The sequence below is a fragment of the Rhododendron vialii genome, chromosome 11a (assembly GCF_030253575.1).
Source record: "Rhododendron vialii isolate Sample 1 chromosome 11a, ASM3025357v1".
NCBI classification, from domain to species: Eukaryota; Viridiplantae; Streptophyta; class Magnoliopsida; order Ericales; family Ericaceae; genus Rhododendron; species Rhododendron vialii.
In genome coordinates this window covers 36994701-37104725 of record NC_080567.1, presented here as the reverse complement: position 1 = coordinate 37104725, position 110025 = coordinate 36994701, and the positions used below count along the sequence as shown (strand labels likewise).

Below are 110025 nucleotides of genomic sequence, written 5' to 3'. Positions count from 1 at the left end.
GGGACTCTTCTTCTTCTTCTTGCTCTATGTGCTAGCTTCTTCTTCGACTTTTCTTGCTTTCATTTCTTCACTTTCCCTCGATGAGAATATATCGATAATTGGATGCTGAAAATATATTTCAATTTCGGTAACTAACTGTCGAGTATAATTGAAAATTTTTAACGGGCTATGAGAGAAAATAGAAGGCTGCAAATAGCGGCGCCTTTTTATATTTACAAAAGAAGTCTTTGTGAGTAACCCGTACAAAGTTCTTTACAAATCACAGCCTAGAGAGGTGTTACAATTTTATTTACAAAAGAAGTCTTTTGTAAGTAACTCACAGCCTTTGGTAAAGATGGGGGCCGTCCTACCTCTTGGCCCCTCACTCCACCAAGGCTAGAGTGAACAAACTGTAAACAACGGCCAGAAGAGAAACTGAGAAATTGCCAAAGCTATGCGATATGCTGAATGCAACAGCTACAGCTTGTCCCACAGAGAGGAAGGGGATGCCTCCAACCACCCTACGAACCAGTTCTCCGTCTCCAAATAGACACGTGAATGCGATAATTGCCACAAGTATTATCATCGTGATGCACGTGAGAAGTTGATTTTCAGGAATGACACAATGAAAACTCCCAGTCCGTGAGCTTCGTGAAGGTCATGGAGATAATCATGAATTGAATCGCTAAACTTTATGAGCAAATCCACCGCCAGAATTGAGAATCCCGCAGTCCACACGGGAGCAATCGGAATTGAAATTCCGATTCTCCCGTGATACAAAATCACGGTAGTGTTGGAAGGAGTTGAGGGAGGTTCACCTACCGAAGACCACAGCGGAGATTTAGACAACGGCGGAAATTTCGATGACGGTGGAGATTCACCCGACGGCGGAGGTCCGGGATGCTACGGCGGCTTGTTAATCTTGGACAAACTTATATACTTAAGTTTTACAAGTATGAGATGGTCTTTCGCAGGTTGGAATTCAAACATTGCAGATGTTGCCAACCAATGCTACGCTTCTCTATTGGGAAACATTCAGTGAAGATTTGACTTCTGCTAATGATGATACCAACAGTTGATCTATTGGATCAACTAAATATTTCTAGATGTATCAGTGACTACCTCTAGTACACGACTAGGGGAGAGATTGAACGGAATTGAAAATATTGCATTTTGGAAGGTTTCATAACCTACATTTGTGCTAAGTTTTCTGATAAGATGAACATTCTAGTGTTGATTCCGCTTGAATCATTTCTTCGTCAAGGCAAGCATAAGTAACACTCTCACTCAAGTGACCTCACACTAACACACTTTGTGCAAACACACTTACAAATGACAACCACTCCTATTTATAGACTCCATTAGAACATTTTAGAATTCTAGACTCCTAGACACATTACAAGAAAGTTCTACATAGTTGTGGAGGGTAAGGGAAAGATAGAGAAATCTAGAAGCTTCATGTATCGGAAGTTTTCGGTAGGATCCGGATGTATCCGGTGGAGTCCGGAGGCTTCCATTGTAATCCGAAAGGTTCCGGAGGGACCCGGAACATTCTGATAGAGTTCGGAACATTCCGACGGGATCCAGAACATTCCGGAGAAACTCGGAGATTTTTGAAATCATCCGGAGAGACGGTGATGACTTCAACATTGGAAGGAGGAGTCGAAGGAGATTCGGCTCCTGGAGTATGGAACGGAGGAGGCAGTGGCGACTGCTTGTTCGTTCGAGGCAGCTTATTCGTCGGTGGCTTCAGAAAGGCCTTCCGACGCCCTATGTTTGACCTTCAAAATGTCAGCATAAGGAGTAGGAGCACATCCTTCTGGCCTCGGCGTCGCGGCCGTGAGATTGATCTAAAGGGACCTTCCGGCGTCGGCGTCGCCGCCGTGAGATTGATCTAAAGGGACAAACTTATTTATGGAGGGTTCTGTAAATAACTTTTTACAAAGCCAATCGCGCGCGTTTGAAAATGAATGTTTTGGACGGTCCACATTTTCATAGTTCGGAGTTTTTTTTTCTTTCTTTTTACCAGCCCATTCACTTAATTTGATTAAGAATTCAGAATCTCCTTTCCTTTATCCTCTCTCCCTTACCAGACAGAAACTGACCTAGTACACGGAGCTTAAAATGAACCAAAATAAATTTAAGGACATCGGGATTTTTGATGTATTGTTGATTGTGTATAAACCTTAACCCTAACATGCCGCTACAAGAGTTGGTGACTAAGAAACTAACCAACTACGAAACGTGAATAATAAAGAAACTCTAAACCAAGTAGGAGAATGGTCTCAAAAGTTTTAAATGGTGTTATAGTCTAACATTTGTTAGCTAATGTATTAAATAATACTTTTCATGTAGAGTTTGACAAAAAACTTTTTGGATTATTCATGTGAACGGGTAGTGTCAGGGTTTTTCTTTATCATTGTATCTCACATTGTGATCACTATTAAATTTCTTTTTGACAGGATATTTACAAGATTTTCTCTTTTCCTTAGTTTCATTTACATTATTGGATTGAATGTTTTAGTGATATCACTGTTGGGAAACGATTCCCAGAAATCAGTTATGACGCGTACAGATTAGAAATAACAAAAAATTGCAAAATCCTACAAGGGGGAATTAGGATTTCACCTCAACTCACTACGACACGAACGCTGGTTGAACTTGTTATAGCACGCCTTGCTATAAGCCACGAATACTGCTGGTTGAACTTGTTATAGCACGCTTTGCTATAAGCCACGAATACTGCTCGACTGCACCTTACGATCTTTTTATCGTATTTCCTGCATGTCAAAAATACGAACTGAGTGTGGACTCTTTCGTGATCTGTTTGCTCTCTCTAAGCTTGTCTTTATTTGACCTGTCTTTGTAACGACCCGGATTTTTGACCCAAATTTTTTTTTTCTAAATATAATAATATTAGAATTATTTTCCTTAATGCAATTCTTTTTTTTAAATATAATTATGCGTACAATATATACATGCATTCTTTTTTTAATTTTCCAACACATACATGCGTACATGCACACTCCTTCTCTTCCCTCACCTCAAACTCCTTCCGTCTCTCCGTCTCCTACTCAGTCTCTACTTCCTCCTTAACTCTAAAACCAAGCCAAATTCGTCCATTCCAAATCCCATGAACCCAACCCTATTAAATTCACTCTTATTCTCTTCCACCAAAATTTTCCTATAAATATCCCAACCCCTTTGACCCACGAAATTTAACACCACAATATCCCCCACGCCCTATCAGTCCAAAAGAGAGAAAAAAATCAGAGAAATCCAAGCTTCAATCAATGGAGTTTTAGAGAGAGAAAGAAAGAGAGAGAAAAGTGGGTTTCGTACCAAGACCCAATCAAAACTCAATCCGACCATTCCAATCTCTTCCTTCTACTTCTAGCATCACCAAGCATCGTCCAATTTGATTCCAAAGTCTCCCGATCAAAAAAATCCGAAGTCTTCTTCCCCAAAATTCAAGATTCGTTTTTAAATCAATTCTATCCGATTAAGGTATTATAATCATATCCAACCTCTTCTCCAAGTATATTAAGTGTTTATATGCTTAACCCTATGTCCCAAACGAAAAAAATATAGTTAACCGCGCGTTTTCTGCCGTATTCACCAAATTGATATTATTTTTGAACCCGACACTTTATTTGTAATTATTTGAAAAGAAGATGACCTTTTTGATATTTATTTTACAATCCGTCTGATATTATTATTATGAAAAACTACTTCTCTGATATTATTTTCTTACAATGTAATATCAACTTAGTATAAAACGTATTAATAATATCAGTTTAATTTATCTGGTAGATTTAGTTGTTTTTAAATGTTTCGAAACAACTTTTCGACCTTCCGAACATCGTTTTTGACCCCCGAACTATTTTTTTTAGACTTTTCACACTCCAAAGATCATAACTTATTAAGATCATATTTTTTTTTATTTAATTATCTATTTATTGAATTATTTATTAGTTATCTATCAAGTCTACTAACGAAAAATCTTTGCGATCTTCCAAACAACGTTTTAATACCCAAACTAATTTTTTTTTAGACTTCTTGCATCTCAAAGATGATATCTTGTTAAAATAATATTTTTTTAATTTAATTTACTATTTATTATTATTTCTATAGCGTTTTCAATCAAAAATTCTTTACGACCTTATAAACGTTATTATAAATGCCCGAATAATTTTATTTCGACTCTCTATATTCCAAAGATGAAACTTTGTTAACCTCAATATATTTTAATCAGTAAGTTATTTATTATTTATTTACTTCACTTTCGGCCACTTTATTTAATATCTTTATTTAAAATAATCCCGCGACCCTCCGAACTTAACTTTTGGCACTCAACTGATTGAATAGAACCTTTAGGACTCTTATTAAGGTCATGATAAATATTTCAATATTTTTATCTATGTAATGTATTTAATTAGTTTTTAATTAATATATTATATTAGAATTAATTAATAAGAGCCCAGAAAATTTTTTCTTTTAATTCTTTTTAAAAACTCTTACTTGATATTGATATTGTGACCATACAAGATTAAGGGCAACGGCCCGTTCATAATAAGTTGCGTGATTACATTGTTTATTAATTGTTTTAATTATTATTGATTTGTTGTATATTGCATCGATACTTGATTTAAGTGATAGATTGGACCCTAGAGACATGGGGTGGTATGCGAGTAGAATTCACCTAGACGATGCTAGATAATGGATGAATTGGAAAGTTTTATTTCTAGATTGCCTGCAGGCGTGATGTTGAGATTTGTGATGAGATTGAAACTGGCGGGTGTCCAGTGATAAATTGATAGACTGGCGGGTGTCCAGTGATGAATTGATATACTGGCGGGTGTCCAGTGGTGATTGTGATGTGGTTTGTGAAGTGGTACATAAGATAAGCGAACCCTAGTCGTGATTCAGGCATGATAAGCTTTCCCCTTGTTGTAGTTATTGGGATGCATACTCGGTACATAACTTAGATGCATCTGCGACAGCAAAGGGAAGTGATCTCATGGGACCGAGCATGGCTAGTGGTTGGGGAGGAAAGATCCCGCGGAGGAGATCTTAGATTACACGACAAGTTAATGGATAGTAATAAACTGGTTTATGTGGAACAAATTTTGTCTTGCTTTCTCGCACTATTATTATCCTGCTGCTTGCTATCTGTAATGTAAGAGGGGTGGTTGGGTTGGATTATTCTATTGGGTGATTTATCACTCACGGATACGTCTGTATCCTGGCAAATTGTTTGCTTCGGCGATCAATTTGCTAGAGGGCGCAGGATTCACTGGAGATGATTCGAAGATGTTGCAGTTCAACACGGAGAGAATATCAGGAACGAAGATCGAGTATGTTTCGGATTTGTATCAAACTTAGAGTCAGCTCTGAAATTAATGTATTTTGAATCAACAAATTTATCTTGTGACTGTAATAGTTAAACTTTATTTTGAAAAATTATATTTATTTAGCAAATTTTTTTAAAATTTTATTTTATTTTACTTCCGAAAAGTCGGGGCGTTACAGTCTTTATTTCGTGAATAATAGAAAACCTCTAACTAACCTGGAGAGCATATAACATGTGTGTGTGTGTGTGTATATATATATATAGGGTTACGATAGGGACATACAAACCAAACCAAACCAAACCGAGCCTTAAATCCCAATCACTTGGGGTCGGCTACATGAATCATTTTCTTCCATTGAGCTCTGTCAAGAGCCATTTGTTCACACAAACCTACTATACTCATATCGTTGCGTACCACAGCATTTAATGTCAATTTAGGTCTACCCCTCCCCGTAGCATTGCTACCCAAAGCTATCATATCTGCTCTCTTAACTACTGCATCTCCTGGTCTACGGTAGACATGCCCAGACCATCTTAGCCTATTTTCCCTCAACTTCTCTTCTATGGGTGCTACACCTACCATCTCACGAACCGTCTCATTTCTAATCCTGTCTCTTCTAGTCTTACCACACATCCACCTCAACATTCTCATTTCTGCTACACTTATCTTGTTCACCTGTTGTTTCTTAATAGGCCAGCATTCTGTCCCGTAAAGCATCGCTGGTCAAATGGCAGTTCCATAGAATTTTTCCTTCAATTTTATGGGTACCCTCTTGTCACGCAGTACACCAGTAGCGCTCCTCCACTTGAGGAGTAATAAGTCCGGGCTCCCAATATAAATAAGAAATCATAATCCCACCAGGATTCTATTTCTTATTTCACTAATTATAAATCACCCAACTACAGAATAATAATTGCATTTCCGTCCTTATCTCAATTATATTACGAGCTTTATGATATTAAATACTTATAAATCTCTCTACATTAAGATTACAGATACCCGTTATTAAAATAAATAAATTACTAACACTTACTGCTTCTTGCTTTAGACCTTTTAGGATGCTTTTCATGCTGTTTTTGGACCCCTTGTTGATAGCTAAATTTTTTGTAAGGCATGGGTGTTTTTTATTTTTTGATCAGAGAGTGGCGCTCAAGCGATGCTTGTGAGCCCTTGGCGCACAGCATTGCTTGTGGCTCTTGCGAGCCCTTACCACTCCCTCAACACTCGTGGCTCTTTTGAGCCCTTAGTGCTCATGCAGCGCGTGCATAGGGTTTAATTGCGCTTTGCTTTGTTCCAGCTTGAAGGATCCAACTTGCAAAATCCGTTATTTCTGCCTTACACATATTTTGGATGCTTCGCAGGGAAATTTTGAGTATCACCATCATTTTTATGAGTTGGTCTGGCGATCCGGAAAAGAGTTGGTAGCTTGGGATGAAGTTTTGTTGAGCTCTAGGCCTTTGCCTTTGCCCACGAATTGCGCCTAGAACAGGGGATAAAAGAACATAATTACATTATCCCTTCGACTGCAGTAAAGCGGGAGATTAGGTTCCAGCACTCCCGCTTTGCCCATTCTTTGTAGATGGAATCCTTAGTTTCGCCTTCCGGTCAGCTGTTGGTCCCTCCCTTTCTTTGGGCTTCTTTTTGAAGGGTGCTCACCCAGCGCTAATGCTAGCTCTGGGCACCGCAATAAAAGCTCCCATGACTTCATTTCTTCTTTTTGACTGGGTGATATTTAATAATCATTAATTTTGTTTGAAAATTGTTTACCTGTTCATCAAGTAAGATCAATCTGAGCGTCACGGAAGGTAGAAGCGGATTAATCACTTCTACCATCCTTACCAATCGAGCTTTTACTCTCCATAAATATCCATTTTGACATAAATCAGTAAAATAAGGATAAGGGACGTCCATTATATCACCTATATGAGAATTAAAGATTTAACAAAGTATATAAGATAAATCGATTGATATCTATATAAAGCTCAAACTCCAACACAAATTAGGAGTGCTTACTAGTTGTGCAGTTCGCATGTACATTTGACACTTCAATTACGCTTTTTGCATCCCCTTGATGTTGGACTACTTCACCTATGTGCAGTGCAATTTCTTTTGATTATTTTGATTGGCTAAGTATATTTCAAGATTTTTAAAAATGAAAGCTACTGCATGCATACCATTAGGTAGGTTGAATTCAACATTTATCTCTTCATTTGGTTCTTGAGCATTGTCGTGCAAGCCAACCATTTCAGACACGTGTGACACCTTTATTGTTTCATCTATATTATATAAATAAGAAACTCTTTTATGTTAGCAAACTGAAAACCGCAATTTATAAGATTTACACATATATTCGCTCACCCTTTGGTGGGCCTGCTTCTCTATTCTGCTCTTCTATTGGTACTTGAGCATCCACATGCATCTCAACTCTTTCAGCCACTGGAATCATATTAATATCATTCTCACATTTTATCATGTAAATGGGACACACTAAACTCGATTATTACACTAAATGCATACCAAACTCGTGAGCACTCTCATGCAGGTGGCTTATTCCTTCGGGTTTTCTTTTTAATCTTTGTTTTGATCATAAATTTTTTATTTAGAAGGAGGAACACAGTTATGTCAATCTTTTTTTTTTTTACTAATGTAGTTACCCATCTTCATTTTTTTGGTGTCCCGTTTGCAGGATGAGTAATGCGAATGAAATTAATATGCAAATTGACCTAGTTGAAGAGCCAAACATACAAATTGAACCACCAAATGGTAAGACTTCTAAACTACGTTTTTTACTCCACTAACAATACTGACTTTCTTTTGTTTACATATATAGATGAAGGAAGCGTTTGTTGGCATGAGAGTGCTCGCAAAGAAGATAAAGAAAAAAATGGTATGCATTTATAGTAATTTGCAATTGAGTTTTTGTTTCCCGTTTACATGATAATTTGTGACAATAAAATGCTACCAGTGAGCGTAGTCGAGACGAATAAGGATGCTCATGCGTTTGTTGAAGATCAAAACATGGAAATTGACCCACCAATTGGTAAGACTTCTAATTACAAATACTAAATTTGAAAAACTTTGGCGATGAGTCCAACACATGAAAATTAGAAAATTAAAGCAGAAATAACACTAGTAGTACCAAGCAGGGGTGTTTCTCAAAGATAGTGATTTGTCATTACTGGTTTTCAGTGCACAAAAACTCTACAGCAAGCAACAAGTTAAGCTATCGGAGCTTAACTTGTGTTCTTCGTTTGTTTTGAACATTACAGCTCAACTTGTGTTCGGTTTGCGAAAATCTCATCTAAGATCGGCTGGTAACATTTAACAAATCAATCTTAAGCATGTGTTAAAACCCGTAAAGTTTTCAAACCAAACTCTAACTCTTCAAAAAAAAAAAAAAATTAGTGTCACATTGCACAAATTCCAGGAGTTGCGAAATTGCAGAAAATTTTGGTGCAACTATAGCACTACTATATGTTGATTAAATTTGCTCATACTTTGTGATTAAAGATGAAGATTCTTTTGTGAAGCCTCAATGCTGTGCATGGATTTGACTCACTTGTCCAATACCTACCTGGAACTGCTTTCTTGGGTAAAAATTTCAAAAGGTGATGCTCGATGTTCTTGGAAATTCCAATGACCAAATGGCCACTATGGTAGTATCAAATATCAATGCATATGCAGTATATGTTTTCAGAAAGAGGAATTCGAATACTATTCTCCCCAACCATGCCACTTCTTTCTTTCTTTTTTATCCGCATGCCACTTCTTTTTCCTTGCCCAAATTTAAAGCTAGATGTACTAGAAATGACTATCCATCCATTCTAATGTGTCCAAATATGGATTGTTACTTACACCAAAACTGTATAAGCGACACGGGAAAGAGTTTGTTTATCACAAGGGAGTTTTCCATTGGAATATATGCTTCCGTTTATTGTCGATATAGATGTTTTCGCTCGTTACGTAACCAATTTCTTATTTTTGTTTTCCGTCCTCCCGTATCGAAAGAGATTTGCAAGAAGATAATCCCGATATAGGTGTTTTCGCTCGTTACGTAACCAATTTCTTATTCTTGTTTTTTCGTCCTCCTGTATCGAAAGAAATTTGCAAGAAAGATAATCCTAACACACAGACATGCCAAAGATGTTTATCGTTTGTCAATAAATTGAAACACAAAATCACATTCCCAGAATTTTGCGATGTGTATAAAATTCCACGAGTTTCGAAATTGTGGTGCAACTTTACCACTAATCTATTATGGCTTTTAAAATTTTCTCATATATCCTTGGTCAGGTGATTAAAGATAAAAGATGCTAAGCATCAATGCTGCGCATGAATTTGGACTCTCTTGTCCCATCAAAAAACTCATAGAAGTGCTTTGTTGGGTAACACTTTTAAAAGAAAAACTCCACATTGGCCATTATAGAATATCAATGTTTTCAAAAAAATTGGAATTAGAATACTATTCTACCCAACAAGCCAACAATACCACTGCTTTTTTCTTTCCCAAATTTAAGGATAGATATTTACTTTGAAATTCCCATCCAACTATTCCAACCCCGAATCCGATTCCGAGAGTGTCTGGAGTTTGATTTATTCACTCACAAGAACATTGTCCTCATTTGTGATTTGTTTAAACACTAAATACCCAATAAGTTTCTTTCTGATTATTATTCTCATTTCTCTATTTATCTCTCTTCATTTATTGCCAAAAAAAAAAAAAAACCTCAAAACGCAAACAGAAAAAGTCGCGTTCCCAAGGCACTCTAGATCAGCGCCGTCTCGAGCTTTAAGCGTGATCCGCTCCATTAGCTTACAAAAGCTCAACCCATAGAACAACCTTGTAAATAAAAATAATTATTTTTAGGCATCAATAACCCAGCGATCGGCTCCCAGGTTTCCATTATTGAAGGCAATTATGAATGCAAGTAATTTTAACTCACTTGTCAACCCATCAAACAAATTTATTTATAAATATTCCGAAGTACCAAAAAAAATTCAAACAAGTTTATTTTCCACTGCCATACAATTATCCAAGCACTTTCTTTAACTGTACTACTGCCACTTACACCGCCAAATTCCAAACAGGAGAAAAGAAAAATACATACGAAAGGAAGAAGTTGGAAACAGAGTAAAACAGAGGATTGCTTGAGCTTAGTAGCTGCTAACAATGGCTGAAAACTCTTCTTCTTCCCTGAGAGACTTCTGCTGCCTAGCAATGAAATCCTCCACCTTCCGCCGGAACTCCTCGTTACTCATTTTCTCCGCCGGAGAAGAACCCACCTCCGCCGATGTGCTTTTTCGGCGACCTTCCGTCACCGTCCGCCTTAATTGGTGTTTCATTTTCTCCTTCTCACCACCAACCCTGCCTAAATTTTCAGAGTGAGTCCTTTCAATCCTCCTCCTTTCCCCGTAATTAACATTATCCTCAATGATTTTATCCTCTTTCTTCTGATTCTCGCTCTCGATTTCGTGAACAATATGATTCTTTACACTGTTCTCAACATACTCTTCACAGAAATCAGTAGTCGCTCTATTTCCAGAGCAAAGCCGTCCTGATTTCACTACAAGGATGACGACAATCGCGTTTCCGATCACGAACACGAATTGAGGACTAAACAGGGGACGGAAGAACTCACTCGAGAATTTAAACGAGCAGGGGAATGGAAGGGAGAATCTTGAAATCATTAACAGAAGGACGAAAAACTCGACGATCCGGAACAGAGCGGTGATCCTTCGGTACCTTAAATTAGCCTTGGTCTTCTCGATTTTGAGGTTTACGATGTTGATTGAATCCATTTTCAGGGGAATTGGGTTGAATATTGAAGTGGGTTTATGGGGTTTCACTCAAAAGGGAGAGGGAATGGGAACAGAGCAAAGGCGAAGGTGATTAGGTCAGGGGGAGAGGTTCGTGAGGAGAGAGAGTTTGGCTCAAATGTTGTCATGATCATGAGAAACAGAGGAAACAGGGGAAACAGAGAATATAGAGAGTGGTGGTATTGGTAAGAAGAGATAAGTGCAGAGTGGTTTTGTTTGGTTTTCTTTAGCTTTGGAGTTGGCAAGTGAAAGGTATATATAGACTCTGGAGTTGGAAATAGTTGATAAGATCAATAATGTGAAAATAAGGTTTTTGAATAGTGAAAAAATATAATAATGAAAAAAAAGAAGAAGTGAATGGAAGTTGGATTCTTTTGTCTTTCCTGTATTTTTGGGCTTAATTGCAAGAATACCTCGTTAACTATCATTTTTTAGCAACTTCACCCCCTTAACTACCAAACTCCCCAACTACACCCCCTTAACTATCAAATTTGAGCAACTTCACCCCCTCTCCCATTTTTCCATCCAATTTTGTTAGGAATTTGGATGAAAAATGGCAAAGTTGGATGGAAAATTAACTCAACATACCAAAATGACATTTAGGTATGTTACACACACACACTCTCTCTCTCTCTTTCTCTCTCTCTCTCTCTCTCTCCTTAACACCAGATTATACACCCCCCCCCCCCCCCCCCTCTCTCTTTCTCCTCCACACCAGATATTCTCCTCTCTCTGCACGATCTATTCCCTCCATCTACACCACTTGACTTAAACCTAGCACCCCTTTTCACGAGCAGCACCACCTCCACAAGATCTCCATCATTTCCTCCTCCTCCTCCCTCCTCCCCTCACCACCCAAGCACACCACGAGGGTGGTTGTAGATCAGCTGCTCAACGATCCAAGGGTGTCCTTGCAAACACCCGATTACCCCCTTCTCTCCTCCTATTGAAACTATTTTTTTAAGCTTAGAGGTACCTTGGTCATTTTCTTTCAATCCATCCATTTTTTTAACGGAAAATAAGAGAGGGGTGGAGTTGCTCGAAGTTGGTAGTTAAGGGGGTGTAGTTGGGGAGTTTGGTAGTTAAGGGGTGAAGTTGCCAAAAAGTGATAGTTAAGGGGGTGTTCTTGCAATTAGCCTTTTTCCGGAGTATTCGGTTTTCTACTGTCTAGATTTGGACGAAAGGAAAGTCCCTATAATTGTAACTGCCCAAAAGTGATTTTAATGATTCAAATTTCTCGATATACAAGGATACGGAAAAAGTAGACAGGTATATACAAGTTAGGATGATGCTACGGTGTCCCCGGTCATTTTGGGGACACCGTAACTTTTGGCATAACTGTGCATTAAAAGCATAACAAAAACTAGTGATGTGTATAACCAAAACCTTACAAAGGCATAACCCCCAAAATCCCGTTATGCCTCTGTAAAGTTTTGGTTATACACATCACTAGTTTTTGTTATGCTTTTAATGGTCGATTATGTCAAAAGTTACGATGTCCCCAAACGGCGGGTGGACACCGTAGCATTTTCCTACAAGTTATTGTGCTTGTGTACTTCTTCTTCTTCTTTTTTTATATAAAGCAAGCAGAATGATGCTATGGTGTCCCCGGTCATTTTGGAGACACCGTAATTTTTGGTATAACTTTACCATTAGGAGCATAACTAAAATCAATTACAAGCATAACAGAACCCAAACAATGCATAACCAAGGAATATCTAAAAAATTAACCAAGGCGTAACTAAACCCAACCAAGGCATAATAAATAAGTTATGCCTTGCTATGGTTTTGGTTATGCGTTGCTATGGTTTTGTTATGCTTGTAATAGGTTTTGGTTGTACTCATAATGATTTTGTTATGCCAAAAGTTACGGTGTCCCCAAAATGACCGGGGATACCGAAGTCATTCCCAAGCAGGTTTACTATTTAATGTTACCAACTACAAGATGAGTGTATTAACTCTAAGCAAAGGATGATGCTATGGTGTTTCCAGTCATTTTGGGGATGTAACGCCCCGATTTTTCAAGAAAATTCGGAAGCATTAACCCTAAAATATACTGAATTTTACAAACTATTAGGCCCTTATTTATCCTTATACAAAAATTACAATTTCAAAATAATACAAAAATCTATGTATATTTATTTAACAAAAGCAACTCTAGAGCGACTCTAGTTTTGACATGAATTCCAAGTAACGTTGGCCCAGACTCCGTTCCAAGAGGTCCCACCTGTATCAACTGCTCCACTGTGAAATCATACACACTCTGACAAATTGAATGCCGAAGCAAACGATTTGCCAGGATAGAAACGTATCCTGAGTGATAATTCACCAAGTAGAAATCCTAAAACCCAATACCACATTATGCAGATTAACGAAATAATAATTCATAATATACAGAAGGTACAGAATAATAACACATTGTCTTTTTCTTTACTATCCATCATCTTATATGAAATCTAAGGATCATCTCCAATAGATCTTTTCCTCCCACATCCACTAACTATAACCGTCTCATGGGTCCACCATTCCTCTTACTTATCCTGCACCAGGGTCCTAAGTGAGCGCACCTAAGTTATGTACCGAGCATGTTCTCACTTAAGACCATAACAGGAGGATAGAGTCATCCCATGACGTATCATCGTACATTAGGGTCGGACATCCACTACCCCACGCTAACTATAACCGTCTCATGAGACTCATTCTCTTTCCCAAAGAGAAACTTCCCATGACGTATCATACATTAACGTCTCACTAACTATAACCGTCTCATGGGACCCATTCTCTTCCTCGAAGAAAAACTTTCCATGACGTATTATACGGTAGCGTCTCACTAACTACAACCGCCTAATGGGACCACATTCTCTTCCTCGAAGAGAAACTTCCCATGACGTATCATACATTAGTATCACAACATCGAGCCCCGCAGGTAACCCATTTCAACACAGGGCCCCATAGGTTACCATTGCCATCGCCATGGCTCAATTCACAATCCACACAGTACTCACACTTTCAACACTTTACCATTTTCCATTTACTTATCATCCTCTACATGATTTACTACTCGTAACCACCCCAGAAACCTATTTGTTCAATTTACAGCCGCAACAAAATATCACACGGTTCAACATTTCAACTAAAAGTACTAACATCACATAACCATGCGATAAAATTAATTCTGTCATAGAATTAATCATGCGCGTAACAAAATAATATTCAGTCAAACAATTAATTACTACACTTAAAATTAAGTCTATTTCTCTCGTTTAGAAACTTTATAAGACATTTCTACTATTTAAACATTTTTTTAACTTTCATATTATTCATAGATTTTACAAACTAATTTTTATTGAAAAATACTTATTGCTAAATTTAGTATTTACTATATATTAAATATTAATATGAGATTTTTATAACAACAAAATTATGCGATGCTATTTTAGTCAATATTTATTAGAGTTAAAGATTAACTAATATATAATCTAAAATATTTCTTGATTACAATCTAAATAAATTTTTACTAGTAAAAATTATTGTGAATATTTCATAAACATTTATTTACCCCAATAATTTATTAAACACGTAAACGTCCACTCAAATACAAATCAACAATGCATCATCAATAATAATTTCACAATTAAACACTTGTTAAACGATCATAAATTTTCACAACGTATAACACTAATCATTCTAGCATAACCGAACTGAATTTTAATATAAACAGGACTAAAAATAAATTAACAATTTAACAGCAGGTCATCATCTTCAATAAACTTTAAATCTAAGTCCTAACTCCATTAAAATGCAGATTAAGGTTTCGGGTTTCCGGAAAACTACCTCAAACGCGATTCTAAGTCCGGATAAGTGTTATACGGTGTCCATAGATTGCCGTGGTGGTTCTGAAATCTCGAGGCAACGTCCGGCGGCACTCCATCAGGGCCTGCAGCGGCAATGTGCCCACGAAACTCACGGTATGCACACACCTTCGGCCACAACTCTCTCTCTCTCTCTCTCTCTCTCTCTCTCTCTCTCTCTCTCTATTCTAGACTCAACAATAGAATTGAGAGTGAAATAATATACTGGTGTTCAATTTTCGGATTTATGTGGGTATGTATAATGAGAGAGAATAAGATAGCAAGAAGATGAGATGATAAGTGTAGAAGTGGTGGAATGAGGAAGGAGAGTGATATTGATAATGATAAAAAGATAGGGGACAAATGCCACATTTGGGGAGGGGGGGTTTCAATTCTAATGTATGTGGACGTTTGTATGTACATGGTAAGAATGTATCTGGACGCTTTTATGTATAGGATGAGAGAGAGAAATGAATAGTTAGTTTGAATAGAGTTCTACTTAGGGTTTAGATAGAAAAGATAAGAGATGAATATGAATCACTGATTTCCTGTATATCTAAAGTTTAAATACATATCTTATACAATAGTGCAAATAATATCAATTGTACACATAATAATATATTTTAATTATTCAATCTAATTAATTATTGAATTAGGAATTTAACAATATAAATTTGTATTAAAAAAAATTGGGTCGAAAATCCAGGTCGTTACAGGGGACTCCGTAATTTTTGGCATAATTTCACCATTATGAGCATAACTAAAACCCATTACAAGCATAACAGAACCCAAACAAGGCATAACCAAGAAATATCCAAAAAACTAATCAAGGCATAACAAAACCCAACCTTGCTATGATTCTGTTATGCTCATAATGGTTTTGGTTATGCTCATAATGGGTTTTGGTTATACTCATAATGGTTTTGTTATGCCAAAACTTACGGTGTCCCTAAAATGACCGGGAACACCAAAATCATTCCCCTAAGAAAATTGCACTTTACATTCCAAAAAGTGTAGTTCACGTTCCACTTTGTCAATGTGTTTTTTTGTCCATTTGGCCACCTTAACAAAGAGATTCAACTTGAGAAATTCCGTTTGACCAAAAAAAAAAAGATGCAACTTGCCACATCCATTCTAATCCCGGACGAAAACGCCTTCCGTAAAAAATCACGAGTTGGAGCGATGAGGACAAAATATTGACACATAGAAGTTCCAACTCATATGTTGTTGCATTCGATTTCCAGAGAGGATGTGGACTTTTTATTCAGTGGTGGACTTATGATTTTATTTGAAATTTGAAGACTTATTATTATTCAAGGGTGTAAACTTGTGAGTTTATTATTCTTAGGGGCCAAGTTAGATTTTTATGCTCCTTCCTTGCTAAGAAACAGCCACGTAGGAGTATAATAATTAATTTGCTTTCTTTCCCATTTCAAATCTCTCACTTCAAAGTGACTCAACTTTTCCTTTCCGTTATTACTGTTGCATGCCCCCAACAGTAAATTTGAGTGATTTCGTTCGGCGCATTCGAGCCATCCGATACATTTTTGGACAATTCGGATTAAAACTATCTCTCTTCTCTCATCCCAACATTTTATCTCTCATTTTTCTCTCTCCATATCTGAGCCGTTCAAACACGCAATGTACGGCTTGGATGAGCGAGCGGACACTACGTGGTACTCGCTCGGCACTGAAAATTCTTCCAGTAAATTGAGATGATTCTGGGTTTCAGACTAGTAATTTTCTCCCATCAATAATGCAAAGAGAGCACAGCTTTAAGTGGCAATAACTAAAAAAGAAGCGGATCAAAAAAAAAAACTAAAAAAGAAAAAGAAGATCGTCGGTTTATTAGTATTAGTAGGTCCCACACGAAAAGCTTGGAATTTCACAGATCGAGACCAGTTGAAATTGTTGAATTGAGTCCGCGATTGGGACGTCAAACTCTCTCTCACTGTCCACAAGGAAAAAATAAAAAGTCTCATTTTGGGTTAGCCCCCTCGGATAAAGTATTAATTGAGATATTTAATTTGATGTCAAAAAAATATAGGCTTAGTTTAATTGTGATCTACGATTGGCCCAAGTAGAGGGCGGGAGCTTGAACACGTCTTCTTGTAATGAACTACTATTATTTAGAAACGAAAGAAGTATAATCTCATTGTTAACCAATTACTGTAAATATTGGAGGGAGAGTCGTTGTTAAAGATATTGAGCCAGTTTGTAATTAAGTCACATGAGGTGCCTGTGTAAGTCAAATAATGGGAGTGAGAGCGTGAAAGTGCCATGTTAGAATATCTCACTATTACGGAGTATTAACCTTCGCGAGAGTGACAATCGACACGGAAAGCGGACCTAAATATTGGGTGACCTCGCTTAGGAGATAAATATTGGGCTCTATGGTGCCTGGTGGGGACACTAACTTGTAATTGGGCTCTATGGTGCCCGATGGGGACACTAACTTGTAATGGGTCAGATCTATGAGTGATTACGCAGTGCTCATCCTTGAGCATGAACACCGTCACACGGTGCGAGCTTCATGAGCATTTTCTACGACACATTTATATGAGAGTCACACTTTGAATTACAACACATTTGGTAGTGTTTCAAAATCAAGTAATAATTTTTCCCCGGATCTATCACTCATCTATGTGCTCCATTATTTAGGTTATATCGCGAATACAATGACATTGACAAGTACCAGAAATATTTTAGAAAACAATACTAACAGCAAAAGCATGGAGTTTTATGGGCTAGGGAAGGCACAAACTATATAGGGAACAAACATGCCTTTTCTCAATCATTCTTTTACCTAATCTAATCATACTTATTACTATATTCTCCAAGTAAGACAATAATGCACTATTTATATATATTCCCCACTGCATATAATCGAACCTAATCCCACCCCCCCCAATGATCTTTATTCCAATATCTATTTTTGATTCAAAGTTTAGAAGCCATCTTTCTAGAGGCTTCAAAAGGCTACTCCTACTTGACTTGAGAAGAAGAGATAATAAGGCCACAAACAGATCTCCCAAAGTCTCAAAATCTTCACCTCTCAAATTGTTTGTTTAAGGCTTATGGGAATTTTAAATGGACTTTATATATTACCTTTTATATGGTGGAAATATATATATATTTTCGCAACTTTTCCGCATCTGCGGCTAGTGATTCTTTAAAATAATTTACTTTTTTTTTAAAAATATATAGTTTGCACAGTTTCAGAATCTTTCAAAAATGATAGTGGGTTTTTTTTGCTTGTATTTTTATTTTTGGGGTCTGTGTTATCTGCGAGTAATATGCTCTCTTTTAAGTGCTTGATTGCAAGCATTAATGCTTTCTTGACTCGGACAGCACTTATACAACAAGGTTCCCTACATTTATCCCATATATATCCTGTTTCTGTAATTATACAGCATAAATTCTGATGGGCATGCCTGGCAAAACGGTAAAGTTGCTCCATTGTGACCTGGAAGACATGGGTTCGAGTCGCGAAAACAGCCTCTCTGCTTGCCAGGGATAAGACTACGTACATCAACCCTTCTCCAAACCCCGCAATAATAAGAACCTCGTGCACTAGGTTTGCCCCTTTGTACAGCATAAATTCCATTCCTTTCACACGAATCTATATAAATCCATTCCAACGGCTCTAGGGCCATAGACATATATATGTCTATACAAACCATTACTAGCTTGCACGTCATATTATTCTGCATCTCGAAAAAAAATCACACGTCTTGCATATTACGTGAAATGCCTGTTGAACGCGAAAGAGATGCTAATAGTATAACTCTTTTTTTGGTATGGAATTTTTTCTTTGCTGATTAAAAAAAATAATAATATCTCTTTTTGGAGGTGGAAAATTGTGCAAGTGTGTTTAGATAAGCTACTGCTTTATAGTTTATGTAATCGAACAAATTCAAGTAGATCCATTTTCAATTTTTGCTTACAAATTGTTAGGATCGTCACACACGCACACGCACGATTTACGAGTATAAAATAGTAAAGAATCAACACAAAGATATACGTGGTTCCTCAAAATCGGGTACATCCACGGGAGCGAGAACAACTGCTGTTCTTTATTATCACGGTATGGAATAGGGTTTACAACATAGAGTATTTATAACTACTCTATTCTAACCCTAACCGGATTTGGCCTGTATCCCAAAAATACCCTTGTACGATACCGTGGCCTTCTTTCTAGAACTCCCTAGTATCTCTTCATACTTAACATATGAGCCGCAGTTCTAACACAAATGAATTTTATTATACTTTTAACTAAGCTGCAGCTATCAGTCAAGAGGTGGAGGTCATTATTCATGATATTCAGGTTTTGAGCAGAAATTTCCACTGCTATAGTTACTCTTTTGTACGTAAGGCTAGTAACAAGGTTGCTCATGTTTTGGCTAGAAAATGTGTGAATGGTTCGGGGTCTTGTCTTTGGACTGAATCCCTGCCGTTATGGTTACTCGATCCTCTTTGTTGGGACAGGTCTTCCGCTTGATGTTCGTTATTGGTTTTAATAATACTATCTGTTATTGTTGTGGAAAAAAAAAAAAAAACTAAGCTGCAGCAAACAGGTCCCTTGTAGAACATAGGCAATACTTGGCCTAAAGATAAAAGTGAGGGAAAAAATCGTTAATCCGTGAATCTAGACCGAACTAGTCGAAACCACTTAATTCGGATTGCTTTTCTTAGTGATTTGATTTGGTCACTGTCCAAAAAAACCAAAAAGAAGAACAAATCCAAATGGTTCGGTTCGTGAAGTTTTTATGTAGATGGTGGTTCAAGTTTCGAACCGATCCAATCCGTATTCATACAACAATAAACGTGCACAATTTATCTTTATGTGGGCACCCTAAATAAAATTTCAACTAGCATAATCAATAAGTGTAGTGCTAGCTGCACCGACCAAAGTGTAGGGAAACCGTACCGACGGCCACCGGACGGCCGTCTCCGGCCACCGGACGGCCGATCCGAGCCGTCCAAAAATTTTAAAAAAAAAAACCGAGGGGCCCAACGCGGGAATCAACGGCATCCGAGGTGTGTAAGGTGCTTGATCCGAGCACCATTTTTTCGTGTATATATGTATATTCCGCGAATATACATATATACACGAAAAAATGGTGCTCGGATCAAGCACCTTACACACCTCGGATGCCGTTGATTCCCGCGTTGGGCCCCTCGGTTTTTTTTTTTAAAATTTTTGGACGGCTCGGATCGGCCGTCCGGTGGCCGGAGACGGCCGCGCGCGGCGGTCGGTACGGTTTCCCTACACTTTGATCGGTACACATAGGATTTCTGAATCAATAAATACTCATTCTACATAAACTTACCATATTTCATGACCATTTACGTTTGATTTCTTTAGTGTTCTGTTTGTTGTTTTTCCTATAGTTTTTTATGCTTTAATTGCTCTATAAATAGTTTTTCTTTTCAAACCTTGAAGTAAACCGTGGTTTCCGCTCGAAACCGAACCGTTTATATAAGTTTGCATTGGCTCGGTTCTATGAATTACACGGTTTGGTTCTAAAAATTCTTAACCTGTAGTATTGGTTTGATTCTCGATTTACAATAAATCTGAACCAATCTAGTCCACGCTCATCCCTACCACGAATACTTTCCAACAAAACACTACTCTCTTTAATCACAACTCTCATGAAAAACATCAACTTATAGCCCAAATGTAAATAAAACTCCAATTTTTTGTTGGGCCAAGCCCAGAAAAGCCCCAACCTATTACTATAAATGGTCCCAATTGTTGCTTCTAGTTGGGCTTGGGATGAGATAAAATAGCCCAACCATCAAATAAAGTAGGGAAAATAACGGTCCAGAACGTGTTTCGATAATTAATACCCTCTAAAGACATACTACAAGAACAATTATTAATGCTGAAAATATTCTTGGCGGATATTAATTATCAAAATACTGTCATTGACCGTTATTTTCCCGATAAAGTATCTCAAAGCCCAATAAGAAAGTCCCATACCATGAATCAATGAAACGACACCGATTCAACTGGCTTGAAACCAATTAAATACCCAGTTCTTGGCCTCCTAGGGTTTGTAGAAGCATTTCCCTCTGCCTCTCACGTCCTCTCTCTCCCTGCTTTCCTTCCTCCGCCGCCGCTCTCCTCCGATCCCATGGTACCAACTCTCCCTCCCTCCGCCCCATTTCATATCATTTTCTCTCTATGTCTCTCGCTCTAAAGATATGTGCGTGTGTATCTATCTATGTATATGTAAATATCTCACTGAATTTTGTTTTTGCAGGCTCCGAAGAAGGAAAAGGCTCCTCCCCCGTCATCCAAGCCAGCCAAGTCCGGCGGCGGCAAGCAAAAGAAGAAGGTCACAACTCTCTCTGTCTCATTTTTGTGTAATTGCTTGATTGATTGTTTGTTTATGTTAGGATGCGTTCCGCTATACTATTTGACTAAAGGCTGATGAAAATAGTCAAGTTGTTAGTCCGCGAAAACATGGTTTTTAGTCCTTTTAGTTAGCAGAAACGCCCCCTTAGTCGTGGTTTGTGAATGTGATGGATTTGATGTAAATGTGGACAAAAAAAAAAAATGGTTTTGCAGAAGTGGAGCAAGGGAAAGCAAAAGGAGAAGGTGAACAACATGGTGTTGTTTGACAAGGCTACCTATGACAAGCTTCTCTCTGAAGCCCCCAAGTACAAGCTCATCACCCCTTCCATTCTCTCTGATCGTCTCAGGGTAAATTTGCTTTTTGATACTTCTTCTTCGTCTTCATTTATGATTCTTATTAGTGTTAGCTTATTGCCTGATTGCATATTGTTACTTTTTCTGTGCATTCGTATTGCGTTACATGCCTAAATTCGATGAGGAGGAAAGTGAGATGGTTAAATTCTTGTTTGGCTATTAATGTCGTGGGAATATGTGTGATGGTGGAGTGGGGTTTCTGTGATCAAGCATTTCTGTGATCAAGCAATTAGGTGTTTCATTAGAACAGTGTTTGGGTGTTCAAACTTCACAGAACTTTGGGCACAATGAACTTATATGACGTTACGGTTGAAGTTGTAATGTGGTTTTCCGTTTTCATTTGTCCACTTGTCTTGTTTGGAAGATGTTTCTATGCAAAATTTTGGTCTTTTGAGGTGAAAGCTTAGGCTGAAAAAGATGGAGCATTTTACAATTAATATAAAAACTCGAATAATCATTCAAATTTGTGGGTGTGGAGGGAAATAGTTGTTCGATTCCTTTTAAATAACTAATGACTATCTTGCATTGTTTTTAATATGAAACAGTTTTTTCATCCGTTTGCTTCTCTACTGTTATTGGGCTTTTCCAATGATTCTAAATGAGTAACTGTGATATCCAAGAATGCATTGAGTTTGTTCGGACAGTGGCCACCAAAAGGGGCATCTGACATGCATCATTTAAGTTCCTACTGTGACCGATGAGATAGAGGTCCTAAGGAAAGAAGCACTGTGACAGAAGGCAAGCAGCCAGTAATCAGCCATTGAACATTACATTTGTCGGCTTTTGGGAACAAAGCAGAAAAAGCTGGCCTACAACAAGTAAATTCTTAATGTTTGGAATATGCTTAAAAGCCTATCTCTATTGATAAGTTTGCCCAATAAATGCAACTTGTTTGGCACATGCTTCTAATCTGGAAAATGTGCTGAAGCCGGAAATTTTTTTTGCCTTTCGGCTCAATGATCTGGCTGTTGGAGCTATTGCAATGATCATTTTCAGAAGGCAAATGGGTCGTTTCTTAAGAATTGTAAGCTGCACATTTTTAACAAGGAAAACATGGATATATTCCAGTATTGGTCAAACATGACTGAAGACAGGGTAAACGAGAGAGCTTTTGCTCCAGTTGGAGTTTTTGATGAAGAGGATTTATTTTATTTTTGGACACACACTTAGCAGCTCGCATGCAATGACTAATAAACTAGGCCCTATTAGACAAAGATAGACGAAGCCTAGGTCATAATTACATGGCAAGAAAGGACTCGAAGCCGTGACGTCAAGGCTGAAATCAACTAGGTACTGGCTGGAGATTGGCTAATTTTTTGTGTTTCTTGGGCATTGCTCCCTTAGCAGCAACATGATCATGGGGGCGTTGGGACAATGCTCAAGGGAACCAACGATTTTCGATTAGTGGAGAGCCTTCTTGGCGGAGCTTAAATTATGATGACTGTCGATATGTGCTTGGGTAGCTGTTTAAATGTTATTTTCCAAGTCCATTTGTTTATTGCTCCGGTGGTTGATTTGAAAATGAGTTCTCTGTGTTGATTTTACTATAATGGGAAAGTCTAAGGTGGGTATTTGCTTTAATCAATCAGTTTGCCTTGTTATTATAATTTTTGCGAGTACATATAGATTCTGACATGTTTGCCGTATCTTTTGCTGTTTTTGCTATGAAATTTGCAGGTTAATGGATCTCTGGCAAGGAAGGCTATTAAAGATCTGATGGCAAGAGGTCTGATTAGGATGGTTTCTGCCCATGCAAGCCAGCAGATTTATACTAGAGCAACCAACACCTAGGTTTCTAGTTCTTAATTAATGAGAGATTATGTAAACCGGCCATTTGAAATTTGCTTCGTCTTGTGTTTTGTTTACGTCGTATGCGGTTGGATCTGTTAGGCTTGATCTGATGTTACGGATTTCTTGTTGTCGTCGGAATTTATGAAACCTTTTTGAAGATGTTGCCGTGTCCAGTTCTCTCGGTAATTAATACTCCTTAATATGTTGCTTTGATTAATAACATTCAGAAAGGCCCCCCCAGAATGAAGAGTAGGGCACACAGGATCCCCTGATTGAGTCACTTGATCATTATTAGTTTACCGTAGGAGTCCCATTTTTTTGCTCAAATTTGAAATTTACCATTTGAATCCAGGCGTTTTGACCTTTTTGGAAGTGCGTTGCTACTGAGCACAGTGGGTGCCGCCTTCATTTTCCATCAATGTCTCCATACCACCAATCCATCACCTAACTCATCGCCTTATCGAATTCTTGGTGAGAAATGATCTCTGTCACATTACTTGGACTTCGATTTCTTTCACTTAATGTAATCATTAGGTGACATCAAATTCGATGCAGTGATTCAAACGTGCTCGCTATGTTTCATTTTTTAACTGGAGCAAAGGCTTCCATCTCCAAGTTCAACTTAGACTTTTGGGAGCGAAGCATAGCAAAACCACGCAGCAAAATGGATCGAACCGTGGGCATATTAGATACTTGTGGGTGGAAAATTCATTGCACATACTACTAAATGGATTAAGATGCCAAAGGACTCGGAACCCAAATGAATATGTTCGACAAAGGAATCTAACTCCAAAATGAATATTCATGATGACAGATCTTAGAAATTAGAATTTGCGACATAGTTATTGAGCCATCATGAAAATAGCCTTGCAATTACATTACATTTACATGTCACTCTTAACAGAGACAAAAACCAAGAGATGTCAACTCGTCACTCACTTGAGCTAAACACATCTGCCCAGCAAGAGCAACTGAAAACAAGATGAAAACTCACAATTCGGCCTGCAGCTTTAGGGAAATGTTACAGCAAATAGCATCTTTGAAGGAGAAATTTGCTGCGGATCAAAAAAAAAAAAAAAAAGGAGAAATTTGCTGGTGGAGAAGAAGAAGATGCATTATCACCCATAGCATTGTTAAGGATAAATAACAATCTGCCACTACTTGTCACCACATCCTTCAAAAGTTGGTCCTCCAACATTTTCAAGCAAGGAACCGCACGTACCATTTTTTTTTTTTTTCCCATTTTTGTCGAGGCAAGACGAGCACATTATTGAAATTCAAGGAATCTTCAGAAATTCTCATCGACCTAGAGTCCCTTACCCTAATTCCTCTTGAGGGAAAAAAAAAAGGGGGGAACCAAATATCAAAGAGGTCAAAGAAGTACCTATGGGAATCAATCTTTCTGAATTCTGACTCTAAAAACTTCCCATTAACAGGATTTAAATCTTAGTCAACCAAGAGATTATGCTCACCCTGTGATTCCCAGTACAAGTTCCTCCGGGCAAGTCCCTTCAGAAGCATTTGGAATTCCAAATTACAAATGAACCCCTTCTCTGGAATTTACATGGTTGAAAACCACTCATGGCCTTCCCCATCAGAGCCATAGCAGCAATACTCGGAAACTGCTTATTTTGAAGGTCATCAAATTCCATCTTCGTACTCAGTGGTTCACAAACTACCATTGCTTCAGCCTTTTTTGTCTGATGAGTTCCATGACGACACCACCTTTTTATCCAAGGATTTGAAAGAAGTATATCTTGACCCTTCTTTGCTGTTTCCGCAGAAGATGACTCACCATTCAGCAATACAATTGCAGTCTGATCTTTGGCTCTCTCTTCTTTGCCATGATTTTTATGGGACATTGTCTCCGAGCTGCTACTTTTGCTGCCTTCGAAAATTTTGCCGAATAATTTATTTACCTTTTCATGAGATGGCAGTTCACCCAAATTTGAGCTTTTAGTGCCGAGTACAAATGAATCTGAGGCACTCAACTTGAAACGCTTAAGCCATCTGCTGCCCGGTTCTAGCCTTGTGGGATCATCAGGGCAATGAGCTGATTTTGATTGAGTGGGATGTTCAGTATGGGAAAGGAGGTGTTGTGCATCCAAACTCTGAGTTCTTGAAGTGGTGGGCTCCTCATTGTCCAATGAGCTTCCTGCAACTGGAAGGACAGGAACTTCTTCATTGATATCAGGTAACGTTGTGATAGGCCATCTGTGTCCGACTTCCTCTCTAGTTGATGTAATTGTAGGTTGAAATGGTGGCGTTTGGCCCGTCATGATATCCTGCAAAATTAACAGCTTCTTGTGAATGGGATAAAGAGGTGTAATATCATGTCACATTTGATGGTGGAATTTAATGATCAGAAGAACTCCATGGAACTCCAATCATGAATACTGGTAAGCGGTGAGCAAGTTATTCAACTAACAGCTTAACTATCACATATCATGCCTCCCTCGTCCCATTTATAAAATGGGAAAATGACGGCCAATGACGTGTTTTGATAATTAATACCCGTCAAGGACATTTTCAGCATTAACAAATATTCTTAGCTCGTCCTTGGTGGGTATTAATTATCAAAACACGTCATGGGCCGTCATTTTCCCTTTATAAAACATGCAGTATAAGTTAACTCTGCTTCTATGCATGGAAGATGTCATTGAGCTTACAAGAGTGGTCGGTTACCACATTCTTGCAGTAGCTTGTCCCCATCCCTACCTTTGAGCAGATTATGCAAAAAATCAATTCCTTATTTCTGTTCATATGAAAACTATTCTAACCACTCCATTGAACTTAACAAGAAAATGGCATTTGCAACAGAAGCAGAAAACAATATATAAAGAAAATACAGGTATTCAAACCAACCACCATAGCTTTTTCAACCTCCCAGTCATAGGCATCAAAAAGTAATGCTAAAAACAGATTCACACACCAAGGCAGCTTTTCATGTCTCCCCGTCAGAAACAGGGAATAAATGTGGAAGAAAGGCTCCAAATAGTCTTATTGCGAAAATCCTCATGTCAACATATTTACCATCTGATAAATAAAAAAATAAAAAAACATATTTACCATGAACTCTCTTCAATCGGGGACATTTAAATGATTTTTTTTTTTCCAGACGACAGCAAACAGTATTTAAAAGTACCCATAGGCCATAAGTAATATCAATAGAAAAGAACTTCTTAAAGACAATATCTTCCCAGTATCGCATTAAAGTTTTTTTTTATCCAAGAATTGTGCCCTGTATGTCCTATAACAATGCAAATTATTCCTCGCTGTCACATCATCTACTTCGTAAATGCAAAACAAGCTTCTCGTCGCTACTTCGATAAACTAAAAAATAAGAACGGCATACCAAGCAATCATGTCACTACTTTGCAATAGTTATGATGGTTACTCCGCCATCCTTAAGTGAAATGTTATTATCAATAGATAGTTAGATACCATCAATTCGATGATATCCGACAAGGTGTGTGTTTGTACCCATGCACAAGTATACACACATGCATGCAGGTAAGAATATACAAGAAAATGAACTACGATTTGGACCATGTGGAGTTAACATGAAAATAATACAAAGACACATTTGAAGAACTAGCAATAATATACATAATTTAGAAATCTCAAAGACATAGGAAGACTAACCTTGTTGGAGAGGGAAAAATTTACACCTGCAACAGTTGGACAAAAAAGAACTTATTATTAATTAACATGATATACATAGCACCTACAAGAACCTGGCAAGACTAATGGTTAGTTAATTACCAAAAAAAAAAAGACTAATGGTTAGTTTACTTCGCAACTTTCTAAAAAATGTTTCTACTTCAAGTGAATGCAAAGAACAAAAAATCTCTCCTATTAATATCATCAAAATTCAAGTAAGTCCAGAAGTCAAGGTGTAGCGTCAATGCAAACCTGAACGATAGTTCTGCTCCTTGTAAGCATCCATGTCCATGGTATCAGTCTCGGCCGATGATTCATTCTTTAAAAGAACTTCAGGAGCTTCAACTTCAGTATTATTTGCCCCCTCACTCTCAGCGGAGCAACCAAGAGGCTGAAGCTTTAATGTATGTGGGTTCTGACCCAAAGGCTGAGATAAACTGAGTAGTTCACCAAACATATTTCTTTTTAGTTTGGAAGATACATTTGACTCTCTGAATATCTGCTTCTCTCCGGACAAGTTAACATCTGCCTTCTTCATGCATAACAAATTACGAGTTGTCTGAGAAAATGCGCCAGGACCTCCACCAAACCCCTCTGTAGATTTTGTACTACAAATTCTCATACTTTCCATATTATGGGCATAACTTGGCATCTTTTGCAAAGAGTAACCCCCATGGAAACTGTCTGTTTTTGTTGCTTCTGGGGGGGGACTGCTACTGCTAGGAAAACAATTAGGAACACGTGTTTCCACCTTCTTGGAGCAATCTCCAAAAAGTATCGGCAAACGGTAATTTCCTGCAAAGGGATCCAGTAGCGACTGGCATGCATTTCTCCACCCCGAGACAGAAGTTCCAGATTTCACAAGGGTTGAGTGGTTATCCAGTTTCTTCTCACCAACCAAAAGTGCAGAAGGACCATTATAACCAGGGCCCTCATGTCCAAAAGTTGTCAAATTAATACTCGATAAGTGGTCTTTGGATGCTAAAACAGAGCTTAGTTGGTTAAGTTCTTGTCTACTCGTGAATGATGAAGACACTGGAGCTTTTCCTTTGCCAAATCTGTAGGGCAGAATCTGAGTTGCCTCAACATTGCTTTCAATTTGGGGCCTTGATGCTCGCACATTGAAAAAAGCGTCCGGGTCATTTTTTGGATCAAACCCACTACCAATATTTTGGCAAAGTCTGAACATTGGAAATGGTGGGCAATCTAATCTTTCATTGATCAAATTTTTTGAACTTCCCTCGTTCAGGATTCTCACAGTTCTGGCTTCAGTGACTTCTGTAAATCCCTTGGCAGATGGAGAATCACGATAATGATTGCTCTCAACACGAAGAGATAAACCATCTTGTACACAAGGTGCTGCAGTAAAGCTTGTCTGTGTCCAATGTGCCATCCAAACAGACTGATATGAATGCACGGATTGTCCAGATTTCTCATCGGCGCCATGATATGACTGTGCTACCTGGTCAGACATAACAAGTCGGCCGTCACTAACTTTTCACTGTAGTTTATCCACCGTCGGAGGGTCTTGGATTTGGCTGAAATTTTGCCATGGTAACAGCGTTACAATTCCGAAGCCAGTAGAAAACCAATTATCTATTCAAAATCTATATGAGAACTAAAAACTACATTGGCTAGGTATTTCAAGTACTTCAGACAATGGAGATCAATAACTGAAGTACTTAGTGGGGCAACATGCAAGTCTACTGATGATGCAAAATCTGCAAACAGTACATGATGTTTAATGCGCCCATATATCAGTGTGATTCTTCTTAGCGAAGATGATCACTCCAACTTCTTAAGGATGAAGCAAGGTACAAAAAAACAAACAAATCCTGCTTGATAATATAAAACCCATTTCCAAAATAAGGATCCCAAGGTCTTCAAGCATAGAAGCCGAAAACAAAAGAGAAACAAGCGAAGAAATAGACACAAATTCTCTGAGTGGAAATTAAATGTAGATATCACATACAAGAAGTGAAATCCACCAAGCTCAGTAAAAACAAGATATAGGTCAAAATACAACCCACACATCCAGTAGACTTGGCGTGGATACTCAGAAAATAAAATTTGGGTTCAATTTTCTGCTGTTCCATACAACCATTACAGCCATAGCAAGAGGATGGAATGAGCTTTTTCGGAAGTAGCTGAATTTTACAAAAGTTTGCCTTGATAGATGCCTCTACAGTTAATCCTAAAACCTTTCAAGATCAGAGTGAATGGAAATAGTTACAAGATCAATGTGGAGGTTCCGTGGAAATCCAAGCATACTAAATGTAATTAATCTTGACATTCTGCGAATAAAGGTTACCATAATCCCCATTTAATAACCTCGCGCAAAGTGTGGAGTGAGAAGGAGTATATGATAATAGAAGGTAGTAACGGAAACAGGAAAACAGTCTGCTCATCCTCACCCTTATCTCGTCCAGACTTCTACAATACTTTGAAGTTTCTCGAGTTGTCAGTCAAGTCCACTGTCCACGAAAAGGAATTCAAGGATCCAAACAAATATCACGCTAATGATAACCCTCTATGTGGTACTTCAACAAGGGAGGAAACTAAAAGAGACTTAAAGATCAGTTTCATCAAATAAGGGATCCACCACCAGCCGAGGTGTGTATCCAACAGAGATTAAAAAGGTCTTCCACCATACCAAGAGGATAAACCATATTAGAATTGAGCACGTTATTCTCAAGTTGCTAATAGTTGCCTTTTGTTTGTTGGTGCTTATTGTTTTTGGGCAAGTTTTCCCAGTTCTTTGGCCCTAGTTTAGCACCTTAGCTTCCTTTCTTACATATGTCCAATTAGTACTTATCTCTCTTGATTGTGAAAGAGTGTTTTTTGTGTGTGTGTGTAATACATTCCCTAAGCGCAAAAATAATGCTCCCTTGTTTTTTAAAGTCGGTCCCCTACAAAACGAAACTTTGCGCAGTTTTTGAACTTCAAAACGTATTTACTAAAATAATTTTTTGACTTTTTTTGCACAAAGATCTCATGGGTACTCTATCATCCCATATACAAATTAAAATTCGCTGGTAAGTAGAAAAGCAAAGACAAATCTACCACCAACAATGACTACAACTAACACTACTGACTTTGCTGAGGAAAAAAAAAATCGACCAACAGCTACAGCACTCACTCACAGAGCTGTTTCTACGGACTGAAGAAACACACAGTTATGTAACAACCTGAATGCAACAGAGCTTAATAAACAGGAATTCAGCTTACCTTTGATCTTTAACTGATCAAATCAGACACGGAATTCCAAATCCACGAGCACGGCAGCCGTCTCAGCAACGAGCGATTGGTCGTCCACCGACAGATCCAAACACCGAGATCGAAGGGAAGGTTGAGAGAGAGAGAGAGAGAGAGAGAGAGAGAGCTTTTTCAAACTGTGCTGCAGAGAGAGAGAAAGAGTTAAGAGCGTCTTCTCAAGAGGGGAGCAAAAATTGTGGTCAGAAAGAAATGGACGTACCTATATGTATGTTTGTGGATATATATGAGAAGTATGTTGAAAGAGTGAAGGAAAGAACAAGTGGAAAATATAGAAAATTAGGGGTTGTTTGGATAAAAAAGTCAAAGTGACTTATTTTTTGTTCTTATTTAAAAAAAAATTCGTATTACTTGGCTTATCATCATTTTTTTGAGATTATTGTATCCTTATGACAAGAAGAATCTAAAAACTAAAAAATTTTGATCAAAATCCAATTTTTTTTAAATAAAAACGAAAAAATTGACTTATTTGCTTATTTTCATCTTTATTTGGCTCATTTTTTTGCGGGAAAACCATTGGCTTTTTTAGAACAACAACCCCTTAGAATAGGTCCATTATCTGAACTTTGTCCCACAAGTTTACTTATTAATTTTATAAGGTCTCAAGATTATTTTAGGGTACCTAAGGGTTTAAGTATTTTCATAAGATTTTAGAGTGCACTTTTTTATTATAGGATAAGATACCCTAACAGAGTACCTAGGGTTTAGGCACTTTTATAGGGTTTTAAAGTACACTTTCTTATTATATGATTTTAGTGGTTTAGGCACTTTCATAGGGTTTGGAGTTTTAGGCACTTTCAAGAGGTACCATAGGATTTAGGTTGTGTGGACTTGTGGCTTTAGAAAATTATTAGGTGGCTTGTGTGCATATGAAATGTCTATAGTGGACCTATTACTAAATCTTCCATAAAAATAACCCAAGGCCAAGTCGTCTTGGCCTAGGACTAAAAATTTGCTCATTTTTAAGATTTTGGGTTCGATTCTTTTTGTCAACAATTTCTTGAGATTATTTCATCCGTGCGGTTGGTGGGAAAGAAGACATCCGAAGCCGCCTGCAAAAATGAAATGAAAAAGAAAGAAAGAATGCAGCTGAAGCCGAGCTTTGCAGTTCATCCTCACGAGTCTCGAGCCAACGTTTTCTGGGATCATTGGAACTTCCAATTTGGAAGTCGACGGAGGAGAGGGTGGGGCCCCTACTACGTGCACTTTTCTATTTGTTGACTCGTTTTCCTTGGATACCCAACTTTTCATTTTAAATGTTTATTTATAGTAAATGTGGTTGACATTTTCTTTGGATATACAAAGAGAAATGGCTTTTTTAGCGATGTTTTTGATCAGCTTACGCTCATTTAATTAGTTTTTGGGTTTTAATCTTATCAACCATGAGCGATCAATTCAATTAAAATTGAAATAAAACCCGTATTAAAATTGAAATAAAATCCTGTATTTACTGATGTAATAAAAGTTGATAACACCGAGAAAGTTTTAAATTCAAAAAGTTAATAGCTGGAATTTAATAAATGGCATTTGATGCACCTAGTGTGATCTAATTTGGGGTTTACTTTGATGATTTAGATTATTTTGTGGAATACTTATTGAGAATTTTGATTATGATCAAATGTTAATAACACGTGCTCAATTTACTTTGAGGTGCAAATTTATTTCTCTCATATGTATGCCAAAATTTCACTAACTGGAATCCAAGTTTAAGATGAATAATGTCGTAGATGAGCTTTAAGAAATTTTGATCATTGAAATATATGTTGAAAGCAGATATGATATATATGATATATATATATATATATATATATATATATATGTTGAAAAAAAAAGGACCCTCTCCTTATTTCTTTTTCTTTTAATGTTTTAGTCTTTTCGATTTTCATATTTTGTTCTACTGCTTTTTGGAACATCTTTTTTTTCTGTTAATTCTCGAAGAATAGTTTGAAGAACGTTTGTGCAGTAGTGGACGAAAATGAATATTAGAGACAATGTATCAATAAATAAAATTAATGATCTCAAACCCATGACTTCTTTTCACTTAAATATCAACCTCTATGCATTATTTCTGCAGTTACTATAAATCCATTGAAAATCTAACAATTTAATGGATTATAAGATGCCAAATCACATTCCTTTCCTTACTTTGTCTTTTCAATTCCGTACTGCATTAAAATCCAATTTATGGAGGAAACAAGCGGGGCACTGCTGGTCCCAGGACCAGTATTTTTAAGTTTTATTTTTTTATTTTTTATTTTTTTAAAGTTTTATTTATGCTAGTATTTCCAGTTTAACCAAAGAAAAAAATAATAATAATCTAAGGAGGCCCATACCTTTCAAACGTGACAGCCTAGGGACTAATTATTAAAATATTTACCCAGAAAATGATGTAACGTGCCTTTCTCATCCGAGGCCATATAAATAGTAGTTATCTCGCAAAATATCTTTAGTAGTAGATTCCAACTTTAGAACAGGAACAAACTTTTAAATCTTAACAAAAGATCCCAACTGCCACCAGTCCACCACCAGCGCAGTCGCAGACCACCACCCGGGGCTGCCAAGTGGCAAAGACGGAGCCACCACAGGAAAAACTAGACATTCAAAATTGTTTTGAGTTACTAGAACACATCGATCGATTTGGGTCGAGTAAAAGCTAAAAACTCAATTTTGAACGAGATTGGATTTGGATAAAGGACTAGAGAAAACTTTTCAGGGTTTTACTCGTGTTTAAAAAACGAGTAAGAGCAAGTTCATTCGTTGGTGTCAAAATGATTGTGTTAGCAATAAACTATGGATACATGTTTTAGATTATGGTTTCGGATTCTATTTTTTTAGCAAAAGCATATATATACACGTGTGTGTTTTGTAGTTGTGAGATTTTGATTAAAGCTCTAGCAAAAAGTTGGCAATTTTTACTTAAAGAAATTTAAAATCACTCGTTAGAGTACTTAAAATTCCAAAATCGGTTTTATTTGCACCTTAAACCCAACTTTTCTACAATCAAGTCTTATTTCTTATTTCAACTTCCACGAATCCGTAGATTCTCAAATTTTGTTGATAAGAATTTTGGCAAACACTCAAAGCAGCTTTTTTAAAGATTAATAAATTTCGAAATATACTCCTAGACTTTTTTTCATAAACACCCACCTCGTCAAAAAAAGTTTTAAGATTGATACAGTTTCAAGAAGTACATAAATTGTAATTTTGTTTTTTTATAGGTAAACTAGTGGATGCCCGTGCCTGAAGGCACGGCGCGACGTATTTTAAACATAGTCTAAATAAAATATTAAATTGTACTTTTATGATTTTTTTGTGTGGATATAACGGTTATGTTTAACTCTATCTCACATGGACTGAGTTCCATGTATGTGCATGTATATCCCACTTCATATGAGAGACGGTTACAAATAACAGTTAAGTGAAAAGTTTTCCCTCATCCCAACAAAATCTACTTGTCGAAATTTCAAATTCGTAGAATAGTCTAATGCAACATGTGTTATCAAACTGATGTAATTCCATTAGTTGCATCCAGGTATAGAAAAATAAGAATCTTAGCAATACAGCGCCTAACATAATAGTTTTCGTAAGCTAACATAAACCAAGAATTCTTGTTATAAATATAAGAGTTTCTTTAAACTTACATAGCCAAGAATTCTCGCTCTATTGACTGTAACCTTTCCAAATAGCTAGTGAGATAAATAGAGAAAATGTGATATTTATCGAATAAGTCGAATATGCAATAGATACCACGGTATTTACTGTTCATTCAGAGTGGTGGTTTGCGGCTCCAGTATGGAATAGCCAATATTGGTAAACATGAACGGGTATATATCTTCCTTTTGCCGATCAAAAAAAAAATTTGAGAGAGGAATGCTCTTTGTAAATATTTTGGTCAATTTGGATTCAATTATTACGTATTTTATAATATAAATGCCCAAATCATGGAATCAATTATGGATTTTCTTTGACCAATAAAATTTGACCTTTGTAAATATTTTGGTCAATTTGGATTCAATTATTACGTATTTTATAATATAGATGCCCAAATCATGGAATCAATTATGAAATTTCTTTGGCCAATAAAATTTGACCTTAAACTTATTTAGGAAGTCATATATATAGGATATAAAATTAATACTGAATCAGGTTTCGAAAAGGGGAACAAAATTAAATCAATCAAAATCAATTAGAAAAGGAAGAAGTATGTTTAGAAAACGTGTAAATCTTAAAAGGAAATCCTCCTTAATGTTAGCAAAAATTTTACATTATTGTAGGTTTATACATTAGGAAATATTCACTCAATCCGACGACTACAAAGTTAATAGAAAGAATAATCGAACGGTTGTAGAGACTGCTATGTTTGTATGTATAGACATTTTGATGAAAATCCGCTCTATTTTTATAATATAGACTAGCGGTTGCCTGTGCCTTCAACGTATTCTTAACCCAAAATTGAATAGAATTAGAGAAGTAATAGATGACAATATTTAATAGGTATCCCATTTTGTTAAATTTCAAGTGAGCCCGTCTACGTTAGAGCACAATCGAAGTCTAAGAAAAATCAAGCTCAACGTAACAATTTATTAACTCCAACACGTGCAATAAGACCACATGCGCGCCCCTGCACGTTTTATAGCTAGGCACAACACAAACAAAGATGCCAAAAGCCCCAAATTACCTTGGTAGAGAGGAGAGTCAAGTAACCCATAGCAGCTATATCAACTACAACTTCCCGGCAATCATCAATAAAGTAACATATTCATGTTATCAAATTGTTGGGGGTAACATATTCATATCTCTTTGAGGCATTGTCAGTATTGAGTACTCTCTGCAACTCCCTGCAAATTGGGAGTGGAGCTCTCAAGATTAGTTGAGGTGCTCGAAAATTGGCATGGACATCTGAGTTATCAAAAAGGAAGCACATGAAAGGAAAATAAAAATGTTCTTTTTTTTACTCCCATTAACAAATAACATCTTGGACTACAAAAAAAACTTCAAGTCCTTGCCCTTGATTGACCAAAACTGACAATGGGTCAGAATTATAATCAGAACCCCAACTATATTTGTAACGTCCCAATTCGGGTCGTTACAATATTAATCATAATTTAGCGAATCAAAATCTGACCGACAACCGGTCTCACAAATTCCTAATCCCACAATTAACTCATAATAAGTAGTAAAGCCTTCATTGTGGATAAGCAAGATTTGTATTAACAAAGAACTGGAAGACATTAGAATTACGCAGGTCATACACCAAGCCATACACATTTATGAATATAAAAATCAATATTATCACAAACCAAACCACTAATTCAATTAATAGTAATACTGTCATGACCATAGAAAAGCTCAAAAAACAGTATCATGGATTTCGTGATTGTCCATGCCTAAAGGCACGACACAATACGCCGATTAAAAAAAAAAAGGCGCGACACAACATTTTTTATTACAACTTTAAAAAAATTATCCATAGAGAGAAACAGTGTACTACTCCAGATAACATGACTCCAAATTGCTTCAAAACATTTAACCTAAAGAGAGGGAGAGAACATGTACAAACATTAGAATAACGAAAAAAAAAAAAAGATTTGATTACTTTTTGTTCTGACAAAGCAAAGGTAATGGCCCTCTCTCTTTCTCCAATCAAGGTAGAAAGGAAGTTGATTTCTTCTCTTCTTAGAGAAGCTTATGAATTAGATTATTAAGGAAGACGTAGATTCATTATTGAAAAAAAACGTATGTGAATGCTATTCCGTTTTATAGAAATAACAATTATCAACTTTAAAAAACAAAGAATGTTTCCTTTTAGTGTATGAATCAAAAAATGTTTGTTTCCTTTTTGAATGTAGAAAAATCAACCTAAAAGGAAATTATTTAGTTGGATGTAGGAAATTTAAATAGGAAAATCTTGTTAAGGAAACAACGTAAGATCAATCAATTGAAAAGATTTACCGGTCATAAGGTTAGGGGAGTTTAGATTAGGAAGTATCCTCTCGATCGGACGGCTACAACTAACATGAAATATTGATCGGACGGTTGTAGAGAGTGCTGGGTTTATATGTATAGACAAAAACCGCTCTATTTTATAATATAGATTGTATGTTGCACCAATTTCGCATCAATTTTTTGAAATTTCTAATCAAGATCACTAAAATTAAACTTATTTCATTGTTTCAATATGAATCGAATGACTTTCATGACATGAAAAACAAACAATGAACATTTGGAGGGTCAAATTAATTAGCCCCCAATTTTAAATGTTCACATCAACGAATGACCAAGAATGAACTTGAACTTTCCTAAAAGAAAAAATAATGTCTAGTCGCAACTCTATTATCCTTGGCATTAAGTAGATTTGCTCAAGGATTTGAGCATTGGCCGTTGTTCCTCTAACAATGTTCACGAAATTTAGAGATTGTCATTTAGTTATGGATAATATTTTCGCACCCCTTTTTGGTAAGTGCACTTGCTCGGATCAAGTACCTTACACACATTGGATGTCATTGATTCTCGCGTAGGCCCACTCGATTTTATTTTTTCAAATTTTTGGACGGCTCGGATCGGCGTCCGGTGGCCGGAGACGGCCTTCCAGTGGCCGTCGGTACATTTTTCCCATGGTACCGTCGGTACCAATAGGATTTTCGAAAAAAAAAAGTGTTGAAAATTATCCCACTGATCCCGACTATCCCAGTAGGGGGGCCTGCAAATAGAAAAGGACAGACTCGCCAAGCAAGTCTATGGCTGGCTCGGCTGAGTCAAGCCATTTTAAAGGGCGTCGAATCAAGTACAACTACTGGATATTCGCACGATACAGAGGTTTCCACGAACCCAACTCATTACCAACCATGTTCACTCTTGGCTCTTATTCCTCCACGTCTCTCTCTCTCTCTCTCTCTCTCTCTCTATAGTGAAAGAAGATACTGTACTAGTCCTAAACAACCCTCCGTAATGTCTTTCCAATTAAACCGCGTCTATTTCATTGTGTTTTTTTTTTTTTTTTTCATTTCCATCTGTTGATAAGATGATTATACTCAAATATGATAGGATTCGTAAGAAGATGGGATTAGAATGAAATTCGTAAAGATATGAGATTAGGAATATCACGATTGTTTCGCACACATAGGATAGGATTAGAATAATGAAGTTCTAACATTGCTCTTGTTGATATCAATGAAGGATTGATCGATGAAGAAAGTATGGGCAAATAGGTCATTTTGTAGCTAAAAGCTTGGGAAATGATTAGTAATGCCTGATAGGAGGTGGTATTGTTAATCCCATGAATTGAAAGGATTGATAATTCCATGTTCATCCTAATACCATCTCCTTTTGTGCAACCAAACAATGGATTAGAAGTCTCACAAGATTAACAATCCTATCCCAACCTCTAGGCCATATTTGATAGCTGGACTAGAGCTTGGGATAGAATTACCAAAGTGAGCTTGTCTCCAAAAACCATGTTTGGTGTGATTTTGTTGAGTAGGATTAGGAATCCCATGGGATACTTGATCCCTCCAATTGATGGGATTAGCCAACCCAAGGGGAGGTGTTATTAGCAATCCTATCCCATGGGATTAAGGTTGGATTGAGAATTTTGTTCACAATCATATCCTATCATATCCAAAACAAACATGTTATTCACAATTTTACAATCTAATTCAGTCCAAAACAAACATGAATACAAAGATTCATCTACTCATTAATAATCCCAACTTATTACCAATCTCGATCCTAATTTCACCTCATTACGAATCCCCCCAAAACGATATCCGTTATCAAACACGCCCCTAACTCACTTATCAAACATGGCACTAGTATTTTCTAATCGATCGCTAAATAAAGTAAGCTACTTAAAATTAATTGTTTCCATGTGTACTCCTCACAAAGATTGCTTTTGACCAAAATTTGATGGTAATAGGCATGGTGCAATGAATTGATGATCGAGATTCCAACGTCACATGACACCAGTCCACAATGAAATAATTTAAATTGGGAAAAACCTAAAAACAACTTAAGGGGTGTAGGTAGCCACCCAAGTTTCTCAAATTTTCCCATTTTTAGTTCTAAGTGTTTAGAAGCAGATTATGCAATGCATTGTCTGGGAATTTGTTCTCCAAATCAAGAGTTGAAGCCATCAACCCAAAGGAGTTTTTGTATTCCCGTTTCTCTCTTTATTCTACCCTTTACACCTCAAACTTTATGCTTTATAATTTGGAATGTTATTTGTAAGTTACATTATTTTTTTCTTATGTACGAATTTCAATTTTATTTTATTTTTCACAACAATAGCGAAAATGTTGTATTTTTCACAACAATACCCCATTGAGAATTCTTAGAGTATCCACAATGCTATAATCAAAAGTAAAAGGTTTTTAAAGTTAATAATGTTGGTGCAAAATATGGCTCACAATGCTATAATCAAACTTAACAATCTCCTTAGAAATAATTAAATTTTGGGCTTTGGATAACCAAAACTAGCAACATTTTGACAATAACCAAATTTAATAGACTCTACATATTCTCAATCAAATACACCAATTATTATACAAAAATGTTCAATCTCTTTTCCCTTTTCCTCTCTCTCCTTCTTTTCAAACAATATTTTTAGGAAAAAAATATTTTACTAAAAAATTGTTTTTTTTCTAGAATTTTTTTAAAAAAAATTGTTTTTTTCCAAAAAAAAGTTCCTAGTAAATAGTTTTTATTAGTTTCAAAACTAATTTTAAAATAGTTTTTAATTTTTTGTAATTTGAAAAGATGATGTGACAAGTTTTGGTTATCCAATTTTGATTATGCTATTGTAAACATCTATATTGATAATCTTAACAATCTCTTAAATGGATAATCAAATGCTGATATGACAACTTTTGGTTATCAATTTTTTATTATAGCATTGTGGATATCCTTAGTTGGAGTAATTCTTTTGATAAAAATTCAACGATCTGAGTTTATATATAACAAAATAAATTAGATAATTTTATTTAAATAAAAAGAATTCATAAGTAATTGAGTAAAACAATATTTTGGTAAAGTTATATGTTCAAGCATGTTGTCGCTATATTAGTATTGTTGTTGTTGAGCAACTTTTGGTTTGTTTCTTCTCAAATTTTTTTTTAATTCATTTCAACAAGAAAAGGAAAAAAAAAAGTACACAAGAGACGGATCAAAGCTGAAAAATGTCAACATATGACTACCGTAAAAAGAAAATATGCCGAATAGACTGGAAAATGTTAGTATTATTTTTTTCATAACTTTTTTATTGAACTTTTGAGAGATCTTGATCACAATACTTACTATCTAGATCAAAAAATAAAAAATTTTCTTCCTCAAGACAAATAATTAATCATAGAATTCTAACAAAAGCCAACAAAAAAAAGGATCAAAAGACAACGACACTAAATAATTCTGGATAATTTTGCCTAACAAATCCTAGATTATTTTGATAAACACACACAACCTCCCGCCCCCCGCCCCGGATTTTTAGTAGGAGATTATAGCATATACTCCGGTCCAGTTTTATTCCTTCTCTCTCTTCACCCGATGCCTCTTTTTTCTCCTCCTTTTCTCTCTCTAAAATTCGAACCATTCAAAACATGTTTAAACGGCCGGTATTACCAACAGATACCATGCGTGTGGTACCCACCCGAAAAAGGCTTAATTGCAAAAACACCTCCTAAACTATCACTTTTTGGCAATTTCACTTCCTTAAGTTTAAAACTCTCCAACTACACCCCCTTAACTACCAAATTCAAGCAACTTCACCCCCTCCCCTCATTTTTGTTAAAAAATGGGACGGAGTCAAAGAAAAAGACCAAGGTACCCCTGACTTTAAAAAACACGGTAAAAAAGAAAACACAACATAGAACAAAACAACAAACATTTCTCTATATCTCTCTATTTGTCGATCTAGATGGATGGCCATCGCCATCGCCGCCCACACCAGTGACCACCGAATCTCCACCCATCCCACCCAACTCCATCTCTAATCAACGGCAGAAGCATCTCCAATCGAGTTCGCTGTACCTGGTGGTAGAGAACTCGTGGAAGTGGTGAGCGGAGGGTGAGAGGGGGTAATTCCGGGGTAGGGGTAGGAGGAAGAGGATAAATGGGTTTAGGGTTTTCTGGTGGTGTAGAGGTGCAGAGGTGTAGAGAGGGAGGAGAATTATCGATAGTAGAGAGGGAGGAGAAATAAAGGGCTTTTTCGTATATTAATTTACTTTTCCATCCAACTTTTCAATTTTTCATCCAAATTCCTAACAGAAATAGATGGAAAATGGGAGAAGGGGTGAAGTTGCTAGAATTTGGTAGTTAAAGGGGTGCAGTTGGAAAGTTTTAAACTTAAGGGGGTAAAATTGCTAAAAAGTGATAGTTTAGGGGTATTTTTGCAATTAAGCCAAAAAAACCGTCCCCTCACTCTCTTGCACATGAAATTCAGGCGACCCGTTCTTCTCAAATAGAATTGATAACTGTTTGTACACTCAACTCACCGAAACAGATCCCTTTTCTCCTCTCTCCCAACAATCTCTCCACTGCTCCAACAGTCGTCGAAGGTAAGCTTCAATCACTCTAACCCTAATGATTCAACTTTCAATTGATTGCATCTTAAACTAAATCCCCGGCCTACGTAGTTGCAGACATTGATGTACACATACATGTATTTATTTATGCCTACGAACGTATGCATATGCATTCGCCTTGGAGAATTAGGGTTTCTGATTTAGGACCCGCGCATTTTCGATTTGCTTCTCAACTTCGCATATTCTAGGTTTTCCCTTTCTCTCTGTATTGGTTTGCTGCGTAGTTTAGGGTTTCCTTCAGTACAGGGAATTCGTATCCCCTGTAAATATTGGCAACGAGAAGAAAGTTGGGAAGCCTAAGCCAGATACCTGGCTTTGGGGATTTTTTTTCTTCAAAGTTGACTTGTTTGTTCGACTCAGTTCTTCCACTGCATTTCCCCCCAGCTACGCACTCGGGAATAACTAGAGCCATATGCAAAGGTAATTAAGAGGTTGACTATTAGGTAGTTGTACACTAATTCGTGTAATTTTGCTTCACAATTGATAGTTAGTTCGAAAACGATGCATGATTGCCTCACTCTTAATAGTATCAAGCTTGCGAAAAGAAGAGAATGCTTGCGGTTTCTATGCACTTGAAGTTAGTTGGGGCAATTTAGGGATTTTTTGTGGGGTCAAAATTGCAAAATTTGGATGCAAACTATCAACTGCCCTTGTGAGAAATCAAAGTGACCCCACTCGTACCTTACTTCTTCTGCCCCCGCCACATTGTTTTCCTGGTGTTGGGGTGTATTCATGGAATCACTGCATTGAATGCTTTGAGTTGATTGAAGCCTTTTATTTGACCTGTAGGAATCCGAAGATAATTCTCGATGGAGGGCAATGGAGGTGATGGTGCCTCGGCAGCTGCACCTCTAAATCAATGGAGGCATGACGCGTGGAAAATTTTCCAGTTTTATTTGGACAAAAGTACTCCCCATGCTGTTTACAGATGGATTGGAACTTTCGTTTTGGCATGCCTGTATGCTCTGCGGGTTTTCTATCTTCAGGGGTTCTACATTATTTCCTATGGTGTGGGTATCTATGTATTGAATTTGTTGATTGGGTTCTTGTCACCTCTCGTTGATCCTGAGCTGGAACCTTCTGATGGGCCATCTCTACCAACAAAAGGTTCGGATGAGTTCAAGCCATTCATTCGCCGCCTGCCTGAGTTCAAGTTCTGGTAATTGTATTGCCCTTTGTTACTGTATTTAACTTGTTTGTGTAATAGGCAGCCATTTGTTTAGTGATTACAACTCGACCTGTTTTGTGTTTTTAATCCGATATGGTGGGAAGTTTTTTGAGAGACTTAGCCAAAAATCCTGCATATTTACATTTTTTGAGCTCAATGACAAGCACCTTTTGCAAGCAAACATAAAGACAAATGTGCCTCTGAAAGTGCCTAAAACCCTAGGGTACCCTCTGAAAGTGCCTAAAACCCTAGGGTACCCTATATATGAAAGTGCCTAAAACTCTATGGTACCTTATGAAAGTATCTAAACTACTAAAAGCCTTTAATTAGAAAGTGCACCCTAAAACCATATGAAAGTGCCTAAACATGTTTTGGCCTTATGGCTAAAAAACTCAAAAAGTTGAAAGGACATCTACTGAAAACTATTTTGCTGGCGTCCTTCCCCTAAATGAAAACTATTTTACCGTCTTTATGGCTAATTTTCCCTAGTTTATTTGTAGTTTCAGTGTGATTTTGCTTCCTCTTTTTTCATTGGTCTTGAAAGAAATTTCGGAGCGTTAAGTTTTTTAGAAGTAGTGATCAGAAACTTAATGGAATTGATTCCTTCCCTAAAAATTTGTTACTTTTGCTTTTTATGGTATCCACTGCTGCAGTCATATTTTTCTTGTGATTTATGAAGTATACATCTGATGTCTCACATCATGTTTCGCTATAAGAAACCTGTAAAGAAAAAGAAAAGGGCTACTATAAGATTAATGAGTGATAACAATTCAATGTTGGGGAAGATTATCGATTTACTGACTCGTAAAACATCAAGAAAATCATATCAATTGCATACTAGCTCGATCAATTAAGGTACTTGAGGTTCACCACCAAAATTTTCCTTGGGACCAGAACATTTTTACCTTTTCTTGTTACTAGTAATTTGAAAGGAACGGTAAGAAAAGTAAACTCGTCAACTTTTGCCCATTGCTTTTGAACCAGGACATTCCTTTTGGGATAACAAAAAGTGGCAAAATGGACCAACAAAAGGGGACATAGGGAATAGCTAACAAGGAGAGAGATTCCTTTGTTAGGGTTTGTTGCCGCATTATTAATGCACCACCGGTTCCTTTGAGGTTATAGCTATGTCATTTAAATGACAGATCTTTGTGCGTGCTAAACGGCATATGCCTGATGTTGGGCCGATTTTGGCTTGTGATGTAACCAAGGACAGATGCATTTAATGGCATTAGATGCCAGGAACTCGAGATTCTTGTAGATCCAGTTTTATCGGGTTGTCTCCGTTGGGGGACCAGGTTTCAAAATGGAAGAAAAGTCATGGATGTTAGGTTCCTTCCTTTTACAAGGAATTGGTAGTTGGTGTTATTATCCTTTGCGGCTAGGATATTTTTTGGTTGTTTAGTTTACGTTTGATTGAGCAATGCCTTAAGCTGTGTGTCTTCTATGCCACAACTTTGAAATGAGTTCTATTACTACTTTATATGAGCTGATGCTTTTACTGAGCTCCTCTTCAACTGCTTCCAACTTTCGCTTGAAGTGTGGTGTTTCTTAATTGATAAGATTAACATCCGAATGAGAAACCAAGTCCTTGTTTGAGCATGGGGATAATTTTTTTGTTTTCGTTTTTGCTGCTTCCAGGTACGCTATCACAAAGGCTTTTTGCATAGCATTTGTCCTCACCTTCTTTTCCATGTTTGATGTCCCCGTGTTCTGGCCTATATTACTGTTTTACTGGGTCGTTCTATTTTTCCTCACGATGAGGCGCCAAATTGCGCACATGATCAAGTACAAATATCTCCCATTCAATATTGGCAAGCAGGTGAGCGTCAACTAGTACATGTTCTCTAAAAAATCTGCTGCAAGTTCTTCTGTTATCGTGTTTGGTGCTTGAGACTGAGAAACAGTTTTAACATGTCCCTGTATTTCATTTTTGGGTGCTTGAATCACTTCGGTTTCTCTTCCTGTTCTCTTCCTGATTGTATCATTGCTCCACTTACTTTTTATTTACTCCGTCTAATTTTGCCCATATCCTCTCTCATTTTTCTTGTAACAGAAATATAGTGGCAAGAAACCTGCAGCTAGTAGCAGTGGCTTCCGCGGGGACTAAGGCTTTTGCTGGTTGTATAACTTGACCTACTGGAATTGTATCCAAGGACCAGATTATGGAAGAGAAAAAAGAAAGCAAATAGTTTGGACTTTGGAATATTCATTGCTACAGATATTATGTTGTAATATTGGTGCCATTTCATTTGATTATGCTGCATTCATCCATGTTGCAGAAGTGAAACTTGTACACACCCTACGAGGACCCAGTTCTGTTTTCATTAATCTGTTTCACCCTAGTAAATACTACTTTCGTTTCTATGCAATTTCCATGTACTGACAACCGGTGCTTCAAGTCTTAGCGACGTGTTCGAGTCTTGCCGGTTACCAGTGCTTACGTGTTTTACTAACCGGTTCTACCCATTGTTAAGGGGAATAAAGGAAGACAATTTGGCCACAGTTTTGGGTTCTTTTTTTGTACATAGTTTGTTGTATTGATTGTTTTATCGGTGTTCTTTTAGGTTGGAAGCTTGTACTCCACTGTATCTTGGCCAAATTTGTGTTAAAAAATCTATAAAAATTCCCAATTGAAATGTGCTATGCAATGTTCTTTCTCAAATGCGAGCAAAATAATTTTTGCAACTGAAGAGCTGAAGGACAATTTTGTTTCTTTCCTGCAGCTCCATTTCTTTTCACCCATAAAAAATGTACTCCAGCAAGGATAAAAAATAAGCTACTTTGCTTATTTAGCCAAATAGGCGTAACTTTCTCTCAAAATCCTGTTCTAGTTTCCCTAAAAAGGAACTTTTAGAAAATAAAGGTAATTTCAAGCTCAAAATTTAATTTTTTATTCAAATAATTTTCATTCCAATATGGATCTTGTTTGATAGATTTTATTGAGATATTTTAAACGGTGCAAAAAAAATTGAAATGTTATTTTTTATTTTTATTATATTTGAGTTTGTAAATTACCTTCTTTTTAAAAAATAAAATTTAAAAAGAAAGCGAAATGGGCGAAGTCTGCACTTTTTCCATTTAATTTTAGTACTACCATATAGAGGAAGAAAGTTTTTTATTTTATTTTTCATTTCCCTCCTTTTCCCATCGTCCAAACAGCCCCTAAACTCTCCAACCCTCCCTAAAACCCTAGTCCAAATTAACCGCCCCCATCTCTCTCTCTGAAAACCCTAGACAGAAGAAATGGGCAAGGTGAAGGGAAAGCATCGCTTGGACAAATACTACCACTTGGCCAAAGAACACGGCTACAGATCCCGCGCGGCATGGAAGCTCGTCCAGCTCGACTCCAAGTTCAGCTTCCTCCGCTCCTCCCGCGGCGTCCTCGACCTCTGCGCCGCCCCCGGCGGCTGGATGCAGGTAGCCGTCGAGCGAGTCCCCGTCGGCAGCCTCGTCATCGGCGTCGACCTCGTCCCCATCCGCCCCGTGCGCGGCGCCATCGGCGTCGAGGAGGACATCACCAAGCCCCAGTGCAGGGCCACCGTCAAGAGGCTTATGAGCGAGAACGGATGCAGGGCGTTCGATCTGGTGTTGCACGATGGGTCGCCGAACGTCGGTGGTGCTTGGGCGCAGGAGGCGACGAGTCAGAACGCTTTGGTTATTGATTCTGTGAAGCTTGCTACGGAGTTTTTGGCGCCGAAAGGAACCTTCGTTACTAAAGTACACACACACACTTCCTCTCTCTCACAATGGAATCATGTTTAAGATATGTTTGCGTAGTAATGCTTGCTATTTAGTATTTACCAATTTTAGTGGACTTTGTATTGCATATTTTCATCCTTACTTGTTGCTATAGGTATTAATGTGCAAATATCCGCTAACAAATAACGCTCGATTTTGAAATCCATAGAAGCCCCATCTATGTCTATTAAATCGAGCAAAAAAAATATGTGGGAAGCTTTTTAGATTGGTCCTGAGGAGCTAAACCGAAAAAAGATTAGAAATAGCATAATTAGGTTATCAGTTTGAACCAATCCTCAATGTAGCAGGTTCATAGATAGTTTGTGAACATCACGAACTGCCCCATAAGTAAAGTCTGTCTTTTTTGTAAGAACCTGACAACTTGTATACAACAAATTTACTCAACTTTTGACTTGGTTGGAGTGAAAATATTTGGGTATAAGCTCTATTTTATATGAGGTAATTTAATACTAGGCAAATCCGAAAAAAATGTCTCCCTTGGGTTTGAGTGGATGGGGTTTTAGGAATTTTTTAACTTGAGTTTAAAGTTGAGTCAAGACTTATGTAAGGTCTTGAGATCCCCTTATGTTAGGATTTTTGGAATGTGCATATATGTTATCTTCTCTGGGATGAGTTATCGTTACTGGGTTTGCAGTAGTTTCGTTGGCTGGTAGTTCTGTCGATTTCATTTCATTTTGAAGTGCTTTGAGGCTTGGTTTTGCCTCTGTGTTGGATATTTATTACCGGCATTTTGTAGGTTTTCAGGTCTCAAGATTACAGTGCTGTCCTGTACTGCCTTAGACAGGTGATGTTTCTTTATCTCGTAACTATTAGTCTTGTTGTGATCTTGTAAATAGAAGAAACTCTGATGTTGGTATTCTCGTAGCAGCTATTCGAAAAGGTTGATGTGGATAAACCTGCAGCCAGTCGTTCAACGTCTGCTGAGATTTATATCATTGGTTTGAAGTACAAGGCCCCTGCAAAGATTGATCCACGTCTTCTTGATTTTAAGCATCTATTCCAGGGAGGAAAAGAACCTCCAAAGGTAGTTTGACATAATTTATTTAGAAACTTTCCCTGTTAAAGTATCAAACTTTACGTTTTCATGTAGCCTCATTTTCATGTGATATTGAACTGTACTGTCCTATGGATTCTCTGACTCAGGTGCTGGACGTACTTAGAGGAACCAAGCAAAAGAGACACCGTGATGGGTAAATCCTTGAACAATGGAATTTCTATATGTTCTTTTAAGTTTATTGATCATCAGATATCCATGCGAACCTTGTGCTTCACTTTTATTATTCGGAAAGATGGGACCACTAGAGTTGCCATGTAGTATAAAATTTTACGCTGTCAGCATTGATGTGCTTATGAGACAGACAAATTGCATTGGTGTCAACAATGATAGACCAATTCCTAGGATATTTTCTCTGTTGGATTCTGCTAAATTCGATTTGCACCCACCTTAATATGCGCTTCTGTTTGGAAAAATAAGATTCAATTACAATATTTTCATTTACTACTACTCATTCTAGGTATGAAGATGGAGCGACAGTTTTGAGGAAGGTTTGCTCAGCTTCGGATTTTGTTTGGTCTGACTCTCCCCTTGAGATTCTTGGTTCAGTTACATCTATCACTTTCAATGATCCTGCTTGTTTGCCTATAACAGATCATGCCCTGACAACAGAAGAGGTACACTCTGCATATGTGTGCAACGTGCATGTGTATGTGTATGTGTATGTGTTTGAGTTCCAATTGCTCATGAACTCTTCAACAGCTGTTAAATATTTTGCACATGTATTCCCTTCCAGGTTAAAGCTCTTTGCGATGATCTGCGTGTCTTGGGAAAGCAAGACTTCAAGCATCTTTTGAAGTAAGTGACACTTTATGAACTTCTACACGCGGGCATGTTTTTTATTCCTCTCTCTCTCTCTCTCTCTCTCTCTCTCTCGTTGTGTTTTATTGGGGATACATTTCAGGTTGGCATTATCATTTACTGCACTTGGTGATTGTTGCCCGCTTAGCAACCTGTGACCCTCTCTTTTAGTGAACTTGACTCACAAGAGTTCAATTGCACAATGATCTTAGACTTGGAACTGAACGTATACTTCCTTTCCTCTTATTTTTTTTTTTTGGAATGTGGGGTGGGCTTAAGAATTGTAGTGGAAGAACTGAACTGAAAGTTCCTTGATTATGTGCCTTGGAGTGTCTGTTCAGATGATGGTGCTATCAAAAGGGTATTTTAGTAGCAATGGGAAATATTGAAAGAATGATCGTATTTGTTGAATATTACGCATTTGAAATGTGCTTGTGATTATCCATAAACTATGGTTGGTGACACCATTCAGTGTAGGTATATCAGTGATTTCCTCCACGAAATTGCATTTTGGTTTCCTTACTTTCACATGCAACTTGTTATCAAGATATTAAATGCATATTTGTATCTTGGTTTTGTCTATTAGGTGGCGTATGAGTATAAGAAAGGCACTGTCCCCCTCACACAAGGCTACTTCAACCACTGATGTCGAGCCTGAGAGTAAGGTTGATGAAGATGAGAAAATGCTTAATGAGATGGAGGAGTTGACTTATGCTATGGATCGCAAGAAGAAACGAGCTAAAAAAGTTCTTGCAAAAAGACAAGCTAAGGTTCAAAGCCTATATTTCTAATTCCTCATCCTATCATTCTATAATTCATTTGTTTTTGTATGCACGCACAAACCTTAAATGTCACTTTGGCTTATGGCTTATCAACCATGACCACTTGTTTTGTTGAAGCCTCACTTCTGGCTCTATCTCCACATCGATTTTAGCTGCGACTAAAGAAATTGTAAACACTTGCATCTTTGTTAAATTTCGTTGTCAGAACATTTTTTGCTGAACAAATCTCTAATGGAGTGCTATTCTACATCGATTATCGAGTGCACTTGTTGTGGAGTTTCTAGCCATTTAACGTGACCGTGTATGGTTGAGGCCTGGTCTTCGGTTGGCTAATTTAGTATTATGTTGAGTTCAAGGCCTGAAGCGATGCCTCTGGAATATAGGAAAATAGAGGGTGTAATTTCTTTGTTTTTTCCTCTTTTTTAACACTGCTTTAACGAACACCAGCGGGTTTTGAGAACATTGAGTTTCAAGGATTGGATCTTGACCCGAGCCATACAAACTTGGGGCAGACTATGATTTCCTCTCTTTCTTTTTTTATGTTCACCTGTTTCATTGATGACTTGGTTTGATTCAATTCACTTCGAACTTCCAGGAAAAATCAAGGAAAGCAACAGGGATGCAAGTGGATGCTACGGAGGATGGTTACACTGATCATGAGTTGTTTTCTCTATCTTCTATGAAGGTTAGTTTGCAGTTTGATTTGTCACTTTTTAATGCTGGTCTGATATTTGGAAAGCGGTTTTGGGATTTTTTTTGCATTTATTTTAATTTAGCCTTCTGGGTTGGTTTGTGATTGTTCACATACCACTTTGATGTGACGTAACTTGTTCTTTGTATCAATTTGTCAACTATCAAATTGGGCTATGTCGATGGGGTTTCCTGTTTTCAGAACAATGAGAAGATAAACTGAATTTGGTTAGGGATAATGGACATGCCTATCTTGTCAATGAAGAAATTTATGGTGATAGATTCAAATCTAAAGCACTAAGTTCATGGTATAACAAAGGCACAAAGCAAATGATTCTTATTTCAGACTTGGGTTTCTTTTAATAGCGAAACAAAATTTTGAACGTGGTAGCTTTTGCAAATCTTTTCATGGATCCGATTAGTATGCAACTTCTTGTCCTTTGATTTACTATTGACTTGGACATATTTGAGGTTAAGAATTACTCCTCACTAGTCACTAGTGTTTAAAGAGTCGTCATACAATAGATTCATGTCAACTGGTACACTACATGTTCTAGGTTCAAATACCCTGTCTACTCTCGGCTTGGCATTTTGGACGAAATATTATTTGGCTGTTCTGCTGTATTTCGAGAGTCATCATCCGCTTACCCTCTTGTATTGTTGACCCTCAGGGGAAGAAGGATTTAGCAGTTGTTGATACTGGTGAATATGATGATGAAACTGGTGATGTGGTAGATAGTGAAGATGAAACCCGTAAAGAGCAGCAGGAATTATCTTCTAGTGATGTGGATTCTGACGAAGAACGCAAAAGGTGATTCCCTCTTCGTTATACCTGACATTACAGTTGATGAAAAGTATGCCTGTAATTAAATGATTCATTCTGTTAGCAGATACGATGAGCAGATGGAAGAGATGCTTGATCAGGCTTATGAACGTTTTGTGGAGAAAAAAGAAGGAAGTACAAAGCAGAGAAAGCGTTTAAAGCAGATGCATTTGAAAGATGGTGAACTTTCTGAGGTATAATAATTTAAGAAAATAAAAGAAGAAAGCAACGTTTGAACGTGTCAGTAGTCATTTCTCTTCTCTCTCTTTTATCTTTTCCTCATTTCTTTCATTTCTTCTTTATATTTATTAACCATCGTTTCTAATGAGGATTTGTTATCTTCCTTGATCCTTTCATAGACAAGGATTTTATACATTTTTGCATATAAATCCCCTTTTTATTCCTTTGTGCCCCCTTTTTTCTTATTTCCAATGTCACGGATGGGTGGAGTGATGTGTACTAATCATTATTCTTGTCACGATGGATCGGTTTTCGTTTGGCTGTGCAGGATGGTGATGAAGATGAGAGGATTCCTTTAGACCAAGATTCAGACAATGATGGGGCAGATCATGAAGCAAATCCTCTCGTGGTGCCACTCGAGGAAGAACCAACTCAAGAGGAGATTGCTAGGAAGTGGTTTCTTTTAGATGTCTTTGATGAGGCAGATGATGAGCTTGTGGGAGACGTGGATAAGTTCGATAGTGAAGATGAAATGAAGGTGGATGAAGCACCGAAACAACTCAGGCTTGCGGAAGGGACCAAAAAAATTGATATGCAGGTGGCTGAGCCAGTAGAACCGCCCACTGTTCCCGCAAAGAACAAGAAAAACAGAGAGAAAGAAATTCAACCTTCAAAGAAAACTGAAGATGATTTTGAGATAGTCCCCGCTCCAGCTTCAGATTCTAGCGATGACTCATCTTCTGATGAATCGGATGACGATGTGGAAACAAAAGCTGAGATTTTGGCATATGCGAAGAAAATGTTGAGGAAAAAGCAAAGGGAGCAAATGTTAGATGATGCCTACAACAAACATATGTTCCATGATAAGGGATTGCCCAAATGGTTCGAGGATGAAGAGAAGAAGCATCGTCAACTAGTGAAGCCCATCACTAAAGAGGAGGTCGCTGCAATGAGGGCCCAATTCAAAGCAATTGATGCGCGGTCTTCTAAGAAGGTTCTCCAAGCCAAGGCCCGGAAGAAGCGTGTAGCGATGAGGCAGCTAGAAAAGGTTCGGAAGAAGGCAAACACCATATCGGACCAAGCAGACATATCGGATCGTTCGAAGACAAAGATGATTGAAAGCCTTTATAAGAAGTCGACGCCCAAAAGGCCTCAAAAGGAGTATGTGGTGGCAAAGAAAGGGGTCCAAGTGAAGGTTGGAAAGGGGAAAGTGCTTGTCGATCGACGGATGAAGAAGGATGCAAGGGCGGACAAGAAAGGCAAGGGTAATTCGAAGAAGGGAAAGGGTGGCCAGAAAGGTAAAGGGGATGGAAAGGGTGGTCAGAAAGGTAAAGGGGATGGAAAGGGTTCAGCAAAGGGGAAAAGTGGGTACAAAGGTAGAAAGGTGAGAAAGGGCTAAGTTAAATTGAGAAAGGCTAGTCTTTGGTTTTGGTTTTCACTTGGTGTCTGTTTACTGCTTGATTTATTTAACAAACTCAATGTACTGCTTATGATTCTATGTAGAGGTTTTTGTTGTATACCTCACATTTTTACTTTATTTGTTTGTTTTCACTCGATAATTTCTCGAGTCAACATTTCTATGGTATGAATCAATAATAAGATCACTTTAGGTTAACCACTGACATTCATTGTTCTTTGCCAAGCTTGTCATTTCTGTGACAATTGCTGTCTAAAGGTTTCTGGTCCTTCGACTTTCCATTTTCCTGATGAGAACATCCCATTATTCAACGTGATCTGGAAGTTGCTTCAGGCATTTAATCTCACTTGACTGGTTTTCGAGAACAAGGGAAGGAAAGGAAAGAAAAGTAGAGTAAAGAGATGAAATGTGATTGCACAAATTAAATGACATCCTCCCCTGGACTTCGCCGAAACAGCTCAAGCGAAAGCAAAAAACTAGTAGATCATTTCTGGAATTAACGAGCCCCACTACTGTCGCCCTTCTCAATTGTTGAATTTGTTGCAACATATAACTACGAAGAACTAGCCCGAAGTGTCCAGGCAGATTGGTTGAGGTACTTGACATCCGGATAGAGCTCCGAAGCCTCCACCCGAAAGGATGGTTGAATCTCAAAAGTAATTCTGGTCTACCATCATGAAAAAAGGAGTGAAGACAGCAGTGATACTCTGTGGCTTCATAACTTGGAAAATAAACAAGGAAAATTTATTCCACTGGCTCTTGGATTCAAGTCTATGTTGCTGCTTGGTGGAACTAAACAAACTCTTTCATTCATGTAGTACGCCTGAGATCTTAGCTTCGGTCCGGGTGGTTATGTGGTGCTGATGCGTGTTTTCATATACTAATTTTGTACATACTTTTTTCCAGTAAAATTTTCTCTACAAATTCTTTCTCCGAGCACAGCCTAAATTTTCTAGAGGCTATTTTCTGGGGGTTTTTTAATTTCCAAAAAACCCTCTACTTTCCTAAATTGTAAAAGTTTCACATTCACTCTTTACAAAAGGGACAAAACCCAAAATGTGCCAAAAGGAATCTATTTTCAGCAACAAGGCAAGTGATACAAAAAGTAACAAAAGTGCATAGAATCATCAAAAAAACAAAACAAAAGTGCATAAATCCGAAGAGAATAAATTCTTTACATCGCCGGTGTAAATATTTTTTTTTTCCAAATTAATTACATTCTGTCACGTCGTCATGTTCTATTGATTGTGACAATTGTTTTGAAACGTGACGCAATGTAATTAATTTGGAGGAAACAAATGTTTACACCGGCTGTGTAAAGAATTTATTCTCAAATCGGAATACTGATATTTCAGAGTCACCTTATGCACTTGGGTCCTACATGACTTTAAGTAGAACTTACACAAATCAAACGGTTATAGACAACATCTGTTTCCGCCGTATGTGTCTGCAACATTTTTGTTTTCCAAATTTGTTTATTTGCTGTTGAAACACAAGAACAAGAAAATAAAAACAATAAAAAAAATCCCAATAGAATTGAGATGAGATTGGTCGGCAAACTAAACGCTGGAGATGAAACCACTCCACGGAGACTCGGAGAGAAAGAAGGGAAAACCACGCTCTATATATATAACGGCTACTACCGATTTGTAACCCCCCCGGCCCCCCTCTCCCCCTTCAACATTTTGAATTCAAAAAAGGAGAGAGAAAACCCCCAACGGAAAGCCACCGCCACCGGCAAACCCGCCTCCTCTTCATTAGTCTATTAAGTTCCAGAGACTCTTCTCTCTCTCTCTCTGCCTCTTCTTTCTGGAAGCCCTCCATTGCCCTCAGCCCTGGCAGAGACACACTTCAAGGTCTTCTTGTCTCTCTCTCTCTCTCCGTACTTTTCTTTTCTGAGTATGTTTGATCGATTATTTGAACCTTCAAGGGCCCAAGATTGTCCATTGTTCTGCTTTTCTATTTGATTATGATCTTGAAAAGACCCAACATTGTGTTTCTTGAATTCACGCCTGTTTCTTGACTCAAATACCCTCTAAACCATTCAATTTCTTTCTAATGCAGATCTTTTCTTGAAGGTATCTATCGCCCGAGAAAACCCAATTCCAGAATCACCAAAACCAAATCAAATCAAGGCATGGGTTTTAACGTTTTTCTTAAGCACGCATGTTTTGATACATATTTTATTTAGTCTTTCTGTTGTGTACAATTTCTTACAAAGTTTCGAACTTTTCTTGATATTTAGGTGGGTATTGTGATACAGTAGCAAAGATGAATGATCTTATGACCAAATCGTTCCTCAGCTTCATCGAATTGAAGAAACAGGCCATGAAAGATCTTGAGGCCGGGCCAGATCTTGAAATGGGTCAACTTGACCCAGTTGATGAGAAGAACCTGTCACAGTTCTTCGAACAGGTGGCCGGAATCAAAGCAGATATGGAAGAGATTACTAATCTCCTCCTGGATCTTCAATCCCTAAACGAAGAGACGAAATCCACTCACAGTGCTAAAGTTATCCGAGGCCTTAGAGACCGAATCAACTCAGACATGGTTGCTGTTCTTCGGAAGGCGAAAATCATCAAAACAAAATTGGAATTGCTTGATCAATCCAATGTAGTTAACCGGAGCATATCGGTTGGATTCAAAGAGGGAAGCCCCGTGGATCGAACAAGAATGTCTGTGACTAATGGGTTGAGAATCAAGTTGAAAGATATGATGAATGATTTTCAGTGCTTGAGGGAAAAGATTGTTAAAGAGCATAAGGAAGGGCTTAAGAGGAGGTACTATAGTGCCACAGGACAGGAACCCACTGAGGAAATGATGGAAAAGATGGTTTTGGGAAATGGGCAAGTTGGGATTTTCGAAGGGAAGGGAGATTTGGTGATGGAGAATCAAGAAAGGCATGAGGTATTGAAGGAGATTCAGAGGAGCTTGACCGAGCTCCACCAGGTTTTTCTTGATATGGCTGTTTTGGTTGAGACTCAAGGCGAAAAGATCAATGATATCCAGGAAAACGTCGTCAGTGCCGCGGCCTATGTCAGTGGGGGGACAAAGGAACTTGTTCAAGCTAAGGAGATGAAGAAGAGGAGGGATTGGGTTTGCTGGGTTGGGATTGTGGTGCTGCTGGTGTTACTGGTATGCCTTTTCGCAATTCTGACCTGAAATTTGGGGAATTAAAACTTGATTTTTATTGGGTCTTCTGATTTTGTTTGTTCTGTTTTGAGGTTTGCTTTTCAAGTACTCACTTGTTTGAGCTTTTGGGTTATGAATGGGGGAGTTAATACGTATACCAGTATATGTCATTATGGGGGCAATGTGATTGATGATATCTGTTCATCTTTGAGTCTACAGTTTTGTAATTTTGGCAATGAATTGGATTGGATTGGATTCAAGAGATTTGAAATAGTATTTGATTGAGATTTACACAATGTAATGGTTGTCTTCTTTCGTATTCCTTCTGGAATTATGCATTCTGATGAGAATTTGAGATTGCTAACCTCAATGAAATGGTTGCTTTTGAATTTGCATTGTCCCAGTGCTTTTTAGATTTGCCATGGTTCAACATTGATCGTCTCAAATATCAATCTTATTGAGTTACAGCTGCTCCGTTAATAAGTATATCCCAGATTTTTATATAGCTTTCATTGTTCTTGTTGATATTCCACATGGAAACTAGAAGCACGAACGAAACTGCTCACTTGAATTTTATCATTCTTTGACAACAAAGTTTATGTGTGGGATTTTCATGATCGCTTGAATTTATCACTCACTTGATCAATGTGATGATGCTAGTATCAGGCTTTACTTCAGTTCTAGTAGCGGAATCCCTATAACGAATATGTTTGAAACAGTTCTAGATCGAGACCAACCTCATCAGAGAGATAGGGATAGTTACTTGAATTACTTTACTGCTCCATCGCTAAGCTCCTTGGGTGAAATACTTGTTGACTTCCCTTTCTTTACACCTCAATCGCCTACTCTTTCTGACACTTGACCGGATGGGGAGTTCATTAAGATTAGAAGTTGGCATTGTGGCACCTGCTTTGCTCTTAAAAGGGGGATAGAGAGCCAGGAGCTCTGTGAGACCGTGACTTAGTGGGTAATGATTTTGGCCTTAAAATCCACTGTATTGGTAATGATTGAGATAATGATTTGAGAGATATAGAAATAAAAATGAAAATGATGATCAGAGATAGGGATAATTAGTGAATTTTAGAGTATGGTAATAATTTAGAGTCCAGAATCCAAATCCTCAACTGAACAAGGTCTCAATGATTATAATCAGTTTCCTTGGAAACATATGCTAATTGGGAAAAACTAACGAGTGCTACGAATTGGACAAGCAACCTCGCGCCCAAACCAACCAATAGGGTTCGGCCCACATTGTCTGTGGGTCCCACTCGAGGGTGAGAAGCACAGTTTAATTTATTTTCATCTTTGCATGAGCCTCTGCGCGAATTATGTGATTTGCAAGTTTATACTTTATATGGGGAAATACGACAACAAGAGGTTGTTTGATAAATATTTTGGATAATAAGTAAAGAGAGATATAGAGAGATGTGAGTAAGAAAACTTAATGAAAACTGTGTTAAGAATTTAAAGGACATTTTTTTACCAGGAAACTAGATCAAGTATGTGTGACCCAAATTTTTATATTTTGTTTTATTATGATTCGCATCACAAAGAACAAGTCTACCATGAGGCCGAACCAACCTTGTAGTTAGAGCGAATCAAATTTGAGGAAAAAAATGGTTACGAAACAAATATATTTAAGAAAAAAAGTCGGTTTGGGATTTTGGGTCCACCAACAACCAAACTTAAAAAAAAAAAACGTCGTTTCCAATTAAAAGCGTGATTGATCAATAGAATTTCATGATTACTCATATCGGAATTAAATTCTTCAGAAATAACATTTAGAGAAAGACCTTTGAGTCTTTTGTCCAATTCCTCAATTAACTCAGAATTCTTTTTCGGATTATTAAGCTTGAATCCTGAAATAGCTAAAGGAGGTTTAATATTAGTAGGATAAATAATGATTTGTTTATCCTTGGTGATTTCCTTGGCCTGATTGTCTCTAATCTGGGTTATCTGGTCTTCAATACGAATTACTACGTAATTGAGATCCAATAATATTAAGATGTAAATTGGTGAAATTATTTTGTTTTCTCAAAATCGGCCTGGAATACGTTCCTTTGTAATTTCAACCAATGTTGAAAAACAGTTCTTACAAGAACTACCTTATACTCCATTTATGTAGCCAAGATTCTCAATTGTTCTTCTGCAAATATGTGACGATGGAGCTCTTTAAGCGAACCTAGATCGCCACTAATAAACCCAGAATCAGGAAAGAACTACTTAAGTCCTCTAGCTCTAGCATCATTCAACTGTGAGGTTGACAACTGTTTCTTCCTTAGGTAGCTTGTCACCAAACATGTGAGTTTTTGCATATAGATCAAACAAGTGAAGACAAATGATGAACAAAAAAGAGCAAAAGAGGAATAAATTAGCAGAAGATGAAATTCTTACGTTGCCTACAATTTGAGTGTGATTCACGAAAAAGCCTTGTGCGTTTGATAGTTGATACACATCTATGTGCCAAAGGTGTTAGGATGATCATGTTTTCTTTGTCAAGTGTTGTAACATAGCTTTAATTCGCGAAACCGTTCTTTTTCACTAAATTAAAGAGTTCATTGCTTGTGTACCTTCTCAAGTAACCAAAAGTTCTATGCATTATGAATAGGAGGAAGTTCAAGTTTTTTGAACGTATTCGTCTTGTATACTTAACGTTTGAAGGTCAAGGGCATCGATATTGACTATCGAGTACCATTCCAGCATACGAGGGCCTTAAAGGAATTTTTGCCTTCTCCTCTAGTCCTCAAAAGAAAATGGTATAAAATTTTACGAAATGTAAAATATCACCAGAAAAAAAGGTTGATTTTGAATTCCCGCAACTAGCATTTTTCCTGCTCATATTTTCAGTGTTAAAGAGAGAGAGAGGAGGGGTGTGACTGAAGCATGTACAATCACCCGGGGTAGAAATGCAAATACGCAATAAGATGGGGACCTATCGAAAGCAGGGCAATCTAGTATATTTATTTACCAAAAAATGGTGTCTCACAATCCGGACCTCTATATATAGGAACAACAAACCCTAGATGACATCTTCTCTCAGCTTCCTTCGCTCTTGTTAGCAATCTTCAGATCTTTCTCTCTTCTGTTTTCCATCACTGTTAAATTCACATTTGATGCATATGTTTATATAGGCATTTGTATGTATGTATTGTATGTAGAGATTTGTTGGGTTTAGAGAAGGTGCGATGATGAGGAATGTTTATATCTCGTTAATCTGATGATTTTATGAGGAGAAACCCTCAAATCCATTCTCTTCTGAGCGCCTTCTCTCTCTCTCTCTCTCTTCTCTTGTTTCTTCTGATTTTACAAAAATCAAATGAATTTCCTTTTTTCATATTTTCATAAACAAGAAATCGACATAAGTTTGAAGGGAAAACTCGTACAGTAGTTTTTTTTTTTGTTTTCTGCGGAAATTTCTTACTATTTTCTGGAAATGTGAGATTCTTTCCTCAAAATTTTCTTCTTCAAGGGTTCGGATCCCTTCTGGTCCAAGGACCTTCTAAGGACCATATAATGGTGTTGGTGTAATTAATTTTTTTTTTTGTTTTCTGCAGAAATTTCTTAGTACTATTTTCTGGAAATGTGAGATTCTTTCCTCAAAATTTTCTTCTTCAAGGGTTCGGATCCCTTCTGGTCCAAGGACCTTCTAAGGACCATATAATGGTGTTGGTGTAATTAATTTTTTTTTTTGTTTTCTGCAGAAATTTCTTACTATTTTCTGGAAATGTGAGATTCTTTCCTCAAAATTTTCTTCTTCAAGGGTTCGGAACCCCTTCTGGTCCAAGGACCTTCCTAGGACCATATAATGGTGTTGGTGTAATTAATTGTTCGGATTTGATTAGATACTCTTATAAGTTTTAAGGGTCCAGAATAGGATTGGCCGGAGGAGTGGAGGGTCTTGAATATAAGTAGGGGGTCACTTGATCCCATTCACTTTGATTTTTCCCAAGGCATGTGATCTTAGCCAAATTTTACTACTTTAACCCCACCAAAAACTTTGAATTGCCTTAAATTGCTTCAAATGCGTAGAAATCACGAGCATTTTATTTTTTTCGAGATTCAATAGTTTTACGAATAAGGCTATCATAGGAAGGACAATATTTCAAAATATTAGGTCATTCAATGACCAATTATGAAGCACGATTAGACTTATCAGTGTATTTTAACCTTGTAATCAACCTCTTAAATTAGTTGTCTTTTAGACAAAATATTTTGCGTATGGATGGAGTACAATTTTTGGGAATGGGGGGCTGTTATCCCCAAGGGGACGTCCCAATTTTGGAGCCCATCTCGGTCTCGCTCCGATGATCTGAATCGTTCACTTTGTAGAGCTCGTCAAGTAGAACAACTATGCAAAAAATCAGCTTAATTGGATATTATTAAATATCTGATCGGAGCCCATATAATTCTCAGTCCATGGGTTACAGTGGATTTGATCCAATGTTTCGGATCCATTCTTTTTAAGATAAAAAGGTTCCGATCAGGTACTTAATGATATCCAATTAAGCTGATTTTTTGCATAGTTGTTCTACTCGACGAGCTCTACAAAATGAACGATTCAAATCATCCGAGCGAGACCGGGGTGAGTTCCAAAATGGGGAGCAGCAGCCCCCCTCCCTCCCAATTTTTGACCCCCATAAACCAAAATACGTGGCTCCGCTCTTGATTGGCCAGCCCTTAATTACGATTGGAAGGTGAAACTAGAGTCTTCTTTCACTAATGAAAAGTTGTAGAGTGGTTTGCGTATGATAATGAACATTATCTGCTTGTTCCTTATCTTCAAAATCTAGAAACAAGAAAAATGTACTATGTGCTTGATCTTTGGGATTGGCTTTGTGGTTGAAGTTACACAAGAAAAATATACAGAGCAGATACCTTACTCAGTACATGAAGTCTAGAAGATTTGGTGACATCTCAAACTAAAGTCGTCCCACAAAATGGAAGGAATAAAAAGAGAACATTCTAGTCTTGTACTCCTATATGACTGGAAAACATACAAGAAAAGAAAAGAAGGCAGTTTGTTCACCGAAATTCAACAAAAGCATGCGAGCCGCCGAGCCTTGTCCAAAATGCACAACATTATATCGTGTAGACTGAAATTGCTTTCCAACTCCTGGAAAATTATTCTCAAGGCTGTGTTTTTTATTACTGATTTTCAATCCATGAGCAAGCACTTTTCTGAATAGTGAAAATAAAAAAAACAATGATGTTGATGTTTTAAAAAAACATGTATGATTAGGCTCCGTTCCGGAAAGGTAAATAAGTACTTATTTTTTAAGAAGATAATTTCAAGCTCAAAAATTATGTACTTACACCAATAATTTTTCTAGCAATATGGATCTTATTTGATAGATCTCATTGAGATCTTTAATACGGTGCAAAAAAAATTGAAAAATTATTTTTCATTTACATTATTTTTGAATTTGAAAATATAAAATAAGTACTTATGTTTTAAGAAAGTGTTCTGAAACGGAGCCTTAGTTCCCTCATAAAAAATAATAATAAATAACCCAAAAGATTAGTGGTTTAGGTCTTCGTTTTGGGAGTTGGTTCCCACCTACTACATAATAAATAACCCAAAATATGAAATAAGTTGTCTCTCTCGGGGGCTACCTCATCGCAACCCACTGTACACGTAAGCAAGTGAAAAAGCTACGAAACTGTAGAAATTACTCCGTACAAAGTGCACACAAGATAGCTCATGCATTACCAAAAGAAGAAATAGCTCATGCATTACCAAAAGAAGAAGGAAAATGCTAGGTGCAAAGAAAATTGATAAAGAAAATATTTTTAAAGTGTACAAGAACGATTCAGATTGTAAAGAAAATTGATAAAGAAAATATTTTTAAAATGTACATAAACAGCTCAGTATACTGAATCCGAACCATTCATGTACACTTTAAGAGTATTTTTTTTTTGTTCCTAGCACCCTTCAAAGAAGAATACAGAGAGGAATTATAGTAGTTGGTTCTAAACACGGCAAAAGAAGCCGCCGCGATTCAATTTCGCGCTTACGTGTTAAGCACTTGATGATGAAAACCATACAAATCCACAGTTTTCGGATCCTCCCACACAAATCAAACAGCAATCCCATTACTCCATAGTACTTTACTTTTCAATCATTAGCTTAATCACTGTATCACTCAATCGAGAGAGAGAGAGAGAGAGAGAGAGAGAGAGAGAGAGAGAGAGAGAGAGAGAGAGAATGGAACCTCTAATGGAGGAAGAAGAGTACAACTGGAGAGAAGTGAAGCTACCGTCGCTGATACCGGTGGTGCCGGAGCCGGAGCTGGAGAGAGAAACCGGCGAGAGGCGCCGCGGCCGCGATATCCTCATAGCAGTGGATCACGGGCCCAACAGCAAGCACGCCTTCGATTGGGCCCTGGTTCACCTAGCTAGGATCGCAGACACCATTCATCTGATCCACGCCGTCTCCAGTAAGTGCAATTGGCTGGCTTCATTTGTATTTCGTACATGTAATATGTTGGTGTATGTTTATGGTGGTTCAATTGTTTGTTTTGATTAGGTTTGAAGAACGGCCTTGTGTACGAGGCCGCGCAGGGGCTTATGGAGAAGCTTGCGGTGGAGGCTTTTGAGGTCGCCATGGTATGGAAAAACAACTATACATTTTCCCTTTTCAGTTTCCAACTTCTCTTTCACAATTGCCTGTTCTTTCGTTAAAGAATACTACTAGAATGGAACTTAATGGGGCAATTTAAGTGTGAACATCATGCATGTGCCTTAGTTTGTTCGACTTTTGTGCATAGAAAATCTCAGAGCTCGAAAGTTCGGAAATTGTGCTAATAAATCATGGACCGTTAATGGCTTTACCCGGGCTTAATTAGGCATCGTTGGTGGATGGTGGGATTGGTCCCTGGATTAGCTCTATTAGTCGAGGTGCGCATAAGCTGGCTTAGACACCTGAGATATTAGAAAAATAAAATAAAATAAAATCTTGGACTGGTAGCTTTATTGACAATTCTATTGGTATACTCATTGCAATGAGCTCTACTTGTTCAGATATGCTTTAGTTATGACTTCTGAGATCAAGTCCGTTATTTCCATTGCTTAGATTGAATTCATATTTTGTGTAAGAGTCAACTGATTTGTGTTAGTTTTTTTTTATCAGCAAAAAAATGTTTCCATACCATTAAAAAATGATACAAATCAGAAACTCTATAGTGATACATTAGGGAGCATCATGCAAAAACGGTAGTATCACACCTATCACTACCCCTCACCTCAAATTTTTTTTTTTAAAAAACACCCAACGTTGGTAACACACCAAAAAAAGTGCCCAATCCAAACAAATGGGCCGAACCCAAACACCTAAGAGGAAGAAGGCCAACTTAAGAAACAAACCCCTAACCTTAGTGAACTGCAACCCCAAAACTAGACTGCCACCTACATGAACACCACTGTCTCAACACCACTGAAGACAAAAGCCCAACCAAAAAACTCTGGCCACCACCACAACCCTGCACCGCCATCCAAAGTCCCAGAGCAAACACGAACCGCCCCCATCTGCGTATCCCAATTCGGCACGTATCCTATGATTACTTATTGGAAAAAAGTCAGACCTTATTTTAGGAAGTAGAATCCCAAATGCATGTATCTTAGCTGTTTGATCTAATTATGGCATCTTTCAAACCATTTGATAGAAATTCAACCTCAATATAGAGCTTGTATACCATACTTCGATTGTGTTTTGCCTGACTTTTTTTTTCCCTAACAAAAGGAACATAAAGCCTTAATGTAATAGGCTCCAGTTGAGAGACTTGAAATTTTGCATCTTAAAAATTAAAAGTAGGCATAATTGGTTGGTGTTATTAGGTGTATCTACTTTTTAATTGTATATTAATTATGATTAACGTTGTTGAAATATAAACTACATTTAGAGCCCGTTCCAGAACGCGAAAAAAGTCCTTATTTTTTAAGAAGGCAATTTCAAGCTCAAATATTATGAACTTATTGAAATATAAAAATATGCAATATGGATCTTGTTTGAAAGAACTCATCGAGATCTTTTATACGATGCAAAAAAAATTGAAAATATATTTTTCATTTACATTATTTTTGAGTTTGAAAATGTGAAATAAGCTGCTTATTTTTTAAGAAGGTTTTTGGAACGAGGCCTTAGTATTTTTGAACAAGAAAGTTAAGTCTAAACAAGTCTAATTGACAAAGATCAGCCAAGCCCCGCCAACATGGCCGCCTAGCTCTGCCAAATCTCCCTATTCGCCGAATGAGCCACCGAGGGTGAAATTATGGTGCCGAGCTGCTGTCGAGCGCCTCGACGCCGCCTAGCCATTTAGAACACTGATCTTAAGATATGCCATACGTATCTCGACACGACACTTGAATAGAGAGGAGAAAGAAATGGCTAGGGTAGATGCCCACTTCTTCTACGAGCACAGTTTCTCAATTTCTCTCGCTGTCATTTTGGTTGCTGCCTCCATGGCAGCGATGGGCTTCTTTCGCTCCTTGTCAATTGGCCTCATCTTTTGTGCCATCTCAAATGCTATCTTACTAGCTGCAACAACAATTGCCTTTTCTTGTTGTAGTAGGTTCAGCGACATTTCTGGATTGGTAGGAGTAATACTAATAATCCCTGAGAAAACAGCTAATGAAGTGAGCATAATTGGTTTTGACAAAGGAACCCACTCATTGATAATTGGTGCTCTGTTTCAACTTTTTCAACTTTTTGAAACAGACCTTTTTAAGGTAGCTGTTTATGTAGAAAGCTTCTTAACAACTTTGCTCCTCATGGAAACTGCTAACAATAGCAACAATATGTGTGTCTCATGTAGTGTCATAGTTTATAATTATGTTCGAGTCCTTGGTTTTATGACATTACATATTTGGTGTAGCGATATTAATAACGTACAATGACATTACATATTTTAACCATATGATCCATAACATTTTTCGAAATGGCATAACATTTTCAAAATCACTTATTTTAAGGTGTCCCTCATTATAACATCCACCACAAAATGGTAGAACATGGAGCATGAAAAGGCACAACATTTTATGAATTGGGCACACTATAAGGTTGAGGTGCCCCAGCATTTCACGACAAATAGTTGTTGTCTCCAATAGTGGTGTTATATGTGTGAGAGAGAGAGAAGGGACGAAGGGAGCAAAGGTTCTAATGGGTGTCACCTTGTTAGGGTGAGTCACACAAGGAGAGAGAGAGTTGAAGAAAAGAAGGGAGAAAAAGTGAATAGGGACAACATGTATGCGTGTATTTGTATATTGTTTAGTGTTTACGCTTTTAACTTACACAAACACATATTTTTACTACACCGTTGGAACGCTTGTTCACCCACTAATATTACACACAACTTTTGTAATATACCACGTGACAAAATTGTGTCCCACTTTTCACACTTTAGTGTCATATAATGACAGAATTTTAACTCCACTACTGGAGATGGTCTAATAGCTGCCCAGCTACTTCTGAATTCAAATGGCGTCACTTGTGATGAGATGTTGACTTGGGGTTGTGCAAGCTGAAGCAAGAACTTGCTCATGGTTAAGTCAGTCAATGACCAGGTATAGACAAATCCTGTGTTGAAGAACAATGCAGTCTAGGCATGAATTTTGTGTGGACCAAAAAGAACACAGTTGCTTATGAGTTGAAGAAGTGTCCTCGACAATCGACATGGTTACAACTTACAATAACTAGCTCTTTTCCACTGAAAATTTTTGTTTCGTTCAGTGGGGTTGGATTTATGTGTTTTCCTTGTAATTTTAGAGAACCATGTTTACTTCAATTGTGCGAATTTCCGCCTGTGAGTTTTTATATGCATATATAGGTCTGATGTTTATGTCATGTCAAGTGAGAAGATAATATTTTGGGGAGAGTGTACTGCTTAAGAGACTACAAAGTGCTTTCCTTGATACCAGATTGGTTGTTAAAAATACTTAAAATCCTTGCTTTTAAGGTTAAACACTTATGATTTTTGGCCCAGGGCTTGGGGTTTGATGGGGTATCATGAATCTTGAGACTCATACCCATCAGATGAGGTTTGGAGAAAGAAATGCAGACACAACTACTATTATTTATTATCTATCATTAGCTGTATTTTATTTTTGCTTGTGCAGGAAAGATTTCTCACACGAGATAAAATTACAGAAATGAACAAAACTCTTGTTTGGAGCTCCTAGCAAAACCATCGGCTCGCGGCCAACCATGTGTGACAAAAATATTTCTCCCCTTTCCCAATTCTTCAGATTGACATTCTTTTGTTTTAATGGCAGAATTTAATTGGTTACATTCAAATAGCAAAATAAATAAATCTTTGGCATACCAAGCCGTATAATATGATAAGTATACAAGTCATGTGATGTGAAACATTCTGCAGTGACTATGGGCTTGTGCTAGTTCTATTGATTTATCTACGAGTTTTAACAAAATATGTCATGGACCGATTGTCAATTTCTATCAATGTACTAAACCCTGCTTCCTGATCCCCAGTCCTTGACTGGACTGGAAGAACTACCCAGTGAGTTAAATATATATATGCAAGATATCATGACGGTTATGATTACCATTTGAGTTCAGTGCAGGAAAAAAAAGAACTCAATTAGGCTTCAGGGTTTCAAATAATGACAAAAACATGTGCCATGGTGAAAGAATCTTTTAAAATAGCTATTCCAACTATCATAAAATCCAAACATTGTGTGTTCATTTTCTTCTGGGGATACATGGATATCTTAGTGGAATTTGTATAGAACAGACTGAATTGTCCTTACCAAGAGATGCGACTATTGATATTCCAACCAATGAATTTTTTGTTATCAATAAAACCTTCAATGGGTTGATCTTTTCTGGCTTTTCATTAGTGAATTGTGATTATACTACAATAGGTGAAGACATTGGCTCGCATAGTTGAAGGAGATGCAGGAAAGGCAATTTGCAAAGAAGCAGAAAGGTTAAAACCAGCAGCTGTAGTCATGGGTACCAGAGGTAGAAGCTTAATCCAAAGGTCTCTCTCTCTCTCTCTCTCTCTCTCTCTCTCTCTCTCTCTCTCTCCATGTGTGTGTGTGTGTATAGACGTAATAGGGTACACAAATGTCTTATGCATGTTGCATGGTGTGTTTCTTTTCAGTGTACTGCAGGGAAGTGTCAGTGAGTATTGCTTCCACAACTGTAAAACAGCACCCATAATCATAGTTCCAGGAAAAGGTATTTTTGTCATAACTGCATGAATCCTTAGGTAATACTATTAGTAATCTTTGGGAGCTCCAGAATTCTGGAACATGATACCTATATGCAACTGGCAGAAGCAGGAGAGGAGTCTGTGGTTTAGTCAATCTGACGAAAGACAACAACAGATTCCACAACTACACGGAACCTTGTTTCATTGTAAGTGAAGTGGCAGCTGTTGTGATGAAGACATGTTTGCTTCTAAATTATGTTAATCCTGTCTGTTAATTTTGCTACTCATAGACATGAACTTTTGATAGACTTACTAACTCTTGCTCAATTAAGTTATTGTTTCAAAATCGTTGATGTAGAACTCCGCGTGCTGATGGATATTAAATGTGAGCAATCCGAAATACTGACAAGTAACATAATGAGTAAGTTTGAGTTATTAGCTCCTTGTCACTTGGCCTCATCTTTTGTGCCATCTCAAATGCTATCTTACTAGCTGCAGCCACAATTGTTTTTTCTTGCTGTAGTAGGTTCAGTGACATTTCTGGATTTGTAGGAGTACTACTAATAATCCCTGAGAAAACAACTAATGAAGTGAGCATAATTGGTTTTGATAAGGGAACCCACTCATTGATAATGGGTGCTCTGTTTCAACTTTTTCAAGTTTTGAAACAGATGGTAGCTGTATACGTGGAAAGCTTCTTAACAACTTTGCTCCTCATGGAGCAACAATCTGTGTGTCTCATGCAGTGCCATAGTTTATAATTATGTTCGAGTCCTTCGTTTTATCCTTCACTCTAGTCAAGCATGTGTATGGAATCATAAGGCTGAGAATGGGCGAAAGGCTTTGGGCCTTTGTATAAGCCAGGAAGCTTGTTGTGTTGGCCCTGGCCTGAACTTTTCCATTGAAGGGGGTTGGGAGAAGAGGGAGGTGTTTGGTTAGTCCAAAGAATATTGTGAAGAATTATGGAGTTAAGGTACATCTATGTTTTTTTCTGGCAACCAAAGGAACTTGATTCTTTAGGTTGTTGCAGAGAAATTCACTTAGATTCTCCTGCCAAGTAAAAGACAGGAACTTGAGTGCTAAGGAAAAGACATGTACTGGAGGGGGTGATAAAACATTTGCTCCCAATAAATATCAGCTCAAGATCTGTGTACAGCCATTCACCACATAGCCCAGGGAATCTTTTTGGGCTTGTAGACTATGTAAAAAAGTAAGGAAAATTCCATGCCAGAGAAAGTGGGCCTAAGAAAGGGAAAAGGCAAAAGGCAAAACCACCTCTCCCCATCCATTTGAGGCAGAGAGAATTACAGAGATCTTGCCTGCAGATGAGACAGGGCCCTACCCCTCTCACTCTTAGTAAGGGCTTGAAAATGAAGGAAAAGTAAGGCTCCTTTGGTGGGGACTCTCCCACCCATAGCTGCGACCCAACACTGAAAAGACCTTTTCTCTAGCATTAAGACATGAATAGAAAGAAAGATGGCTAATTATTCAGCAAGATAAGGTTTGAAGGTTGAGGGGGTTTGATGATTGCTCAAGGGTTGGTGGCTTTGTTTAGAGGTCCTGGCATGTATTAGCCCTAAGCAACCCAGGGGGTCACTCGTTGTCGTTGCTATTTCCTCTCCATCTACCCCCTTAACACAACAAATGTGTTTTTGTATCTTCAATCAGATAAATAGTTGTTAGTGGTAGGTTTTGGAAAGCTGTATTTAGGAATTGTCTCTGTGAAAATGTGAGTATTATGTTAAATTCCATTAGTCATGGTAGTGGGTGATGTTGGTGCTAGGAAGCCTGTGAAATATAGCTAGTGAGAGAGGTTGCCCACACAACTCAACAGCTCCAACGGAGCATCCTTTCACTCTCTAAAGTTTAAAGTTTAAACTGACAAAACTAAAAGACATTAGTGCACGAAATTGTGTTCACTTAAAACGCTTTTTGTCATCTAACATACGTTGTAACCAAAACATTTAACTCTCCAATGGAGCTGCTGTAAGTACACTGGGAACACAGAACCGTTACACGGAACCATCCTACCGATGTACTATGTACGGGATTGATGTGTTTGTCCTAGAGAAAGATTTGACATTATTATTCCCTGTGTTCTTTCAGTCTAATTATGAGCGTCTTAATCAGCATGTCTTCTTCTGTTCTAAAAGACCGCCCTTCTATGTCCATTACGGCATTGCCAAACATTATCATCTTTTCCTTCTTCATAAAGACATCCTTGTGCTACTTGATGCTTTACCTTACAATCATTTCAGTAATCGCTAATCTTTCCTGGTTTTTCGTCCAATCTGGTTTAATACCTGTGTTGTTAATACAGTTGAGAATTCTGTTGCCATACCCATACACAATGGAGAAAGATGAGGTTCATAGGTATCTTCTCATTATAATAGTTATGGCTACAGCCTACAAGTGCTAGTATACATACGACCCTACACGTTATGTACTGGCAATAGAGGAAAAAAAAGAATCAGAATAGAAGGCTTTTGGATTACAATCATGCAATAAATCATATGATTTATATTGTGGTTCACATCTCCATCTTCAGATTGCTTGCTTCATTCGAACCTGCAAACAAATGAATCTTGTTTCCTTAGATTCAGCACTTAAGAGCAAACAAAATGTGTTTTCATTTGGGTTAGAGAAGGTGTATATGATTGCATAAGAGTATATGGATGTAGAAAGCCATTAGATGCATGCGTTCAGTATCCGACGTCTGTGACAATTATATCTGAATTTAACAGTGTGATCAAATGTTCACAAAAAAAAAATGTTCACAATCGTCTGATTATGTGGGTTTCGGAATCTGATAAATATCATTTTCTTGATTATGAATGCCTACTTTTTAGTTTGGCTACATCTAAGCCAAAATGCACCACTCCTTTGGTTGCTTTTTCTTGTTCGAAGAATGGCTTTTGGGATTTATAGTCATTGAAAGATCCTAAGGCTTTAGTCATCATTTTAGGTGGAAGACAAAGAAAAAGAAAGATACCTAATAACGAAATTTCTTGGTTATAACTCAAAGGTGACCATTTATTTCTGATAAAAACCACTACCATTTGTGGGGTTCTCTATTGTCCCTATCGTTATTTTGTAATTCCCACTTTGCTTCTTTTTTTACCTTCTTCCTCTACCATTATCTGAAACAGGAGTATAAGGTTGACATTTAACTAGATTTTTTTGTTCAAACTACCTGTAAATTGCTGGGCTGAAAATGAGGTTGATCTTCCTTGCAGAAACTCCATACCGTAAATGTTTTGCAAATTTCCATCCCAAGCTGTTGAGGTTTGGATTTGCTGTAATGTGAGAAAACTTTGGTTAGGAAAAATGTGCCTAACATATTGACGGAGATGCAAAAAACAATAGAAGTGGAAGAAATTACATCGAAACAGGATGAATCGAGAAATGTTTCGGGTAGCGATAGAGGAGCGCTGGTAGTCCTTCGAAGTGCCATATCAGGAGTATTGATTCCCATTTCCAACCCAGTACATGAAGCTAGTTGTTGTAGTGGATTAAACTGGAGGTAGGCAGGATTAGTAATTTCTGATTGTACCCCAATTGCGAAATTGGACGTGCTTGCTGGAAAAACCTGTTGTGTGGAAGCAATAACCTGTTGTGTGGAAGCAATATAGGTCAAATAACTGAAGAGAGAGTTCTTGATATATAGATTGCTATATTATGCATTCTTTACCTCTTTTGCGAAAAAGCTGTCAATGTTGAAGTCGAGTGATGGATTTACAGCAGCTAGTTTCATAGACAGGAACTGTTTCAGCAATTGATAAGAGAAAACAGAGGAAGATTAAAAATTCAGTCTGCTATTGATGAAGAATACTTGGTAAACTTTTTAGCTGAGTGATAACTGATTAGGATTCTACCTCCACTTGTCTTTGAAGAGATTGGACATAGTTGATGATTTCGTCGAGCATTCCGGCCTTTCCCGTGATTTTATTACATCCTGGTACTAAATCTTGTAGATATTTCATTCTCTCACTGATTTTCTCCCTCCTCACCTGCATAATTGCACATATATTAGTTTGGAGTTCTGGTATACATATATGTTCAAACTCAGATATAGAAGGAATAGGGAAAGCTTAAATTTCACACGTACTCTTTCAGCTAAGCTGTGGCTGTCAGTGGCTTGGCCGCGGCGCGCGCGAACGTGGATGTAATCGGGCTTTTGGACCTCGGAAACCTTTGAGTTGTCCTTTGAGGTATCTGCAGAAGTTTCTCTCTTAATGTTATAATCGTTGTTGGTGGTGTTCTTGCTGTTGTTGCTATATTCCTCTGTGATCTTGGACTCATCCTCTTCATTACATTCTTTGATCCTTTTCTCGTTAGGTTCCTCTTCTGCTACTGCCTGAATGTGTCAAAAATGTTACGGTCTGAACCTTTTCTTAGTTTCTTAAGCATGAATTTTGCTCTGGTAAATAAGTTCCTTCAATTTGTTAGTATTCAAGTCTTTTAGACTATACTGGGATCATCGATTTGAGTACAAGGACATGAAAATGACTGGCGAGTTTTCGTAACTAAGGGGGTGTTCCATTAACTAAAATAAGTAATTAAAGGTGATATATTGTAAGAGAATGATCAGTCTCGTAAAGAGGAAAATAAGTACTACTAAAAAAACAAGAACCTTAGCGGAACGGGGCTTAGATTTAGTTTCATCACTTAATTGTGTCCTTATCTTTCGCTTTACCTCTAAAATTCCTCTGCAAATCACGATCCATACCGAGTCTTAGTTGAAGCAGAGCAATGAACTTAGAAAAATGCATTTTTACGCAGCGAAAATATATTAATTATAATTACGGAGAATTGAAGCAACAATCCATATTATCTTTGCTTATCAATAAGTAGGAATAATTTGTAGCAGAAATTGGAACATTATTTTGGTAAGAACTCAGAAAAAGAATCAAATGCTTAAAATCTACTGTAAAACAAAGCCAAACAAACCTTTAGACTCTGGTTCCTGTCAGCCTTCCTCTTCTTGAAGCTCTCCCTTCCCACTGCAGAACTCATCTTCTCAGGCGAAACGGACTCCCTCCGTGCCGCCTCCATTGCCGCCGCCACTTCTTGTGGGCAGCTAAGAGTCCTTGATATTCCATAATTCAGCTCAAACCCAGACCCATTCACAAACCCACTAGACCCAAGACCCGAACCCTCCCCACCAAACTGACCAAATTCCTGCCACCTGTTATCCAAACCCGGATCCGCCTTCACTACAAGACCCACCTCACTGTTGATCAAGTTGTGAAATTCCTGAGCGTGGTTTGGCATAGAGTACCCATTAAACTGATTGTTCGCCTCAAAGTAACAAGGTGGTTGATTGAGTAACTGTTCTTGTTGCCACTTGATCCGAGCTCTCTGTCTCTCCAGCACACTCATGTCCGTAAAACTCCCGGCGACATTCCCCGGCGTGTTAATGCAGTGTAGCATCTCCGGCAACGCTCTGTTCATCACCAAGACAGATAGAAACAGACAGAGAAGGTAGAGAGAGAGAGAGAGAGAGAGAGAGAGAGAGGAAAAGGGGAACCAAGAAATGTGCTTTGCGGAAAGAAAAAGGGAGAGGGTGGGTACTGTGAGGATTAGGCAACTTTGTACGTTTTCATGCCTAACCCTGGTACACTCTCTCTCTCTAACCGAAACGTGTTATTGCTGTCTCTCTCACTAAGTACTAACTATATACGTGAGTTTGCACACACCACTGTACGGTGTTTTATGCCTTTGTTTTCGCCAAGAGAAGACTGGGTGGCCGCTGTCTGTCTTGCGAAAAATGGGAGGGGGTGGCGTGTGTAAGGCTAAAGAAGGGTGAGAGTGGGGTTATAAATAGATGAGAAAAGTAGAACCGGAGTTCTGACATTGGGTACCGGAATCTGCCACAAGTAGCCGGAATAAATAAGAGAGAGAGAGAGAGAGTGGATGGATTGAATTTATTCAATAATCTGTGAGCATCGGCATGTGGTGTTCTGTACAACTCTACAATCACAAATTTTTGTAGAGATCACGACTAAATGTATAGACTCCACTTAAATTTGTGGTTCTGAAGTTATCCGAAGCATCCACGGGTTACTGAATAATAGGCCCTGTGGTTCTTAAAAATAATGAATTTACGAATTTTTTGCATTGTTCAAAAAACTTTATCAATAATTATCAGTAAGATTTATATTGTATAAAAAATTATTTTAGTAAGTTCATTATTTCAATTTGATTTTTTTCGTCCAGTTTGGCTGATAAAAGTTATCAATTGGACTAATTTGATACAAAAATCAAACTTGAAGGTCGAAAAAATTGTAATTGATATTTGGAGGACGAAAATGAGACTCTGATGAAATTAGAAGGACCATTTATATAAATTTTTCTTATTTTTAAGCTTGGCCCTTTTGGGGAATCACGTTTTTATGTGTAAAATGATGTGAAATATAATTGATATTGACTTTGTCAATTTGTCCCTACTTTATGCTTTAACATGACACTTAATGTAGGAAAAAAGGTGAAAGAGTAATGTTGCACAATTTTTTATGTTGACTTTTCAAAATAGATATTTATTTTGGGATCCAAACAAAAAAATAAGGACCAGCAATTTGGAACGGAAAAGTACTTAGGAGTATTCTTTAAGAATACTTTAGCGAAACACAACCTAACGCGTGGATAAATGAGAGAGAGAGAGGAGACGAGGGACCCGGGGGCTCTGCTGCCCAGGAGGCGCAGCAGCCCCTACCCACCCCTACCCAGTACCCAACACGTCGCCCGTTTCGGTGAAAAAAAAAATCAAAACCTTTCATTTGCAATCCTAAGGAGCAGAAACGTGATTATGAAAGCCTTAAAGGCAAAATTTAATTATGACTCTTTAGAATAATATGATCAGAATAATAAGATCTTTGTACCGATTCAAACGGAGTGAAAATTGAAGTACTTAATTTTTTAACCATATTTTTTAATATATAACCGTCTAAAAAAATTACCTGTTAAAATTTTCACTCCGTTGAATTAGTATAAAGATATTATTATTTTGATCATATTATTCTAAAATATCGTAATTCATTTTTATCTCTAGGGCTCTCACATGAAGTATATACTTTTTATTTAGGACCTTGTGGAGCAGAAATATGATTATGAGGTATATGCTCTTTATTTAGGACCTTGTGGAGCAGAAATGTGATTATGTAAGCCCTAGAAATAAAAATAAATTACGTCATTTTAGAATAATATGATCAGAATAATATGATCTTTATACCGATTCAAACGGAGCGAAAATTTTAACAGTAATTTTTTTTAGATGGTTATATATTAAAAAATATGGTTAAAAAATTAAGTACTTCAATTTTCACTCCGTTTGAACCGGTACAGAGATCTTATTATTCTGATCATATAATTCTAAAAAGCCATCATTAAATTTTGTCTTTAAGACTCTCATAATTACGTTTCTATTTTTTAAAATTGCAAATGGAAGGTTTTGAATTTTTTTTTTACTAAAACGGCGACGTGTTGGGTCTGGATAGGGGCTGCTGCGCCTCCTGAGCAGTAGAGCCCCGGGTCCGGAGACGAGAGAGAAGCAATGGGGCAGAGCCCCACAGAATTGTATCCATAACCAGAGAGGGGGCCCATGGAGGGGGGTGGGGCCCGTGCTAACATGACCGCCACGTGGGTGTGTCCTGAAACGGAAAGAAACGGTGAGGGCAAAAGACAGGGAGAGGCCCAAAAACGGGGTTTTGGGCTGGTAGAGGAGGATGGAAAGTGGGCCTCTGGTCCATTTCTCGGCCCGGGCACGTGGGTTTGTGGGGCTTCTCTTACACGTGGCGGTTCATGGAACCGTTGCACCTGACATGTCAGGTTGCTGACGTCGGACGTGAGGGAGTCAGTAGATTTTTTTTTTCCCTTCTTTTTCCGATATTCTAAAACCACACACAAACACTTGCACAAACTTACTCAAATCACCTGCGGGGTTCACACACACATTGGAGACATCGCATGTGCCCCCACACATATTGGAGGTGTATAGTGTGTGTGGACCCCACAGATGATGCGAATGAATTTGTGTAAGTGTTTGTGTGCGGTTGTAGCAAGATTTTTTTTTCTTTTTTTTTTCCGATGCAAAAGGCATAACGGGGTTTGAGAGCTCGTGATTGGTATTTGGTACGTTGGGGGAAGTTAGAGCCTAGAGGACCACCCACAGAAAATGCTTCCTCTAAAATTGCTAAAGCCACGCGAGATCCCCGTGCGTGACACCAAAAATTTATTGGACCTAGGATGCTGCCATGTATCCCTGTCAAGCGGGGTGTTGAGCGGTATCTAGCCATTCATTTTGGCACGGGGACGGTTAGGATTGAATTTGAGCGCGTTCTGCATTGCATCTTGACTAATGTTGGGTTTTAGAGTTAACAACCGAACAAACCCTCCAATAATTTCAAGGTTTGGAATGTTTTTGCCTATGTGAAATTCGAACATATAACCTTATGTAGGACAATCACTTATTAGGTTTTTATGTGTTGCCTTGTTTGTATCAGGTCTCAAAATCCTTGGACATGATTTTTAGTAAATTTTATTTATGTATCTCTCTCCATGCATTACTCTAAAAAATCTCTTTCAAAACCCAAATCGAACAGAGCCGGATCACTCTTTTGAAAAATTCTTGAGATAGTCCCACGCGCGTGGGGAGGGAGAGGAAAACGCATAAATTTTTGTTTTTTGTTTTTTTGATCCGCGGAAAACGCATAAATTGATTACATAATCTGCAGAAGATTCTGCGTAAATTAAAGGAGTCTGTCAGACCTTCTAAAAATAGCCTAAGCTTTCCACATGTATCTTTGTCTTTCCTTTCAAGTTCTTATTAGTTTGTTTATTCAAAAAATCTAGAAACATAATTTAAAAAAGGGAGACTTAAAAATTCATCCTCATTTCTCATTCAATTTAAGTATTCATCATTTATTTTTTGAACTGTTATGTTTTCATTCCTATTTTTTTTAATACCAACAATGCCCCTAACATACATTATATATATATATATATATATATATATATATATATATATAACACACCGGAAAAGGGATCAAAACATAATTTTCCCCATCCCAACCCGCGATTTCCGGCGAACCTCGTTGATTTGAATTCCGAAATTTTTGGGATTGAATAATTCTCATCCAATCCCAACTATTTAATGCCTCCCACCCCCAGCCATTTAACGCCTCCCCCCAAACCTCTCCCCCCACCCGCAACTTCCATTTCGGTTTTGCAGGTTTTTAATTTTGGGCGTACGTCGACACACTAGTCCGGTGAAAATCCACACCAATCTAGCCTCCATTGTTGCGAAGCCTGTGGAATGAGAACATCGCGGTTGTGATCGGAGTTGATGCCAAAAGGCTGCAGTTGGAGCCTGCACCAGTCCGGCGAAAATCCACACCAAACCAGTTCGGCAAAAATCCAAGGAAGAAGCATGGCGCGATCACGATTGCAATGGCGGCTGCAATCGGTGTCGATACTAGAAGGCTACGATCTGGGTTCTCCGATTTCGGTTTTTTGATGGCTGGTGCTGCCATGGTCAAGAACGTCTAACCCTTCGTCGTCCGCTAGCGGTTATATTGGTTTTATTTTTCATGGTAAATTATTTGTATCATTTACCATGAAATATGTTTCTCTGTTATTTTCATTTGATAAGTTATTTGAACCGTTTACCATGAAATATTTGTTCGAATCATGGGATATTTATCGTGTTCACATTGTAATTGTCATGGTAATTTAACCATTTAACCATGTAACGGTTTGAGTATGTCATGTTATTTCTTTTTTTTTTTATGGTAATTTAGCCATGTTCTGTGTATTAAGATCAATGAAAAATATGATTTTTTGTTGTCTGGTTGGCCAACTCAAAGAATGAAGAAAAAATACAAAAATGTGGTCAGCTTATCATGCAAAGATGGCCATTGCGGAAAAAGGATGGAGAAGGACTAAGATGAATGTAAAAATTTTAAAATGCAAAAAGACTGTTTATCAAGAAGGAATGTAGAAATCATTGGGATTTGGTGATCTACACATTTGAAAATTTGAAATCATCCTATTGTTTATCACTTAATTGGAGGATTGTGATATGAAATTGAATCCCTTTAATTTAGGAGTCAAGAAAGTTTATCAAGGACTGTGGTATTCATTTGAATCCCTTTAATTTAGGAATCAAACAAGTGTATTTCAAACACTAAGAGGATGAAAACATAAGCATGAAAAAAGGACAGGATGAATTCTTACTTGGCATGGATAAAGAGGATAGATATTTAAATATTTCTTTTAAAAACTACTCTGAAATGCCATTGTGTTCGAAATCTTTCGATGTGTCTGCGTCACGTGCATCCGATGATTCCGGATATCTTTGTATTTTAAAGTTGTGCCCGTAGCATTACTTGGTAGGGCATGTGGTGCTAGCAACTCTCATTTGTATTAGGTGAACCATCCATTGATTCGTGTCCTTTTTCATTAAGAGTTGTGATTTTTACACTCTTTTTTTGTTCTTACACTTTTACTAATATATTTCATTATGTAAATTTGTAACATTGGTCTTTTTGAAAATATTCATTGTTTACACCTAAAAAGACAAATTTATATGGATTCACATGAATAAAAACAGAAAAAGAGTGCAACAGTTACCAAAATAACAGGACTACTGATTGTCCAAGGAAAAGTGTGAGAGAAATTTCTTCTCTTCTAAATTGTAAAACATATTATCCAACTAAATTTTTACTTTTTTCTTGATGACTCGAGCTATCTGTTCTAGCTTACGGACAACTCGATTAAAAGTTGTAGCGATAACTTTCATAGTCCGTTAAGAGAGCCCCAATTAAAAACCAAAGTCCCATAATGACTGAAATACAACTTTCTACTTGAAGCCCCAAACTTGTCCTTTAAAGGAGGCCAGTGGTCACCAAAATAGACTGGTGTCCAGCTTTTTGGACCACAAAGAGTGTAAATCTTTCGTACATTTGTTATCAAGGAGAAACAGGTAGCAACATAATCACAAATACCTTCATTTTCATTTTCGGATTATCCTTATCTTTTAGTCAAAATTTGCGGTAGCGCGTCACCTAAAAAGATTTTCACAATGCAACTTGACCTCAGAGTAAAAGAAACTCTCCACTTCCGTTTTCTGTTAGAGGAAAGAAGAGTCCATTTCATGAACTTAATAGTGAGCTCGAATAGCAGACAATATGGGCAATTTTTTCCATTTTGTCTCCACATTTGCCTTAGATTTTGAGTATATTTAGTGGTCCTTTGTGATAAAATATCGTTGTCGAAGGTGTTTAGCCGTTGGAAACGGACAGTAACCGTAAGATCTTGAAATTTCGTTGATAAATGTCAGTTTCCAACGGACAGTAACCGTAAGATCTTGAAATCTCGTTGATAAATGTCAGTACGCTTAAACGTACTACTATTAATTGTCGTCGCCTTAGCACGTGTTTGGATCGCGAATTTGACAAAAATGGGTTTGAAGTAATGATCAGACGATAATAATGAAATGAAAAACCAAGTTTGTTTCCTTATTTTCTCTATCATTTCGGCCATGGTGCAATTTTATGCGGCCACTTGACATTCCAATCGGCACAGTGGAGTTTGCAGCAGTAGAAGGGCAGCGTGGGGGGTTACAGAGATAGTTTGGATTGATGGAAACAGGTCCAGAGAGGATGAAGGCTACTTCCATTATCCCTCCAAATGGGCCATTCAACCTCCCCATCTCTCTCTACTTTATTACTTGTAAGCCCCTCTCTCTCTCTCTCTCTCTCTCTCTCTCTCTCTCTCTGAATTGTGTTCACTCACTCATGACAAGACCTTATATTAAAAACTAAAGGCAAATGGGACCTGCTTATCTCCATCTTTTTTCTTCGATCACTTTCTATTTGCCACTAGTTTTATGTGTCTTGCTTTTCTCCTTGCAAAGTTCTTTCTATATTTGTATTTTTGTTGTACTAGAGCTCTGTTCAATGTATTTCCTTCTGCATGTTGCTGCTGCTGTTGCTGGGTGCACCATTTGCACAATGATTAGAGGTGTTGTTTTCTTTAAGATAAGCTCTAAGGAATGCGGAATGCCATCTTTGTATTTAAAAATTGTGGGTTTCCCTATGGGTCTCTACGGTGAGCGAACTTACGAGGCTTTGTGTTGTTTTTGGTATCGTGTTAGATTTGTCTATATCAAGGTACTCGGGGTGCCGCGTGAGTGTATTGGTTGGATTCATTGGATTCTATCGTCAAGAATATGGGGACGAGACGAAAGTATTCAGAACTTTCATCTTCATGAACACACTATATACGGCTCTATTCAAGCGTCGAGTGTTCAACACAACTACTTCGCAAACACAAGGCCGTCCGTCTAACAAAAACTTAGACTTTACAGAAAGAATGATTCCATATTCATTCGAATGATTCCATTCAAGAACAACAAAAACCAAAATCATGGACTTGACATTGGAAAGGTTATGAGGGATGGTCAATTTTATTTTTATATATATATCAGTAGAAATACCGTCCAGTGATTGGGCTGTGCAGATTTCTATGCTGCAGGTTTATGACACCTTATGGTAGTAATTTATTACAGATATTTTGTACCAATTTATTAAATACTAATCGATATCCCTTACCTAGTCATTGATATTGCTAGTTTATTTGAAGTCCTCTTTATCTTATCTTTGAGTTGGAAGTATGGAAACTGTGTTGGAAATGGATAAAAGATATGGGAGGGTGAGGAGGTAATGAAATGTGGCCGCAGATCCGAGGTAATAGGAATTCCTAGTTCTCTTCTCACTATACCCCTAGGCCCCTGTCTCTCCATAGTAAAGAGACAGAGTGAGAAGCTTAGTCACACATGATCGAGCGGGAGTGGGAGCGGGAGCGAGTGTTCGAGCGTGAAAGTGACTTCCAAAAATATTCCAACTACTATGATTGAGAGAGAAAGCAAAAGGTACTCTTACTGAAAGATTTTGTAGACTTAGGTGAGAAGTGGTGACGATGGACAACGAGTCGGTTTGATTTGCTTTTTGTAATTACTTGCATCTGAACTTGGATTGATATGCGACGGATATGGTTTAAGTGTGATATAGCTAAATTATGTTAAATTTACATCAATACTTACCCGAACTGCATTATATCCGCGATATCAATAGAAATTATGTTGAATTTACATCAATACTTACCCGAACTGCATTATACCTGCGATATCAATAGTTTTATTAATGTACTGAGGAAGAAAAAGAAACAAAAAAGCTATATGCTAAAACTCAAAAAATCAAGTGTACGCATATATATGGTTAGGTTTATAGAAACAAGAAATAAGGAGAGGAAACTAGATAAATGAAATTGCAACCCCTTGGTACATATATCTATATACATGTATGGGTATTATTCGGATCAGTTACTGGTTCTTCAAGTTCGGAGGTACTTCTTTACACCAAACCCAAACCGGAATTGGCCATTTATTTCAATTTTCAAGTAAAAAACCACCCCACGGAGAGGAAATATTGTTCGAAGCAACTGCCTGGTGAAGGTAGATCGGTTCGGGTACCCAGCGGTTTTGGGTGAAATTGCCAATCACTAGAAAGAGAGAAGAGGTGGAGGGGGAGACTGTTATGGTGCAGCTGCTAACTGGGGAGTAGTTATTCTTTTGGAAATAAATGAGAGTATGTGCTTCTTCATCATCTTAGCCCACACCTCTCTGCAGCTGATGGCAGGGGAGTTTTTTTGTTTTTTTTAATTTTCTTTTCCAATAAAAATAGTTATATCTGGATATAGTTATTTTTAGTTCTCACGAGGTTTTCAGTGGAAGGATTTTGTTCACGTGCTTGCTTGGATGAGTTCTTGTGATGGTTCCAATGTCTGTTGAGAAAATGAAGTGCTTTTGCATTGGTTAATTAGGGATTTGCATAGATCAAGGTTTTAACTAATCCTTTGGCCACAAAGAATTACTCATGACCTCAAAAAATAACTTCTGGCTAGGGCTGCAAACGAGCCGAGTCGAGCCGAGTTTTACTATGTTCAAGCTCAGTGAAAACTTAACGAGTCGAGCTTGTTCATGAGCCTCAACGGACCAACGAAAAATGTATATATATCCTTGCATAAGCCTAATACAACCAAAAATATTTTGATTGTGAAGGTATATATCTTTCATTTTCTTATGGAAGGATGGAGTGCTGGTGTGCATGTACTCTCGCCTCCCTTGGTTGATTGGAAACTAAAAACGAAAAGAACAAATTATGAAATAACAATAAAAATCATAAACTTAAGTGTATATACCCCGACTCGCGAGCCGACTCGAGCCGAGCTTATCCTAGCTCGAGCTCAGCTCGTTTACAAAATGAGCTGAAAAAATCGGCTTGAGCTTGTTCGTTTAACTTCCGAGCCGAGCTTGAACGAGCACTAACAAGCCGAGCTGCGAGCGGCTCGGTTCGTTTGCAGCCCTACTTCTGGCCGCGAAAAATTACTCTTGGCCGAAAAGAATTACAGATGGCCACGAAGAATTACTTTTGGCCGCATCAAATTACACTTGGCCGCACAAAATTACTCTTGGCCGAGAGTAATTATGTGCGGCCAAGTGTAATTCAGTGCGGCCACATGTAATTCTATGTGGCCAAGTGTTATTTGATGCGGCCAAGAGTAATTATTTGTGACTATGAGTAATTCTCCGCGGCTATAAGTATTTCTTTGTGATCAAGAGTAATTCTTCGTGGCTAACTGTAATTATTTGCGGCCATGAGTAATTCTTTGTGGCCAAGAGTAAATCTTCGCGGCCATGAGTGGTCACGAAGAATTACTCATGACCGCGAGACTAAAATGTTCGAGTAAATTTTACGTATTGATCCGTATCTATCAATTTTTTTTTTCCGATACCGCTATACTAAAATTGCCCATAGCAGGACGTAGTCAAGATTTATTGATCATGAGGTCAATTAGTTAGAGATCTCTAGTTTTTTTTTTTTTTTTTCCTGCCACAATTTGGCAATATTTATGGGATCAGATGTAGAAAATAACACTAAAATTATATTTTCTCTAGAAAGTTTTTTCCAACTATGTGAGGTCAAGTAACCCAATTTGTCGATGCATAGTTCCGCCCATGTGCAATAGATCTGCCGATATTGTCTACTATCGACTCTCTTATGAACCATATCATCGATATCAATAGGTATCTTGGTACCTCAATTTATAACACTTGCAAAGATTTATCTGGTGGGGAAACAAATCCGATAATATGTCTACCAACCTTGAAGATTTGGAATCTTATCATTCAAATTGGTGGTTTTCAAGTTATCCAGTAGAAATTATTATGACTTTCAGAAAGTTTTGTTTTGAAAACAAGCATTTTGAAAGCAGGAAGGTCTACGCCCACTGCTAAACTTTACCTATTTCCCCACCGCTCTCAACTCACCATCCAGAAGTGTTTCGATCTGACGGTCCAGATTTTAAAAAACTCTTCCTGAAATTCGGACCATTGATTGTCGACCGGATAAAAATGATGTGGAGTTTTGAACTTAGTTCGCCCTATATATGTATGCATTTATGTGAATGTAAACAGAATTGAATTGCAGGTTCCAATTTCCAATAGCCTGACGTTTGATGAAACCACCACAAAAACCTCTTTCTTTTTTAGAAGCCATCAGCCATGTTACTCGGCAATGGCATGGACCTTGTAGTATTTAAGACTTAACATTTGAATCGTTTCCAATATACTATGTCATTACCCAATTAAGGTATATACAATATCCATGCGACGTTTATATATACCAACCCATAGGTGAGTCAGCTTACGCTACCGTCTCCCCTGTTTGGTCAAAGGCAGACCATCATTTTCAACCAATACCCTCCCGGTCAAAGGCAAACCATCAATGCTGGGGCTAGAAAATTCATAAGAAATTACCTTTTTACGAATTGACTGCAAGAATCGAACCATAGTCAATTGTGTGGGACACAAATCCACCGATCAGCTAGGCTAACCCTTGGGGCTATTTGAGTGGAAGTATGTGAGCAAATAAGAGACTGGCATTCTAAGTTCACATATTGGACTCCCGCTGACCATCTAATTAGTCGAGGTACGGGTGAGTTAAGTCGGTCCTTCGGACCTTGCACAAATCCACCAATCAACTGGGCTAACCCTTGGGGCTGTTTGAGTGGAAGTATGTGAGCAAATAAGAGACTTACATTCTGAGTTCACATATTGGACTCCCACTGACCATCGAATTAGTCGAGGACTCGAGGTATGGGTGAGCTAAGTCGGTCCTACGGACCATGGTTACCGGAAAAAAAGAGTAGAAGGAGGTGGCTTGTCAGCAATCCCCTCTAGGGGGGATTGCACCGAACCCTTTGAATTTCTAAAGTACAAATATGGTTCATTTTAATGATTGAAATCGTTCATTTTGTTTGAAAAAGTTAGTCACGTCGGAAATTATAAAAATCAGACGGTGATTAATACCTGTCTGTTGCCCATAGCACCTTTTGCGAAGAGCCCCTTCGAATTTGGCCGATGGATGGGCCAAGCAGCGGGCCCTGCTGCCCATAGAACGTTTTTGAGAGAGCCCACCAGGCCCAGCTCTTTTCCTTGATGAATACTGATCAAAAAGTGACTGAAAGCAACTTTTCAACCCCAGACCAAAAAGGGCTCCCACATCGAGAGTTTGAGTATTGTGTGTATGTTTAAAGGATCTATTATACTTCTTCCTAGTCAGCAATTGCCTAGGTAAGTTGGTATGTGAAATTACCCTCTTGCCCTCATTCAAATAAACCAAGTCTTGTCCACCCGTTGTGGTTTGGGTGTTTGACCTCTGGTGCAGACCCCTTGGGCCCTCTGTCGTGGTGCCACTTTTTAGTGGCGAGGCTCTTCGGCCTGCGTCAGTTGGGCTGGCTCCCACGTTGGGAGTTTGGGTATTGTGTGTGTGTGTTTGTGTGTTTAAAGGGTCCATTATGCATCTTCCTAATTAGCAATTGTCTAGATGAGTTGGTATGTGGAATTACCCTCTTGCCCTCATTCAGAACCCTGGACCAAAAAGACAGATAAAAACCTTTGTAATTAAGTTCCAACAACTTCTAGGTTTATTATTGATAATTGACAAGAAAAAAAGGAAAGAACAAAAGAAAATGCACAAAAATTTGCTTCAGATCTTTGATTTTTTTCTTTTCATTTTCTAAAATTCGAAGAAAACAAATGTTTTACTCCGTATCTAATTACTAAATGTTGTATTGTCGCGATCTCTACGGCCTTCACGCTTTAATGGGATGTATGATGGAGCCAAATTTATTTCCTGTTACTCCGTATATTGAGAATCACAGCTTAAAGTTGCATCCTCTCTCCTCTAAACCCTCTGGCTTTACAGCTTCTTCAAAACCATTTTTTTCCATCGAGGAATATATATTATGCCACTCATTCACTTTTTAATAAATGTCATAGCTGTTTCTCATATATGCATTGGCATATAATTTTGGTTCTCTCTCTCTCTCTCTCTCTCTCTCTCTCTCTCTCCCCTTTAGAACTACTGTTTGGCATTAAGGATTGAACAGTATGAGGATAAGGAAGTGGTGGAATGAGCTAAAGGATGATTGCTAACATTAAGGGGGCATAGGCATTTCAATTCCGAAGCACCTAAAAAAAAAAAAGTAAATGCGGCAGACGCCTTGGTTGATTTGATTCCATGCTGTAGGGACATTTTTGTATTTCATGCTTGAACATGTTTTTGTGTGTGTAAAACTAACACATTAAATGAGTCATAACATTTCTAACAGTCCAAGCCGAATCAAAATTTTATTTTTGTTGTATAACATACTAGTTTTCGCGAATTTCGTATGGATAACCCTTTCGAAATTACGCGGCCGTTTCCGAAATCTTCATCCAAAATGGTGGATATTTCCAATTTGAAGTTAAAAACTGCAAAACCACATAGACCAATGTTGAAAAATATATTTTGTTAGCATCACAAAGAAGAAATGCCCTTTGAGGTGCTTCAGCCAGATACAAGGAGTTGGCTTAGTAGTCAAGGCCTCTTAGACAATTAGGAGTTTGCTTGTTCCTAATATCCTCTTATTTGCTATCAACAATCTTTTGGGGTCAGTCCATACAAAACTTTACTTTGGCTTTGATTGAGACTCCCACAAGTGAGCGTTGGGATTAGTCTTCCTTGATCAGTTGAGGTGCGCGTAAAGTAACCCGGACACTTGAATTATTAAAAAATAAAAACAAATACAGCAAGAAGAGGAAATGACATTTAATGGGTAAACACAAGTTGCAACACAATTGTCACTCCGTTGTTGGTTTTCAAAGAAACTGTGAGCTGGGAAATTATATAAAACAATGGCTAATGGGTGGTAGAGACACCAGCACATGAGGTTTTGGGGGTATCCATTAAGCACAAAGATATGAACGATCTCAGAGCTATCTAGTCACAAAATATAAACTATTGTAAAGGCTTGTTTCGGAAGATGTATTATATAAGGGTAGAAAAGATTTAAGTATAGCCATATGGGTGTGTCTCAATTCTTCTGGCCAAGAGGGCTACTCAATGTCTATTTTCAAATTTCTGTGCCCCAACTCAATTTTACATTGTGTCCCAATCAAATTATTGATATTTTTATATACCTACCCATGATTGATAGGCCTAACTTGCCCATTCTTAATTTTTTTGCAATCTATAGCTAGCCATAAGGTTTCCAATCGGCTTAGAGTAGGTGCAGCTGTTTCATGGGCATTTTGGTCATTTTTTTGAGCAGTTGTGAATTGGGGGATGATGCTGTGCAGTGGTGTGCGCAACACCGTGCTGTGCACCTCCGAGCCATTGGTATCAGACGGCTCGGATCTCATCTTGGCAATGAACGGCTCTGGATCGTTGGTTGTCGAGATGAGATCCGAGTCGTCAGATGCACGATCTGACGGCTTGGAGGTGCGTAGCATGGTGCTGTGCACCACAGCACTAAGGTGCACAGCACCAACCCGAAGTCCGTGCGAGCACGAGGCATTGAAGCCAAACAGCCAAGCTCAAGTCATGTCTTGCCTTGCATAGCTCTATCCATTGCTTTGATAATTCGTGATAACTCGACGGATCGCACGGCCTTCGTGCCAGTGACGCTGTCATCCAAATTTCTTTGAAAAAAAATAGTTATTGTCATGGAGTGTAGAGCCTGATAGTACTGGATATCGAATCATGTAGATCAAGCATTTTATGCAAGGTCCTCATTTTTTTCACAATACCTACAGATTGTAGTCATTAGGCTACGTAAAATAGTACTCTTTCAATGAATTATATCGCATATAAAAGGTTTATGGCTTATTTTGGTTGGGTTTGTTAATAATATTGGGTTGATCGCGTTCAGTCCGGAAAAAAAAAAGGTTTACGGCTTACTTGACTACTCTCTCTCACCGTAAACCTTTTTTTTTTCCGGACTGAACGCGATCGAGAGAGAGAGAGAGAGAGAGAGAGAGAGATTTTTCAGTGCCGAGCGGATACCACGTGGTGCCTACTCGATGGATTCGGGCCATCCATTTCGATTTTGGACGGCTTGGATTTGGAGAGAGAGAGTGTTTCAATCTAGGCCGTCCAATACACTTTTGGACGGCTTAGATGTACCCGCTCGGAGTTGGGGGAGCAGCCTGCTGTCTCGGCTAAGAGGGCCGTGCTCCAGTCTCGCTTCAATGATTGGAAGCGTTCATTTCGTAGAGCTCGTCGAGTTGAACAAGTATGTGAAAAATCAGCTCGATCGGATATCATTAAGTGCCTAATCGAAACCTTCTTGTCTTGAAAAGAATGGATCCGAAATACTGGATCAAATCTACTAGAACCCATTATTGGCAAGTTATATGTGTTCCGATCAGGCACTTAATGATATTCGATCAAACTGATTTTTTGCATACATGTTCAAATCAACGAGCTCTACGAAGTGAATGTTTTTGATCATCGGAGCAAGACTGGAGCAAGGCCCCCTCGGCCGAGACAGCACACTGCTTCCCCCCAGTCCTGCCCACTCGGGCACCACGTTAGCTGGGTGACGTGGTACCCACCCGGCACTGAAAAATTTCTCCTCTCTTGGACCCTCAGTACCAACTTTCTTCATCTGACGGAGAATTTGTGGTGCTTTTGATTAGAGAAAACTAACCTAGGAATCTACCAAGACATATGGGTGATTAAGACACCAATAAGTTTAGGTACACTCTTATCGGCTACTTCCTGATCACTCCTTTCACAAATGTGTAGGATCCATTCCACAATTAAATGTGTGAGATCGACATATATGATAGAGAAATGATCGGTAGGATGGTACATAATCATTGTTAAGATTGTTTGGAGATTCAGGATGATTTTATCTAATTATTAGCTCTTTGAAGAATCTTGTGGAGTTGCAATTATATTCAAGACCAGTGACTCCAGTCAATACAAAATGATGCTATACACCTGAGCTCAGTCCTTCCTACCATTTATTAATGGTTACGCTGTTAACCAGTCCAGTCCATTGAATTGTCAATAAGACAAGAAGAATATAAAAAAACACAACTTATTCATTTTTACGACTTTTCAAAGCACTATAACATATTTGTGTTTTTCTATTTTATTGAAAGCCCATTGGGTTATTACTTGCATTTTCCATTATTAGTATCTAATGTTGAAGGAAATTTGGAACGCGCGTTCTGCTTTTAGTACATGTGGAAATTTTAGGCACGCCACATTAAAGCAACTAGTCGAACACACACTAAGAAGTCAGTAGGTTACAAAGTTTTCTTCTTCTTTTTTTCCTAAACGCGAATAGACGTGACACGATACCAAGAATACTAAATAGTTCGTGCTCGTGCTCGAGAGTTCCACCACCACTTGGGAGAATAATGTATGAATGGCATTTTTCATAAAAAAAAATTTGTCAAACGGAAATTTACATTTTTCATAATTTGAATATGAGCTACCCCAATTTTTCAAGATCTTAATGATGTTTGGTTGGTCCTTACCAAAAGCCGAACATAATTTTGAGAGGACCAGCTGTACTAGTGTACTGTATATGATCATTACTTTTAGGACCAGTTTGGCTATTGAGTGAGACAGATCTGTTTCGCTTTAATGTCCTTTGGGGTAACCAAATTTGTACAGATGAAATAGACATCTGGAAAATGGTTTCTCATGCATAATGATTTAATTTCTGAGGGCAGCTTTAAAGAAATTGGCAGTAGGGCCTAAAAAATGGGACTATAAATTGAGCTGTGCACGCTGGTGCACAGCAGCTGTGCACAGACCCCGTTTTCTCTCGCCTCGGATAGCGCAAAGATAATCGGAACCGCTCATTTTGTTCAAAATATGTCGTTTAAGGTCTCTGTAAAAAATGAGCTTCGTTCGATATCGTTAGAGGCGTTAACAAAACACTCAAAATCACTTCAGAATTTAGGCCACAAAATGAGCGGTTCCGATCATCTTTGCGCGATCCGAGGCGGGAGAAAACGGGGTCTGTGCACAGCTGCTGTGCACCAGCTGCTGTGCATGTAGCTTTTCTGCTATAAATTTATGGGTGTCAAAGGCGATAAAGATTTCATATGCTACATATGGAAATTGTAGTGTTTTGTTGGTCTTTGGCCGATTGGGTTTTTTGTAGCTGTGAAGATTAAAGTAATTTTAATTTTAATTTACTTTTGTCTTTTTAATCTTTATAATTTTTGAATTCGAAAATTAATACAGAATATTGCTGATAGAAAAAATTATGGAAATTGTAGTGAAAGATGAAATGGAGGTTCTTTTCCAGCTTTAAATCCATCAAACAAAAACCTTCTTGTGCTGTCTATTAGGAAATTGGACCAGTTACCCTACTTAAATTGATATGCCATCAACTTTTTTTTTTTTTTCCTAGAAAGGCATTTCATTACATAGAAAGATCCAGACCGATCAAATTACAGAGATCAACTGGCATATTACAAAGGGAGGGTAATGCAAAGAGGCACGCTTGGGATTGTGGGCGAGCATGTGAGCAGTATGAAAGTTGTGCAAAATTTCGACTGGAAAGAGATGCAACAAGTTACTGTCCAATTCCTTAGGAATCAGTACCCCATCCTGAATAAGTGAGCCAACTCCAAAAAGAAAACTCCTTTTTGTTTGGATGTTCACATGCCCCCTGGGCCATGGTTTTGTGGTTTCACTTTGGCAACTGTGGAAAGCTTGCAACAAGATGAGCTTTGACAATGTTGAAACAACATCAACTATGTGCTTAAGGCAAGTTAATATCTACGCTAAGGAAATTTTTTAATGCTTTTAAGGCTTGGCATGCCAATGATAAACATCATGGGACTCTGATATTTTGGGTTTTATCCTCATCAGGAAATCTGAAGTTGAACACGGATGGCTACTTCTATGAGTCCACCAATATGTCTGGCTTTGGAGGAGTGATCAGAGAAAGCTTAGGGAACTGGATCCTAGGTTATTATGGTAAAGCAACCTGCACCAGTAGCTTGGAAGTGGAGATACGGGCTATTTACAGAGGCCTCAAGATCATTTTGGAAAAGGGCATGTCAAATGTTACCATAAAGTCTAATTTGAGCGTGGCAGTTGGTTTTTGCAATGAAGGACCACCTGTTGGTCACCCCCATTGCCACATAGTTGAAGAAGCTCGAAGAATTGTTGCCCGAACAAATTCATCCGTCGTTCACATCTATCGTCAAGCCAACCAAACTGTCGACTGCCTGGCCAGACTTTGATCGCAGCAGGATCAAAATTTAATAGTCTCTAGCTCCACTCCTTTTGCAGCTAGGGAATTAGTCCTGGCCGATGCCATGGGTGTTGGTCATCTTAGGATCTAGTCTACGACTCTTATAGACTTTTTGAATCTTTATAAATGCCGTTTATCTGGCTTGTTGACTTTGATCGTTTAAGTTAATGCATGATTTTTCGCTTCACCAAAAAAAAAAGAATAAGTGAGCCAACTTCCCAGCATGAATGCTTCCCATTAGTCTTCAGAGAATCAACAACTCGGGCACAATCGATAATCGGAATAAAAATAACCCATGAAGTTGCCATATAACAAGCTATACCTAAATGGCTCAGGCTTCAGCAGCCAAAGCTGATGCTACCTTAATCGATCCACAGTCGATATCCATAACATCACCATCCGAATTTCTAGCAATAACTGCAAAGGCCGTGCTTAGCAGATGGGGAAAAAGCCTCGTCGCAGTTGAATTTCCACTGATTAGGAGGGTGTGCCATCAACATAAAATGGGTCAAATTAGGCATATATACAACCAAACATAAGGTCAATTAAGAGCTTATGGGCTGGGCTAAATTGGTTCACTATTTTCCATTTGGAATGTAGGCATTGATTAGGCTCCTTTGAGGGCTTCTTAAAACGGATTTCTTTGGCAAGAGGGAGCACAACCTATGGGCTATAACAACTAAAGCAGATCACAATATGCCCATTTCGGTTTTATCCATCCCCTCAAAATCTCAACCCAAGTTCGAGGGGTTGGCCTGGTGATCAAGGTCTGAGACTTAAATGTTTGCTTCATTCTAAGATTGCATTCTTTTAAACTTAACTTATTTTTTCTCCACTTTTGGAACTTAAATTTAAATAAGTTAAGTTCATCCATTCTTCTAAACTTAAACTTAATTGCCTAACGCACACACAACTAAAAATAAGTTAAGTTTAAGGATGAGAAATAAGTTAAGTGTAGAAGAATGGACTGAATTAAAAAAATAAGTTATGTTTAAAAGAATGCAGCCTAAGGTTTTTGGTTTAGAATCTCTTAGATGTTATCAATTTCTTTGGGGCTTTGCTCCTGCTTAAATCGGGCTCCACTGCAAGTAAGCGGTGCGATTGGACCCCAAAAATTAGTCGAGGCTTACGTAAAATGGCTTGGACACCATAGTTATAAAATAAATATTCTCAACCCAGGCATAAGTATGTAATTGACCTATAAAGTGGACCCATGGGGAGAAAGACAAGTTGAGCATTGTGGGCTGAGCCCAATAACTTCGAAGGAATCAAATACTTCAGCCCAATGAATACAAGGTTGCCCTTCCCACCTCTTACTGGGCCGATAGGAATTTCAGGCCCATACATCTTGTTGTAACTCTCTCAGCCTAATATACGAATGAAAAATCTTTTTTCAACTCGGGTTAGCGGCTCCGTTTCGCTGAGGAAAATAAATACTTATTTTTTGAATTAAAGGTGATGTATTGTGAGAGAATGTTCTATCTCGTAAAGCGGAAAATAAGTAGTTAAAAAATAATAACCTCAGCGGAACGGCGGGTGTGTAAAAATAATAACCTTAGCGGAATGCCGGTTGTGTTACAGAACTCAAAATAAGTACTTATTTTTTAACAGCGGGTGTGCAAATAATTTTTCTAGAAAAATAGATATTGTTTGATAAATCTCATTGAGATATTTTAAACGGTGCAAAAAAAATTATTTTTCATTTGCATTATTTTTGAGTTTGCAAATGTGAAATACTTATTTGCAATTTTCAAACTTAAAAATAATAGGCTTACTAAAATAAAATAATATGCAATATGGATCTTATTTGATAGATTTCGATGAGATTTATCAAACTCAGCAAGAAAAAATAAAAAATTATTTTCGTAAGCCTATTATTTTTAAGTACTTATTCGAGAATCTGGAACGGGGTGTGTTCCAATTTCATAAATAAGTACTTATTTTTTGAATTAAAGATAAGCTTACCGAAATAAAAAAAAATGCAATATAGATTTTGTTTGATAGATCTCGAATGAAATCTTTTAAATTATGCAAAATAAATTAAAAAATTATTTTTATAAATACATTATTTTTAAGTTTGAAAATTGAAAATAACAACTTATTTTTTAAGAAGGGAATCCGGAACGGTCGGTCGACCATTCATCATGAATTTTAAGTTGGAGAAACTATTTAATCTTTTGAGAAACGGGGTAGCGTGAAGTGCCTTTCAAATACTGGCCAACCACGTGTTTATCTAGTTGAGAGAGAAGATTAACAATATATTGGCACACTGCGTGATCGTGCTTCTGAACAGCGTAATTTTCTCGTTATCTTGACTCTCATTATATTCTACAAACTAATGGATGGGATCATTTGTACTCATTAATAGAAAACAATCCACATCATTATCTTTTGTAGAATAGTGTAAAAAAATGTATCCACAAAAGGGATGCCATCCCTTTTCAACATAGATATTGTGAATTTTGTTCACTGGATTTTTGACACTATGATTATCAACTTCATTCCCAACTTTTAGCCCTTTCTTGAGTCCACTTTGTTCCCAACTTGGACACACAAACATCTTATCCTCAACCCACATTTGGGGCCAACTCTCTCTCTCTCTCTCTCTCTCTCTGGTATGGACCATATACGAGTGGTGGACTTTATTAAGAGTGGTCTCCCTCCCTCACAAATTGACTACTTATCATTTTGTAAAGGAGATTCCTGCACCTTAAAAAGAAAAAAAGAATAAGAAAAAGAAAAAAAAAGGATCTGGAGTAGGATTGTCGGTAATGAGGTTACGTCGATCGCACTTACGATTCACAGCAACAATGGATCTGCACTTTTTCACTTTGTAATGGGCTGGGCTTCCAACTTGTTTAAAAGGACCACATTTCAAGGACCACATATGTTTTGATAGAATGGAACGTACACATTAATTGGCACCACATTTGGTTGCTAGGGTCCTAGGCAACTTGTTGGATCCGGCCTCCCCGCAGAGAGTTTGTGCAGTTCAATTTGAACCGTTCATATTGACAATTAATGATTCAGATCTGTTGAATACTTTTTCGGTAAAAGTACATTCTTATTGGTGAGAATATGAAAATAAATTTGGACAATTAAAAACACTATCCGATGGTAGCGATCGCTTAAGCTACACCTCTGGTTTGGATTGCAGACAAGCCATTTCCCAACTTGTTCATCTCAGCGACTTCATTTGGTAGGCTTAATGAATTGAAGAATATTAACGTGAATTCTTCCCATCATTTAGTCCTTAGGACTTACGTATGGATCTCAACACTAACAACTGCTTAAAGTTATTTTCAAAAGCTTGGTGCAGGAGCGATGAATTCACAAAAACCAATTTTATTATCTGCTAGCAGGGTACCAGTTAAAGCCGGGACAAATTTTCGTTTGGACTTAACCAAACGTAAAATTTGATCCAACATATGTATGTTTGGGTACAAGTTCTCATGGTTTTGAAAACAGAGGCAAAATTGTATCGGCGGGCGGTGGTGGAACGTTGTGCCGATATCCACACATACGATAGCCCACCGTAATCCGAAGATTGAAATGAACTGACACTTATTGTAAGCGGGCTATGAAATTAGTAGCTATAGTTGGTTTGCCAACAAAAACAAGTGGAACCAGCTGCACGTGCATTTGTGGATGTCCGAGAGAATTGTCTTGCACCAGGGGTTCAGGTGGCCGGATAGAAACCCTATTAATTTGGATTATGTATATTGTTCAGCTCAGAGTACTAGAAAGATCCGAAACTCAAATTCCAACCATCTCTGAGACCAAACTACTCCTCCTTTGCTTCTATTTGAGAAGTTTTTTGGTGCAAACTCAGTACCATGTGGCGGTAATCAGAGTGCATTCTAGCCGTTCAAAAGTGTTTTGGATGATCCAGATTTAAACACTCTCTCTCATTTTTCTGTCTCTAAAATTATAGCCATGCAAAACACGTTTGGACGGCTTGGTTGCGCTCGGGCACCACGTGGACTATACCCTATTTGCCCCAAAAAATTTCTCCTTTTATTCGGTCAAAAAGTGAACACACACACCCACATACATCTAACCTATAAACTCATGCAGCTCAGTTAAAATCAAGGAAGGAGCTAGAAATCTTGGTCAGTTGCAGGGGTGGCTCTAGAATTTTGGTTCAGCATGATATAAATAATTAGAAAAATTTCTATAGCAAAACCCTATAAAAGTCAAAAAAATGTTTCTTTTGGTTGAAATTTTTTGGGCTTGGTTTATTTCCTTATATATGTTGAGTTATCTTATTCACGAACTTATAAATTTAAGTGAATTTTCATTTAATTTGGCTTAGTAAAAATGTCAGTGCAAACTATATTAAAGAAAATAAAAATTGTATGTTCAGAATACAACATTTTAAATGCATTTTTTTGATTCCAGTGGATTTGCTTGAACCCCCTCAATTGATAGTAAAGCCGCCCATGGTTAGTTGGGTAAAAATCTATTCTTAATTCATAGAGAATTATGTAACAATTGCGAATTTGTTTTTCTAGGAAATCATAGATACTCAATCTTATCCTTGCTAGGTGATGAATTCAATCTAGAAAAATCCATTACTAATTTTTCATCATATTCTAAAAATGATACGTTTGTCCTTTTTATTGTGCACATAAGCAATATCTATCATTTATCCTTTGATCCATTTATCCAATTGAGGTAAAGGCTCTTGATCACAATCTACATAGCAGAGGCATTATCATTTTACCGGACGGAATGCTTGGGGAAATCTCTCATACTCAAGTAGAATGCTTAATTAGGACAATATTACAAAATCGGGTTGGGTCAAGTGACCCCGCTTTGACCCTACTTCCTTCCGTCTATGAATAAAACTCGTTTCAAATCGGCTAAAAATATGAAAATAATTCTAAACATTCGTCAAGTTCGTTCGGAACTCATAATTATTTTAAAATCAACTACGTATTTTCTAATGTAAAGAGGATATTTCTAGTTATGAAGGCGGCCATATATATATATATAAAGAAAAGTACTCAAAAGAGTGTTCACTTCCCCATCCCTTGTCCTTCTTCATCTTGTGGTTCCAATGGAAATGGGTCACACATTCACTCGCATTCAGTCCCTCCCCCCTTCCTTTTGCCAAATATAGAGAGATTCCAACAACAACTGGCTCATAACCTCAACACCCTCCTCCACTTCTCTCTCTCTCTCTCTCTCTCTCTCTCTCTCACACACACACACACACACACACACACACACATGGCGTCAAGCTCTGTTAGGGGATCTTCATGGACCCCGCAGCAGAACAAGCTGTTTGAGCAGGCTTTGGCTCGGTTCGATCGGGACACCCCCGACCGGTGGCAGAACGTGGCCAGGGCGGTGGGTGGTGGAAAATCGGCGGAGGAAGTCAAGAGACACTATAATATCCTTCTTGAGGATCTCAGGCGCATCGAGTCCGGTCGTGTTCCCGTTCCTAATTACCGGTCCAGCGGAAGCAATGGGAGTACTGCAGAGGAAGAAGAGAGGTACGTACTCAAGTCATGACCATATATACTATCTCTCTAACATAACAAACAATGCATACATGGGCGGCCGCTGAATTTTAATCTAACAGCGACAAAAGTGTTTGGGGATTACGTGACAGTGCCGAAAACCACCAAATGATTTTTCCTGTTTGCTAAGTGTTGGGTTTGGATTCTGCATCTGTTCATACTGTGCTGCGTAGGACTAGGACCACATTGGGCGCTACTTGGAAACTAGGAAATGACGTTAACCAAAAGTTGGAGATAGGGAATATATTCTCTAAAGAAAGTTTTTGCTTAGGATGAGTTCACGCGCTAATATTTTTGGTATTTTTCATTTAGATGTTTTTGTTGTCTTTTTGGAATTTTTGTTTTTTTAAAGGCTTTTGAAATTTTTGCTGATGAATGCATATTTTATTTTTCAGAAATCCTATTGGTACCGACGGTACCCATAGGGAAAATGCACCGACGGCCACCGGACGGCCGTCTCCGGTCACCGGACGGCCGTCTCCGGTCACCGGACGGCCGATCCGAGCCGTCCAAAAATTTTAAAAAATAAAATCGAGTGGGCTTATGCGAGAATCAATGGCATCCGAGGTGTGTAGGGTACTTGATCTGAGTACCCCTTTTTCGTGTATATACACGTATATACAAATATACACGAAAAATGGATGCTCGGATCAAGTACCCTACACACCTTGGATGCCATTGATTCTCGCGTAGGGCCACTCGGTTTTATTTTTTAAAATTTTTGGACGGCTCGGATCGGCAGTCCGGTGACCGGAGACGGCCGTCCGGTGGCCGTCGGTGCATTTTCCCTATGGGTACCGTCGGTACCCATAGCAGTACTTTTTATTTTTTGGATTAATCATTCGTCTCGACAAAAATTCTAAAAATAAAAAATTATGATGAAAATAAAATAAAAAGTTATGCAAAAGATGAACAAATACCAAAAAATTGGTATCGTCCTATATGGATTTTTTTCAACTTTCTGTCCCCTTTTTATAATTTTCTGATTCCAATGAGAGGAACAATTGATTCCAACAATTGTGACGAAAAACTAGACAAAGATTACAAAAAGTAAGTTTTAGTCAAAAATACTCATCATACTTTATCGTGCTCTGAATTTGTGTTGGGACAGTTTATAAGGAACTTTGTCTCTACTTTAATTAGGTTTACGTTAGTAAACGGTGGCCGGGATTGGTCCTGAAAATAGTCGACTCATTGAGCGGGAAGTTCAAGACTTTATTGTGTAACTCTATCTGATGAATCTATTTCCAGTGCACTCGAGCATTGACTTGCAAGCAAGAGTTAAGGACACCGGTGTGACGTCAACCAATACCTCTCTGACGCTTAATTCAGACGATTTGTAAAGAGTATTTCGGGAAATAACTCAAGCGAGTAACGAATAGACGAATAGATTTGCGAACTTGTCCCCATTAGGCGGAAAGTGTTTATATGGGCTAGGGGTGATCCGGTCCGGTTTCAACCGGTTTGGGTTTATTTTTCGGTCGGAACCGGTTATTCGGTTTGAGATTTTTAGAAACCGAAACCAGTTGAGATAAACCGATCCGGTTTCGACCGGCTCAACCGGTTTCGATCCGGTTTGTCCGGTTTTCATTCATGAGCCATATTGTTGGTCCAACACATTAAAAAATTCACAATTCAATCCATAAAATATCAAACAAAAATTTATAATTCAACCATTTTTTTTGGGCCCAACAAAAAAAGATTAATTCTAAGCCCAATACAGAAAAAAAAAACTCATAAAAACATAATTAAGCCCATAAAAATAGTTTTTATATAATAAATATATTTATTAGACCAATATACACCACAAAATATCAACCAAAAATTCATAATTCAATCCCTCCTCTATGTTTATATATATATATATAGATTCAATCAGGTAAGGGCGCCCTTACCTTGTTAAGGTAAGGACCTCTCATTTTCCGATCGAATTTCGATGATCCGAGCCGCTTAATGTGTTTAGAACGTGATTTTAAGGGTACTCGCAAGAAATTGGCAAAAAAAATGACCGGGAAGGGCTTTATCCGAGCAGTTTTTGTTTATTTTTTATCGAACGGTTCAAATAAAAACTGTTCGAATGAAGCCCTTCCTAATATTTTTTTTTGCTGATTTCTCGCGGGTACTCTTAAAATCACGTTCTGAACACATTGAGCGGCTCGGATCATCGAAATTCGATCGGGAAAAGGGAGAAAAAGGGAAGCCCTTACCTTAATTAGGTAAGGGCGCCCTTACCTGAAGGGGATATATATATATATTATACATATATATAACCGGTTCGGTTTCAACCGGTTTTTAAAACACATAAACCGGATCGAAATTATTTTTTCGGTTTATAAAATTTTATAAACCGGAACCAGATCAAAATTATTCAATCGGTTTAAAAAATTCGATCCGGTCCGATTTTTCCGATTTCGAGTAACAGCCCTAATATGTGCAAAAGGAGGTAGAATCCCACCAGTAATATTGTGATCCTCTGTTCTCGAGCGGGTATAGATAAGGATGACACCAGTTGGTTCCAATGGCCTTAGCATTCCTAACTCTCTTACCATTAGGAATTTTCGTCGAATTTGGACTGGCTAATGCCTATTCCCTTGGAGATCTAGCTCATTCCCGTGGAGATAGGAGGCGGTTCTAAGGAAATTCCAACGCTCGGGCCCCCTTTGGGGTGGTTGTTTGGTTAGCGTGGTGACTCCTTGTGCTCGACCATATGGTTCGAGTTTGTCTTTGCATGGTTCTCTGCGAATTGTCTCTGCTCATAGTTTTTTTATGGTTCGAGCAAGCAAGCACATACCCGTGCCGGATCATTACTAATTGTCTGTCGTCGGTTTATACCTATCACTGTCAATCTCTGTGACTCCAGTTGTCCAAAATGCCAGGCTTTTTTCACACTTTCTTTTGATTCCATAACAAAATTAAAGAAACCATCAAATGGTACAATTATTCCAGTACGAGCTTTATATCCTGTCCCGATCGAATCCGAAACCGAAAGGAACCACACATGGGATCTAATCCCGCTTATTCCAGCTATTATGTGCAATATTAATTAATGCCTTTTTTTTTAACCCTACTTAAATAATCCTTCCAGAATACTTACTCAACATACGTACGTGCATGGGGGATTTCTACATCTTTTTCTTTTTTCCTTTTTATTTTATTTTTTGGCTCGACGATAGTCAGCAACTGTAGCTAGTGAGGTTCCCGGGGGTTCGAACCTCTTTCAAATGCGTAGGAGTACATGGTGGCTACAACTTGACTTGCTGAGGGATTTCTTTTGATCGTGTAAAATTTACCCACGCATTTTGTTAGGCCTTTTGTTTAGAAAACAACAAAAATCAGGTCAACTGAAGTAGCAACTAAGTGATTAGATTAATGTATTTGAATAAGGAATTGTGCAGGGATTTGCTAATTATAAGGTCTTTATAAAAACTATTATGTTTAGAATTTCCCCCTTCATTATTTTCTTACAGTTAAACTATACATTTCCTTTTTCTTTTCTAGCATTTACTGAGCTGAGCTTGGCTTTCTATTTTCTTGGTTTGCTTTGCAGGCTTCTGAGGTTCCTTAAGCTGCACTGAAGTCCAACATAGCTCCTAGCGCCATGGTTTCCTTAAGTCTCTACTCATGTATCACATGTGGTCAAAATTGGTGGAATAAGTATATATTTATGCTTCAATATGGAACCGGGACCCTGCAGTGCAGAGGAGCACTACAGGGATGTAGTACGTGCTCAATCTAAACCGTTGAGTTACTCAGATAACTCTTTCTATCTTCTTCTGTAATTAAGGTCTTCTTTCCATCTTGTTTTTACAAAAAGAGGAGGGCATGAGGAAAGGAGATATTTCTGTATCAAGGGGAAAACAGCATTAGAAACAGCTACTTCTTCTATTTTTTCTCCTTCTCTCTTCGTAATCATGGTGTATAGGGTTACACTCAAAACCCGTCTCACGTATCAAACTAAACTATTTCTCGTCACACATAAGCTTCTCTCTTTCATAAAAGCTAAGCTTCTCTCTCTTTCATAAAAGCCCAGTGACGGAATTTGGGGACGGAGCCAGGATTTTACCATAGCAGTGGCGAAATGTATACCAGTAAAGAATTAAAAATATGAACTAGAATATGAAAAGTTATTGAATCTAGGAAAAATTAAAATTACATAATAAAAAGAATAGTTAATGATGTTTGTCATATCCACAAAGCATACCAAAAAAAACTAAATTTAATTTAATCTATTTATTAAAGTGAGGCATCTTGAATTGTGACGCTCTTTCATGTCATTAAAAACATCGATGATAGAATCGGTGTCAAAACTTCTTGCTATGTCCTTCTCAATGTATGTGATCAAGAAACTTACCAAAAAATCATCTTCCATCCTAGTGCAATTGAAGTTTCCCCCCCCCCCCCCCCCCCCCCCCCCCACCCCCCCTTAATTTAGACCTTATCTTTTATAATACTTCACTTTGATCCAATATTGAATTTAGTTTTGAAATACTTTTTTGGGTCACCTTTCTTGAAAAAAAAAAAAAAAAGGGGATTAAAGACTAGTATGTAACAAAAAATATTAATGAAAAAAATATGGCAATGGCAGATCTATATAAATTGGGAATAATTACATTTTGAGTGGTGGTGCACCTATATAATATGAGTGTAAAAGAAAATATTTATAATAATAAAATTGCATTTTTCAAAATTGTTTTGGTGGCGTTCACCTCCACTTGTCCCCTTGCATCCATCCTTACCCCCTAGCTCATCCAAATCCTATATTTCGAGGCCTATCGGGCTCTGGGCAGTAGTAAAACAGTTTGGAGTCAAGATTATGGAGTAGGGTCCAAATATTGGGCCTCAGAGCCCAACAGCTACAAGGTTTGAGAACAAAAGATTCCAAATTCTACTCCACATGATCACATTCGACAAAATATTGGGCCTCAGAGCCCAACAGCTACAAGACCATTTTTCGCAAACTTTCATTCGTAATTCCACCAAATATTTAGAAACCGAAAATGTTTGTGTAGCGAACCGAACGCAACCGCTCGCAGCCGGTCGTCACTACCTTGTCTGAACTGGGGCTCGGCTACTAGCCGAGGCTCATCCATGGGGGAAAGTTCTTATTCAGAGCTCCGACGACGCATGTGGTTCAGGATTCGGCCACCGTCAGTGAAGAACATTTGTCAGCATATTCCTTACACGTGTCACCCATCGGGTTCGGCCAAGAACGAGGTTCGGTCGGGTACGGGGCTCGGCCACCTGCTGCTGGGTCACGTGGCCCTTCTCGTGACAGAAACGGTTATGCTAGAAGATAATGATGAGCGCACATGGAAGGTGCCAGCTCACGCCAAAACGGTTATCGGATCTATTCCATGAGGTCATAATGACGCCATCTGGCTCGTGCAGGGCACGTGGTGATACTTGAAGAGCAAGTCGGGGAGATTCTATAAATACAAAAGGATGACTACTTTGGAAGGTACAGACTACGCTACCTCACGACCTTAACTTCTCACTTGATTCTCTGCATATTCTCATCCTCTTGCCGGAGGGCCTTGCCGGGCAACCCCGGCCAGGTCTTAGTCGTGCGTTCATTGTGCAGGACTCGGGGAGAAGACAGAAAACCCACAAGCCAACGAAAAAGGGTTGCAGGTCAACGAATTACGGATCACACAGTTTGGTAAGAACATTTCAAATTGAGGCCCATGTAAACTGAAATTACTTGGTGGGAGAGAGAGAGAGAGAGAGAGAGAGAGAGAGAGAGAGATATGGGGAATCGTAAATGGATGAAAGAATTCTCTTGAGGTGACCGTTGTAAGCAAAAGGTTGTTCGAGTTGAATAATGTTCCCTGCATTCTTTATCCATTGGAGGGTCGGTGGCTTTTTCTCCTAATCGCCTGTTAATCAAATTATCATTCAACAACATCCAATTATTAGCTGATAATCAACATATCGAGTCGATCGGCTTAACCATTTGGCGACCTTGATCATCGAAAACCTTTAAAAACTAGTAATTTTTGCAAATATACATATCCTAGTTGAATATCCAAAAAACTTGAAGGTGTACTTGGACAAAATTATTTGTTATTTTTGTCACTGTCTCGTACGTTGGTCGTTTTTTTTTTTAAATTTAGCTAGATTCATGTCAAATTTTTAGATTAGTTCTTCGTTTTTTTTTTTTTTCCTTTCTCTCATGGAAGTTCTTCGTTCTCATAGACATAATCTAAAACGTAAAAAATACTCCGTATTATGACCAAAAGACCCGCACTATTTATCTGAAACGGAAAAAGTTGAAAAAGGAATATTTTTGCTGTCTTTAGGGTTATTTTATGGGTCAAATATGTTATTTGCCCTTTAAATTATTCCAAAAATGTTTACTTCATCCTTAACCAATCAATTGCACATACTTGTTCCTTAAACTAACCAATCAATTGCACATACTTGTCCCTTAAACTAACCAATTGCACATATTTGCTCTGTGGGTTCCATATCCATGTGCGACAGCGGGAGGGAAAGGCCATGATACTATTCTGACTCACTTTTTTTTTTCTTCCGTCTCTCCAGATCAACGACTTATCTTCTGATCTGTAAGAGTTTTGTTTCTCGTTTTATGACAGTTTTGTTTCTCATTTTACGAGAGTTGTTAGTTTTGTCTTTGGGCGAATTTTGTCTACAGATTGGGTTCTTTCAGTCAAGGTTGCTTTACAATGAAATCTGTACTTAAGCATTCTATCCCTATACGATGTCTTTGGTGTGACAACTCTTGGCGGCTTGATAGATCTGTAGTTCTTGAAAGTTTATTGGTGCGTTCATCCTTAATCAGAGTGTATCTAATTGTCCGGGTATTTAGTGTTTTTATCCTTAACTTTGCTTTTTTTCTCGTTTGAGACTCCTAATTAGATGTTAGGCAGTTTTAAAGTGTCTCTGTTGCGTCAGGCCATGCCTGAAATAGGATGAAAGATATCGATTGCCTTATGATTTATTATTTTTGTTGGACGATTAATCTTCGTTTATCAATACAATCTTTTCATTTTTGATATAAAAAAAAAAAAAAAAAACTAACCAATTCGTTACCTACTGATCTTTTTTATTTTTGAAACGTAATGATGGTCAACTAGTTTGAGATAAGGTGGGACTCTTGGTAGTAGTGTTAATCAAAATTTAAAGTAGACGTGAGGTGATGGGGTTATACCCGGTGGGGATTTGATTGGAGAATTTAATGGCCCGTTTCGATGCCGGCTTATGAAGGGAATAACTAATACCCCCATTTATACTTGGGCCCACGGCTTATCCCTCGTTTGGGAAGCCATTTGAGATTGGGTATTGTTTTATTCCGTTCTTGTGCAATACCGGAGAAAGGGGTATTAGAGGGTCTTACCTGTGGACAGGGTCCGAGGTATCCATAACTTATACCCCCTAATCCCCCTCAAAAATTGACGATTTCACCCCTCCTTATCCCCCTCCCCAACCCCTACACCGTTTTTTGTTTTCTGGAGCAATAAACAAAAAATAGGAAGAAGAAGAGCAGTAGCAACAAGAACAGACCGGAGAAAGGACAGATCGGAGAGAGGAGGGATCGAACCAGTCAAAGCTGCTGCTGCTGCTTCTTCTTCATTTTCTTCTTCTGCTGCCGCTGTCGCTGCCGCCGTAGTTCTCTCGCTCTTTCTCTCCCTCTCTCCCTCTTTCTCTGTTAAACGGTGAAAAGAATAGTTAACAGTGATAAGATAGGAAGAAAAGAATAAGAAAAATGATTGTGTGCATACGAGACCATGTGCTATCATACACCCTCACTAATAATTAATTAAAATGAACACATTTTCACCAAATAATATTGTTATGCACATGAGAATTGACTTAACTAGTTTGATGGACACATTTCCAACTACCAAACAATGTGTTTTTTTTTAAAAAAAAATTCCAGAATTTAAAAAAAAAACCCCCCGATTTTTTTTTTAAAAACCGTATTTTATATATAATTTTTTAAATAATAATAATACTTAATTCATTAATTTGTTAGTACAAATAAATATTACGGCTTAAATTGTGAAAGAATAATTAAATTTGCAATTATATATAAAACGTAATACATAATGAATTTAGGCACTGCACAAGGGCAAAATGGTCATTTGACAGTTTTTTACATCATCCACCCTTCCTTATACCCCCTATTAATCCTTCATCCAAACGAAGTACTATTTAATCACCATTCTCTAATACCTCATCCAAACAACCTATTATTTAATCCTTCCTCCATAAACATCACATCAATATGGGTCATCCATTATTAATTAATACCCCTACTATCTTATCCCCTTATTAACTAATACCCACAATTCTTTACCCGCATCCAAACGGACTGTAAAGGTGAAGATAAATGTTTGGACAGTGTTATCCAAATGAGCCGTGGAGCCGTGTGAATTTGAGGGAATAAAATTGGTTTGTATATGGTTGATTGGGGCGGTTACAGGGACATTTAAAAAACTATCTAAAAAATTCTCTCTTAGATTTCGATCAAATTTTAATAATCAATATACTAGGTATTTCTTGATATCAACTCAATTTGTAATTCAGAATTTAGTAAATCATATCCACAGGCCACTTTTCTTTTCTTTTTTTTGGGTAATATAGGTGTCTTAGACTAGTTTGCGCGTATCTCAGACTAATTCCTCCAGCCCCTCCCACAACCATTTCACACGCTTACACGTGGGATAAAATGGCTCTAAAAGTTATTGATAAAGAGAATCGAACCTGCAACCTAAGATTGAGCAAACACCTAGCTAAATCCCAGGTCAAAGACCACTTGGCCAATCCGGTTCCAAAGGCCACTTTTCCCGAACTTACAATCAATTCCACCAAATGTTCAGATGCCATTTAGTAGTTAAGTGACTTGTTTAGTAAAAAAAAATTAGACCATTTCGAATTGAGACGTACGTGCAAACCAAATTGAAATAATTGATCAGGCAATAGCAATTCTAGCCTTTGGTTTTTTTTCATAAGCAAAAAGAATTTATTAATATTTATAAAGGATTACAAAGATTAAAAGGATCAAGAACACACTGACAAAAACCACCTGAGATCTAAAAGAAGGCAAGACGCCAACTGACCACCAAAAAACCCACAGAACCTCAACAAAGAGCAGCCAAAAACCCTAGCGAGCCTCACACCCTCAACCTAAAGGTCCTAAACCCCCATCAACAACAAATCGAAAAGCTAAAGAGCCAAACACATCCAAAACCAAAACCAAAGAAACAGCCAAAAAGCCACCAGCAACACCAAAAAAGAAGCAGCAAAACACCTCAAACCCGTCCAATCTCGTGTTCAAAAGGCCATAAAAGGGGAGGCATCCTCCTCGACTGCACCAAATATTCAGATACCGTTCGGTAAATAAGTGAATTATTTAGTAAAAAAATTAGACCATTTCAAATTGAGACAAGTGTAAGCCAAATTGAAATCAACGATTACGCAATACCAAATATATGTTTAGCTTGAGAGAGAGAGAGAGAGAGAGAGAGAGAGAGAGAGAGAGAGAGAGAGAGAGAGAGAGAGAGAGAGAGAGAGAGAGAGAGAGAGAGAGAGAGAGAGAGAATTTCAAAGAACTATGACAACTTTTAAAAACATATAGGAGTATGAAATAAGGTAATTAGGGTAGTGATCTATGAGTTATCATCTTTTATCATTCCTATACTCTCTTTTTGTCATAATTATATAAATTTACTTTAAGACCCATCCATTCATTATTTTTTCACATATGAAGTGGTAATATGGTAAAGTTACATTAACGACGAAAACATAGTACGTGCAATAAAAAACAAGCAGCGCAAAAATCATATCCCCTTGAAATTATTAGGAATTGTAGGTGGATGAAAGAATTCTCTTGAGATGATTGTTGAAAGCCGAAGGTCGTTCCAGTTGAGCGAGGTGCCCTGCATTCTCTATCCACTGGAGGGTAGCGTTTTCTCCCAATCGCCTATAATTAACACATAAAGAAACGTAATAATTAACACATCTTGATAATAAAGAAACGTAATTAGAGCATAAGTCAAAATGGGCTACGTACTCTTTCATGCTTTGGGCAAGATCCAAGTTGAAAATCTTGTCATCATCTCCCCACAATAAATGGATCCTCTGCAACAAATATACATGAACCATACATGCAAATACATGTTCGGAATTACAAGTGGAAAAGGCAATCAATCAATTCAAAACTAGGACACTTCTATGTAGGAACATAAACAGTACAGTACATCCTCCTTCCGCATTTGTTAATCCACAAACATGCTCTTTTTAAGTTTCACAAAGATTGTCTACGTAATCATATATCAATGTGCAAAAGAGAGTGAGTTTCTTTTTTTGTATAATCACATCAATATTTAAAACTTCAGTTCTGAGCCAAATTTTTGATCGAATGGCAGAAAAGAAAATTTATCTTACAAAAAGCAACATTATTATTTTTTTCTCTTTAAATAAATTGGAATTTCCAAAATAGACCAACAAAGATGGACGGAGAATTACCTGAGGATAACTTGTGATATTGGTGGATTCTTCGTCTCTGACGATCAAAGCCTCTAATAGTTCAGCCTTCTCCTTTCTGTTGCTAAACAGCACCTACAATTAATGAGTCCATGTAATGTTTCGACATGGACAAAAAAATGAATTCCCAGAAAATCTTTAAATACATATGTATAAAAGTTCACACAATATATATATATACACACACACGTGTGTGTGTGAGCGCGCACACGGGATAATATGCGCGTCCATTTCTTCCGATTGAGGCCAAATCTGCCGAACCTTATTTGAAAGCATCACATGTCGTGTACCAAAAAAACGAAAGCATTACATGTCCTATATTCGGATGCTTAACCATAAAGTTTTTTGCGTGGTGGAGAGTGTCCATTTTTTCCCATTGAGGCCTAACCTAATTTGAAAGCATTCACATGTCGTGTACCAAAACGAGAAAGCATCAAATGTCCTATATTGGGATGATTAATCAAAAAGGTTTTTTGCGTGGTGGGGAAGGTCTCACTTTGGCAGAGCCTATAGAGGTGCGGCCGCTTTGTACCCCGAAAGGTACCGTGAGAGAGTACTAGCATGAAAGGTACTGTGAGAGAGAGAGTACTAGCACAAAAGTTAAATCTTTCATTTGTTAAAATTTCCAAGATATTTTTGCAATTGATCTCGAAGAAAAAATATGTTGCCCCGGTCAGCAAAGGCTAAAAATTTGGAGGTCAAATCTTCTGTACCCAAACGCCGGTGCGAAGAATTTGTGATGCATAATTATGAGGGAGAGGTTAAAGAGAAAAGGGAGGTAGAGAGAAATTCATCATGCCTGGAGACAGTGCTTGTAAACGAAATCAGGCAACCAATTAGGCCACTTGTGCCAACAAGCCGTGAACAGAAACTTTACACCTTCCGCCGTCTCCGGCAAGAGAAGCTCCGACCACTGCGATATACCGAGCTTCTTTTGACTCTGATGAGCAACCGACTCTGTCATTTCAATAACTGTGCAGGAAGCCACCAATGCCTCGACCAACTCCGGATACATCGCCGCCATCTTAAACCCAACCATTCCTCCGTAGCTAAGCCCGACCACAGTGCATTTCTCCACCCCCAATTTCCATAATCCCCTTGCCAAACACTCCGCCTGCAAAAATAAATTAGCCAAGCTGTAATTTTAATCAAGATGCACGCAAACTAACATAAACACCAGATTATAAAATAAGTTTGCGAATACCAGGACATTTTTTAGAAACCTAACCTACAACATGTATACGCACACAAAAATAGCGTGATAAACACCCCTATTTTCTATTTTCTTAAGTAAGTAAATCACTAATTGCCAATAGAAATTAAATAAGCAAAAAAAAAAAGAAAAAAAAAAGGAAGCAACATTACATACTAATAAGGCCATGTTTCACTAAATTTTTTATTTTTTAAGTATTTATTTTTTACTTTACAAGATATGTCATTTTTTTGAAATATATTATTTTTAATTCAAAAAAAATAAATACTTATTTCTCTTAATGGAACGGGACCTAAATCCACATAGAGATTCGGACTCATATACAGTCGATATACAAATGTAAACCGAGTGATTGTGAACACATCTGTCTGTGTCATATGCGGCCGAATCATTTTTGATAGATATATAAACGTGATCGTTTTGAAATTCTTGACAAGGGCCACGCCTACTATTACGATGGCTGGTGGCTCCGCCATGCAATACCTGAAATTCCGCGGAACGGTCCGGCCTGGAGGTGGTTGAGCCGCCGAAGAATATGAAGTCGGGAACGTAAACGGAATACTGAGACGTTAAGCCTAGGACTTGGGGAAACCACATGAGGATAGCGTCGCCGGCGAACGGATGGGCGAATACTACGACGGGCTTGTTTGGCTTTTTGTTCACTGCTGTTTTGGTTTCTTTCGGGGCCCAGAAGTCCATTACGGTCCCGGGTTCGATCTCCACCGTTTGCTGGCTCAATCCGGCTAGTTTCACCAGCCCGTGGATTAGTGGCTTCATCGCTGCCACCACGTTTACCATCTCTCTCTCTCTCTCTCTCTCTCTCTCCCCTTACGAATGAACAGACAGTGTTTATATATACTCCTCGGTTCCAAATTGAATTTCAATTTTTGATATCCGTATCAATTTCAACTCTTTATATCTTTCAATATGGATCTCAAAAAATATGCAATATGGATCTTGTTTGATAGTTCTCGATTAATTCTATTATACAAAGTTTTCAAACTTATGAAAAATATTATAAATTGAAAAATATAAGTGATAAAAAATGACACAAATTTTAAAAATTATCATTTTTCTTGCAACGGAGGGAGTATAAAAAAAGAAAAGCAGGAGCAGAGGCCTTGGAATAATGTTCAATAATGTTGACTGCTTTTGACACTTGGTAGGGTCTCAAATTTGCTTTTGATTTTGTACTAAGGGAAAAGGACAATGCATTTCAATTTGTGGTGCGTGCCTATCCTAGTGGACTCAGTTGCCTTGTTTGAATTAAGATTTAAAAAAAAAAAATTCAACTCAAAAAAAATTATTATTTTTATTATTATTTTTTATTTTTAACTCATTACTTTTATCTTCAATCATTATTTTTTTATTTTTCTCCACTCAATAGTTTTGCTTTCAATTATTACTCTCAGTAACAAAATTTAAAATTTTCTAAAAACTCCTAAAAGTAAAATTCTACAAGGAGCTTCAGCACGGCCACCCATTACAACTTGACACCTCACCTAATAGGTAATCATCAAGAAGGAGAAATTTTTGGGTCAGCTTCCGGCCTTTAAGAAAATCAACAAGAAATTTTTTAGTACCGAGCGGGCATCATGCGGTATTCGAACCGTGCATCTAGATCGTCTATTTCAATTTTAGACAGTTTGAATTTGGAAAGAGAAAAATAAGGAAGAAAGATTGAAGAAAGAGTTTCAATTAGGACCGTCAATCACATTTTTTAACTGCCTAGATGAGTTGTTTGAGCGCGGCCACGTGGTGCTTACCCGGCATCCAAAAATTCCTCGAAGGGAGAAAGAAGCCAGCCATAGTTTAATGAGAGCAAAGTCATTTAGATCCTGTTCGGTTTGAGTTTTTAGGAGATTTTAAAGTATGATGAGTGAAAAGAGATAGAGAGAAAAAAATTATTGAAAACCATACGCAGAGATTATGAATACTCTAAATGAACAAGCCCTTGGTCTTACGTAAAATGGAGGGTCAGTAGAGGAAACAAAAAGATCACTGGGGCAGTGTTTGGATCATGGGTTTGAGGAAGGAGAATAAATTATTTCCACCGGCGGTGGAAAATTGACCTTTTTTCGATCTTACTGTGTGTTAATTATTAATCTGAACTATTCATCTTGTAGACTTTACATAGTAATATATATCCATGCAAAAAATGAATTTGATCGGACATCGATAGGAGTATCAAAAATTGAATTTTGTTTTGCAAAATGGATAGTTTATCTTTATTATTATTGACAGAATCAAATCGTCCATTTTATAAATCAAAATTCAAATTTTGATATATCCATCTACTTCAGATCAAACTGATTTTTTGCATGGTAAGTACTAGATTACGGGTCTTAAAATATGAAAGGTTCAGATTACAATAATAAATATTCGATGGGGTCCAAAATGAATATTGGTGAAAAATGAAATTTTACATCGACGGTGAATAGAATTTATTCTCTTCCAGAAGATAGTACTCCATTTTTTCCATCTTTTTTTTTTTTATCCGAAGATAGTAGTCCCACTACAACATGAAAGGGCTATAGCGAGGAAATATGGCGAGGAAAATGGATTTTATCGCTAAAAGTACATTATTTGCGAGGAAATTGGAAATCTATTTCCTCGCCAAAAAGTTACATTTTGCGAGGAAAGGACTTGTTATTTGTGATATATAAGTCATTATTTATTCTATTTATATTTATTTATAATATCACGATGCATGGTAAGACACATTCAACTACATAGTTCAATACCGTTATCAAATATATTAAAATAAAGAGTCATAAACGGGAAAAAATAGTTTCTTCGCATATCGCATTGAAGTATAGGTATCAAGGATTTATTCCATACTAATGAAAAATTCAACAAAAAATAAAGTTAAAAACATCTTGAAGTGGTGTCGTATTGAAAATATTTCAAAGTTAATTAGATCATCACATATATATTTTCAAAATATCTACATAAAATACAGTATTTCTAAAAAAAAAAACATTTTTTCATATATACTATGCATTCATGCTATAAAGATTTTTTTTTGAACCGTTATTGATTTTTATTTAAACCAACTTAGGTGATTCTAATGGTATTCCTTTATAAATAGATAAATATGTTAAACATTAATTTCAAATGCAATTTTATAAGTATCATGCATATTGTTACATATACATATACAAATTGTGTGTGGGTGTTTGATATAGGGCAATTTAAAATTTCAAAAGTATTGTCTTTATGCTTTTATGATCAATGAACTTATTTGAATATTTATAAATTTTGTTCATATTATTATAGCAATGATGAAAAATCCTTTAAAAAATAACTACGAATCTATAATACCTTTTGTATTTGAAAAGAAGAAGAAGGTCAAACTCACTCTTAAAAAATTAAAAAATGACAGTGGTGAAATTTGTGTCATTCATAATCTGATATTAAAATATATCTTGAGGTTATGACGACAAAAATCTCATTCCATAAAAGTTAAGGATAATTCCATAAAAAAAATTAGAATAATGACACATTTTATTAGTCCTTCAAAAATTGCTGTTGGATACCAATGTAACAAAAAAATTGTTGTGCTAGCGAAAAATTAAACTTGTTCAAATAAATTTCAGACACTACAAGAGTACAAAAAGTTGAAAGGCCATAATTAATGTTGAAGAAACTAATGTGGAAAGGTGAAAGAGATACAAAAATGTAACATATAAAAAAAAAGTTCACAATTTCACTAAGAAGTGTAGAGTGGTGCGGTGGATAGGTGTTACATGTCTTATACGAGAGCTGCAAGGTTCAAGTGGTGGAAGTTGCAAAAAATTTGAAGAGATTGTTTACTTTTTCGATTTATTTTAGTGAGGACATTTTTTCCTCGCCAATAACTGTTGGTAATAGTAAATTCACTAGCGAGGAAAATTTTTCTCGCAAAATTTTTCTCGCAATTGTGTTGGAATAGGTGAGGGAAAAAAAAAATTCCTCGCTAAAACTAGCGAGAAAATTTGTTCACACTAATATGTTTTGCGAGGAAATCAGGTGCTTTGGCGAGAAAACTAAATTCTCGCTATAACCCTTTCGTGTTGTAGTGTCCATTTAACAAGGGAAAAATGATGGGGAGAGAAATTTTTG

At 37.7% G+C, this 110025-nt stretch overlaps 10 protein-coding genes and 1 non-coding gene across 18 annotated transcripts; 7 read left to right on the top strand and 4 right to left on the bottom strand.

The window, feature by feature from the left end:
* Positions 1–10265: 10265 nt before the first annotated feature.
* Positions 10266–11400, bottom strand: LOC131307944 (uncharacterized). The gene has a single exon (XM_058334702.1). It carries the CDS (start codon positions 11130–11132, stop codon positions 10488–10490), a length of 645 nt encoding a protein of 214 aa, XP_058190685.1. The 5' UTR covers positions 11133–11400; the 3' UTR covers positions 10266–10487.
* A 9603-nt stretch (positions 11401–21003) lies between these two features.
* On the top strand, positions 21004–23669 carry LOC131307943 (small ribosomal subunit protein eS25). Its single transcript, XM_058334701.1, has 4 exons — positions 21004–21144; positions 21271–21345; positions 21579–21713; positions 23397–23669. Exons 1-4 carry the CDS (start codon positions 21142–21144, stop codon positions 23508–23510), a joined length of 327 nt encoding a protein of 108 aa, XP_058190684.1. The 5' UTR covers positions 21004–21141; the 3' UTR covers positions 23511–23669.
* A 625-nt stretch (positions 23670–24294) lies between these two features.
* LOC131307942 (uncharacterized) lies at positions 24295–30639 on the bottom strand. Of its 3 annotated transcripts, XM_058334698.1 has the most exons (5): positions 30402–30639; positions 27426–28711; positions 27156–27181; positions 24983–25795; positions 24295–24840 (listed from the first exon to the last, which is right to left on the bottom strand). In XM_058334698.1, the coding sequence occupies exons 2-4, from the start codon at positions 28645–28647 to the stop codon at positions 25022–25024; spliced, it is 2022 nt and encodes a 673-aa protein (XP_058190681.1). In that variant the 5' UTR covers positions 28648–28711; positions 30402–30639; the 3' UTR covers positions 24295–24840; positions 24983–25021. The 3 variants fall into 3 exon arrangements, with proteins under 3 accessions (XP_058190681.1, XP_058190680.1, XP_058190682.1); XM_058334697.1 differs by having other exon boundaries at positions 24295–25795; XM_058334699.1 differs by having other exon boundaries at positions 24295–25795; positions 27426–28635; positions 30402–30621.
* A 10233-nt stretch (positions 30640–40872) lies between these two features.
* On the top strand, positions 40873–44577 carry LOC131307941 (protein RER1A-like). 3 transcript variants are annotated; one of them, XM_058334695.1, is made up of 4 exons: positions 40873–40993; positions 41820–42179; positions 43830–44010; positions 44245–44577. In XM_058334695.1, exons 2-4 carry the CDS (start codon positions 41830–41832, stop codon positions 44296–44298), a joined length of 585 nt encoding a protein of 194 aa, XP_058190678.1. In that variant the 5' UTR covers positions 40873–40993; positions 41820–41829; the 3' UTR covers positions 44299–44577. The 3 variants fall into 3 exon arrangements, with proteins under 3 accessions (XP_058190678.1, XP_058190679.1, XP_058190677.1); XM_058334696.1 differs by having other exon boundaries at positions 41810–42179; XM_058334694.1 differs by lacking the exon at positions 40873–40993 and adding an exon at positions 41103–41440 and having other exon boundaries at positions 41810–42179.
* A 799-nt stretch (positions 44578–45376) lies between these two features.
* Positions 45377–51902, top strand: LOC131307940 (uncharacterized). Of its 2 annotated transcripts, XM_058334693.1 has the most exons (12): positions 45377–45908; positions 46687–46734; positions 46819–46974; positions 47094–47140; positions 47465–47621; positions 47741–47802; positions 48392–48575; positions 49183–49272; positions 49949–50088; positions 50168–50294; positions 50609–51578; positions 51609–51902. In XM_058334693.1, exons 1-12 carry the CDS (start codon positions 45435–45437, stop codon positions 51677–51679), a joined length of 2526 nt encoding a protein of 841 aa, XP_058190676.1. In that variant the 5' UTR covers positions 45377–45434; the 3' UTR covers positions 51680–51902. The 2 variants fall into 2 exon arrangements, with proteins under 2 accessions (XP_058190676.1, XP_058190675.1); XM_058334692.1 differs by having other exon boundaries at positions 50609–51902.
* A 1414-nt stretch (positions 51903–53316) lies between these two features.
* Positions 53317–55148, top strand: LOC131307939 (syntaxin-112-like). Its single transcript, XM_058334690.1, has 3 exons — positions 53317–53553; positions 53762–53832; positions 53943–55148. The coding sequence occupies exon 3, from the start codon at positions 53969–53971 to the stop codon at positions 54857–54859; it is 891 nt and encodes a 296-aa protein (XP_058190673.1). The 5' UTR covers positions 53317–53553; positions 53762–53832; positions 53943–53968; the 3' UTR covers positions 54860–55148.
* A 2862-nt stretch (positions 55149–58010) lies between these two features.
* LOC131309096 (small nucleolar RNA U30) lies at positions 58011–58090 on the top strand. Its single transcript, XR_009194763.1, has one exon. It is a non-coding gene; the product is annotated as a small nucleolar RNA U30 (small nucleolar RNA).
* A 2710-nt stretch (positions 58091–60800) lies between these two features.
* LOC131307938 (universal stress protein PHOS32) lies at positions 60801–69594 on the top strand. Of its 2 annotated transcripts, XR_009194258.1 has the most exons (6): positions 60801–61266; positions 61356–61435; positions 65705–65823; positions 65947–66023; positions 66122–66203; positions 69234–69594. XR_009194258.1 is itself a non-coding variant. In XM_058334689.1 (5 exons), the coding sequence occupies exons 1-5, from the start codon at positions 61035–61037 to the stop codon at positions 66145–66147; spliced, it is 534 nt and encodes a 177-aa protein (XP_058190672.1). In that variant the 5' UTR covers positions 60801–61034; the 3' UTR covers positions 66148–66446. The 2 variants fall into 2 exon arrangements, 1 of the variants encoding a protein (XP_058190672.1); XM_058334689.1 differs by lacking the exon at positions 69234–69594 and having other exon boundaries at positions 66122–66446.
* LOC131307937 (transcription factor bHLH63-like) lies at positions 68359–71895 on the bottom strand. Of its 2 annotated transcripts, none has more exons than XM_058334687.1 (7): positions 70948–71895; positions 70106–70354; positions 69873–70007; positions 69689–69760; positions 69380–69607; positions 69191–69293; positions 68359–68565 (listed from the first exon to the last, which is right to left on the bottom strand). In XM_058334687.1, the coding sequence occupies exons 1-7, from the start codon at positions 71449–71451 to the stop codon at positions 68528–68530; spliced, it is 1329 nt and encodes a 442-aa protein (XP_058190670.1). In that variant the 5' UTR covers positions 71452–71895; the 3' UTR covers positions 68359–68527. The 2 variants fall into 2 exon arrangements, with proteins under 2 accessions (XP_058190670.1, XP_058190671.1); XM_058334688.1 differs by having other exon boundaries at positions 69380–69586.
* A 21786-nt stretch (positions 71896–93681) lies between these two features.
* On the top strand, positions 93682–98084 carry LOC131307936 (protein RADIALIS-like 4). Its single transcript, XM_058334686.1, has 2 exons — positions 93682–94172; positions 97747–98084. Exons 1-2 carry the CDS (start codon positions 93907–93909, stop codon positions 97772–97774), a joined length of 294 nt encoding a protein of 97 aa, XP_058190669.1. The 5' UTR covers positions 93682–93906; the 3' UTR covers positions 97775–98084.
* Positions 98085–103888: 5804 nt separating this feature from the next.
* LOC131307935 (uncharacterized) lies at positions 103889–106778 on the bottom strand. Its single transcript, XM_058334685.1, has 5 exons — positions 106405–106778; positions 105508–105822; positions 104691–104783; positions 104236–104303; positions 103889–104145 (listed from the first exon to the last, which is right to left on the bottom strand). The coding sequence occupies exons 1-5, from the start codon at positions 106717–106719 to the stop codon at positions 104022–104024; spliced, it is 915 nt and encodes a 304-aa protein (XP_058190668.1). The 5' UTR covers positions 106720–106778; the 3' UTR covers positions 103889–104021.
* Positions 106779–110025: the final 3247 nt, after the last annotated feature.

Bases quoted from the DNA above. Each gene is read 5' to 3' on its own strand.
- LOC131307944 (XM_058334702.1), bottom strand. From the start codon at position 11,132: ATGGATTCAATCAACATCGTAAACCTCAAAATCGAGAAGACCAAGGCT.
- LOC131307943 (XM_058334701.1), top strand. The intron at 21,346-21,578 runs GTCACAACTCTC...ATGGTTTTGCAG, and splicing joins GCGGCAAGCAAAAGAAGAAG to AAGTGGAGCAAGGGAAAGCA. The intron at 21,714-23,396 runs GTAAATTTGCTT...TGAAATTTGCAG, and splicing joins TTCTCTCTGATCGTCTCAGG to GTTAATGGATCTCTGGCAAG.
- LOC131307942 (XM_058334697.1), bottom strand. From the start codon at position 28,647: ATGTCTGACCAGGTAGCACAGTCATATCATGGCGCCGATGAGAAATCT. The intron at 27,182-27,425 runs GTTTGCATTGAC...CAACTGTTGCAG, and splicing joins GGAGCAGAACTATCGTTCAG to GTGTAAATTTTTCCCTCTCC. The intron at 25,796-27,155 runs GTTAGTCTTCCT...TTAATTTTGCAG, and splicing joins ATTTTTCCCTCTCCAACAAG to GATATCATGACGGGCCAAAC.
- LOC131307941 (XM_058334695.1), top strand. From the start codon at position 41,830: ATGGAGGGCAATGGAGGTGATGGTGCCTCGGCAGCTGCACCTCTAAAT. The intron at 42,180-43,829 runs GTAATTGTATTG...TGCTGCTTCCAG, and splicing joins CTGCCTGAGTTCAAGTTCTG to GTACGCTATCACAAAGGCTT. The intron at 44,011-44,244 runs GTGAGCGTCAAC...TTCTTGTAACAG, and splicing joins CATTCAATATTGGCAAGCAG to AAATATAGTGGCAAGAAACC.
- LOC131307940 (XM_058334692.1), top strand. From the start codon at position 45,435: ATGGGCAAGGTGAAGGGAAAGCATCGCTTGGACAAATACTACCACTTG. The intron at 47,622-47,740 runs GTACACTCTGCA...ATTCCCTTCCAG, and splicing joins ATGCCCTGACAACAGAAGAG to GTTAAAGCTCTTTGCGATGA. The intron at 48,576-49,182 runs GTTCAAAGCCTA...TCGAACTTCCAG, and splicing joins TTGCAAAAAGACAAGCTAAG to GAAAAATCAAGGAAAGCAAC.
- LOC131307939 (XM_058334690.1), top strand. From the start codon at position 53,969: ATGAATGATCTTATGACCAAATCGTTCCTCAGCTTCATCGAATTGAAG.
- LOC131307938 (XM_058334689.1), top strand. From the start codon at position 61,035: ATGGAACCTCTAATGGAGGAAGAAGAGTACAACTGGAGAGAAGTGAAG. The intron at 61,436-65,704 runs GTATGGAAAAAC...ATACTACAATAG, and splicing joins AGGCTTTTGAGGTCGCCATG to GTGAAGACATTGGCTCGCAT. The intron at 66,024-66,121 runs GTATTTTTGTCA...TGCAACTGGCAG, and splicing joins AATCATAGTTCCAGGAAAAG to AAGCAGGAGAGGAGTCTGTG.
- LOC131307937 (XM_058334687.1), bottom strand. From the start codon at position 71,451: ATGAACAGAGCGTTGCCGGAGATGCTACACTGCATTAACACGCCGGGG. The intron at 69,761-69,872 runs GTAGAATCCTAA...TTGCTGAAACAG, and splicing joins CTCTTCAAAGACAAGTGGAG to TTCCTGTCTATGAAACTAGC. The intron at 69,294-69,379 runs GTAATTTCTTCC...CTCACATTACAG, and splicing joins TCGATTCATCCTGTTTCGAT to CAAATCCAAACCTCAACAGC.
- LOC131307936 (XM_058334686.1), top strand. From the start codon at position 93,907: ATGGCGTCAAGCTCTGTTAGGGGATCTTCATGGACCCCGCAGCAGAAC. The intron at 94,173-97,746 runs GTACGTACTCAA...TTTGCTTTGCAG, and splicing joins ACTGCAGAGGAAGAAGAGAG to GCTTCTGAGGTTCCTTAAGC.
- LOC131307935 (XM_058334685.1), bottom strand. From the start codon at position 106,719: ATGGTAAACGTGGTGGCAGCGATGAAGCCACTAATCCACGGGCTGGTG. The intron at 104,304-104,690 runs GTAATTCTCCGT...TATTTGTTGCAG, and splicing joins ATATCACAAGTTATCCTCAG to AGGATCCATTTATTGTGGGG. The intron at 104,146-104,235 runs GTACGTAGCCCA...TGTTAATTATAG, and splicing joins CTTGCCCAAAGCATGAAAGA to GCGATTGGGAGAAAACGCTA.